The 103,030-nt window shown below is 48.5% G+C and overlaps 4 protein-coding genes across 5 annotated transcripts in view; 1 reads left to right on the forward strand and 3 right to left on the reverse strand.

Moving 5' to 3' along the window:
• Window positions 1-3,524: 3,524 nt before the first annotated feature.
• CNTN2 (contactin 2) lies at window positions 3,525-31,788 on the forward strand. The gene is made up of 23 exons (XM_025855255.2): window positions 3,525-3,738; window positions 12,955-13,110; window positions 16,951-17,095; window positions 17,232-17,407; window positions 17,539-17,634; window positions 18,013-18,222; window positions 18,506-18,605; window positions 19,935-20,110; window positions 20,492-20,628; window positions 21,124-21,253; window positions 22,665-22,815; window positions 22,941-23,068; window positions 23,411-23,586; window positions 24,112-24,232; window positions 24,758-24,916; window positions 25,330-25,479; window positions 27,360-27,430; window positions 27,737-27,971; window positions 28,303-28,415; window positions 28,872-29,058; window positions 29,594-29,706; window positions 30,166-30,334; window positions 30,766-31,788. The coding sequence occupies exons 2-23, from the start codon at window positions 13,041-13,043 to the stop codon at window positions 30,873-30,875; spliced, it is 3,123 nt and encodes a 1,040-aa protein (XP_025711040.1). The 5' UTR covers window positions 3,525-3,738; window positions 12,955-13,040; the 3' UTR covers window positions 30,876-31,788.
• A 7,082-nt stretch (window positions 31,789-38,870) lies between these two features.
• Window positions 38,871-41,495, reverse strand: TMEM81 (transmembrane protein 81). Its single transcript, XM_025855133.1, has one exon. It carries the CDS (start codon window positions 40,072-40,074, stop codon window positions 39,130-39,132), a length of 945 nt encoding a protein of 314 aa, XP_025710918.1. The 5' UTR covers window positions 40,075-41,495; the 3' UTR covers window positions 38,871-39,129.
• A 97-nt stretch (window positions 41,496-41,592) lies between these two features.
• On the reverse strand, window positions 41,593-78,975 carry RBBP5 (RB binding protein 5, histone lysine methyltransferase complex subunit). 2 transcript variants are annotated; one of them, XM_025855132.2, is made up of 14 exons: window positions 78,827-78,975; window positions 66,496-66,521; window positions 65,465-65,637; window positions 58,452-58,592; window positions 57,438-57,600; window positions 55,482-55,591; window positions 54,343-54,462; window positions 54,101-54,254; window positions 53,933-54,004; window positions 53,187-53,304; window positions 51,452-51,521; window positions 50,838-51,067; window positions 49,714-49,791; window positions 41,593-43,645 (listed from the first exon to the last, which is right to left on the reverse strand). In XM_025855132.2, the coding sequence occupies exons 1-14, from the start codon at window positions 78,843-78,845 to the stop codon at window positions 43,617-43,619; spliced, it is 1,503 nt and encodes a 500-aa protein (XP_025710917.1). In that variant the 5' UTR covers window positions 78,846-78,975; the 3' UTR covers window positions 41,593-43,616. The 2 variants fall into 2 exon arrangements, with proteins under 2 accessions (XP_025710917.1, XP_025710915.1); XM_025855130.2 differs by having other exon boundaries at window positions 49,600-49,791.
• Window positions 78,976-97,006: 18,031 nt separating this feature from the next.
• Window positions 97,007-103,030, reverse strand: part of DSTYK (dual serine/threonine and tyrosine protein kinase) — a 48,055-nt gene continuing 42,031 nt past the window's right edge. Inside the window, exons 12-13 of the mRNA XM_025855172.2 lie at window positions 102,024-102,158; window positions 97,007-101,406 (exon numbers count right to left, since the gene is read on the reverse strand). Of these exons, the coding sequence (XP_025710957.1) occupies window positions 101,219-101,406; window positions 102,024-102,158 (323 nt within the window). The 3' untranslated portion in view covers window positions 97,007-101,218. The remainder of the gene's footprint in view (window positions 101,407-102,023; window positions 102,159-103,030) is intronic.

Below are 103,030 nucleotides of genomic sequence, written 5' to 3' on the forward strand. Positions count from 1 at the left end.
CAGTTGGGGAAGCTGAGTGCCCAAGAGGCCCAAAGGGAAGTACCGGCATTTATTGAGCACCTACTATGGGCTTGGCACCATGCTAGACACTTCATGCGTGTTTCAATGCTCACGTCAATTCAGGGAAATTTGAGTCTTGATTCCCATTTTTCCAGGTGAGGAAACTGGGGCTCTGAGGTGGGAAGCAGCTTGCCGTGATCACAGGGCTCGAGGTCGCAGGACTGCACGTCAAGCTGGTCTGGTTGCAGAGCTTTGTCCGAAATGCCTTGTCCCCCTCCCCCAAAGCTGGGTACGGTCAAGTCTGCTACCACTAACCGACTGCTTCCCGGAAAGTTACAGGCACATTGAAGACAGACCACAGCCTATGGCTCTTGAACCCCCACTCCTATAGGCAGAGATGCTGCTCCATGAACACATGGTCTCCTGGGAGCTCTAGGCAAGGATCTGAAGTCTGGAACCAGAGGCAAAGATGCCGGTGGCTAGAGAAGCCAAGTCAACCTCAGTGAGGTTTGGACTGATGAAGAAAGAGACCTGAACGCCATCAGACACCTGAAGACAATCAGTCCCCCCGCTCCCTCCCCATTTGTCCTCTGGGGCTGGGCCTCTGAGCCCGGCCTTCCTCGACCGTTTAGAGATGCACTGGACTCCACTATTGATCTGGTGGAGCTGTAAAGCGACGGAGCAGATGGTCTAGGAAGGGTTGTGTGGCCCTCAAGATGCCTTCTGGGGGCACCCCCTCCAGGGACCACCACATGTTTACAGGCAAATTAGGGACTCATTTGATGAGCCACCTGATCGTCCTCCACTGGCCCCGCTCTGCACCGTCTGGGGGCCTGTGGGGACTCAACTCGGGGATACGGTGTCCTGCTCTGGGCTACACAGAGACATATTGATTAGCCACAGAGGGGAGAGGTGCCCTCTAAGTCAACTATAGTGAGGATTCCAGGATCTGGCAGATGCTAAAAGAGAGGAAATTGTCCTGTCCCCAACTTTGACCCCTGCCCCCACCAGAAGGGCAGTCGCTGGTGACTGGAGGACACGGCATAGTGATTAAACCATGGACGCGATGCTGGGAGCAGACCAGCAACCTCTGCTTCTCCGATTGTTCACCGTTTACTTCGAGCAAGTTCCTTAACCTCTGCGGGCATCGTGCGTGAAATGAGAACAATGATAATGACACGTTCCCTCTGGGGGGATAAGTCAGATGAAGCTCTCGGCACAGCTCCTGGCACGTTGGAGACACTTGAATTATAGCTAATAATGTATATAATGATTAATAATAATATTATGAAATACTTTCGTTACTACCAGACAAATTGACCCACAGGCAAAACTCAGCCTGGACCCCCAAACGTCTACCCCACTCTCTCCTCAGGAGCAGGAGCACCCTAGAAGCTGGCAGTGAGGATCCCCGGGAACCCCCCAAATCCATCAGGACCAGGCTCAGCTGATGAAACAGGCAAGAAGATGAAACTTTGGGAATTGTCTCCCCCCATCTAGATCTCAGCTTTGTAAGTACTCTTGCTTGTAAGCACTCAGTAAGTGCTCTCACTGTGGCTGCAAGAGTGCCCCTGGGGCGGGGCAGGCAGGTGGCAGAGGAATCAGAGAATCTGAGACCCAAGTCACTGGGCTGATCTGATCCGGAGGGAACTGTGTCCTTTCCAAGCACCCAGCCCTCACGGCAAGGGCAGCAGCTGTCCTAAAATAGAGTCACAAAGACAGCTGTCTCAATCGAAAGCAATCCTTGCAAGCATTTCCAGACCCTCGGCCCCTGAGTCAGCACGTCCCCTGGCCCATCAGCCCCGCGGCCACAGATGCACCATCTCTTCTCGTGGCAGCTGGTTTCTGCTTGGAGAGAACTTGAGGCCCTCCCTCAGAGCCCAAGTTGACCTGCATGGCATCAGAGGGCAAGGCTCACCTCAGATGCTCAGGGCTGACATGCCAGCCCTAGCGAGACAGACAGACAGACCGACAAGGACAGTGTGGGCAGAGGCAGGAAAGGGAAGGACGTCCTGGAAGGGATGAACAGCACAAGTTCCCCGAGAAGCATCATCAGCACGATCAGATGTCTCTCCGTCAGGAACAAAGAAGAAGACCCTGAGCTGGGAGAGCCCCTCGGAGCCGAGCAGAAGGGTGGGAGGGGAGAGCAGATGGGACCTGGGCAGGCATTCTGGATTCGGAGTCTGGGCAACAGAACCTCCCCCCTTCCACGTCCTCTCCTTTCCTGGGACTTCTCACTCAACCCAGGTCTGCCCCGAGCCCCGGCGCCCTCCTCACTCCGACTCCGGAAGCCACGGAGCTGCGTTCCGGGCTTGACAGGTCTGGCCATCTCAAACGCCGAGGCTGGCCTGGCCCAGCCAGCTATTTCAGCATCTGGACCACTCCCTAGTCTTGCCGATGTGAGCCGGACAGCAGGTGGAGCAGAGGGGGCAGTGAGATGACAGTGACAGCCTGACAGGGCTGACTGCCACGGCAGATGGCTGTACCTCCACCTCCAGGCCCCGGCCTTCCCGGGCACAGCCCCCCCACGTGATAGGAACAGAGCAGAAGAGGTGTGCCACTGACCTGGATGAGCACCTAGCCTCTCAGAGCTGGCAGGAAACTTGGCCGTCTTTAACCCCTTCACATTACCAGTGAGGCTCAGAGAGGGCGGGATACGTAGCCGAGCACACACAGCCAGGCCGCAGCAGAGCCCAGACTACCCTTAGGACATTCAGACCCTCAATCTAGCGAGCTCTTCATGACCTTCACACTGCTGGTTGATTAAAAGTGGGCTTGGATCCATAAGTACTGATGTGGAAAGCTGTCCAAGATCTATTAGACAGTTTAAAAAATATTTTACAAATCATGCTGTAGTGTGCGATCCCATTCCCATAAAATAATACTAGCAACCCACATAATTATATACATGAAAATAATAAACCAGGGGGCACATAAGTCAGATTTGTTAAGGGACTTTCACTATCTATTTTTAAATTTCCTCTAGTGTGTGGATATTTTGTCAGAGCCCTGTTACTTTCATAAGCTAGGGGAACAATAAAGATGAACCTGTGGGGCGGGCAAAGGAGGGCCCCTCCATCCCACTTGCCCCGCACAGCAAGCTGGAGATTTCTGATCTGGACGCCTTCCTGTAGTAAGGGGACTTCTGGGGGAGGCGAGGAGTTTGCTTTTGTGAGTGCCCAGGGCTTGAGGAGCAAAAGCCACTTTCTGCTGACACCGCACCGCACCCCTCGCCAGGCCCCTTGGGCTCCAGGCTGGGCAGCGATGGGGGGCTGGGGCAGGCAGGCCAGACAGCGCCCATGCATTATGGAAGACGCGGGCGCCCTGGCTTGCTCCCTGGTCCTTAAATGACAGCAAATGAGGTAAAGCCAGAAGGGTGGGGACTGGAAGGGGGCGGGAGGGGGGGCAGAAGGAAGCCATCTCCGGGGCCCCCGAGCGTTGGCTGAGGACCGGAGCCAGCCAGTGAGCGGAGCCTGGAAGAGGGAGGAGCACATCTTGATGCAGAGATGCTGCAGTGGCTCTGGGCGGGCGCGCACACACACAGGCGCCCTCGCCCGCCACCGCCGCCGCCGCCGCCGCCGCCACCGCGGCCGCCCCTGCCACCCCAGGACCGCGGCCCGCCGCCGAGGGGAGCAGGGGAGAGAAGGGCGGCCCCGGGGGCCAGCGGCCGGGCTGGCTCCGGCTCACCGCCTCGGGCAGCGTTCACCTGCCCCAGCCAACACCCTTCTTTCTCCCCAGGTAGGTGCCAACCGCTTTTGTCTCCCCCAACTTGGGGGGGGAGGGGAAGGGGGCTTCCCGGCGCTGCTGCGGCTCAGGGGCTCCGGCTCAGTTTCCTTGCAACTTGGGAGGGGGCAGGGGCAGAGCAGGAGCCCCGACCCGTTGCGGCTGCGGCCAGTCTGACTTCTCGCCCAGCCCCTGGGGGGGCAGCCACCGAACCGGAGGTCCCCTCCACCCTGTCTACGTGGGTGGCATCCTCAGGGGCCTGGCAGGCCGAGCCTGGCCGGGAAGCTGGACCCTAGTGGTGTCCAGGTGTCCAGGAATTCCAGCCGGTCCTGACACCTGCCTACAGAGAGGGCAGGGGCCCCAGGGCCTGCCTGGCGCCCAGGGCCAGGACCAGATGGTCCATGAGGCCAAGCCCCAGACTCTGGCCTGCACACACCACCACCCACCCCCCGCCGCCCCCAGGAGTCCCTGGGTGGAATTGAGCCTGACCATCCAGACCTGAGGTGGCCTTGAGTCTACCTCTGTGGGGTGACCCCTTTGCAAAGTCTTGCTTCAGTTAGAGGCTGTGGAAGAGAGAGGGGGGAGTGGAACTCAAGTTTGAGCAAAAGCCTGTCCAGGAGTGGGGACTTAGGGAGGAGAAACTGAGGCAAGTCCCATCCCCAAGGGTGAGAAGCTGGGAAGCCAGGGCTGAAATTCCTTTTCTTCCCCCACCCCAACCTTGCCTTCTCCCCAGATTCCCTCCCCTCCTCCTCACTGGTGGGAGGGAAGGATTGGCATCAAGTTCGCCTTTCCCTAGAGGAAAGGGGCCCGGGGAGAAGGGGGGAGGGCTCATCTTGGTCCAGAAAGAGAGAGTACCATGGGGCTTACATCACCCACCAGAGAGGTGGGGGAAGCAGCCTCAGCCGGTGTCCAGAGCTGAATCCTGTTGCCTTCCCCAGGAGGGATTCCCAGGTATGGGAAACAAAAAAGGGGCTGAGATGACACAGCACCTGTGGAAGGGGCAGTCCAGGTGCTACGTGGAGACAAAGTCGGGACCCTTCAGCCACACAACACTGGGGGCTGAGCCTGTGTCCCGGGAGGAAAAGCTGTCAGTCAAGGTTGTCTGGAGGTTTGGGAATCCAGGCAGACCAGGAGAGGGTGGCCCATGAGAAGGGCAGGTTCTCTGGCCCCCAAAGTACCTGCCCTTAACGTTCCCCCTTCTCCAACAGTCAGCCTGTGACTGGTCAGACCCCATTGCCCTTCCTTTCAGCCTGACTCCCCCAGAACCCCCAGCCCCCTTCCCAGCCCAGCATCCTTTTCCCTCTGTTCAGGGGCGGGCAGAAGAAGAACAGCCCGAATAACCCAGTCCCTCAGGAGGCTCCCAAGATCTTCTTCTGGGCTGCAGCCTGGGGCTCCTCCCCTGACCCTCTGGCCAGAGAGATGCTCTGTCCACTTAGCCTCCCATTCACCCTCAGAGGGACCAGATGAGCCACTGGAGATCAAGGGCAGCAAAGGGTGGGCCACCTGTGGGAGAGGCTGATGGGACCCTGGCTCCTGAGGGTGGAGCAGGGAAATGGTACCCTGACTCCTGGCCTTGGGAGGAGGGACTTCTGCCCCCCCCACCCCCAGAGATGGCAACATCCAAGCCCCTCCCCAGGGTGCCTCACCAGTTAACCCCTTCCTAGCCAGGCTGCAAAACTACTTGAGCAAGGCTTTTGCCACAAGGTCAGAGTTATTCCTAATTTCCCAAGGGATCTATCGGGAGTCCTCAGCCAGCAGAAGGGAGGAGGGAGACAGATGGGAAGGGGGCATCAAAGTCACATAAGGTTCACCCGTCCTTCTGGTGCTCCCCAGCAGGAAGGGAAGCAGAGGCACCCAGGCGGACAGGTGCCTGGATCTGGGTCCCCTGCTCTTTCAACTCTTACAACTCCTTCATCTTCTACTCCCCCACCTGGCCAAGCTCTTCGCTCACACTCCCTTCCCTGGCCGAGTGTACCCCTCCAGCCTCAGGTCTCAACCTCCCTCCACACCATTGCCCTGCCAGATTTCACTCCTTATGCAACTCTCTTCCAGCACCTTCTCTGCCGGCAGTTGTTCAAATAGAGACACGTGTAGTTGGGCTTCTGTGTTCAACGGGATGGTTGTACATATTGTCTCTGACTGACCGAATTTAGTCCTCAGGAGCGAGTACGCAGAATGGGGTCTCCCCAGGGCACCCTCTCGGACCCTGAGGCCATGAGGGAAGCAATACATTTGGGGTGGGTGGGAGGATGTATGTGTCCCCTGCTCCCACGTCCTCAAGCCAAATGTTTGTGAGAAAGCATATCTCAGAGATGATCTGTAAACCTGACCATGGGTGCTATTTGTGATCTAGGGAAGATTCCTAGGGCAGAACCAGGGGCTGAGCAAGAGGTGGGCGATACACAGGGAAAGAAGAACCAGAGCAAAGAATATGCCAGTGGAACAGGAGGGATTGAAGTCAGACTGCTAAAGACACCTCCTAGCCAGGAAGATGAGCCATGAGGAGGAGGGGCAATCTCCTCTCCTCTCCGGGGACTATTCAGAGGGTTTGACGACTGGGGTCTGGTCCACAGCTAGACAGCCCTGACTGGAGGCAGATGTGGGGTGGACGGCCCTCTAAATTCCTTCCAGCCTCGGGTTATGTTCTTTCAAAAGGTAACGGGGTGACTCATAAGAAGACAGAGATCCTTTTCAGCCCCTTCCGCAGGCTGGCCGTCTCTCATTCTTCTGAACCACCCTAATCTAGACCAACCTCTCCCTCGCACCTCACAAGGGGGTTTGCGAACCTGGAAAGTTCATGGGGGTTTCCGTGGACTCTGCGTCCTGATGGGAACCACCTTGGAGTAGAGAAGTCCTTTCTTTGGCTTAATGACTTCTCTTCGTGCAAAATGAGCCCATGTTTCCGTGTTCATGCAAAGGTGTGACGCTGTCACCCAAAACTGAGCACTCCCTGCCCCAGGACACATGCAGGCCCAAGCGCACCTCAGCACCCTTCTCATCTAACGAGCCCACCCCCACCCCGCAACCATCCAGATGAACCTGCTGGATCTCCTCCAGCCGTAGCCCCCATCCTCTCAAAGTGTGCCGACTCCTAGGCCCCCATCCTGCGTTTGGCTGGAAGGCAGCCTTCCTGCAGTACGGCCCAAGAGACACAGTTAATCTGGGCCCCGGAGCAGAAACCAATCTGAGGGGAGGAGCAGGTCCAAATGCACCCCCACCAGGCTTGGCTCTGAAGCAGCCTGCAGGAAACTGTCCAGGAACTGGGGGGAGTCTCCGCTCTGCAGAGATCATGGGACATAGGGAAATTGGTCCGCTGATTTCTTCCTAATATGGTTCTTCAGAACCAAGTTGAAACATCCTAATTCTGGCCTCTCAAACAGGGATGGTCCTTCCAAACCCCTTGCTCAGTCTGTCCCGCTCCACCCTGGCAGGGGAGTGGGGAAAATCTGGGTCTCGGTACGGCTTGCCCCCTACCACGAGCTCCTCCCAGGAGGACGCAAGGCTCTCCCTTCTTCCAGTGCCCACTCTGAGGCGTCTCTCCAAGGGAGAGGGCCAGGGCAGGAGAGTCAGAGACTCCAGGCAGCAGAGGACGGGCCAGACTCCCCTGGTGCCGAAAGCTCAGACAAATGCAGGAGCCTGGGGTCACAGCTCCCCCCCAGAGGGCACAGCAGTGCCTTGGCTCGGGGCTCGGAACCAGCTGCTAGTACAAAGAACCTGCAGAGAAAACTGGGGAGTGGGAAGGGAGGGAGCACATGGAGGGGGCTGGGGAGAGACCCAGCTGCAGAACTCCCCTGTCCCCACCCAGTCCCTGTCCCCCACTGGGGACTGAGGAGGTCCCCATCCCACCCAAATCTGTCCTAAGGACCTCCTCCAGTTCAGGGCACCAGCCTTTCCCACCGAGACCTTTCCACCACTACCCTCCTCTCCCAGCAGCTCCGGCCCTTCCTGGCCTGTGGCCCCACCAGGCCACCACAGACCCCTGTCCTTCCAGAGAGGTGTGGAGTGGTTCAGACGTTCCTGGAGGACAGTGATCCTATCCTGGGTGGCTGTTCCCTCCCTAGGCAGAGTGCCCCTCCCGTCCTGGACCCTGCAGGCAGGAGGTGGGGGTGGTCGAGGAGCAGGGCCTGCTGGGAGCGCCCACGTGCATGTCCTCACCAGGTGCCCTCCTGAACACACGCGCTCTGGGCGTGATTCGATGTGCTTGTGCCCTCGTCTTGGATGGTGTGCTTGCAGCTACTTGCCCGGGCCTGTTGCACCTGTGGGGCAGAGCAGAGGAAGGCGCCTGCCCAGGGAGACTGTGGGAATCCGTCAGCATCCCACACATCTGTGAGCGCCGCCCGAATGTCATGACCATGTGGGAGTGAGTCGGCCTCGGGCGGCGTCTGTCTGTGTCCCTCGGTGTGCCGGGGGCCCATGCTGGAGGTCCCGGGAGGGACCTGATCTTTTCTGAGTACTCACTAAGGCCAGGCCCGCTGCTGACCCCCCCAGAGCCCCTTCTCATCCCCATTTTGCAGGTGGGGAAACTGAGGCTCGAAGAGGGTAGGTAATGAATGTAAGAGCTAGGGTTATGCTAGTTAGTTGTACGCTAACTAGTAAGGGCCAGGCCGGTTGGCACAGAGCCCAGGCCGTTAACCACTATGCTGCGCTGCAGGATGGAGGATGGTGGGTAGCCGAGAGGCTCCCGCAGTACTTCTTGGCTTATAATAAGTCACTTAGTCTCTGCCCTCAACTGGGCTCCAAACTTCCCCTTATCCTACCAGCACCCATTTCAAAGTCGCCTTTGGTACTGAAATCTCCATTAGCCAGGGGAAGGAGAGACCGAGTCAGGGCCAGGAGCTGGGTGTCCCAAGTGGTTGCATTCAGGCAGAGTGTATCTGTCATTTTCTAGCTGGTTCCGTGCAGGGGTCCTCAGCCCAGAAAACCCTGTCGTGTGCTGGAGTCTGGCTCACAGCTTTCCATCCTGCAGCTGTCCCCCAGGGGTGAACACACGCGCGTGAACACACCCAGCAATTCAGCCCACTTCCCCTGGTGCCCCTGAACCCCCAAGCAGCCCATTCCCTCGTGTGCTGCCGCCACACAGGACCAACCCCTGATGGTGCCAGCCTGCACCCGCCTGTGCCAGCCTGTGCCAGCCTGCACCCCTGCACCCCTGCACCAGGGCAGCTGGCCTGGGCCAGGCTTGGCTGGCTCCGGGCTCAGAGGGCCGTCTCTGGGCCTGGCATAGCTCCACTCCTGCCTTGCTCCCAACAAAAAGGCCTCCTCCCTCCTGGGCATTCTAGAATGTGTCATAGGGCAGATGGTATAGGGAAATGACTGGGCCACTTAGTGGGTCAGGAAGCTCTGCAAAGGCTGTGTGTTCATCAGTCTCTCCCCAGGGCTCAGCACAATGCCTGGCACGTGGTAATAAACACTGGAAGGGAAAGGGATATGAGGCAAAACTGGATGCCAGCTGCCTCACTTTCAGGGAGGCAAGAAGCTCAAACTTGGACCCAGGCTCCGTGTGTGTGTGTGTGTGTGTGTGTGTGTGTGTGTGTTCACACAAGTCCTTGGCACACAGTGGAGTCAATGTATATATGATTAGCCTGACTGGTCTCTAGTGTTCCCCAAAGGCAACCCCAAGAGTTCCTCGATCCCAGCCCCTCCCCAAGCCATGTCCCTTCTGAGGCAGGTCTCAGTCCCCAGGGGCTGCCCAGGGCCCATCAGCCCAAGGTGACTGATAAAAGTCTGGATTAAACTGAAGTGTAGAATGAGCAGTGGGATTGTGTTATTCATGATGTACGCCCATGGTAAGAGCTAACAGGTAATTCTGACCACTGCAGTGAGAAGTGCTCCAGGGTGAGTGGTCCTCCTGGCAGGTCACAGAGAAACAAGGCAGGAACTGGGTCGTCATGCCCTGTGCTGAGGACACACACACACACACACACACACACACACACACACACCAGACGTACCCATAAACAGACACAGACACATGCATAGAAACAAAGACCAGACCACACATATACACAGGGACATAGAGACACAGCACACAGATGCAAATAGACATCACATACCTGCGTGCGCATGCACGTGCACACACACTCCCCCGCCCAACACTCGCCAGCACTGCTGGTGGGCAGCACCAGACTCCTGCCCCGGAGCCTCCAGCCCCAGCCCCAGCTCCCTCGGTCATCTGTTTCTGCTTTGCTCGGGCACACTCAGGATGACTGCCCGGAGCCCAGCCCAGGCTCCTCCCTGAGCGCGCACCCTGCCCCCTCCCTGAGCTCCTAGGAATGGCAGGCAGACAAAGGGCAGGAAGCAAACGATGATGGAGCACCTTCTCTGTGCCAGACTCCAGGACGCGCCGCACCAGCACCCAGGGGCGTTTTCAAAATTTTGGAACCAAGGAACCCTTTGTTTAAAGGGAACTTCCAGGAGGTGAAGCGGGTACAAGTGGACCTGCTCTGGCTGAAATGGGGAAGGGATCTGGAGCCCCATCCTCTCTCCATTCCCCCATCCGAACCGTGACCCCAAGGCAAGTCCAAACAGCCCCGGACTTCTGCAGGGCGCTCCATCACCTCCTTTCCCACTCAGAACAGCTCTGGAACCTAAGTGTTATGACATCCACGTGGTAGATGAGCAAACCGAGCTTCCCCCAGGAGGAATAACCTGTCCAGGCTCACAAAGCTGTGAGGAAAGGAAGGCATATCACTGACTCCTATCTGTGGATTCCAAAGCCTGTGATGGTTCGCAGTGCCCTCGTGGCTCCCTATCAGGAGCATAGCATCCAGGGCCATACTTCTAGATTCTTCCATGACAAAACACCCTGCTGACCTTAGAGACCTGAGTGTGTGTGAGAGAGTGTGCGTGTGTGTGTGTGTGTGTGTAAGAGTGTGTGAGTGTGTATGTGAAGGTGTGTGGGGAAGAGAGTGGGAGTATGTGTGAAAGTGTATAAAAGTGTCTGAGAAAGTATGTGAGACGAAGAGACGGAGTGTGCGTGTGTGCATGTGAGAGGGTGTGTCTGAGAGACAGTGTGTCCGTGAGTCTATGAGTACGAGAGAGAGGGTGTGTGAGGGTGGGTGGCCTGCGGAGTTGGCCCTCGCGCAGCCCTTGGGGAGCATGGAGCCTGGCGCCCCCGAATCAGCTCTGCGGAGAGTGGGAGTGTGTGACAGCGTGTGTCCACTGCTGGAGGAGCTGGTCACAGCCGCTCGCCATCAGTTGAATGCGACCCACAAGTCACACCTACTGTTCGCGGGGCACTTGCTGGGCACCAGCCATACCAAGATGAAAGAGTGGGTCTCTGTCCTTGGGGAGCGCACAGGCTCTGAATGGAGGCAGATGCACCTCCACGGGGGGCGGGGGGGCGCCAAGGGTCTAGTCGCGAGCAGAGCTGCAGTCTGTGTGCCTGTGGGGGCCTCTGAAGGGCTTCCTGGCCAGTGCAGAATTTCTGGGCTCCAGTCTGGAACTGAAAGTGGCAAGGACAGAGAGGGGGTGCATGGGCATGGAGAGGCGGCACCTGGGCGCCTTCCTGACAAAGGGAAGTGGATATGAGGCTGGCCGTGGGGCAGAAGAGGGAGTGCCATATGTTTAAACACCACTGCCCCACCCCCACCAACACCCAGCTTCTCAGCCCACAGCCTCCCTGACTCCCCCTCCCCTCCCTCTCAGGAGGCTGAGAAAGGCTGCAGGCGGCCAGATGTTGAGGTTCAAAGGGGTTTGGGAGTCCTTGCTTTCCAAAGGACTAGAGCATGAAGTGAGACCGGGAGATCCTGGCCTTGCATTGGTCTTTAGACCCTGCACTGGCCCTGGCGGCAGACTCTGAAGTCATTTGTAGCCTGCCTTCCCCTCCCCCCGCCGTCCCCCCCCTTCAGGGGACAGCATCCCAGGCCCTCAGCCACGCTGCATTCTCTGGGGACACTGCAGTCTCAGAGCACCCATCTTACAGATGAAGACACTCAGACCCAGAGATGGTGTGGGTCTTGCCACCAGGCTCTCCCCCAGTCTCAGCCCCCTCTGCCTTTTCAGGCTTCTGGAAAGGTGCAAGGCAGAGAAGCAGAATCTGCATCTGGGTTATCTGCTCCCCATGGCAGCTCTGATGGGGAGCCCTGGGAGCCCAGTGACCCAGGCTCCCTCTAAAACCCGAAAAGCAGACCCCTGAGATTCCACACTACCCCCAGAACTCAGAACGCCAGCCTGGAGATGGGGAGCAGATGGAAAGGCTGGGCCTGCCCGCCCCTCTCAGGATGAGGCCCCATCTCGCTTCCTGATGGAGGGGAGCTCTGACTTGCTCTGGGTGCCCCTGCCCAGGGAACAGGTTCTCCAGAGCTCCAGGATTTAACCAAGTCTCTGTATAAGAGGAAGGCTCCTCTGGGAGCCACATTAAGCTTGGATCCTAGAAGGCCTGTGGGGGCCCATCAGCCCTCCTAGCTGGGGAGCACCACTGATGGGGCCAAGGCTAGGGCTCCATGGTGCACAGAACATAAGTGCCTCACCTGGGGCCCAGGTGAGAGGGTGTGAATAAACCAGTGAAACTCCTCCTCACTGCTAGAAAAACAAGGAAGACCCCCCCTTTTTTTTTAAAGATTTTATTTATTTGACAGAGAGAGACACAGCAAGAGAGGGAATACAAACAGGGGGAGAGGGAGAAGCAGGCTTCCCGCTGAGCAGAGAGCCCGATGTGGGGCTTGATCCCAGGACCCTGAGATCATGACCTGAGCCAAAGGCAGATGCTTAACGACTGAGCCACCCAGGCACCCCGACCCTGAGAGACTTAAGGCAGCTCCCAGAGGGGCTTACCATCCCCAAACCCTGGCAGCTGTGGGGGAGGGGCAGGGGAAATTGGGCCCCAAACCCTGGAGGAGGAAGATGCTCCCCACCACCCAGGCAGGGCCCTGTTCTCTTCTGGACCCTACATCAAGAGCTATTACCGCTGAGGGGCAGGTGGGTTCTTGCCTCCCAATTAGTTACTGCTTTTACTTCCCGAGCAAACCCCTGCCGGCTGCAGGGGAGGGGGGGGCATGTACAGGGCAGAGCCAGACTCCCAGGGGGCCCCCTGGTAGGCACTCAGCCCGGAAAGAGCTCCTCTGTAACAGCCAAGCCCCTTCCCCTGGGGGCTTGGGGAGGGTGAGTGCAGAGCAATTCAGGCCTCTCCCCAGGCTGGGGGAGAAGCACTGCCTACTTACCAGTGAGCCAGGACGAAGCCGGGAGGGGCGCTCCTCGGCTCAGAGTCCTCCCCATCCTCTGCCTCCCCAGGTCCTTCTCAGCCTCCAGCTGGACTCTCCCCGCGCTGGGCTGAGCCTCCTCTCCTCTGCCCCCCATTGCCGCCCAGGACACCCACCATGGGGATACCCACCAGGAGGAAGTCACACCTGCTGCTGCTGGTCGCTGTGGTCCTTGTCTCCTCTCCAGGTATGAGGGTTCTTCTGGGCTCCAAAGCCCAGCAGGATGATTCTATTGCTCTATCATTGCTATTATTTTAGTGATGACTTCAGAAATCATTGACCCTGCATTGCTGTGGCACTTAGATTTTTGAGGCCATTTCCTTGCTAAAATTTTCCCATTTGTGGATCTTACCTTCCCTTCGAGGTCAGAAGGAATGAGTCTCCACCATAATATAGATGAAGGAAGCACGATCCAGAGAGGCTGAGGCTTGCCTTGGGCCCCACGGCAAGATTATGGCACGATCAGATCTCCATGATCGTCATCTAGCTGCAACCCCTAAGGAGCCGTGCTGTCCAATAGGGCAGCCAATAGCCACATGGAACGATTAGAACCGAGATTAAATTAAATTTTACAATTAGTCTTTCAGTTGTGCAAGCCACATTTTAAGGGCTAATAACCATATTGGGTAGCACAGATTCTAGAACATTTCCATCATCACAGAAAGTTCTATCGGATCCTCCCGCTCTAGCGTCCTCTGACATGAGACGGGGATCGATACCACAAAACTCTAGGAGGGCTCCCCAGGGCCACGCTGTGGCCTGACAGACCAAGTGCAGGACGTGAGAAGACATGAGACAGAGCACAGGGCGGCCGAGGCTGAAGGCCGGAGGCAAGCGTTCTCTTGCCAGGGGAGCCGTGAGGTAGGGAGAGCACTGGAGGGAGGCCGGCAGAAGAGGGCAGTTGGGGCCCAGACCCAGGCTGGCCGGCCCCTGGGGAGTGTGCGGGGAAGAAGGTGCCGGAGACCCAGTCCATCCAAGAGCTGGAGGGAGGTCCCCCGCTACCTGCGCCTGCCCTGGGGGGGCCTGTTGGGACTGCCTGGCCTCTCCGCCCTGACCCCCAGCCCAGATCAATAGACGCCTCCTTTCTCCGTAAAGACCTCCATGGGAGAAGGCGTCCCCGTCCCCCACCCTTCCGGAGTCCGAGCCGCTTCCACTCCTCCTCCCGGCCCCACGCCCCTGCAAGACTGCGGCCGGCCCATTTTAGGTTCTCTCTCACCCGGGAGGACTCCACTGGCACACTTCCAGATGTTCTCATTACCTCCTAACTGCCTTCCAGGCCTGCTCCCAAATCAGTGAGGCTGCAGGGGAAACAGGGCTGACCCAAAGGCCGGACTGAGGCTCTCAGCGCCCCGCCCCCTGCCCGGGGCCAAAGGAGCCGTGGAGGGTGGGGAGCTCAGGCTGCACCGAGCAGCAGACAGCCACCCCTGAGAGAGCAGAGGAGAGGCTCCGGGGGACAGCTCAGGCCGGGACCACATCACCTGAGGCAGGGGGTGTGGGTAGCTGCTGGGCTCTTAGACCCAGGGATGCAGGAAGGCCCAGGGAGAGGGGACCCAGTCTGCCACATCCCCGAGCCCCAGAGACCCGAGTGGAACATCCCATCACTGGCTCTCACCCCTCCCAGAAAGGTGGCTCCCCTCGCTAACCTGCCCTGGAGAAGCAGCCTTGGGTCGCTGGCACCCAGGCCAGGGAAGGCAGCGAGGAGGCCCCTCTATGTTTGCGTCTCTCTAGCCCCTTCCTCTGAGGCTTCCAGATGCCCATGTTTGGGGGAGCAGAGTTGCCAGAACAGGGAATCAGAATCAGAGAGGATGTGGAACACGGGCAGCAAGGAAGGGGGCGTATGTGTGTGTGTGGTGGGCGCGAGTGCAGCCTCAGAGGAAGGTGTGGAGTGAATGAGAGTGTGTTTGTGGATGTTTAAGACGGTGGCAATGCCAGCGAGTTGTTGCGTGGACCGGGTGCTACATTTGGGGGGATGACGAATGTGCATGGAAAGCCTTCCAGCAAGAGTGATGGCTCTCGGCCCCCGCTGCCCTCCAGAGGGAGCGCCCCTCTGTGGGGTGGGGGTGGGGGGGAGGACGGGCCTCTGATGGCTCTGATGGGGACTGAGGGGAAGAATCATGGCCACTGTGGCTGAGGACGCCGGCTACGGGTGCGGCTGGCCAGGATCCAAATCCCTGGATCTGCTCCTCCTCGCTGTGCGATTTGGGGCAAACTATTGAACTTTCCTAAATCTCAGTTTCCACATTAGGGAAGTAAGGAAATGTCAGTGCCTGTCTTGTAACGAGGGTAGGAGAAGAAATACGAAGTGTGGCATCCGATAAAGAGTAAGCATGCAAGGGGCGCCTGGGTGGCTCAGTGGTTAAGTGTCTGCCTTTGGCTCAGGTCATGATCCCAGGGTCCCGGGATCGAGCCCCGCATCGCGCTCCCTGTTTGGCAGGAAGCCTGCGTCTCCCTCTCCCACCCCTGCTGCTTGTGTTCCTTCTCTCGCTGTGTCTCGCTCTGTCAAATAAATAAATAAAATCTTAAAAAAAAAAAAAGAGTAAGCACTCAAATAGCACCTGTTTTTATCAGTAGGAATACGCGTGTGTGTATAAATAAGCGCACGCAGACATTTGTAGCTGGATGTGCGTGGAACAGATGTGTGCATGACTGTGTATCTGACGGGATAGCTCAGAGAGGTAAGTACGTGTGTGTGCGCGCGTGCATGTAAAGAAGTATGTGTAGGCGAGAGAGAGGTGTGGGCGGATATTGGGCCGAGGGTGCGTACATGGCTGAGTGCAGAGGACAAAGCTTTCTCAGGAAGAAAGCCAGTCTTAAAGCCTCAGTGCGCCCCAGGCCCCCTCAGCCACCGCCCCACCCCTACAGTTACTGGAAGCGCCTGTTATACAAGGTGGCCTCCAGCAGCCTGGCTGCCCCTGCCGCCCCGCCTTCCCCCTCGGTCCTGGCAGTCCCAGCTGGGGCAGGGGTCCCTACGCCCCACCACCATCATTAACTTGGGATTAAGCTGCGCTCTCTGACCCAGATGATGCTGGCACCGCTGCTGTGGCCTCTGAGGCCTGGGGCGGCAGGGAGGGAGAGCGATGGGTGGTGGGGAGGGCGATGGGGGATGCCATTTCAGGGAGCCCTGCCTCCTTCCTCATTCTGAGAGCTGCTTAACAGCCGCCCTCATTCCCTGGGGTACAGGGCTTGGCCTCAGCTGTGGCATGGGGGTGCACCCCCCACCCCTGGAGCGGGGCCGGCAGCTGGATGCGCAGGGAGAGGAGGCACTAATTGGTTAATGGGGAGCTCACCCCCCACAACCCACCAAGGAGGGCCTGAAACCAGCTGCGTTGAGGGGTAGGAGCCAATTAGGGGTGGCCTGGTTCCTGCCCGACACCACAAAGGCCAAAAGCATGACGGACCCCACGAGTCAGCAAACAGAGCCCGCTCCCCAGCCCTGTGGGAAGGCAGGTGTGAAACACTGCCCTCTGTGCCTGTGTCCCCCCGCCCTGATGAGGTTGAACAATGGGGCCTGGAGAAAGAGGCATCCGCCCTGGCAGGAGGCCAGGCATGAAAACTCCATTTGTACCAGGGGTACCCATTTGCTCAGCAAACTCAGGAGACGGGAGTCTAGACCTGCGTGTGCCACAGACTTGCCTTGTGACCACAAACGAGTCATTTCGTCTCCCAGGCCTCTCTCTCTTGAATTGTCACACTGGAACTGTATAAAGATGCCTCCAAAGCAAACTGCACCCCCCCGCCATAAACCCTTCCTTCTTCCCCTACCCTCCACCCTACCCCGTGCTTGGGTCCCGCAGACATTTCCAGAGCACACACCCTGTGCCAGACAGAACACTCCTCCAGACCCAGGGGGGCGGGTTCCTCGGCTGCACTGGCCACATTTTGAGGGCTTGATAGCTGGGGCTCTTGGCTACAGTATTGGGCAGTGCAGAAAATGGCATCTTGCCATCCTCACAGAATGTTCTGTTGGACAGCACTGCCCTATCGGGCCCTAGACCCTGAGGCCTCTGGTGGTGTCCCCCATCTACAGCTCAGAGTTCAGCCCGGGGATCCCCGGCCACCTTTGGGCCAGTCTTTGAAGATCAGCCCCTCGGTCTGCTATTCCCAGAGGAGTCCACGGAGGAGAAGGTGACGCTGGCGTGCCGGGCCCGGGCCAGCCCTCCTGCCACCTATAGGTGAGACCCCCCCCCCCATGGCGGGTGCTGGAGGCCCCAGGCAGCCATGCAGGTTTTCCTCACCCCAACCCTGCCCCCAGGCTGGGTCCAGCCAAGCGGGACTCAGGAGGGTCTCCCCCTCTGCCCCCTGCTGCAGGTGGAAGATGAACGGCACCGAGATGAAGCTGGAGCCAGACTCCCGCCACCAGCTGGTGGGGGGTAACCTGGTCATCATGAACCCCACCAAGGCCCAGGACGCCGGCGTCTACCAGTGCCTAGCCTCCAACGCAGTGGGCACCGTCGTCAGCAGGGAGGCTGTTCTCCGCTTCGGCTGTGAGACCCATGGGGTGCTGCGCTTCGGGGGAGGGCAGTAAGGGGCTGGGAAGAGTGTCCAGAAAGGGCAGGTGACTACGTCCCGTGGAGGCTTGGAGGACGGTGCCCGAGTGCCTGGTCTTTATCTCCAGTTCTGCAGGAGTTCTCGAAGGAGGAGCGAGACCCGGTGAAAACCCACGAAGGCTGGGGGGTGATGCTGCCCTGTAACCCGCCCGCGCACTACCCAGGTGAGTCGGGACCCTGGCCCACGGTTAGACACAGGGCACAGGAGGGACCTCCAGTCACTCAGGGATGGAGTAAAAGGTAGTGAGTGGCCCTTGGAAGCACGGACCCCTGGTTCCCCAGCTCAAAATGATTTTGTGTTTCCTTCATGGGTCTGTCATTTTCTAGCTCTGTGCCCTGCCTCCGCCTTCAGACTGGGAGCACCCCGAGGGCAGGGGCAACGTCACATCTTTCTTCTAGGGCTCCCCTCAGGGCCACCTCAGAGCCCCAGGCCTCAGGACTAGGTCTAGAGATCCCTAGGGTCTGCATGCTGAGGGGCCCACCCACAGCTGCCCCCTCAGCCCAGCGCCCCGTGGTTTCCTCAAACTCCCCACGTCCCATAGGCCTGTCCTACCGCTGGCTCCTCAATGAGTTCCCCAACTTCATCCCGACGGACGGGCGTCACTTCGTGTCCCAGACCACGGGGAACCTGTACATCGCCCGGACCAATGCCTCAGACCTGGGCAACTACTCCTGCCTGGCCACCAGCCACATGGACTTCTCCACCAAGAGCGTCTTCAGCAAGTTCGCTCAGCTCAACCTGGCTGCTGAAGGTCAGGGTCGGTGGGCATGGTGCGGAGGGGGGAGCTGGAAGGCTCGGCGGATAATGGGAAAAGAGAGTTCCCCTCAGAAGTTGTGAAGAGCGGTTCACAGAGCCCAGGGTCTGGGGCCTGAACCCCGGGTCCTCCGGCTGCAGGGTCCCAGACCCTTGCCCAGGCCCCCAAGGGGGAACAGGGGTCAAGAAAGAGTCGGCTCTGAGCTGTGCTGAGGTCCTAAGCCCAGCAGCACCTGGCCTGCAACCCTTGTGTCCGATCTGCAAAATCCCTCTCTTCCCAGATACCAGGCTCTTCGCACCCAGCATCAAGGCTCGGTTCCCAGCAGAGACCTATGCGCTGGTAGGGCAGCAGGTCACCCTGGAGTGCTTCGCCTTCGGGAAGTGAGTGGTGGAGGAGGGAGGGGGCAGGCCAGGGCACAGCCTCTCAGAGCCCCTCCGGGGCCCGGGTGACCCCAGGGAGAGGGCAGGCAGGGTCTGGCAGCGCGGTGGATAACAGTGGGTAGGGACCACCCCTCACTGAGCACTGTCACTCAGAGTGAAGGGGCCTGACACATTCTGGGTGCTCCCAGCAAGGCGGGACAGGCTCAGGGGGCTGATGCACACCCCAGGCTGGAGGCAGGTAGCGCCACGCACGAATCCCAACCTGGGCGGCCTGGTTCAAATCCCAGCTCTGTCACTGGCTGGCTGCGAGGCCGTGGATAAACTACTTAACCTCTCTGTACCTCTGCGTCCTTACTTGTACGTGGTAATCACCATAAATAGTACCTGCATCACAGGCAGGGGAGAGGCAAGAAGTGGGTTAAGTGGGTTAATACACATGACGTGCCTAGAACAGTGTCTGGCATTTAGTAAGTGTTCTATGCATGCTAACAGTTCTCTTTTAAAAACTGCAATAGAAATCCTGTTCTCCCAGAGAAAGGATTCGTTGGAACAGGGCTAAGCAAATAGCAGGTGCTCAACAAATGTTTGTAGAACAGTGTGATTTGCACATTGGTCTCCTCTTCCCTCATGTCTCCTGTGGATACCTAGGATGTCCCTGCTCTGTGAAAAGTTATTGGGCTTCCAGAAGATTCATATTTAAAGCATGTGGGGGGCACCTGGGTGGCTCAGTTCGTTAAGCTTCTGACTCTTATCTCAGCCCAGGTCTTGATCTCAGGGTCCTGGGTTTGAGCCCCATATCCGGCTCCACGCTGGGAGGGGAGCCTACTTTAAAAAAAAAAAAAGAAAGAAAGAAAGTACATGGAAGGTTAATGTATTAACCCTTTCAGACTCACTGATACCTTAGTCCATTTTAGTAAATGAATCACTAATAAGTAGAGGCCTTTTGAAAAGTAAAGGCAAAGCCTGTTGGGGAGAGGGGAAGGGGACCCACAGAACCACAGGTCACAGACCATTGCTGAGGAAGGCAGTCCCAGAAGACGCTCGGTGGCCAGTGCAGGGTGGGGGCAGGGAGAGCAAACCAGCTTCAGGGTACAAACCACAAGGAAGTTCACTGGTGTCACAAGTACTGCAGGGGAGAGGAGAGAGGAACCCTACTTCTTGCTTCTCCCCTGCCTGTGCTCTGAGCCTACCGGGGAGAGGCCCCGCCCTCCTCCCCATCCCCACCTGCCCAGCACCTCAGGAGGGCGTGAGAATCTTCAACAAGAGCTGCGGGCACAGGGGAGTCTGCCTAGCGCAGCCCACCTGCTCTGGCTTTGTCTCCCCTGCCAGCCCCGTCCCCCAGATCAAGTGGCGCAAAGTGGACGGCTCCTTGTCCCCCCAGTGGGCCACCGCTGAGCCCACCCTGCAGATCCCCAGCGTCAGCTTCGAGGACGAAGGCACCTATGAGTGTGAGGCGGAGAACTCCAAGGGCCGCGACACCGTCCAGGGCCGCATCATCGTGCAGGGTACACAGCTGGGACACGCTCCCCCTGCCTTCACTCTTACCCCTGAGGAAGCAGATCCAAAAGTCAAGGAGGGGAGGCCCCCTTACTTAAGCCCTCCTGCCCCAGGATTGCACTGGATGTGGAAACAGAAGCTCAGAGCTTCACTCGGGGTTGCAGAGAGCACATGGAAGGCTTTAGAATGCTTTAAGTTGCTAAAAGAGCCACTGGCACAGACACCAAGTGCCAACTTCCTTCAACCGGCTTCCTCCCCACCCCCCAACCCCGTCCCGGAACGCCGAGGGCGCCCTCTGCTGTCTATCACAGGAACTGCAATCCGGGTCCACTGTGAGCGGGAGGCTCCTCCCAGCTCATCCCCGGCCTTTCTCCCCCTTCCTCCCGCAGCTCAGCCCGAGTGGCTGAAGGTGATCTCAGACATGGAGGCTGACATCGGTTCCAACTTGCGTTGGGGCTGTGCAGCGGCCGGCAAACCCCGGCCCACGGTGCGCTGGCTGCGGAACGGGGAGCCTCTGGCCTCCCAGGTAGGACACTTGGGGCTTCCCACCCATCAGCAGTCCACTGCTCACCTGGTTCCCTCACCTTCCAGACTTTCCTCCCTGACTCTGCACCACCACTGGCAGCCTCTATGGGACAATTAAGGCACCACGGGGCGGGTGGTTCTAGGTGCTTCTTTCCATCCCAGATTCACATGGCCACCAGCTGGTCACCAGGACAGAGTCCTGACTCGAGGGTCCAGAGACCTGGATCCGGGCACAATTGAGTCACAAAATCACTTTGTGGTCCTGGGTAGGTCACCTTGTCCCTCTGGCTTCAGTGTGCTGATCTGCAGGGGCCTGGGGAACACGAGTCCTGGGATTCCAGGAGGTCCTGAGATGGGCAAATGAGCCCCCTCGACGGGGCGGTGGCCGCCTAGAGTCTCCACTGCCCCCAGCACCCCCCTTCCCCCCTGCCCCGTCCTCTAGCACTCCAGCAGTCCTCATGCCCCTCATGCCCCACCCCTACTCTCTTGGGCACAGTCCCGTGTCGAGGTGCTGGCTGGGGACCTGCGCTTCTCCAAGCTGAGCCTGGAGGACTCGGGCATGTACCAGTGTGTGGCGGAGAACAAGCACGGCACCATCTATGCCAGTGCCGAGCTGGCTGTGCAAGGTACGGGCCCAGGTGGGCAGGGGCCATCGGCAAAGACACGCAGGTAGGCTTCCAGCGTTCTGAACTGCGGCGTTTCTAAACACATGAACACACGCGGGCAGCTTCCCGCAGTCTTCCAGTGGCTTCTGAGCAGAACAGAGGGATCGAAGAAAGGAGACGAGACACTAGATTGGGAGCGTCCCAAAGACGGGGGTCTCTGGCTTGTACCATATCTGGCATGTTTAAAGTAAGTTGTTGGCTGCTATGAACAAGGGGGGAAAATCATTGGCAACCAAATCAATTAGATTTGTGTTTAAACCAGCCCCTTCCGCTATGTGACCTTTGGCAACTTAATCTTTTGTGTCTCAGTTTCTTGATGTATAAAAGGTGGGCAATAACAGTCCTGCCCTTGTGCTGCTCTTTGGAAGAGGAAATGAGATAGAGAGGACCTGTCTGTCACGGAACAGGTGCCCAATAAATGTCCACTGGTGCTAGCGTTCTTAGTTATATGATTTGAGCTCACGGGGCCTTGGTTTCCTCATCTGTAAAATGGGTATAGTGGTACCTACCTCATCAAGTTGTAGTGAGCTTAACTAAGACTCGTTCTTTTATTCGTTCCTTCAACCAATATTTATTCAACACCTTCTAAGGAGTGAACATGAAAGATAAGATCTCTGCCTTCAAGTATCTTACAATCCAGTGGAGAGAGAGGGACAATCACAAAATCATGTAATTAAACAATTTTGGACAGCCATAATAAAATTACAGTATAAAGAAAATCCAGCGGAGTGGTAGGAGGAAGGTGGGCCAGTTAGGGTGGCCAGACCTCTTGGAGGAAGTCATATTTGGAGTGTGACCTGAGTGTTAACAAGGAGCCAGCCATACAAAGATCTGATGGATTTTTAAGCAAAATGTATGGCAAGTGCAAAGGTCCTGAGGCAGGAAAAAACGGCATCCCCAAAGGACAGAAAATGGCCCAGGTGGTTGGAGCATAATAAATGAAGGAGAGTGTTGTGAGAAGTGAGTGGAGGGGTAGGGTCATATTTGTGAGCCCTTGTGAGGAGCTGGACTTCATCCTGAGTGTGTGTTTAAGTTTCTTAAAAGATATGCCAGGCTGCTGAGTGGAGGAAGAGATTGTAGAAAGAAAGTGCAAAAACAGGAAGACCAACTGGGGGGGGGTGCTTTTCAATAGTTCTGCAGGAGATTTGGTGGCTTGGGCCTGCGTGGTGGCGGTTAGGGGGGGTGACCAGAAGGGGCTGGATTCTGGGTGTATTTGGGCAGTGCAGCTACTGCAAGTCACTCATGGATTGGCCTCGGAGGGTACGTAAAGTAAATAAAGTGTGTAACGTGGAGCCGGGGGACGTCTTCATCAAGGCAATGGGCAGGGTTAGGATTCCCTGGGTGACTGCAGGGCACTCCCCTTTCCTTCTAGCCCTGGCCCCCGACTTCAGGCTGAACCCTGTAAAGCGTCTGATCCCTGCAGCCCGCGGGGGAGAGATTGCTATCCCCTGTCAGCCCCGGGCGGCTCCGAAGGCCGTGGTACTCTGGAGCAAAGGCACTGAGATTTTGGTCAACAGCAGCAGGTACAACCCCTACTCCACCCGGCCCAATTCCTGCTCCTCCTCATCCACCCTGAAGGCAAGTCCCCTTCCCGCGATGACGACACTGTGACCCTAGGTTGGCCAGATCTGCTTTCTCCTTGCTGCAGAGTGACTGTAACTCCGGAAGGCACCTTGATCATAAGAAACATCAGTCGGTCAGATGAAGGCAAATACACCTGCTTTGCTGAGAACTTCATGGGGAAAGCCAACAGCACGGGCATCCTATCTGTGCGAGGTGAGGGGTGTGGCGTGGCAGATGGCAGGTAGCCCAGCTGCCACGGGGTGCCAGTCCCTCCTCACCACCCTGCTCTTGTGTTTCCACCTTCCTCCTAGTTGAGTTTTGAGGCTATCCCAGGATTGGACTTCATTTGGGACCACCCCCTTGCCACCATCCAGAATCTACTCCTGGCCTCCCTCTCACACATTCGTGAGGCTCCTAGGAGGTCAAGATCCTGTTGGCCATGCTGCCTCTTCTCTTTCCTGGGGCTTAGGGTCAAACCCGCTCACCCTGCCCTGCTGCCTCTGCCTGGGCCTCGTTCCTCCCCCATCCACCCAGGGACGTTGTTTTGCTTGGCAGATGCAACCAAGATCACTCTAGCCCCCTCGAGTGCGGACATCAACTTGGGAGATAGCCTGACCCTGCAATGCCACGCCTCCCATGACCCCACCATGGATCTCACCTTCATCTGGACCCTGGATGACTTCCCCATAGACCTTGATAAGCCTGGGGGTCACTACCGGAGAGCCAGCGCGGTAAGGCCTGAAACCAGAAAACTCACGGCTCCTCCCTCCGACAGAAAGGGGACCCAAGATGTCCTTAACTGTGACTACCCCCAGAGCCTTTCCCCATTCCCTCAGGAATGCATGCATGGCAAACTCATCCTTGGATTCAGAAGAAGCCCCTACCTTAGACAGGCAATTCCCTGGATCCCACCTGAAGGCCATGCATTTAGGAGAGGGTTAGGGACAAACCTGGAATGCCAGGCGCCCAGCAAAGCCTCCACTGCTGTTCTTGTTTCCTGACCCCAACGCAAATGACATCATCAACTCGGACCACAGTTGACTGTCTCCATAACAAACTGTTGTTTAGTCCCATGGTACTAAGAGAGGAGAAGCTGATACCTCCCACTGAACAGACAGAAACCCCGAGATGCTGAGGGGTCCATGGACATAACAGAGCAGGGGACTCTGAGCCCTACCTCATGTCTCATGGCTCACTGCACTAGCCAGGGCCCCGTCCTCTGACCTGCTCGCCCACTCTCTGTCCCCCATGTGCAGAAGGAGACAGTTGGGGATCTGACCATCCTGAATGCGCAGCTGCGTCACGGCGGGAAGTACACATGCATGGCCCAAACGGTGGTGGACAGTGCGTCCAAGGAGGCCACAGTCCTGGTCCGAGGTGATGGGGTTTCCCAACCCGCTCCTGCCCCAACGCCCTCAGGGGCCAGCTGGGCTACTCTGACCTTTCCTCCCTAACTCCCCTCCTCTCCCAGAAGGCTGTGGGGAAGAGCTTTTGACAGAGAAGGGCTTCTAAGTCCCCGGAGCCGAACTTATCCCATGGTTTTTTGAAGGTCCCAAATGAATAAAATATTCCTCCTCCAGAGTCACAATTTTAAAGATCCACTTCCCAGGACAGGAGAACTCGGCTGAGGCCAGCAGTTTTCAAAGCCTAGTGCTGGGAAATCTATACACATCTTTACGTGAGGGCCTCTGTGAGCCCCTCCAGCCTGGGACACATTTCTCCAACCTCCCAGTCCCCCATCTGCTGCTGCCCCCATTCCTGGCCCTCCCACCCCGGACGTGTTTACTGCGCCCTCTGCTGCCTCCTCTGGGTACTGCACCAGCCCGAGCCAGCCGGGAGGAGATTGGCTCACATTTGAAGCTGCCCAGTTCTGACTCACTGCGCTCTGACCCCCTGGTGCAGGTCCACCAGGTCCCCCAGGAGGCGTGGTGGTGAGGAACATTGGCGACACCACCGTCCAGCTCAGCTGGAGCCGAGGTTTCGACAACCACAGCCCTATTGCCAAGTACACCCTGCAAGCCCGCACTCCACCTACAGGGAAGTGGAAGCAGGTTCGCACCAGTAAGTGTGAGGTTCCACCCAGGTCAGTGCAGATAAGGCCTGGCTGAGCCGGGAACTTCCGAGAGGGACAAGCTTAGTTCCTCTGCCTGCAGGGAGCTCCCCGGCCCTTGGGGGAGGCGGTCCCACAGATGGCAAGAGAGTGGGAAGAGAGCTGGAGAAGGGAGCGCTCAGTCTGTGCCCTTAGAACATTGACAGACCATCTCTAGGGCTCACACTGATGCACACAGCATCAACAGAGGCCCCCGGGGAAGGGAAGTCTACTAGTTTTCCCATCCTTTCTAAAAGAGGTGCTGAGCACTGAGCATATGGCAGGCACCACCGTGAGGGCTGGATATGAGGTGAGTCAGGCCCAGTCCCTGCCCTTTCCATCTAGACTAACAAGTGCCAGCACCCTGACTCCGGGTCCCTTGCAGATCCCGCCAACATCGAGGGCAACGCCGAGACCGCCCAGGTGCTGGGCCTCACGCCCTGGATGGACTATGAGTTCCGGGTCTTAGCCAGCAACATCCTGGGCACCGGGGAGCCCAGTGGGCCCTCTAGCAAAATCCGGACCAAGGAAGCAGGTCAGAGTCCTGGGGGTCCCAAAGAGAAGTAACGTCAGGGCACAGCCCCTAGCCCTCCTGAGAGGGAACCCCAGGGGAGCAGCAATTACGGGAGTTCCCACCTTGCTCACCAGGCTTCGGACTGTAACAAAACAGATGAGAAAGGGACACAGTCAGGGCAAGGCCGTTGCACCACACGATGCATTCTGCCCTGGGCCATGGCCTGGGCCTGTTGGGGCTGGAAGAACCATCCAGTCCAAACTCCTCCTTTTAAAAAATGGGCCAACCGTATAACCGCATGTGAATCGACGATGATCTCAAAATAAAAGGAAAAATCGACGTCTGGAGAAAAGAAGAGTCACATCGGCAGAGCCTGGACTTGAACCCAGGACCATGGGGTGATGGGCAGACGTCCTCCCTGGTAGTACGTGAGCTGCTGAAATCAGTTAATAAGGAAGGTGTGTGTGTGTGTGTGTGTGTGTGTGTGTGTGTGTGTGTGTGTGTAGGGAAGAAGTCCGTGTCTCTAAATCCTTCAGAGCAGGTGGAATGGGACAATCTTCCCATAAGCCTCCCTGAAAGGCAGGTAGGTGTCACATCTTGAGTGGGGAAGGAAGGAGAGAGAAGCCAGGAGAGGCACCTGCCCACCCTCTGAGACTTTCACAGCTGAAGCTCCAGAATGAGAACCTTGGGGTCCTGAGATGGGCAACATGGAGTCAGGACCCTGTCTCCCTTTCCCCGGCCACCCAGCCATCCCCCGCCCCCCGCCACCATGTGTAGTAAGGGTCTGTCTCCCTGTGTCCCTTAAACATGGTTTCCCATATGCCCCAGGCCAACTCTCCAGTCAGTCAATATTTTTAACCGGTACCTCTCCAGAGTAAGGAATTCCAGAAAAAGCCCCTTCTTTGGTTGAACTTCTCAGAGAGACAAATGAAGGGAGGGGAGTGGTCTCCTTCATTCTGGTATCCCAGGAGTTGGTGAGCAAAAGACAGCTAGGGTGCAGAACAAAAATGATGGGCTTTGAAATCAGAAGAGTTGAGTTCAAATTTGAACTGTGCCATTTATTAGCTGTGTGACCTTAGGCAAGTCACTCAACTGCTCTGGGCCTTGGTCTTTCCACTTGACAAGGGTGATGAGAACGCCCACCTCACAGGATCACATGGGCAATGTGGTTAAGCACCCCTTGCACATTACAAGGCCCTAAACTACTGACATCAGAATCAAGTGGTAAGTTTCTCCTTGCGGGATTCTTTGTGGAAATATTTTGATGCTCAGGCAAGTTACCCCCTGCCAAGATTCGTGATCTAATTAAATAGAGTCTTGTTTCAATATCAGCTTTGTTGAATACTAGAGACAATTAGGAAATTAAATCTGCCATGAAGAGAAAAATAATAATAAAACCCCCTGCAACCCAAAAGAAATATTTTTTGCATTAACTGCTGTTCCAGATGATTTATTGCCCTCATGTTAGAGCAAACTGGAGTTGGTCTCTTTTATTTACTTTAAACTGACAGGAGAGAAGAAGACAAAGATCACTTATGGAGCATCAACTATTACGGAGCATGGATTGGTACACGAGCTAGGCACCATCGTGTTGGATTTTATTCTTCTTAGAGCCCTTTGAGAGAAACATTATTATCCTCATCTTACAGAGAGGGGACTCAGGCTCAGAGAGGTTAAGTAACTTGCCCAGGGACATACAGCTAGTAAGTGGCAGAGGTGGGACTTGATGTCACGTCTCCATTGACTCCAGAGCCCACATCCAGAGGGCCTGTTGGAGGACAAAACTACGGCCAGGGTGAAGGGGTGTCCCCTTCCTAGTCTGCTGCATGGGCACGGGCGCGAGGCTTATGCCCCGTCACGGTCCATTCACAAGCCACATCTGTGTCCCTTGGCCCTGACAGCCCCCTCGGTGGCACCCTCAGGACTCAGCGGAGGGGGTGGAGCCCCCGGAGAGCTCATCGTCAACTGGACGGTAAGCTGCAGGGACAGAGGCAGAACCGTGCCTCCAAGCTCTCTGGAGGGACACGTCCTGCCCCCCACCCGTCCCCACGCACCTCCAGATTTGCGCTGCGTGTAGAGAGGACCCAGACAGAGCCGCCCTGCGGCCCTGAGTGGGGGCGGGCAGCATCCTCTCCCCTCCCCTGGCACTCACTGCAGGACCCTCCCCCCCCCCCCCCACCCCCGGGGCTGCCCCGCTTGGCCGAGGCTGCCTGGGGCCGGAGGCCGGCCAGGCAAACGCCCGGTGGCCCCTCGCCCACGCCACACTCTTGCCCCCCAGCCCATGTCGCGGGAGTACCAGAACGGAGACGGCTTCGGCTACCTGCTGTCCTTCCGCAGGCAGGGCAGCGACCGCTGGCAAACCGCCCGGGTGCCCGGCGCCCACACCCAGCACTTCGTCTACAGCAACGACAGCGTCCGGCCCTACACGCCCTTCGAGGTCAAGATCCGCAGCTACAACCGCCGCGGGGAAGGGCCCGAGAGCCTCCTGGCGCTGGTGTACTCCGCCGAGGAAGGTGCGCCCCTCCCCCGGCCCCGCCCCCGCCACTCGGCCGTGGGGTGTGCGTGCGGAGGGTGCTGCTCACACCGCAGCTCGGTGCCACCCCAGGGGCTCGGGAGGGCCCCCGGCCTCATTCCCAGCCCTGACTACCTTGTCTCCCGCCCAGGCCTGGGGGAAGGAGGAGGGGGTCTCTCTGGAAAGAGAAGCGGGCCTGGGGGATGCTGTGGCCTTCATCCAGGACCCTGCGCTCTCGAATACCCTAAGCAAGGGCAGTCCCGGGCGACAGCTTCTCTGTAGGACACAGGGAGGCCCCGGGGAATCCAAACCCATTCTCTATCGGTCCCCAGAGCCCAGGGTGGCCCCTACCAAGGTCTGGGCCAAGGGGGTCTCATCTTCAGAGATGAACGTGACCTGGGAACCAGTGCAGCAGGACATGAATGGCATCCTCCTGGGGTATGAGGTGAGCACTGACCTGGGACCTGGGAGAGGAAGGGGGGTTGGGGGCACCTCACAGCTCACTCACTGGTCGCTCCTCCTGGGATCACTCATTCACTGACGTGGGGAACTGCCGCAATCTGGGCGGCCCTGGGGAGGCAGCCTTAGCCAAGCCCCTGTGGCTGATGTCCAGAGCCGAAGACTGACCTGTGGACAGCTTTGAAGTGAAGTGCTTGCCTAGAGCCAGCCCTGCCTGGGCTCTCTGCGGGGCGCCAGCAAGCCGGCAGCGACGCGCACGTGTCCCTGCTGTCTTGGAGCTCATGACCTAGTGTCCGGGGTCTGAGACCCGAGACCAGGTCAGAAGGACCAGAGGGAGCAGGAGAGGAATAGAATGTCGGTGGCCAGGGCCAGGGTCAGGGTCAGGGTCGCCCTGAGGTGTGGGCTTGGCTGCTGACCCTAGGGGTCTCCCTGCCCCTTTCAGCTCCGCTACTGGAAGGCTGGCGACAAAGAAGCAGCCGCTGACCGAGTGAGGACAGCCGGGCTGGACACCAGTGCCCGAGTCACTGGCCTGCACCCCAACACCAAGTACCACGTGACCGTGCGGGCCTACAACCGGGCAGGCACTGGGCCCGCCAGCCCTTCTGCCGATGCCACCACCATGAAGCCCCGTGAGTCTGTCCCCTGGGGGGTGGGAGGGCCTCTAGAACCACTCTCTCCCCTGCGATAAGACTAATGTTCTAGCCCACTAACCCCGGGCTGGACAGATACAAAACCACAAGACTAATGAAAATAGGGGTGCCTCGGTAGCTCAGTGGGTTAAGTATCTGCCTTCAGCTCAGGCTGTGATCCTGGGGTGCTGGGATCAAACCCCGCACTGGGCTCCCTGCTCATCAGGGAGCCTGCTTCTCCCTTTCCCTCTGCCCCTCCCCCCACTCATGCTCAAATTCTTTCTCTAAATAAATAAATGAAATGTTTAAAGAAAAAAAAAGACTAATGAAAATAGGGAGAATTCATGGCCTCTGAAGCACCTCTCCCTTCTCCAGCCTTTGGGTTTTCATGAGGTTTGTTTCTTAGGCAGCAGTGATAGAATGTTCTGGGCTTAACGGCTGTGGGCAGACACCTAGAAAAAGACCGGCTAAGGCAAGGGGGCGGCTGATGAGGAAACATTGGGAACATTTCTCAATTTTCTCCCTCCTCCGGCAGCCCCACAGCGCCCTCCTGGCAACATCTCCTGGACTTTCTCAAGCTCCAGTCTTAGTATCAAGTGGGATCCTGTGGTTCCTCTCCGTAATGAGTCTGCAGTCACAGGCTATAAGGTAAGGAAGGGCCCCACCAGGCACTGAGTGGTCGGGCACAGCGCCTCTGCATTTCCAGGGGACACAGGGAGCTGCAGTGTGGAGCAAGAGGGCTCCGAGTCAGACATAAGCAGAGTTTGGGATTGTCGGAGACACAAAATATAGGTAGCTTGTAGCAGAGACAGAAGAAAAGGGTCTGGAGGGAGGACGGCGGGAAGGCAGGGCTCAAGGGGGCGGCGATGGACTAGGTGAAGCCTGAGGGTCCTTCCAGCCTAAAGGAGTCTGCAAAGATGGTTCAGCTGCTTGCAAGCTTTCCTCCCACCAGTGAGGAGCTTGTTCAAGAGCCTGGTCCGGGTCAACGGGCAACAGGAAAGGTGAGGACCAGCACCGAATGGGCACCTCCCCGTGCCCAGAGCTGGGGAAGAGAGAAGAATCAGAGGCTGTAAGTAAACTCTAACTTGGCTAACCTCCTCCCCCCAGATGCTGTACCAGAATGACTTACACCCGACTCCCACGCTCCACCTCACCAGCAGGAACTGGATAGACATTGCCGTTCCGGAAGACGTCGGCCATGCCCTGGTGCAGATTCGGACCACAGGACCTGGAGGGGACGGGACCCCAGCAGAAGTCCACATTGTGAGGAATGGAGGTGCTGTCTCTTCCCCACCTTATCCCCCAGGAGCATCAGGGTCCATCCAGATGCCTGATGAAGGAACCATTCCCACCCAAACCAACCCCAACTCAGCCAGACCCCCAGGGGAAAGAGGAAGGGAGGCAGGAACGGAGTGTAACCGAGTCCTGGCACGGCCCTCCCTGCCACCCGTGCCCCATCCCCGCACATCCCTGAGGGCCAGGGAGGAGTGAGCTCCCTTCACGGGGTACAGGGCCGGTCTCGAGACTGCAGAAGCAAAGGTCTTAGAAAATGCTGTAGGAGCAGGGCTGAGAACACCTCCCAGCCCTGAAGCCGCCCTCCCCGAGTCTCCTTAGCCAAGGTTTGGATCCTGTCCTGGGGGTGGGTCGGGGGCAGGCTGGCCCCAAGCCCAGCGGACACAGCCCCACTTTTCCACCTGCTGGTTTCAGGCACAAGCATGATGGTGGAGAACTCTGCAATCAGCCCGGCCCCACATCCTGGCACCATTCTCTCCTCATTGGTGGCAATGCTGGTCCTCGAAGGCTACCTGGAGCTCTGATCTTGGCATCCCTCCCTCTCTGCCACAGCCGGACCCCCGCCTCTGATGGACACAGCCAGCTGGCCCTGGCCCCTTCCTGATGCCAAGGTGGCCCAACACTGGGCCTGAGAATGGCTGGCTTTCAGTACCTGTCTTAAACAGTGCCCTTTTTTGTAGGAGGTAGGATATTTCATATTCTGCCACAGGATAGAACCCGTGCAAGGATTTTTTTTTTTTTTCTTTAAATCAAAAGACACCAGGCAGTAACTTCCGTGATGATACTGAACCCTATGCCTGGGCCCTCTCGGGCGCCTGGACGGAAGGAACAGGCCCATGGGAAGAAGGGGGTTTGAAACACGTATCGGCACATCGGGGGAGATGGCGCTCTGGTCCTGCAGACGCACTCCACCCCCTTGGAGCAGAGTGCCTGGCCCAGTGGGAACACTGGACACCAATGGGCTGCAGTAGGATGAAGCATAAACATCAACGTCCCTCAGTCTAAGGACAGAGCCAGACCCAGGACCAAGAACTCCCCTACTTTCCCCAGGGGCCACAGAGCTGGCCCCTGATATTATCCTCGATGCCCCCTAGAGGCCCCTGCCACCTACCCAGGTGGCTGAAAACCAGTGCGCCAGAGTCCGAGGCCAGGAGCCTGAGTCCCTGCAGCTTTGGTGGATGATACTCCAGACTGCCGAGGGTGGGAGCTCAAAGGGGTTGAGAGGCTGGGACACCAGGTAGAAAGGGGCACCAGACTTGGCCTGAGGCACGGTCCCAAGGCAGGTGACGCTGCTGTCTTAGCCAACACTGCCAATCTGACCCTGTCACCCCCGGAGTGACAGAAGCCACCACCCGTGGCTGAGTGACTAAAGGGCTTATCTTGGGGAGGTCCCCCACCCCACCAAGACCCATCCTGCACGGCTCCTCCAGGGTGTGGGCAGGATGGGTCTTGGTGGGGTGGGGGACCTCCCCAAGACCCATCCTGCACGGCTCCTCCAGGGGGTGGGCAGGAGATGGGAGACCGGGCTCATGTGCCCACCCCCTGCCTCCCGCTCTGCCTGCAGGCCCCGGGCCGCGGCTCTCCGGCACCGACTCGCGCAAGCCTGGGGACAGGGAGGCGGCCTCAGTTCTGTGCGTTCTGCAGTCCGGAGTCTTCCGAGAAGGGCCAGGGATACCTGTGGCCCTGCCTGCTCCCAGGAATGCCCTGGGCCACCTAGCCAGACCTGTCGCCCAGGCCACCTCCGACTGCTCTTTTGCATTTCCCCAGGAGAAAAAGGCATTAATAAATCATGCGCTCTGGGTACATTCCCAGTCACGGGACAACAGAGCTGGAGGCGGCTTTCGAGCTCGACCTGCCCCAGCCCCTCACTTTACAGATGAAATGGAAGGGTGAGGGACTTCCCAAGGTCACACAGCCTGTCCTGCCTTCCTATTCCGGGCTGTCTGTCCAGAGGAAGGGGGCAGCACCCAACGGCTACGGCCTGGTTAAGAAGGTCTTAAGAAGGGCGGTGGGCTATGACAATTCTGCTTCAGGAGGTTCAGGTGGGTGATCGTGGGGTGACCGGCGTGGCTGGGTCCCCGCCCGAGGCATGGGCCAATGCCAGGAGACACCGGTCTTTCGCCTTCCAAGCCGAGCTTCTGCTGGGCCCTCGACATGCAGCGCTGGCTTGAAGCCCCTGCTGCCCTTACCCTGGCTCCAAGAAAAGGGGCCAAGGCAAGGACAGGGATTCCCCAAACCCAGGCAGCAGTGGTGACACAACCAGGAAACCCCAAGGCCCATGCTCTGACAGGTGGCCCCTCACTTACGGGAGCAGCGGGACAGCATCTCGTAGGGGACAGGCCCATGGAGGACCCCAGAGCCTGGCCTCTGTAGTTTACAGTTAGAGCTCTATTTTATTATGGGTTTTTAACCTTTAAGTCCTGCTCTGTTTTCCTGGGCAGGTTTCTGTTGATGTTTACCCGCTACAATTTTTTTAAAATGTCAGCTCACACCACTTCTCCGGGCCACCGCTGCACCCACCACTCCGGCCCTGGCCCGGGGCTGCCTCCCTGGGGACACTGACCAAACCCTCCTCACCTGCTGCAGCCATCCTCCCCTCCCCCTAGGCGAGCTGCTGGGGGCTCAGCTAAGTGACCACACCCGAACACGGAGACCCCAAATGGTCTAGCACCCTTCCTGGTCCCCCGTGGCCGGGATCCCGCCTGTCCCCAGGTCTATCAGAAAGGGGATGCTGAGGGTAAAAAACAAAACAAAAAAAACCTTCTAAGGCTTAGCTGAGTCTCTCCTCACTGCCTCGGGCTGTCGCAGGGGAAGCAGGACCGGTGCGTAGATGCTGGGGCAGGAAGGATGAGCTGGTGTGCACAAGGCCTAACCAGGGAGTGGGAGGCTGAGGTCCCTGAGCTTGCTTGAGGCAAAAGGCACTCTTGACTAAGAACCTTAGTTCCAATGAGGCCCCTTGGCAAAGGGGAGGAGAGCAGACTGTCTGGAAAACCTAGCAAGGGCTTTGAACTAGGAAAACTCAGCCCAGGAAAACCTCACCAGAACTTGTCCGGGGGATGCAGAGCTGTCCGGAAACTCGTGCACCTGCAGCCTCAGACGTCAGGCAGAGGACGGATTCGGGTTCAGTAAGACAGTGGGTGACTGGAGGACATGCAAGCGCATAAAACAGAATAGCCCGCAGCTGAGGTGGCTTACGCAGAAGAGCCCCTTCCTGCCCGGGGGGCCTCTGATTTCCACCTTCTCTGCTCGCATAGGCTGAGTCTCGCCCCTGCTGTGGTCAGTACTCGATTCTGGATCTCTCCTCTCCCACACACCAAGCCCCAGAGGAGGCGACAAGGGGGACGGCCACAAAGAAGTCCTTTACCCACAGCTTAGTGGCCAGTCAGTGCCTTGAGGACTAGGGACAGAGACAGCCTGCAGACACGGCCTCGGGGCCGCGGGGAACAGTCTCTCCGTTCTACGTACGTCTGGGCTCGGCCTACAGGGCCCTCTGCCCCCTGGTCTGGGCTACTTGGTCCTCGTTGCTCTAACAGTCTGGACGTACACCTCGCCCTCAGGCGGACAGGAGCTCTCTCCAGCTCAGGTCTTGGGGGCCAGCGAGGTCAGGCTACCCACTTCCATTCAGGTTGTCAAATGACAGAGATGGGCCGGGGAACAGAAAAGCCATGAAAAAAGGGGCTCTTTTTCTTTTGATAAAATAACAGGAGAGTCTGAGGTCCGACATCAGGAAGAGCTTCTGCAGGGAGAGCCCGGGATGAGGGATGAAGAGGCTGCTTCCTTTTCTAGGGACCTCTGGGGAATTCTGACAGCTGTCGGTCCGGGGTCTAAGCCCGGTGAAGTCTGGAGGGTGAGGAGATGCTGTTGAGCGTCCTTGCAGGACCGCGATTCTGCGGTCAGCACAGGAGGGGTCTCGGCACTCCTTCCCGCCGTGGCCCCTTCCCGCAGATGTAGCGACCACAGTCACTGTCACGGAGTGGGGAGGCTCGCCTCGGGCATTCCTTGGTGGCAGACACTGCCTCTCAGCAGCCCCGGGGGCCACGGAGGCTCCTCAGGGCAAGAACCCAAGCTGGCTAAGGATGTTTCACTCCCTTTTCTCTCCTCCCCACCTAGAGGACTCTCTTTTCTCTTCCTGGCTCAGAATGTGACCACCAACCAGAGGGTAGTGCAGGCGGGCTAGGGCTAGCCTCAAACCTGGTTCCGAGGCCCAGGTGTGCCATTTCCCCAGGTCAGACCTAAGCGGGGCTTTGTCCTGGGATGAACGAGGTTGCCCGAGAGGCTCCTGGAGGGGTGTGAGGGATTAGGTGGGCATCTGTAAGGGACTTCTAAAAGCTGCATGGAAAGAGGTGCCTGGTAGCTGTATATATGGTCGTAGGCTTTGAGAAGGCAGGATAATAAAGGGAAACTGGAGAGGGGGGAAAATTAGGCCAGATAACTTTGCCCAGAGCCCCAAGGAGCCTAGCACCCTTTGATGGGGTGCACCCTGCCTTGGCCCCGACTCCAAATTACCCAGCCCCATCCAGGGCCTGCAGGCTCACGGGCTCACGGCTGGGCGAGGGCTAGGGCTCCATCAGATCCCCCTGACTTGACCCTGTTCTTGTTGAAATGGAACCACTCCCACTGGCCTATTGTTCGTTTCTCTTATACTTCTGATGGTAGTTATTTATTGACTCTGGTAGCAGGCAGTTCTTAAATAAAGATGATTTCTCAACGTGCTGGGGCAGTGGGCACCTGCTGTGGGTGTTTATCATCAGGCTAGAGCGCACGGTCCATCCTGTTCACTGGCCCAGGCCGGTGGCCAGCGCCCGCCCCCCTTCACACGGTCAGCTCGAAGGAAGTCACAGCACACAGTCCCCTACTGCGTCGCGCAGGCCTGGGACGGGGAGAATGAGGCCAAGCGACTGTAAGGCAGGCCCAAGCAGAACAGAAGCAGGCATTTTACAAGCCCGCACGGGCTCTACCCGGCACAGGGGGGCAAACGGTGCTTCAGGCTTTCCTGGCTTTTCAGACGTTTGACAGCAATGACTCAATGGTACCAAAGGGAAGCCTTCCCCCCCCCGGCAGGGACACAGTGACCCCCACCTAGCAAGGTGCCAGGAGGCTGTGAATCCCTACTCACATTTGACAGCGGCCACATTCTCTCCTGCACTCAACGCACACTCATCGGGTGCCTGGGTGGCTCAGTTGGTTAAGCGACTGCCTTCGGCTCAGGCCATGATCCTGGAGTCCCGGGATCGAGTCCCACGTCGGGCTCCCTGCTCGGCGGGGAGTCTGCTTCTCCCTCTGACCCTCCCCCCTCTCATGTGCTCTCTCTCGTTCTCTCTCTCAAATAAATAAAATCTTTAAAAAAAACCACACACACACACACACTCATCAAGCCTCCCTTACATCTGAGACACACGTGCACAGCCCTGCGAGTACATGAGTCCTTCAGTGCACAGTGGGCAAGGCTCCCTGCCAACTGCGCCCCGGCGCCCCTGTCCGGGAAGAGGGAGACAAGGGTGAGCAGAGCCCCCGCCCCTTGGGGCTGAGCTCCGTGCCCAGGGCCGACGGGGAGCCCCCAGGAGGGGCCTGCCCAAGGGCAGCGGGACGGTGGGCTAATCCCTTCCACCTTGCACCCAGAGGGGCTGCTGGGAGCACCGGCCAGTCCGGCACCCAAATTTTAGTCAGCATGTGTTTCACCCTCCCTCCAGAGGCAGATCACATGCACAGAATTCAATGAACTGGACGGAGTTCCTGTCTTTACTGACACATCGGAGGGTTTGGGGTGTTTGTTTTCCTCCTGCCTGTTCAATCTCTTCACAGTCTCAGAGTCAGAATTTCAGAGCCCCAAGCACAGAGGGCTGTGAGCCCAGAGCTGCACAGGCTCCCATCGCAGAGTCCCACTGGTTTGCGACAGGTGCCGGCCGAGCTCCTCACCCCCCGCCCCACCTCGGGTCTGGCTCTGCAGCTATAAAATGGGGAACTGCCCCCATCAGCCCCCTCCCTCCTCAGCCCCGCCCTGAGTTCATTAGATCAAAGACACTATTTTATCCTCTTTTCAAGACCAGCAAGCGCTCTCCCGAGTGCTTGAGCCAACTGCCTGGCCCTGAACTGAGGCCCCAGGTGATCCCCTCCCTCCTGCCCTTCCAGGCACAGCATGGTTCTCGCCATGCCCTCCCACTCACGGGGTCAGTCTGCCTGCTCCGTGACATGCTCAACAGCGGAACCGGGGCCAGAACCCAGCTCTGCTGGAACCCAGCCCCTCTGAGGCAGAGGATGGGGGAAAGAAAGAGCATGTGGAAAATATAAGACCTTTTCGAAATAAGAGCAATCGTAAATTGTAAACTTGTGCATGGGCCACAGCAGTGGTCCTCGGTCTTTGCTCTCTAGCAGAATTACCTATAGAACTTCTGAAAAACAAAGACACTCTGAACTCGTGATCTATGTGTTTCGGGGACACTGAAAGGGCCTAAGGGCATGACTCCCCAGTGGCCGTGAGCACATCTAGCACCCAGACCTTGCCTCCTGAATACTCCTCCCCACACTAAAAGGGAACCAGAATCCCTTGGGCAAACAGCAAGTCTGGGTTTGGAGAAAACAAAATCCAAATGTGGATCTAAGGCATCTTGTTCTAGAAAGCAAGGACATGCTCCAGGTCAAATGGGACCACAACAAAAGGATGAAAAGCGCTGGCTTGAAGAGATTCCTACCAGCCAAAACTGGGGACAACTTAAACATCAAAAATAGAGGACAACAGTCATGGATTATATATAATTCACTGAAAGAGAGAATCCATGGAGCATCCTCAAAAATAAAAAGAGCAGCTGTTCTTTACAGAAAAATGCAGGCTAAGGAATATAGCCAAGGGCATGTTGGCATTGCCATCCTACAGTTCCTGGCAGACAATAGGCAAGGATCATGAATGGATTCTAAGGCGTTAATGGTTATTAGGAATATCACAAAGTATCCCCCCCAACAAATTACTAATTACAAGAGGAAAAAACATACACCTTTGCAGAGACCGGGCAGTCAGCACCTTAACCCAATCACCGCACCTGTCAGCTGCGAGTCGCCCCGACACCGTGTGCCTGAGGTGATACAAGGAGCACGCACCGTTTGTGGGGGGCTGTGGTCAAAACTGTGGAAGATCTGTTCCTCAGGAATCTAATCGGGGGACAGTCATGACAAACCTGGATGGTGCGTCACTATCCAAGACAACCAGCTCGACTCTTGGATAAAATCGGTGTCATCAACAACCAAAATGCAGGTCTGTTGTAAAGTAAGACTTAAGAGAAACAACCAAATGTATTATGTGAAGCTTCACTTGATCCTGGATCAACAACTAAAAGGCTCTTAAGATTTCAGAAGCCAGGAAGATGACCTCAACCATACGTAAGATTAGGGAATTGTTAATTTTCTGAGGTGGGGCGACGACACTGTAGTCCTACAGGAGAACGTCTTGATTAGCAGAGGCGTACATGATTTCGGGGTAAAGGGTCACAAAGTCTGTGACTAACTCACAAGTGGTTCAGTAAAATCAGCATCTATTTAGAGAGAAAGATAAACGTAGAAAAACATTCACAACTGGTGACTCTAAGTAGAGGATCTATGGGGTATCATCAAATTTTTCTTCCCACTTTTCTATGGGGTTGAAATTATTTTAACTGTTTTTTTAATTAAGTTCTACGCCTCACAGGGGGGGTTGAACTCAACCCCGAGATCAAGAGTCACACACTCCAACTGAGCCAGCCAGGTGCCCCTGAAATTATTTTTAACAGTAGAATAATAGAGAGCCATTAGCCATAATTTAAACTGATTTATTAGCATCCTCGGGGTTGGGGCTCAGGAAGCTCATTCTTCAAAAGCCCATTCACAGCTAGAGAAGAGGACCGCTAGTCCAAGTCTTCACATCTACCCCACGCCTGCAGCTGGAGAAAAGTAAGGGGAAGAAATGCTCCAAATTCTCTCAGAATGAGTTCAGCTGGTGGCCAAGAGCCTTTTCCCTGACAATCCCACAAGCCAATTATCATCTCACACAGTCTGAATGGCCTCTGAGGGTCTTAGGATTGATTTCCTATGGAGGTAGGAAGGTCTTAGTCCCTCCTTGGGCAGCCTTGGCTGCTCTAAGAAACTAATACACTTGATTTCTCCAGGAACACATGCTTCCGGGCACTGGAAGAGCAAGGAGGATAGGAGCAGGGAGCAAGTCAAGGAACTGTTCAGGGGAAACCTACCAGATGTGAAGAATCCAGTGTTCCGCCAGGAATCAATTTAACACCGCACAGAGGGTTCGCCCAGGGAGTACAGAAGCGGCAGACAACTTATTAACATTTAGTGACTGTTAACATACCCAGGTCAGATGTCATTTCTAACAGCCTTGGCTCCGCCACACGAGGGCATATGCCCTCCTACAAAGCAATGTGTGCAATGTCTGTTCTAAGAAATCGGAGGAAAAGGAAAGCTAGACAGATTATGGGACAATTTAAACAGATGCAAGAGATTTTTAACTAAAGAGTAGAGAAGGTTAGTCTCCACGCAGCTACTATGAATGATTTTTATTGAAGAGGAAAAAAAGGTTTCCACTAGAAAAGCTATTAACATGTCCTTCTATGTGATTATATGCTCAGAAGGGACAGAGGTGGAGAGGCATCAAGTTGTAAGAGATAGTGAATGCAAACCCAGAAGCCAGAACTTCCCAGGAGCAGCGGCAGTGCCTACGGTTAGGCTTTCTGAGGGCCTAGTGGCAGGAAGATCAGGAAGACATCCATCTGGAGTATTGCCCATTGCGCTACCATGATGTTACCCCTCTCCATGTGCCCCACTCACTCCTTTGGCGGTAGAAGCCCTCCCCCCTAGCCAGGCCACAATCAGACCACCAGATACTCCTTTAAAAAGCAGGCCTGCCTTCCTGAACAGGTCCAGGTTCCTGGGCAGCCAGCCTTTCCGGAGGGAGGCTCTGAAGGACTCAAGGCCAGCACTGCTGTAGATCAGCCTCAGCCCACTGCCCAGGGCAATGATCACCAACACACCACCAGCCATTCCACTGGTAATCCCTATTCCCAAAGCTACAGCCACCTTCTTTTTCCACGGTGGGCCATGAGGCTTAGAACCGTTGTCCAGATTCACTTCCAGGCCCTTATCGACTAACTTCTGATGCTCAGTAAGGGACTGATGGAAATTCAGTTTCACCAAGTTAGGGGGAAGGACCCGAAGCCCAAAATAGAGCCTCTTGACAAACCTCAAGTTTCTTAACAGCTGCACATCACACCGGTATGTCCCAGAGTCATACTCCTGAATAGACTCAAACCTCACAAAGTGCGAGCTGGCCCGGAAGGGTTTGAAGATTTCATCATCAGTTGAGATGATACCGCGAGCAAGTCGCCAGGTGAACCGGAAAGCTTCCTTCCCCACCTCCAGGATGTCTGAACTCAGGCAGCTCAGCTCGAATTCCTTGCCTATAAGAATGGTGAAATGGAGCATCCCACAGATCCAGTTGGTCAGACATTCCAAGCGCTGAGACGTACACTTCCTTCTCACGCCATCAGGGCCCACCTCGCAGACGGTCTCTTCCTTGTAGCCAAGGCCACAGGTGACCGTGCAGCTGGTGGCATTGACAATAACCCTCCCCACGGCTTGCTGCAGTTTCTTTGGGATGGCCAGTGTTTTTGGTAAAGTCACCACCAAAGGCAGACAAAAGGCCAACACCAGGCCCCCGAGGAGGAAACCAGCGGCCGAAGTCCTCATGTCTCACCTCCGTCAGCCGGCACCCGAGGTGTCCCAGGTGAATCCTCTATAGCGTCACTTCATTCCCTTGACACAAGTTCTCCTTCAGCGTCAAAAGACAGGATGCACCTGTTGTCAATGAAACACTGCAACTCGATCAACACAAATCCAGTCCTTATGAACAAATCCAGTCCCCACAGGCAGGGAAAAGGTCATCACGTGGCTGCTTTACTAGCTCTTGTCAGTGACCACCTGACCAGTCCCCATTCTGTCCACGCCCTTGTAATGAGCTTAAGTCCACCCTCTTGGGAAGACAAAGATGAAGAGATTTCAGCTTCTGAAGTCAATGTCCAAATTACTTCAAATGCATAGCAAAGCTACTCTTCCGCACCCCTGCCACCCCTCTCCGAACTATAGGATCCAAATTAAAGGGCTTCGAAAACCCAGTTAAATCTGACCAAGAAATCAAATACCAGGTCTAAAAAAATAAATAAATAAAAGAGGATTACCTTGCATTAAGTTATTGACTTCAAAGGCTCCTAAACCCTTCTGTAAAAAAGGATTAAGAACTCTGGACTGGAAGCCAAGTGAGCATTCCTTCCTGAATTTCTATTTCTATTTCCTCCTTTGTAAATTAAGACCGCCTGGCCTACTTCAGGAGGGTCACTTTGGGCAATAAATGATAAACTGTACATGAAAACACTTTGTAAAGTGTGAAACACTGTTCATGGGTAAGGAATTTTAAACAGAAATGAAGAATTCATGAAGACAAGGACCGAGCTGCCCTTTTAGAAACCGAATGTTTATCCACAAGAGGGGTGATACCCAGTACAGCCCCTCTCCCCATTCTAGACACTCTTCCCTCCCGAGGGCACTGAAGGTATTTTTTGGGGGAGGGGGATACATAATCCTGCCCACCTCTCGGCCTACTCCCTTACCTCCACAGAACAGAGGAGCTCGTCATTCACTTGGGTCAAGGTTGCTATGAAACAGCTATGATGTCAAAGACGGATTCTTAGTCCCAGAACAAAACAAAACAAAACAAAAATGAGCGGCAGACACTCAGATTTGACAATGATTAAAACCAAAGACTTAAATAGACTTTATGAGTTTGAAAGCAATTTAATCTAAGGGGGGAAAAAAAAAAGTCAAAGAGGAATTTAACAGTACTTACATTTTAAGAAAGATCCTTGGAAGGCAGGAATGCCCTCGCATGTGTTTTTGTAATATCCAGATTATCCCCAGCACCGTGGCCTCTGCCGAGTACTTACACACACTTACGGAGTTAAAGAATCTGGAGAGAGATCATTCCTAGATGATCTTTGTGGTATAACACCAACTCTTTGCTTGAATCATTCATTTATAATCTTGTCCAGAGGCAGAACTCTGGACTCCCCGAGCACCCCCTACTCCTCCCAGGTCTGCATCTCTGCACAGAAAGATCTAACATCAGCACAGTAAACTGCATTTCCTATCCTACAAACCAAAGGGGCTAGTGAGTTTTCAGAAGCAGTGTCCACAAACCAACATCCACACCTGTTCTTTAATAAACATCCAATTTTATTTACAAAGCATTAAAGCTTCAGCAAGAAGTAACCCAAGGCTAAGTCTCGTCTTGTACAAAACTATGGAACATTAAAAAACGAAATGGCGGGATGGGGCAGATGGGGGGTAGGAATGACAAAAGAGAAGAGAATACGCATATATTGTACATATTGAGAAAACAATAAAACTGGATAGAAAGTTTCAGGAGCTGAAAAAAATCCCCGAAGCATAAATAATTATTAGGAAGTGCTGCCAGACACCACCTGGCAGGGCTGAAGCCGATCTTCTCAGGAGCCAGTCAAGGAGGTGTCCGGACATGGCAGAAACATCCCAACACACAGGCAGAGGACACCGAGCTACTCTGCCCCTGCAAGGAGGGCAAAGACCTTCTGTATCACAGTTTGTGCAAGACCGAGATCGCGGTGCACATCCCCAGCGAAATGGAATGGAAACAATGTGTGCAAAACAAAAAACCCGTCCAGTGAGCCACCTGCCAATCGCAACCACTGGTAGGATGTGAAATCAGAAATGAAATTCACAAAATGAGCGTTTAAGGAAAAAAGCCGAAAAAAGCCATGGCGGCTAAAAATAGGCATTTCACAACTGACTCAGGGGGAGCTCTTACTTCAACTACTGAATATTTTGGTTCTAAAAGATGGAGGAGAAAGAGGCTCTTCCCGATGTAAGTCTACTTTGATTGCTATCTTAAAATCCCAAAGGTAACCCACTCGTGTGGGGCTGCCCCACAGGAGCACCCAGCTGTTGGTGGGACTCTCCCCGGAGGACGCCGCACCGACGCCAGGCCAGGTCAGCTAAAAGCTCTCTGCAGAGAGTCCTCTCCACACCTGGGAACTCTGGGTTCAGAGAATTTCAAACACCTCATGTACACATCCATCCTATCTGCTACTTTGTATATGAAGAACAGCAAAAGCAAGAAGCAGGAAGTAAAAAAATTTTTTAAAAAGCTAAGCAACCTTTCACAGAAAGGAAGAGACTGAAAACATGTCGTACGCAGGAGCGGGGATGCAAGAAGGGGAAAATGTCACGACAGAAGGGAAGGGACAGAGATCCACACGCGATAAAAAAAATTTTTTTCTCCTTGATCTTTGATTTGAACTGTGTTGTTGCTGCTTTGATTGTGGACGGTTTGACTTTAGTCCTTGCATAGATTCCCCACCCCAATAAAAAAGAAGCTCGTGGAGAGACCCCTTGGTTTGTTTCCCTCTCTGGACGCCAGCACAGGTGAAGCAATATGACCTACTGATGATTCTTTGCTGCAGATGGATAAAACTAGCTATCTTCAAAAACCATGATTAATGAGAAAGAACCACTACTGGAGGAAAACATGCAATGGAAGGAAAACAAAGAAAAACCTTGACCCTCTTACAGCCCAGCTTCTTGAGCAAAATGGGGTTATGTTAAGAAGAGGGGGCCTTTCTTATCTTTCTTCCGTTTCTGAAAACTTGAAAGCTTTCGAGCACTTTCTTTTCTGCCCATCCTCTGTACACAATAGGGAAATACAGGAGGTATCTGGTGAGAGAGTTAAGTTTAAAAATGGAAGACAGAATATGCAACAGAGGTTTTTCTAGGATACCGGCAGCAAAACTTCAGATGAGAATAAGTCACTCGAGGACATGCACGGAGGATGGAAGGCAAATAGGATAGGAAATGTCAGGTCAAAATGATCCTGGGCACAATAGTTAGATGAGCAAAACTGGTCTCTTTTCTCCAGCAACATAACTAAGCATTGAAGTCTGAATGAGTCAAAACTCCTGTTTGATGTCTTCACAAATCCTCATTCCTGAGAGCCTATTTGGACTTATGCTTGAAAGGGAAGGGCCGTGTACTCTTCTTCCATAATTCACTTCTTCATTCAAATATATGATTCACTCCTTCCACCTCCTGGGCTGGAGGCAGAGGCCTTTGTTTTAAATTAAAGTCAATCTCAAATGACTGACCACAGTGTCCAGACGCCACATGATGGCAAAGTGGGGAAGAACGAAGAACTTCAAGCGTCTTCATAACAGTTCTGAGATTGCTCCCCCTGCTAAAGAGATGAGACACAAAAAAGACGTCTTTTAGCATCAACTTGGACCAGCAGCGTGCAAGAACAGAAATACTGACAGAACAGAAATACTGACAGATGCTGGATGACGCCTGACAACGCACACATGCGCTAAGAATTCCCTCTTTAAGTTAAAACCAACGCAACTCCCATTTGCTCTTTACTGAAGCAACAAATAATCCAAATCCCAAACTCACATCCTACCAGTTCCCTTAGTACTGCCCCAAAGGGGAAAAAAAGGCAAAATGGTCAGAGTTCTACACATTTGCTAAGCTGCTAACCATTCTCCAACATGTTGATAAATGCTTTATTATCCAAGGAGTGCAGTAAGTAGAGGAAAGGAAATTCTAGGGTGCTACTTCTCTTCATCTTTCATATATTAGATTAATGAGTCACTAAATAATTAACAATGAGCAACAGACCCTTTTCCAAGCACCCCTGGGCCTTAACTGACATCCTCCTCACCTTAGAATCCCAACATGGTGAAATGTTAAAGGAACCTACTGCCGGCATTTCTATGCGCCAACAACTGATCAATAAATAAAATCCTCAAGAGTAAAATCAAATGAACACTTCCCTGATTATTCCATAGAAGCTGTTCAACCTCTGAGGGACATCCTTAAATGGGCTGCTGTGAAATATTAACTAGGAAGTGTAAGAAGAGAACAAGGTGAAGAAAATCCTTCCAGATATCATCTGGAATTGGGGTGGGGGGTGGGGGAAACATGCCACTTGAAGGTATAAAATGGTTAAAAAATAATTGTCCCAGTTATGAAAGAAAAGTATCCATTTATAAACTTTGCTTTTAACCTGATTTTTCAAGTAAAAGTTCAAGCACAGATGAAAACAGGCAATAAAAATATATTCCCATTTCTCTGAGGACAGATGAGAAATTAGGAGATATAAACTCTTCTGGATGCTACATTGTTAAAAATCAAATTTAAACTTTATATATTTCAGTAAGAGAAAAAGTTGCTTTAGCACTTGTTTTTCAAAACATACCAACTTCTTGAATTGATTTTTGAAAAAAATCCTTGCGGTGGGGGAATCTACTCCACAGGGCGCAACACCATGCCTTTACCGCATTAAGGCCAATCTGACTGAGTGTTCCCACAGGTACCCTGACCAATCTTCCTCTTAGCCGTTTAAAAATGAACACACCACTAACGTTTTAAGCCTAAATCACAAGAGGAAAAACTGGTTTGATCACAAATCAATAGTATTAATAATGAGCACTCAAGATGACTAATGAGGTACATTATACTGATTATCTGAGATCAGTTAATGTTTCTGTATAGTCCTCATTCACGTGGATAGACCAAAATAAGTAAGTAAATAAAGGCTTGCTAAGGCATCAGGTAACAAACCAAAACCACAGCCAGCAATACTACTATGAGTAGATAAAATACAGAGCAACAGCAACACAAGAGAAGAGCTCCAGGCTATTTAAAATTCTGCCCCAAGGATCCACAGTATTTTGCTGCAACATAAAGGAAATCGCCACTAACATAAAATTAAGAAAAACTGGGCTCATGATGAGCTGTTACTGGTCCTCCCGACGGCATCCAAAGCCAAGGTGGCCTAAGAAAACGCTGGATATGAACTCTCAGATATTACTTTAGTCCGCTAGTAAGATCACAAAGAATGAAAAAGAATTATCTACTAGCTATCTGATTTTAGTAGGAGTTCATGAATTAGTCTTTGAAAGACTGACCATTTAAAAAAAAAAAGAGAAGAGGTGGGGAAAAAACCCTCACTCCCTACCAAGCACTCAAAACAATCGGATTGAGGAGGTGGCTCAGAGGCCTGGGGTGGTGGCCAGCACCAGGATGGCGGTGGCACGGCCACACGCAGGGAAATCCGCATGTCCATGCGCCCCCAGAAGCAGCACCTCTGCTCACTTTGGCCTTTGCCACCCCCAAGAGACCCAGGTATATACCAACCACTTCATGCCCACCTTTCCAAGAGGCCTTTAGACCATGTATGTGATGGGCCACAACTCTGTCACACTCGCTACTGATGACATTTACTGCCAAGAAGCCCTAGTTCTTGGGCAATCCTTGAGCCCTCACAGGACAACAAGGACCCTGGTGGTTCTACTCAGTGTCAAGTTTCTGTTCTGAGGACTGTACTCTGGAGAGAATCTAATAAGGAAATTTAGGGGAATCACATAGACGGTGCTGATGTTGATCTGGCCTTTCCGAAAAGTCCCAAGCTCAGGGCTACCCTCACTAAGTTAAGCTTCCACTGATGGGTCCTCATTCATCAGACAAGGTGTGTCTTCATGGGTGTGGGTCCACTGATGCTAGCTAAGACCAATGAGCTGTTTGATATGGAAGAATTTTCTGTAGCCCCAGATTCCAGATGGCCAGATTATTTCTATAGTGGTCTAGGTGTCTTCCAATCTTCCTGCATAATATCCTGCAGCAACGTCTGACAGACCGTAGCAGCTTTGTCAGGGCCGGTGAAGGCTTACGCAATAGCTCCTTCCATAACTGGTCAACTGCAGATTTTAACAAACAGTTGCCATTTATCTAGGCTGAGCAACAACACAGCCTGCGCCTATAATCCCTTCAAACAATTTAGCTCTAGGGGCGCCTGCGTGGCTCAGGCATTAAGCGGCTGCCTTCAGCTCAGGTCATGATCCCAGGGTCCTGGGATCAAGCCCCACATCAGGCTCCCTACTCCGCAGGAAGCCTGCTTCTCCCTCTCCCACTCCCCCTGCTTGTGTTCCCTCTCTTGCTGTGTCTGTCAAATAAATAAATAAAATCTTTAAAAAGAACAACAACAACAATTTAGCTCTAATGGAAAAGTAAGGCACTGGGGCAGAGGCGAGACCCACAAAGCCTTGAATCTGCAAGTACCATCTCTGGACGGAACTGATTCTTAAAGACGCTTCAACCTCAGGCATTCTGGATCAAGTTTCGCTTCTTAGTTATCTCTCGGAGAATCTACAATGACCGCATACCACTTTTCACGGAAAATCTCTGAGGTGTGGAAGGATACAGAACGCAACTGCCAAAGAGGTTTTTTTACCTCAGTGGCCTTTGCAGGGAGGCGTGGCAAGAGAACCAAGTGAAAAATCAGCAGCATGTGCCAGCCAACCTTTGCCTGCTCTGGACCCTGCAGGTCGCCCATGGCCTTTGCCCCAAGAATCCCACACAAAAGATATGCTAGGTTGTCCCGAAACTCAGACGTCTGACAGAGTTATAAGACACAGTTATAAGGCTGTGACGTGCAGCCTCCACAAAGCTCCAGACCACACTGCAGCTGGAGCATGACACAGGGTGCAGCCCTTCTGAGAAAGTCGTGGAAGCAAACCACAATGCCCCTGCTTTGAGGTTTTTTTAAAGATCCTGCTCCTCAGCACTCTGGTTTAATCCGGCCACTGCAGTTTTGGAGGTGTCCATTCAGGAAAAGGTCAAGGAACAGGGCCAGAGGAGCAAGGAGAAAATGGGAGGAAGAAAGTGTAGTTTAGAAGGGGAAGGATGCACTGCACAGTCATGAGAAGCTGGTGGGATGTCTGCATCATCAATGTAGTTGCTCTGCGTGTGTGTCGTCAGAAAAGGTACCAGCGCCCTGGCCTGCATGCGGAAGTCTCCTCCAGTCCCTTTGGAGGGTGAGGCTGTTAAAACAGCTGCCTCTCTCTAAGGCTGATCAACTCAAGCACCCAATAAAAATAATGCACAGAGTGAAAGTCCAGTTTACAGCACCTGCTCAGGATACAGGTTCTAGCCTTTACTGAGGTCAGAACCTCATTTAATCTTGTCAGCAAAGTGAGCAGAAATACACTTCTAATAGGCCCTAGATCCTAGTATGCACTCTTGCTAGGAGCTTTGAAACACTGACTTCTAATATTGAAGTATCTATTTTACATACAGTTCAAAATTTCACTGCAAGCTATTCAATATTTTGAGAATTTTAGAAAATAAAAATGGCTGAGTAAACTTTCCGACATTTGATTTTGACTCTCATTTAGACATTTTTGAAGTATAGCTGGGAAACACCACTGCTCTTATACTCTTGAGCTTAAAATCTAACAGCGGCTCATGGTGTCTCTGACAGAAAACCAAGTGGGGAAGGCCAGAGATACTTACTTACTGCTAGTGACCGCATCAATTATAATTAAAAGCTGAAATCACTGTATTAAAGAGAGGAAAATGTGAATTTTCTAAAACTTTTAAATGGTTTATATGCCATACACATACTGTTAATAAGCGAATGATTAATTACTGGCAGGTTTTGAAGAAGCTAGGAGACTATGTCCTACAGTATTTCAATTAATTCAGTATGTCTGGCCACATTTTATTTATTTACTTATCTTTAATTTATTTTATTTTAAGTAGGCCTCATGCCCAGGGTGGAGCCTAATGTAGGGCCTGAGCTCACGAACCTGAGATGAAGACCTGAGCTGAGATCAAGAGGTGGACACTTAACTGACTGAGCCACCTAGGCATCCCTCTGGCCACATTTTAAATCACCCTGAAGCATTTCAGCTTTTTAAGTCAGAGGAATCTACTGAAATTTAAACTTTTTCTGCAGTGGCATCAGCTTGTACCAAAAATAGGTTATAGAGGGATCTATTTTTTTTTTTTTTACATCAATCAATTACTGACCTGCAATCTTTGTTGGCAATGGCCATGTAACTCTTCTCAGCTATTCTAAAATATATAGAGAGCCTTAAGTGGACTGAACGTGGAGGTGCGAACTGGTATTCAGTGGAACACCATAAATACTGCTGTTAAGGAAAAAATGTTGGTGGCTCAAGTGTCATGTGTTTGCTGTGAACACCTAAAATCCAAATCCAGCGCATGTGAGGTGGAATTACTCAAAATGAGTAACTGAGTCGGCTTTAGCTTCCCAAAAGAAGAGAATTCCCGTTCACACGATTAACTGCAGGTGTACCTCAAACAAGTAACTCGGTTTCACCGTCTGTCACGTCTCATCAGCACACTGGAGGTCATACCCTGAGGTTGAAAAATTTTAAAGCAAGAGGAGGAAAACCTGAATACAACCACTGGTATTTTCTCAGTCCTATCTCTGAGTCTACTAAGCTAGCCACAGGAAATTCAGAGCACTGTATTCATGAAAGTGGTGCTCATATACAGAACATTTTCCAAAAGCCGAAAATGTTTGAATAGAAATGGACTCCATTTGATTACTGTTTTCCAAACAAGAGACCATCTAGCCTACATTCACAAGTACTTGATAGGAAATTCAAATAGTTCTCCGTCCCCCAATAAACTCCCTCCATCATATAAAAGTGACAAAAATCAGGAAGTTTCAAAGGTGTAGGTGTTAAGAAGCTACACAGATACTGTAATTGCTGTCTTATTGGTAATAATCTCCTATATGGAAAAACATTTCACCTTCTTCCTTAACATGATGGTACTACTGACAAGTTTTTTGTTATTGCTTCCAGACTACGGAGAGAGAGAACCACCACCTCTGGGATTTGAATAGTTTAAAGAAAGACAAAACACTACAGACAGGGTTGTATAAAGCAAACTTCTATTTCTGGTAATCTGGCTCTTACATTTGAGGCAAAACAAAAACAAAAAATCTAGAAGCAAATACAGGCAAAGAAATGAATTAAACCAGGGGTTCTTACCCTTCTGGGGGGCCATGGATTCCTACAGGAATCTGATGAAAGCTATGGGCATATCTTCCCCACAAAAATATTCACACAGTATTTTGTATATAATATCAGGGGAATATAGATCCCCTGAAATCTACTGATGGACCCAAGGTTAAGAGCCACTGAATTAAGCCAAATCTCGTTTAGCCTACCCTTGGTGGCAGCCTAACACTCTGCGAAAGTCCACCAGCGGGAAAAGGAGGGAAGGAAGGAAAGGGTGCTGCAGTTAAACGGAGTCAGGGGCTGTACAAAGCAAGGCCGTGAAGCAAGCCAGACAGCGCTCCCAGTGTGTCCTTACCTGCCAATGGCTGGCTGAGCTCCGCCTGCACTTTACCCTTCGCTGATCCTTCCAGAGGTAAACCTCTGTCCCCTTTGTAGAGTTTCGGTTTAAATGGAGAATCTTTCTCTTTACCTTTTGATCCTTTAGGCCGGCCTGCTTGCTTCTTCTTGGATTTGCCATCCCCCTTCACACCCAGTAGTGGATGGACTTCTGTAAAAGGACAGAGAGGCACGGGAAGGGATCCACAAGCCGCCCATCCCAGCGCCCCAACCAGGCACAGGCCACACACCGTGACTACCCGGGAACAAGGAGTGCCGCCCTCATGTCCCAGACCCCTTAATACCAGGAGAGAAGTGTGCACTTACTAATTATAAAACTATAAAAGAGTGGCTATTGCAGGAGAAATCGCTGCTTGGCCCACGGGCACGCAAGTCCTCCATGGCTCATACAACAGCTCCAAACCAAAAAGGCAGCTGAGAGACAGTGACAACAGAGCACACTGAGCCGGACCAGGAACACACACAAGCACACTGGCAGGTGAGGAAAGGGAGTGGGGCTTTGGATCCAGGCCAACCGGGGTGACAGTCCTGACTCCTCCACTCCCCGAGACCTTGGGCAAGCCGCCTGAGCTCTCCAAGCCTAAATTTTCTCCTTTGTAAAGCAGAGAGAATAAAAACAACTTGCAGAGTTGTTGTAAAACTCAGCAGTGACACAGAAACACAAACAGTGCCTGAAACAAGCAGGTGCACCATCAGCAGCATCACGGAGACACAGAGCTGCATCATGAACTGACTGCGCTCAGCTAAAAGACAGAGGATGATAGTCAACAGTAAACACACACACATACACCCCCCAACCTATCCTAAGAGATGAGAATAAAGGCTGCCCAGTCAGACTAAAAGCAGGGAGGAAGAATGAAAAGATTACCCAGGTCTGACCAGTACTTTACCACCTAATAAAACCACTCTACATGAAAAAAAGAAGAATGGTATAATGAAACAAACTCTGAGCCAGAGGTCGGAAGACAGCACATTGTCATTTAGGCAAGTACTAGAAGGCACAATTTCTCCACTTTAAAAGGGAAGTGAAAGCAGATGAAATCGTTACAAAGTCATAAGGAGTTATTAAAAAAAAAAAAAAAAGACTCATGGGAAATTTCCTCCAAGATTAAATCAATCAAATGGGAAGTTACCAGACTGTGTCAGAGAGTAAGAAGTGATGTCTATCAGGCAATAGGGAGAACATGCAGCCCTTACCATCATTAGGTACTCCTTGAAGTTCTATATTGGTTGTTTTGGGTTTCTTCTTCGGTGGCTGGGACCCATCTGTTGAAGACTGCCTCTTCTTCTCTGAACTAGCCCCTTCATCCATCAGGGAGGTTTGGACCGCATCCGGTGGGGGGCCATAAGGATTTTCTTCTGGATCTTCTACCTCAGGGGCAATGGGTAAATACAATAGAGCCTTTGAATCTTCCAGCTCTTCATCACTATTTGGAACAGGATCAGGCAAGGGATTGGAAAAAAGAGGAGACAGTTGCTTAAACCATGAACCCTTCCTCTAGGGCAGAATCACCTATATTAACCATAAGCAACAGGTATGGATCTAGAACTTTAAGAAAGCCAAGATGAGTAAAAGAAAATCAGACAATATGAATAACAAAATCAGTAGTAAAAACAAATGGTATAAATGAATTATCTCAGTTTTTCTTAAGATTTTCTATCAGGGGAAAAGGGAAGGGATTTCTCGTACACCAAAGGAGTTACCACTTTGAACTAACAAACGTAGGACAGCCGGGGGAGGTGAGCGTACACCAGAGCCTGAGGAGGAGGGGGAGGAGCACCCCACGGCCTCGCCTGCAGAGGTGGCTCACCTGCTACAGAAGGCAGCAATTGGGTCCACGCTGGTAACATCCACTTCCTCATCCTCGGCAGCATCAGCCCCTGCAGAAGAGAAACGGCACAGGTGTAAGAAGTTTTTCCTTGCAGCCTAATGATTTCCATAAACTAAATTCAGGAGAAACAAAGGAGGACAGCCAAACAATTCGTTTTACTCAGTAATTCAAAAGGAGGTGCTGAATCTCCACCCTATCCTGGGCACTGGGGATACAGTGATGACCAAGAAAGCCGCACACAGTTCTCCAGTAAAAACTTCACAGCCTAACCAGGGAGATAGGTATCAACAGATAATTTCCATTCAAAAAAATGTTTTTAATTTATTTGAGAGCAAGAGAGAGAGAGAGAGAGAGCATGAAAGGGGGGAAGGGTCCGAGGGAGAAGGAGACTCCCCACTGAGCAGGGAGCCCGATGCGGGACTCGATCCAGGACTCTGGGATCAGGACCTGAGCCGAAGGCAGTCGCTCAACCAACTGCGCCACCCAGGCGCCCGATAATTTCCATTCAATACAGTAAGTGTGATGTGCTACGAATATGAGAAGGAGGAACAAGTTATCTGAGTTTGGAAAGGCTTCACACAACATAATCCAGCAACATCAATAGAATACAAAACAGGCCGCCTCCCTGGTGATCTTCCTAAAACACGGGGGCATGTATGTGATCTAATATCACACAAATGGGGCGCCTGGGTGGTTCAGATGGTTAAGCGTCTGCCTTGGGCTCAGGTCATGATCCCAGGGTCCTGGGATCGAGTCCTGCATCGGGCTCCCTGCTCCGCAGGAGCCTGCTTCTCCCTCTGCTTCTCTCTCTCTCTCTCCCTCTCTTTCCCTCTGTCTCTCATGAATAAATACATAAAATCTTTAAAAAAAAAAATAATATCACACAAATGAGGACCAGCACTTCCAAGCTGGAAGAACCAACCTCAGTCCCAATTCCCTGATTCCTGGCACCATCAAGTGGTCCACCAGGCAATGACCTGTGACATTAATTACTTAGTGAGTAATTAACTTACAACCGGGAATACTAAGCATTCATACACACGAACCCCCATTAGGTATAAAGCCCTGTGTTAGACAACCATGGGGATTAAAAAGTCAAATCTTTATTCTAAAGGAGCTTCCTATCTAGTTCAGAAAACAAGATAAGAATAACAATGAGGGGCGCCTGGCTGGTTCAGTCAGTAGAGTAGGCAACTCTTGATCTTGGGGCTGTGAGTTCAAGCCCCATGTAAGGCACAGAATTTACTTAAAAAGCAAACAAACAATGAGCACTATCACAATCCTAATCGAGTAACATCTGAATGCTTACCTTGGCCTAGGCGCTACACTGGGTCCCTTACACAAATTACTCCCCGCAACCCTAAAAGGCAGGCTCTATTATTACCACTATTTTACAGATGAGGAAATTCAGGTTTAAAGAGTAATAAGCATTTTGCCCCAGGCAGCTGGACTCCAGAGCTCATGCTGTTTACCTTCATCTTCCTGCCTTGGGGGTGACAATACCTAATACAGACTGAGCACCCAGCATGTGCAGGTGATCAGGTGATCATCAGCAATTCATCAGGAAACACAGTGAAATAGTAAGAGAGCTGTTAAACCCTAGTAAAAATGCTCACAGAGGCCCTCAGTTGGTGCGTTCCACACAGAGACTCTCAGAACACCGTCAAAACTGTGTAAGTGTAAAGAAAAAGAGACTGCAGTCAAGAAACATTACCTGTCTGCTCAGGCTCACTCTTATCTTCATCTTCAATATCAAACTCTGATTCCCTTTCCTCATATTCTACATTTTCATCCAACTCCTTGAAGTCTGGGGCAAATGCGCTCCAATTTTCCTATGCCGCAAACAAAATACACTACTTAACCGTATGAGAAAGCAACGGTCTGTGAGCTTGACATTACTGATAGAAATGGAAGATCGGAGCACATACGAGACTCAGAACTCTGAGAACAAATCTGGCAGATAACAAAAATTAGGTATCTATAGGTTTTACTGTCTTAAGGTATTTAGATCTTAAACATTCCAAGTTATTAACTACAGTTCTCTCATGAGAACTGCCACCTTTAATCTTTTAAAGATATAATTATCAGGTAAAACACTGCATTTTCTTAGGAGTACACGGATTACAAACATGATTAAAGTTGTTTAAAATAAAACCAAGATATAAAGCAGAAACTAATTGAGCTGAAAATAAGAAAAGCAAAAGAAAACTCTCTCAGGTAACAGAAAAATGTAACAGGAAGTACACCAGACTTTCTCCCTGAAGACAGAGGTAGTAAATCAGCTTTGGACCAAGACCTTCACATCAAAATAAAGCAAAACTGAATCAATTTTAATTAGGTTACAAGAATCACATGCAAAAGAAATTAAATAGGTCATTTTTTGCTTACTACCTGTAAGGTTCTCTGATATAAAGAATGGATATCTAGCCTCAAAGCAATTAAACCAGAAAAAATACTTACTACTTGATTTTGTGCCCAGATAGATACCACTCCACTTGAAATGGATGCTATGATGGGTCGAACAGGGTGCCACTAAATTTAAGGAAGGAAAGAAAAATCAGCTCTAAGAATGAATCCAAGATTATCTGTTTCACATCAGTAACAAGAGCAACCTCTTGTTCTACTCACAGCTACATCCAAGAGGAGTTCTCCTCTCGTCCCGTGGAGAATCTTCACCAGGTTGCCAATGCTTTTCTCCCAGATGTACAAGGCATGCTGCCGGGCTGAACCAGCCACTATGTATTCTCCATCCCCAGAGAAACAACATTTCTTCCACGGGGTCCTGAAGGACAAAGAAAGTACCCAAGGAGAACCAGAAGCTGAGCTCAGGTCATGTATTGCCCCATATTCTTCTATGTGGTGATACACACCTATTTACCAAGTCCTGTAACTTCTGCATGGGTTCAGGCTCTCCATCTCTTCCACAAGTTAAGATTTCTCTGCCATCATAAACTCGGATTATCCGATCTGCTGTGTTAATTAAAAAGCAACTAGAGAAAGGATAAAAATATCAACACAAGAGGTCAGAAATCTGTTTCTGTTAACATTTTCTATTAATATCTGTTACTTAGAACAGTACCATAGAACAACTACTCCACATAAGCTAGAACACTTATGTACTTGTCACCTTCCAAAGCAAAATAGAATTTGAAGTGAAGATATGTTGTATACTTTCTGTGTATCCCTGAACCCTATATGCACAAACTGATCTTCAGTATTTTTTTTTTAATCTTTAGTATTTGATTGAAATCCATGACCTCTAAACTGAAACCAGTTTGTTGAATTCACAAACTTATAGTTAGACGTACAATGCATACTTCATTTCTCTGGCCTATCTTATACATAACATATTCTTCCTAATGAGTTAATAAACTATGTCATTTTAAAATGTTCTTTTACTGTAATGACATTGGAAATCTGTCTAAAATGTAAGTTACTTCACTACCTTCCTACAGATTTCACTAAACCTTCCTGAATTCAAAAGAATTTTGAACATGAAAGTCCTCTAAGTACACATGCATGCTCCTGTACAAGACAGAAGGACTGTCACCTCTCTTCCTGACACCGACAACCTAATTCTTCTCGTTTCTGTTGACCTATCTACTTCTAGGTGGGTAACCACACTTATCAGAAAAACATCTGAAAGTAAAAGGGTAAATAGTTTTATGTAAATAGAGTGTATGTCCAATTACTATGTGAAATCTGTGACATGACTTTGGATTATAAAAACAGCTGATCTTTACCCAGAGCGTACTATGTGGCAGGCATTTTAGTTCTAAGCATATACCACCCCGATATCTTTTCTGCCTAATCATCTCCAGAAAAAGAAGATGTAACTACTGGTTCAATGCAATAAATTTTACGAACATAAGAACCAGATACTGACAGTTTCTAGTTATTTTTTAAGTAAACTTTCTTAAAGATTTAATAGACACAAAAACTGTGAATCTCAATGTATTTTTGCATTCTACTCACTTTTAAAACTGTCCCTAAAAAGACAAGGTCTCACCTCCCCTTCCGGGCAAACTCTATGGACTTAATAGCTGTGGTATTGCTTGTTCCAGTTGTTACTCTGAAGGAAGCAACAAGATCCTGAGAATCTGTTTTTAGGACCAAAATCTAAAGTTCAAAGGAAAAAAAAAACAATACCATTAAGTATTCTGATAACTTACAGTAATTAGAATTGGCTTCCATTTCTAAAACTGGGCAGGGACTGGGTAAAAATATAAACATCTCGGGGGTGCCTGGGTGGCTCAGTTGGTTGAGCGTCTGCCTTTGGCTCAGGTCATGATCCCAGGATCCCGGGACTGAATCCCGCATCGGGCTCCCTGCTCCACGGGGAGCCCACTTCTCCCTCTCCCTCTGCCCCTCCACCCGCTTGTGCTCGCTCTCTTTCTCTCAGATAGATAAATAAAATCTTTAAAAAAAATATAACATCTCATGTATTCAACCTGATTAACTGATAGTGTCTTCTAATTTTTCAAATAAAGAACCATGTCTTAATCTATTCTCAAAATACAATGTTTCGTGTTATTCACAATAGTCAAAAGGTGGAAGCAACCCAAGGTTACGTCAACAGATGAAGGGATAAACACAAGGGGGAAGGTACTCCAGTGGGACAGTACTCAGCCAGGAAAAGGAGGGAAATTCGGGCACATGCTGGGCATGAAGGAATCCTCGGGACATCAGGCTGAGTGAAATAAGCCAGTCACAAGAAGACACAATGCTGTATGAGGTACACAATCCACTTACATGAGGTACCTAGGGTAGCCAAATTCACAGATATAGAAAGTAGAGTGACGGTTGCCAGGGGCCGGGGAGGTAACAAGGACTAGGAGGTTCCTGCTTAACAAGTACAGAGTTTCAGTTTTATAAGATGAAAAAAGCTTTGCAGATACATGGTGGTGATGGGTACACAGTAATGTGAATGTACTTAATACCACAAAACCGTACACTTAAGAATGGTTAAGATGGTAAATGTTATGTTGTATTTTATGTGTATCTTACCACCATTTCCAAAAATGGCCACTTTCTAAGGTAGCCATGAAATTATATTAGCCTATACACCCCAATCACCAAAAAAAAAAAAACAAGTTGCCTAATGGAACTACAAACTCTAACCTTTATTAAAGGGGTGCTGGGTAGCTCAGTCAGTTGAGCATCAGACTCTTGGTTTTGGCTCAGTTTGTGATCTCAGGGTCACGAGATCAAGTGGCAGGGAATCTGCTTCTCTCCCCCACAACTCCCTCTGCCCCGCCCCTCCACTTGCACACATGCATGTGCGCACTCTCTCTCTCTCTAAAATAAATAAATAAATCTTTAAAAACAAGACAAAACAAAAAAAAACAGGACCTTAAAAGCCCAGCTAACTTCTTACTCCACAAAACTACAGGTTAAGCGGGCTTAAATTATACAATATTTACAGAACTAGGTATTAAGACATTTTTATCAAATGTATTCCATTTTATACTCTGACTTTTAAACTTTATAAATGAGTAACAGCCCTTTGTTATTAGCAAAATGCCCTTCTACCCTTTCTAGGCTGAGTAGTCTCTGATCACTCTAAATCAAAAGAACAGAAATTATCATGAAGGCAGGGCGCCTGGGTGGCTCAGTCGTTAGGTATCTGCCGTCGGCTCAGGTCATGATCCCAGGGTCCTGGGATCAAGCCCCGCATTGGGCTCCCTGCTCCACAGGGGAGCCTGCTTCTCCCTCCCCCACTCCCTCTGTTTGTGTTCCCTCTCTCATTGTGTCTCTCTCTGTCAAATAAATAAATAAAATCTTAAAAAAAAAAAGAAAACAATTATCGTGAAGGCATGAGAGAAAAATAGGCCACATCTGCCAAAGGCACAAGACATGCTTAGTCCAGGGATAAAAGATATTTCAAAGGAAGCAGAACAAGTAAACATGAAATAAGCCAATGCACAGGATGACTGACGCTTATTTCACTAGCTTCCAGGCTTACCTTGCCTTTTGCATTTCCTGTATAGATATATTCCCCTCGCCTATCAAAAGATGCAACCACGTTCAAATCGGAGTCATCGTCTACCGGCAGAACAACATGCTTGGAATCTGAAAGGGTCAACATGACAGGAGCAGATTTCATGGGACACACGAGAACCTTGTTCCTGTTTAAAAATATGAACAGTACATTGGCTGTTGCTTTGGTATCAGAAGGCTGATTCTCCTGCCCTTTTCCCTAATTCCTGTCACTACCTCCATCAACTCTCCCAGCTCAAGCAAATTTAAAATAGTGAAAAAGCCTGAAGTCTAAATGTCTAACACTAGGTAAACGACTAAATATAAACCATGGAATCCTAGTTTGACAAAATAAAATGTAGTCATTAAAAATAAGTACGAAGAAGTAGCAAACTAGTAGAAGAAATATGTATGCAATAAAAATGCAAAATGCTAACTAAAACTATGTAAAAATACGTAATTTAATATACATGTCATATGCATATAACTTGCTTTGTGGGCTATAAAGCACCAGATAACAAGCATTACACTTAAAGAACTTGACTAATAAAGAACCAAGAGAAATGAAGACAGTTATGTCTGGGTAATGGAATGGTGGGTAACTCTTTCTTAAATGTACTATTAAATGTAGTTTCAATTTTTTTAAAATGTAGTTTTAATATTTGAACTACTTCCCTCTAAAGAAATTCAAATAACTGGGGGGGGGGGGTTAGTGTGGAAAGCTCCAGGTCAAGGACCAGTTATTATTCTTCTTCCTACCTCTGCCCACTTCCAAAGTCTGAATACTGCCCAGTTTTTAATTATATGATACAATAACACTCTCCTTAAAAAATCTGTTCAGTAGAGACAACCTAGACAGAAACATTATTTTATGTAGAAGATTTGAAGAGATGTGTGCTTTTGCCTCCCACAACCTTAAACTGCAATTGTCATGAGCCTGGAGCTAGTCCACAGAGAATGAGACCCTGCCCCAGGAAAGAACAGCACAGATTAAACATACTGATCTCGTGGATGGTACTGGACTTTTAGGATGGGTGAAGGGAACCGAAACCTCTGGTCGCAGTCGCCCGAAAGAACATCCCACTGTGACACTATGTTATCAGTGGAAGCACTCACGAGCTTATGACCATCTCGACTCCAGCTGGAAAAAAAAAAGTGGGTAATTTAGCACATATTCTAAGTTAAAGTAATTTAGCACAAATTCTAAGTACACTGTACCGCTCTTAAGGATAAAAATGTATGAGTCACACATCTGCCCTAGCAGCAGGAGTCAACAGTATTCCTTTATATATATATATATATACACAAATATATATATACACACACACACACACACATATATATATACACACACACACACTCAAAAACCACAAACTTTCCCAACTAAACAATGAATAAGAATATTTTCATGACATTTTTGTATGTAGCAACAAAAGCTCGTAATAGTTCAAGATAACAGTAACAAGTGGCTCCAGGAAATAAAACTCAAACGTTTAAAAGAGTCTATCATTGCTTGCCCTTAAATGTTGATGTAACAAGTATTTAGGGAGTGGGAGGTGAGGGAGTATCTGAGCTTTCTGAGGTTGTCCCAGAAACAGCACCATCACAGCGTAAACAATAAAAATAAGTATCTGTTATTTAAAATAACTAAGAAAGGAATTAATTCCTCCTGCTAAGTATAGCTAAACACACTGGACATTACACATAAAACACAAAGACTCCGGGGGGCGCCTAGGTGGCTCAGTCAGTTAAGCGTCTGCTTTTGGCTCAGTCACAATCCTGGGGTCCTGGGATTGAGCCCCGCGTCGGGCTCCCTGCTCAGTGGGGAGTCTGCTTCTCCCTCTCTCCCAGCCTCTGCTGCTGTTCCTGCTTGTTGTGCTCTCTCAACCTCTCTCAAATAAATAAATAAAATCTTTATTTAAAAAAAAAAAGACTGAAGGGCAGAGCAAAGACTGATTGGCTAGAGACTACAGGATATGAGGAATGACACAATAGAAAGTCCCTTCGATTTTCTTTTTTGCCTTATATATCCCAGACTGAGTGATGGAGAAGCCAACAGCCCAGTAACACCAATGGGCTCACTCACACAAATAAAGGCTCAAGAAGAGCCTGCTTTCATAGCCAAAGGACCAGTACTGGACAGCACAGAGAGACAGAAAACTTTTAGGCAATAATGACTCCTCCAGCAACCACCGTGAAAAAAATTGCAGCCCCACCTCCATCCCAGTCAACAAAATCTAAATAGAATCTAGGCCTCCACCCTTGCCTAGTTATAGCAAGGTACGCTTCTCCACTCACTGCACTGGTGTCAGAGAAAGCTCAGGGGGCAGCCAGATTTCCATAGCCACCAGCCTGTAATGAGGACTCCCACTGAGTGTGAGTGGAGGCCACATGGAGAACAGGAACAAGGTACTCCTATCCTTCCCCACCAGCATGGTCCAGACCAGGAGGCCAGTGGGGAGCCTGAACTTCCGACCGCACCTAGCATAATGAAGCCAAGTAAGAAGCCCGGACTTCTAATCCATCTGGCAATTAACAAGATAGAGCCCTCTCTTCTCTGCTGATAGGGCGTCAAAGGAGGCCAGTTAAAACATAAGATTTAAATAAGCCCTACAGTCTTAGGATACCCAAAACGCCCAAGTTTCAATTGAAAACGACTATCAATCCAAGAACAAAAAAACTCAACTTGAATGAGAAAAGACAATCAACAGATACTAACAGTGAGATAACATAGATGTTAGAATTATCTGACAAGGAATTTAATGCAGTCATCATAAATATGTTTCAATAAGCAATTATGAACATGCTTGAAATAAATGAAAAAAAGAAAAAAAGAAAGTCTCACCAAAGAAATAAAAGATGTAGAGAAGACCTGAATTTTAGAAATGAAACAACTAAAATAAGAAACCCAACAGATGGGTTCAGGAGCCAATGGAGAAAAAAAGAGGATAGAATCAGTGAACTGGAAAACAGAATAATAGTTATCCAATCTGAGTAAGAGAAAAAACAGACTAAAAAAAATGAACAGAACCTCAGGGACTTGTGGGACTATAATAAAAGATCTAAGATCCACATCATCAGAGTCCTAGAAGAGAAGAATGGGGCTTCAAAGTATTGAAGGAAAAATGGCTGAAATTTTCCCAAACTTGGCAAAAGATATAAAACCTACAGATTCAAGAAGCTGAGCAAACGTCAAACAGGGTGAGCTCAAAGAAATCCACTTCCAAGATACAGAGACAAACCTCTGAAAGCTAAAGACAAAGAAAAAAAAGTCCTTAAAGCAGTGAGAGGAAGGACATCTTACCCATGGAAACAAACAAAACAAACAGGCAAACACACAAAAAATTCATGTGACAGCAGATTTCTCACCAGAAAGCATGGAAGGAAGTGGCACACTCAAGTGCTGAGAGAAAAAGAACTGCCAACCCAAATTCTATTATCAGCAAAAATATCCTTCAGGAACAAAAAGGTAAATCAAGATATCTGGCCAGAAGATCTACCCTGAAAGGATGATTCAAAGAAGTTCTCTAAATGGAAAGGAAATGATAAAAGAAGGAATCTTAGAACATGAGGGAAAAAGAACAATGAAAACGAATAAAAATATAGGTAAATAAGATCAATTTTTTCCCTCTAGTTTTGACATTTGAACCAAAAATTGTAACACTGTCATCTTATGTGGGTCTCAACATATATAGAAGAAATACTTAAGGCAATTACATACAAAGAAGGGTAAATGGAAATACGGTTTCTACACTTCACTTGAACTGGTAAAATGTCAACACCAGTAGACTGTAGTAATAGTTAGGTGTACACAATGTAATACCTAGTAACCACCGAAAAGTTATACCAATACCCTCAAAAATACTATACAGTTCCCTCTTATCCATGGGGGCTATTAAGACCCCCCAATGGATGCCTGAAGCCACCAACAGTATCGAATGCCATGCAGACTGTTTTCCCGTACGTAACATACCTATGAGAAAGTTTCATTTATAAGTTAGGCACAGCAAAAGACTAACAATGACCGGTAACAAAACAGAACAATTAACAATATACTGTAATCAAAGTTGTCTGAATGCGGTCTCTCTCAAATTCTCTTACTGTACTCACTCTTGTGATGGTGTGAAATGATCAAGTGCCTAAGTGAGGACCGGAAGCACAGGGAGGGAGGGACAAAGGCATCGTGATGCAGCCTTAGGCCACTACCGCCCTTCTGACAACACGTCAGAATCATCTGCTCCTAATTGTGGTTGACCACAGGTAACTGAAACCACAAAAAGGGAAGCCACCGATAAGGGGGACTACTGCAGATGAAGTGGAATTCTTAAAAAATGTTCAAGAAACCCACAGGAAGGCAGGGGAAAAAATGAAAAACAGAAGGGACAAAAATAAGTAAATTTAAAACATAAAAAAAAAAGAGACAGAAGAGACAGAGAAACCCAAAACCAGTATTTACCCAAATTTTATAATAAAAAGGAGTTGCTACTGAGGAACTTGGCTGGCTGTATACCTCCGTGGTTAAGAACATAGGCTCAAGAGTCAGACTTATGCTGAAGCCTGGACATTACCACCTTTTAGCTGTGTGATCTTGGGCAAGTTATATACCCTGAGCTTCAATTTCCTCTCCTATAACATGGGCTCAATAATATTACCTAACCAGCAGAAGACTGTTGACAGAATTAAGATCAGTATATATAAAATTCCTACCCCAATGCCTGGCACATAACGAGTGCTCAAAAACATTAACAATTATTTGTATCAGAGACAAGATGAATGTATTCCCAGACTTGGGACTCAAGGGGCAGAGGAAGGCAGGGGTAAAATAAGGAAGTGAATATAAAGGGATCAAGTTTGAGTCTGCATACCAGAGGACTCTTGTGCCTCTCTCCCACCAGCTCTAGAACACTCGCAGTCATGCTTACCCCTCAGAAAGGCAAGTAGATCCTTCTAGAGAATGCGAACCTAAAAAAAAGAGGCCTGAAGATGCCCTTCTGTTAGGACTCACAAAAAAAAGCCAGTGACCCACCCCATTTCAGTGAATGATAGGAGGGTAAGAGGGTGAGCTAAAACTTGCATACGGTGTAACAGTACGTCCATGGATAATTTCTGAAATTAACAACCAAGAAAAAGTAACATACACATGTTATTTAGAAATATGGAGATAAATATCAGAAGAAACCGACAAAAAAATGAAAGCAGACAGGGGACCAGGCCATGATGGAGTGCGGCGAAACAAGGGACAGCTTTCACTGCTGTTCTTGTAAGCCTTACAGTGCAGCCTATGGCCTGACTACTGAATAGAATGTTAGCTATCATTCCATTTTTTTCTTTAAGCCCTTTTGTACTATAATATCCCTTTCTCTTTTCCCCACAGTAAGCTTGTATTTCTGTTAAAATAGAAGGGACTCTAATTTTGAAAATGAAATTATAAACAAGTGAAAACTAAGAGGGGCTCTCCCACTAAAAAACATAGTATTAATATATCCAACAATTCCAAACTCCATAAGCAGGCACAAAATTAGAAGCTTGGGGAAAAAAACAAACACAAAACCCAGAAACTGGGATTATAGCAGTAAAACAGCAAACAAGGTTCATAAATCACAGCACTTACCATCTCGCAGGGAAGATACTCATAATTATGAAAAATATTTGCAATAAAATAACAGGAGACACACAGCCATGATCTCAAACTTACATTTCCCCCCTCAATTTTACATTAATATCTTCATGCAAGCCAGAAGTCTAAGGATCATCCTAATTTCTGCACTTCACTCAGACTCCACATCAGACTAATGACCAGGACTCTTACTTCTGCCCTCTCCCCTCTCCCCACTGCTCAGCCCCAGTCCTGCTGCCACTGTGCTCATCATCTCTAGCCAAGATCTCTGCACTTCCCTTATCTTCATTCTCTCTTCTTCAATCTCTTTAACACATGCTGTCCTAGAGATTTTTTTAAAAACAAAAAGCTCACCATATCACTTTCTTTCCTACAATGCCTTAATGGCTTCACAGTTACCTACAAGATGAAGTTCAAATTCATACTATGGTAACACAGCATCCTCCATGAGGATCTCAGTTTACGGGCTCTTGCCATTATCACATCGCCCACACCACAATCCAGCTATCTTGAACTACCTGCGGTTCCCCCATCTTACCATGCTTGTTTGAAGCTGATGGACCTTTGCCTGGGCAGCGTCCTTTGCTTGGAATACAACTGGCAAACACCTATATCTCACAAGTTTGAGGTTAGAAATTATCTTGCCTAGGAAGCCTTTCCTGACCACTGTTCTCCTCCAGTACATGGATCATCTCTTCCTTTGCACCTTCGCCTCCACTAAATCTCAAACACAGTTCTTGTATAGGAACCATAAAGCTTCAGTACCTGTACCTGCCACGTAATTCATGCTCAATGTTGCTGAATGAATGTATAAGTGAAAAAGTTTATGCACAAAGACATTTACTAAACATGTAGCAGAGAAACTAGCAAAAAAACTGTTAAATAAATTATGATTTGAGAAGACATATAGCCATAAAAAAGGTTTTTAGAGGTATGCAAGTAGGAAATTGTCCGGTGTTAGGGAGAAAAAAAGCAAAATATAAAACAGAACATAGCATGATTACAAATTCTGACTTTTTTTTTTAAGATTTTATTTATTTATTTGACATAGGGAGACACAGCGAGAAAAGGAACACAAGCAGGGGGAGTGGGAGAGGGAGAAGCAGGCTTCCCGCAGAGCAGAGAGCCCGATGAGGGGGCTCAATCCCAAGACCCTGGGATCATGACCTGAGCCGAAGGCAGACACTTAACGACTGAGCCACCCAGGCGCCCCCAAATTCTGCTCTTTAAAAACTATATATAGAAACATACTAAAATCTTTACAGTAGGAATACTTGGGTGGTGGGACTATGGGAGATACTAGTACTTCTTTTTGCTTTGCTATATTTTCCATAAGGTTCTACATGATTATGTATTATTTTACAATAAAAACAAATGCATTATTTTTAACAGGTGGGAGTGGCTGGTACTCTCATTTTGCATATTACAGACAAGTTTTGGCCAAAGTTAGTTTATTAGCAGCTAAACCTAGATTGGGATTCAGGCCTCCTCCCAATCCAGTGCTTTACAATATAGCTCCCATTTCCATTTACACAAAAAGAAATAGGTTACAAGCCTCCTAAATCTAGATCTGATTACGGGGCGCCTGGGTGGCTCAGTCAGTGGGACATCTTACTCTTGATTTTGGCTCAGGTCCTGATGTCGGGGTTGTGAGACTGAGCCACACAGGGGACTCATGCTCAGTGTGGAGTCTGCTTGTTCCTCTCCCTCCCCCTCTGTTCTTCCCCCAGCTCGCTTGTGTGCACTTACTTGCTCTCTCTAAAAAAAATAAATAAATAAAATCTTAAAAAAAAAAAAATCTAGATCTGATTAGGTGTTTCTGGCCCCAAGTTCATTTAGAAGAGCTGCCCTAAAATAAAACTTTCCAAAGCAAACCCATAGTCCCAGAGAGTAAGAAAGAAATCAATGGGAATTTATATTACACTAGATTTTAGCTCAATCTATTTGATAGCAAGCCTTAACTATAATTTAGTGAAGAAACAGACATGCCTGTGATCACTAAAACTGCTTGGAATTCAAGAGCCTGGACAAAGCTGAAGGAGAGGACTTCCAAGTTTCCCTCCGAATCAAGATTTTCCATTCTAAATGAAAGGTCAATATCACAAATACTACTACAGCTGCAAACTGTAAATATCTCGTTTCAGTACTGAAATATTCTCAGATAGAGCCTGATACAGATCCACAAGTACACTCAATTTCTCCCCCACAAAGGTATTCCAAGGACAGCATTTTTTTTCAAGGTCTACAGATGCTATGAGAAATTGTACTACTAATGACTGAACACTTAAAATGCTAAGTATTAAAATATCTAGTACAATGAGACTGGCAATATCACAGTCACCATTCATCCCCCTAATTCAACTCATATTCAACACATTAATATTAAAATTCCTTACCATAGAGAACAAACTGGATGGATGTGTGCACTAATTATTTTAGCAATGCCTCTTGTCAAGAAATCCCAGATGACAATTCGGCCATCATTACAGCCAACTGCAAGTAGCGTGCCCCACCTGTTAAAGGTGCAAGTCAGGGCCATGCTGATACAATCCAAAGTTCCATCAGCTTCCTAAAAATTAAAATGAATACAAGAATATAGACAATGCCACCAGGTACCCAATTATTTGTTAAAGATTCTCTATCACCTATGACACTTCTAATTTAAATTACGATGTATACCAAAAGAAACTCTACGTGTGTTCTTATACCTATTAAACTAGCCAAAACAAGGAAATATTTATAAACAGATGTGATAAATCCCATACATTACCAGTATGACTTTGTACCCACTGTGCACGGCAATTAGGCAAAATATAATAAGATTCATTGAAAAGAGTCATCCTACTGACCCAGTCATCATAGTTCTTGGGATTTATTACAAGAAAAATAATTTAAAACAAAACCCCTAGAACAACCTGTATGTGCAACATTAGGGAAGTCAAATACATTATTTTATATTCATATCAAGCTATTTAAAATAACCATAATGGCTACACTGAAACACATTTCAAATATTACAAAATATTTTTACATTTAAAAAAGTAAAACACACTTACAGCATACATATTATTACTATGCAAAAACACTGACTGAAACTAGAAAAGCACGCAGAAAAAAAATCTACATGTAGGTGATGGTACTGTTTGTGAAAAATCCTTCAAAGTATTTTTTTTTAATTTACTGGCAAATGAATTGCGTAAGATTAAAAGGTTATGGTGAGATTTCCCACCAGTACTGCCTATCTGTTTCCTCTCTCCTCAAAACTAAACACTGAGTTCTTTATTATAGCACTTAAAGCTTCTGTTGTCAAAGAAAATGGGGGGGGATCAAATAACGCTCAAACACAAAAGCTAGCAAGTTATCATACTCCTAAATTCACAATAAGACTATATTCTTTAAAAAAAAAAAAAAAAGACTATACTCTTACCTCTGGATAATTCTGCCCAAAGGACTCTGCAACAAAGCAAAGAAAGAGTTCATGGAGCATTTGCAACATAGCAGGAATCCTCCAGCTCTCAAATGGTGGATGCAATGGTTTGCAAAGTGTGGATGGCTGGCTCAGGGATTCCAGGGGGTCACACCTATTTTCATTATCATACCAAGATGGCATCTGCCTCTTTACTTTCCTATCTCCTAAGTTTACAGATGAGCTCTCCTGAGGCCACAGCAGCAGTGATATTGTAACAGAGTGCATACAAAAGTAGACGGAAGAATTCTGCCAACTTCTACTTAGGCAAGCATTAAGGACAATTTGTAAAACTGTGAAACAATACTCTTCTCACTATTTTTGTTTTAGAAAAGTTATTTTTCACAAAAAAAATGTTATTTATGTAAACAGGTCATGGGGTTATGTTAGTTATTTTGAATTTTAAATATCCAATCTGTCAAACTATCTTAAGTCGGATGAACTCTCTAAAACCTTCATGAACACCAACCAGCAGTGTCATTTCCTTCCTAATAATGACATTTATGTTGTCAGTCTGGTAGTTGATTAAACATGCAATTCTCTGTATTAATTTCTTAAGCAAATGACATTTGGAGGCCAACACCTCTGAATGCTTTTCCTGTATGAAATGCAGTGTTCACACAAGACACAAACATCTTAAGCTGCAAATGACGGCATGATGCTACCCCCTGCTTCTCAGAAGTGTCCCATCAGCAGCAACACTGTCTTTGTCAGGATGTACTTAACAACATTACCTAAGTATTGTATTACAGTGCTTTTTAAACTATATTGAGAACTACAGATCCATGAAAGTTGTTTCACACATAAGGCATCCAAATCAGATTTCATTTTAAAAAAGAAGTCTACTGCTTAAAAAAAAAAAATTATAAAAATTAACTGAAAACTAAAGAGTGGGGGCATTTGGCTGGCTCAGTTGGAAGAGCATGTGACTCCTGATCTTGGGGTCATGAGTTTGAGCCCCATGTTGGGTGTAGGGATTACTAAAAAAAAGAAGAAGAAGAAGAAGAAAGAAAAGAAAAACTAGAGCGAAAACATTAAAACCAATCAAGGGGCACCTTGGTGACTCAGTTGGTTAAGCAACTCCCTTTGGCTCAGTCCAGGGTCCCGGAATAGAGCCCTGCATCAGGCTCCTTTGCTCAGCAGGGAGTCTGCTTCTCCCTCTGCCTGCCACTCCCCCTGCTTGTGCTCTCTGTCAAGTAAGATCTTTAAAAAAAATAAATAAATAAAAATAAATAAATAAAAATAAAACCTATCAAAAAAAAACACCGGCCCTACAACAAAGAACACTAAAAGATGAAACTAAAAGCAAATGTCCCCAAATTACCCTGATGTATCTAATGTGAACCAGATTGAAGGTAGCTGACTGCATTCAATTATGAAAGAATGAACTGAAATGCTGAAACCAGATAGAGAGGTTTTATTTTTTTATTTTTAAAGATTTTATTTATTCATTTCAGACAGCGCGAGAGAGTGAGTTTGGGGGGGAGGGGCAGAGGGAGAAGCAGGCCCCCCACCAAGCAGGGAGCCCAGGAGTTCACAACCAGGTCAGAAGGCAGACGCCCAGCCCAACCGACTGAGCCACCCAGGTGCCCCAGATCAAGGTTTTTGAAATAAATATTCTCAAGTTACTGAAGTAATACAGAAATGTGTAATTAACAAACGATCGTTTCCTCCCTGCAACCCACCACCAAGGTAAAAGCTTCCATATGTTTCTATATGCTCATTTGTATAAGCAAATATAGAAGCATGTATTTGTATAAGCGTTCATATTTATAGTTGTGTTTTTAAGTAAAACACTACACATACAATGTGACTTGTTTCGTTAGCAATTTAGCTTATACATCTTTCCAAATCAGTTAAGATAGATCTATATTCACATGGTTGAGGAACAAAAGAGAAAAAGAAAAAAAAACAGCATTTATCCAAAAATTAAAAACAAAACAAAAAACACAACCTGAAACTATAAAGTACTGGGGAAGGAGCAGAGTGCAACGTGCTGTGTTGAGTGAGATAAAGGAAATCCACATATTCTGAGCAAGTCCAGAATCCAGGGACCATTTTAATGTATGATCACCTCTCAACACAGACTACCCCTTATATTTCTGGTTTATGTTTTTAGGGTGGGTTTTTCTTTTTTGTGGATCATCCTAGTTAATAGAATTACAATAAGGTGTTTAAGGAGCACAAAGAAAAAGTGACACGTAAGAAAGACTAGGCTAGGGCGCCAGGGTGGCTCAGTCGTGAAGCGTCTGCCTTCGGCTCAGGTCTTGATCCCGGGGTCCTGGGATCGAGTCCCACAAAGGGCTCTCCACTCAGTGGGAAGCCTGCTTCTCTCTTTCTCCCACTCCCCCTGCTTGTGTTCCCTCTTTTGCCATGTCTCTCTCTGTCAAATAAATAAAATCTTAAAAAAAAAAAAAAAGAAAGACTAGGCTAACCTGGGGCAGTTCTGTTGGAGGGCCTGAGCAAGATGGCTGTTAAACGGGATTACAGGGACGCAAGGCCCTTTCCTCAGAGAATGCTCAAAATCACTTTTATATTCTCCATCTTGCCACCATCTACTGTTTTATGTAACAATTAGATTTCTTAGGTTTTAAACACCACGCAGGGGGGAAAAAAAGATGCCCAAAGATGTGGATGCCAAGGAGAAATAAAACCCTCGTCAGAGATTTAACTTCATAATACACTTGATACAAAAAACATGAGTGGCTTCTATAGCAAAACACACATTTCCTTTTTTTTTAAACTTTTTATTTATTTATTCATGAGAGAGAGAGAGAGAGAGGCAGAGGGAGAAGCAGGCTCCCAAGGAGCAGGGAGCCTGATGCGGGACTCGATCCCAGGACCCCAGGATCATGACCTGAGCCGAAGGCAGACGCTTAACCATCTGAGCCACCCAGGCGCCCCAAAAACACACATTTCCAAAACTGATTACAGAAGAAAAATCCTTGACTGGATCAATGAGTAAAAAACACACTGAAAGGTTGTTAAAGACATACCATTCAAAGTGGGGGGGGAGGGAGCAGACCGATAAAGGTTTTAAGAGCAGTTTCTCCTAACCTCAAGCTGCAGATAATTACTACGTTATTCAAGCTATTCTGAGCAGAAAAAAAAAAAACACTATAGTGTTTTATAAAGCCAACATAACTGACACCAAACCCTCAGAGACAATACAAAAAAGAGAAGAATTTTCTCAACATAAATGGTTTCTCTTTTATACTCTGCAGACTTGCAAAGTAACTTCTAACAGCATATACAATTATAACCAAATTCCAAACACAAAGCATCTGAAGTTTGTTCTTGTACCATGTAAGAAGACATTACTATATAGCAGGAAAAACAAGGAACAGGGTTATGGCAAGGGCACTCTAAACACCTTCAGGGCACAATGCATTCTAATGTACATCCTTAGTCAAGAATGTTTATATAACGGCCACACAATCCTATCAGTAGATACTGAAAACACATTTGCTAAAACTCCATAATCACTTCTAATAAAAGAGAGGACTACAATAAATGACAAAATCTACCAAAAACACAATTATCATTCAAAAAGATGAAATATTAAAACCATTTCAATTCATATCAGCAACTAGGAAGGGATATATCATTAGGTAATACCATCTTGGTGGTTCCAGTCAATGGAATAAGAAAATGGAATAACTGGGGCACCTGGGTGGCTCAGTCGTTAAGCAGCTGCCTTCAGCTCAGGTCATGATCCCAGGGTCCTGGGATCGAGCCCCGCATCGGGCTCCCTGCTCCGGGAAGCCTGCTTCTCCCTCTCCCACTCTCCCTGCTTGTGTTCCCTCTCTCGCTGTGTCTATGTCAAATAAATAAATAAAAGAAAAAAAAATAAAGAAATGAAATAACTGGCTTAACCACTGAATATAAGGAGATAAAACTATTTCTCTTTTGCCATCCTTGAATACCCAGAAAACACAAGAGACTCTAATAAGAAAACTATTTAAATTAATAATAAAATAGGGAAGGGGCTCCTGCCTAGCTCAGTCAGAAGAGCTAGCAACTCCTGATCTCAGGGTCATGAGTTCCAGCCCCACGTTGGGTGCAGAGATTACTTAAACTTTTTTAAAAAATAAGAAAATAGGGTAAGGTGGCTTACTACAAGAAAAATATTCAAACATTAATAGCTTTTCTTTACATTAGCAATTACTATCCAAAAATGGAAATACAAGGAAAAATTCCATTCAGAATGGCTACAAACATATAAAATATTTAAGGAATAGGTAATGAGGTAATAAAGAAGACACAGACATGTATGAAGAAAACTATAAAATCTTAGGTAAGGCCATAAAATCTAAATAAATGAAAAGACAATCTACATTCTGGGATGGGAAAACTTAATGGTTTTCCCTAAAAATAAATTTTACATAATTCCAGATGGAATAAAGACAAATGTGAAAAAAAAATTCTAAATGTACTGTAAGGCTGCTGATATGTAATAAAGGTGGCATTTCAATTTAGTGGAAGATTTCTTTAACATATAGGGAATGACAAGTGACCATCTGGAAGGAGGAAAAAGTTATAATTCCTCTATTACATATAAATTTCAGGTAAATTAAGGTTTTTATTTTTTTAAGATTTTATTTATTTGACAGAGCGAGACACAGCGAGAGAGGGAACACAAGCAGGGGGAATGGGAGAGGGAGAAACAGGCTTCCCACCGAGCAAGGAGCACAATTAGGGTCTCGTCCTGGGATCATGACCCGAGCCGGAGGCAGGCGCTTAACGACTGAGCCACCCAGGTGCCCTGGTAAATTAAAGTTTAAAAGAACAAAAATCTTAGAAGAAAATCTAGGAGACTACATACATGTATAATCTAGGGTAGGGAGACCTTAACCAAGTGAGGAACACCAAAAGAAAAGAGAAATAGGTTTAATTAAATAAAAATTGAACATTTTGCATGGCAAAAGCTCCCATAAACAGTCAAGATTTAGAAACAAATTTTCAAGGCAGATGACTGATAGGAGTTGATACCTGTATTACAAAGCAAGTTTATACATCAGTAAGAAAAAACCCAAAAGACAAAAAGAACATGAATAAACAAGTCACAGAAGAACAAAATCAGATGGCCTCTAAACAGGAAAATGTAATCAAACTCAGCTGTAGTTGGAGAAATAAAGAGGAGACGCCACTTTCATCCAACAAACAGATAAATTTAGGGGCACGTTGGTGGCTCAGTCGGTTAAGCATCTGCCTTCTGCTCAGGTCATGATCCCAGGGGCCTGGGACTGAGCCCCGCATTAGGCTCCCTGCTCAGCAGAGGGTCTGCTTCTCCCTTTCTCTCTCTGCCTCTCCCCCTTCTTGTGCTCCTGCTCTATCTCTCTTAAATAAATAAAATCTTAAAAAAAAAAACAAACAGGAAAATTTAGGGAGAGAACACCTGTGGATGGAGGGGAGGGCAAAGGGACATTTTACACCTTACCTGTAAAAATGGGAATTGTTATAGCCTTTTGGAAAATGGACCTGACAGTATCTATTAAAGGCAAAACAAAGGGGCGCCTGGGTGGCTCAGATGGTTAAGCGTCTGCCTTCAGCTGAGGTCATGATCCCAGGATCCTGGGATCGAGTCCCGCAACCGGCTTCCCGCTAGGCGGGGAGCCTGCTTCTCCCTCTGCCTCTGCCTCTCTCTCTCTCTCTCTCTGACTCTCATGAATAAATAAATATTTAAAAAAAATAAAATAAAAAATTAAAGCAAAACACATACAGTCCTTACTTCAGCCATCCTACAATTGGAAATCTAATCTCCATAGATGTAAACACAACAGTGGGATAGAAGTACAAATATTTCAAGTACTATTCTTGGTGGCGAAAAAACAAAGAAAACTTACCCAAACTGGAAACAAAGTAAATGTCCATTAATAGTGGAATGGATGAATAAATTACATTGTATTCAAATATAAAATACTAATAAATTATGCTAATTCTCTTAGAGAAATTTGCATTGGTGTTACTAAGTAGAAAAAAAGGCAAAACACAAAGTGTATATTATATAATCTCATTTTTTATTATCATGTGCGCGTGCGCATGCACACACACACAAGTATATATAAGCACAGAGAAAAATATGGTAGGAAATACATGGGATTACCAACAAAAAGGAAGCAACAAGGGAAAAAAAGACCATTTTTTTAAAAAGCATGGAAATTTTACTGTTAAAATTATGTATCCTGTGTGTGTACCCACATGAATGCATTAAAATCTACTTTTAGATCTATTATCTCCTAATGTGTAGGCATAGTATCCTACAGTGTCAAGTGAATAAAGCAAGTTTCAAATAATGTGTATAAAAAGGTTCTATTTCTGTAAAAAGGCAAAAACAAAGCCCTAATAAATTTGTTTAAATGTTTGTGTGAGCAAGAAGTAAGCTATAAAAGGATAAACTCTAGCCAGTTACCATTCGGAGAAGGGGAGAAAGAGTTTTTTCTGTATGCGTGTTTGAACTGTTTCCACTGTTGTGATAAATATGTGCTGTATTTGTTCATTTGAAAAGCAAGAAATTAGAGAACCACAATGAGATTTCCAGACTTAAACTCACAGTGGCTCATCATTTCTCTCCAGTGCTCAAACCTGTATTTATCACTAGCAGGTACCACTTATTGAATGCTGATGTTTCCGACTCTGTACTGAGGTCCTTCATATAGTCCCATTCAGTCCTCTCAATCCACTAGTGACTACTGCTGTCACCAGCTGGACCCCAAGACCTGACCTTTACTGCCCACCTGCTTGCACTCACCAACCTCTGTCGCACATTCTTCCTTAAGCTCCTCTTTCCCATTGATCTCTTCACTCAGGCAAAAGGAAACTGAAACCACCCCTCAAGCAGCAGGGGCCAGACCACCCAGACCAGTTTGAGTATAACCCTTGCCTGGTGCCTATGCAGAAGGACCATGGAGTGACCTCCAACTACCTCTACCTCATTATAATACTAAAATCTCTGCCAGACGAGGAGCACACGCTTCATTTACATAACAATGTATGTATAGCAGGTTTCCTTAAGGCGCTTATGTGGCCTTCTGTTCACCTCTACATGCAAGGACAAGGCTTCCCAACGAAGTATTCATCCTAACCGTAAATAGAAGGAACCCATTCACGCTTGCTCAGAGAGTCATAGTTTTGGAAGTTATTCTCCATGATCTCCTTACTTGCTTCAAATAAAGTTTATTTTGTGCACCAACTCCATCTGGTATATCTGTGACTCACCAAGGAGCAAACTCCCATTGGTTCAGTGACACTATTACATTCCATTTCACAGATAAAGTTAGGCTTCAGGGTTAAGTCACTTCCCAACTTCACACAGTTAAAAACCAGCAAAATTGGAACCTGACCCAGAAACCATACTCTTAACTACACTAAAAAGCCTCTAGAATCTTGCCCAAATCTGACCTCAAGGTTATTAGTCTATCATCTGTAAAACACAACACACCCACCCTTTATTGAAAGTCAAAATGTGTCCATCTGCTTTCCTTCAGTATATCTTCCTTTCTCTCCACAAATCTCAAAGATCACCACCAGTTACTCCGTCACGGCCAAGGAATGTAATTCAACCAAGAGAAGTGAGCTAAGTGACCTACCTAAAATCTCCACCTATTGAGGGTTTTTCTTGGCAACAACCAGCGTTCACTTTATTTGTTCCAAAAAACCATCCTTTTCCCCAGAAAAGACAAAAGAAAAATTAGAAGCTTCCCACCTCCCCTCTGCCAATAAAGCCCACAGGAGGCACACAAAAGGTCTTTGCTGAGTGCTGAATGAATAATTTTTGGTATTACACCAACCAGCCCAACCAAGCAGGAAACTTTTTTTACTCTTCACTCTCCACATAATGTTACAAATCCTTTCTAGTTGCCTCACTTTTACAATCTTGGCCTTCGACCACATTAATTTTCCTGACACTGTTCTTCAAGCCTGTGCCCGCTTAGACCTTCACTTCAGCTATGCGCCCTTTCTTTGTAGCCGCCCTTCTGGAATCCGAGTTCACCCTGCTTCCAGCGCAGCCACACCAGGTTCCCCAAGGGGCCTCCTCCTTTCTGTCCTGTGAAGATCCTTTCTCCAAACTGCCCTTCAGCTTGCAGGCCTTTCCAGCCTTCTTCCTCCTGGTATCCTGACATGGAATAACGTCTATTCTCTACACTGCTGAACATCCACCTCCTTAAAGACCTGATTATCATGAGCTCTAAAGCTGCACGGACCTTTTCTCCCAATGGCCCTATTATTTTCGATTCCAGCCAATCCCTCCCTGTTGTAACGGTTAGGTGCGGAGTAGCAGTTTCCATTGTTTCCTCAATCTAACAAGTGAGGACACAGTCGGTGGCGTTTCTTTTAGAGAAATGCAACTTGCAGGTGTCTAGATAACGGATCCCACCCCACCCTCATCCGATGCCTTCACTACCGTAATTACTACATGTCCTCGACTCCAGTCTCGCCTCCATCACTGAGCTGCCACAGCCAACTTCTGAAGACTCAAATCTCACCTGTCACTTAGCTGCTTAAAAATCTTCCTCACCCCACAATATACTAAACTTTTAAGTACAATTTTTTTTAAAAAAGTGATTTCATTCTGGCCCCAACCAGTATTTTCCACGGCATGTTTAGCTAACTTCCCATCAGCACCTAGTACAGAACCTCGCATAAACCACCCTAAGCACCAACTGTAGATCACTGACCATTTCTTGAACATACCACATGCAGTCATGCCTCAGAACATTTGCCTCACCTCTTCTCTGCACTAATTACCTTCTCTAACTACTTCCTCTGGAAAAACCCTACCCTATCTGTACTGTCTGGGTTAAATGATGCTTATCATCCCCAAATTCTACTGCCAACCTCAGCAATGCAGAATTAATTGCTTTCAGCTGAACTCCCATAATGCATTCACTTATTACGGTTCCATATTAGACACAATTATTTATGTTTCGCTCCCCCTAGTTCTAAATATTTATTCAGGGCAAAGGCTGTATCTTATTTCAGTGTTTTTCAAGCAGTAGGACCCAACCCACCATAAGTGGATAAATCAATTTAGTGAGCCCCAAGGTTTTTAACAGATTAGAACAGAAGACATCAGAGGACACTGGGCATAACAGGGATTAAGTATAATTTTGAGAAAGTCAGTTATACATATTTGAATATATGATGAGTTGTGACAGAAAACGGATTTCTTGGGCATCTTGGGTGGCTCAATCAGTTGAGCATCTGACTCTTGATTTCGGCTCAGGTCACGATCTCAGGATTGTGAGATCGAGCCCCCGCCTCGGGCTCAGCACTGGGCATGGAGCCTGCTTAAGATCTCTCTCTCCCTTTGCCCCTCCCTGTCCTCTCCCTCAAGAAAAAGAAAAAGAGATTTCTTACTGTGAGTTGTAGTAAAAATAGTTCTGAAAAACTCTTATTTAACTTTGTATCTCCAGTGCATACTGTTGGATACATAGCAAGGGCTCAAAAGTGATTGCAGAAATTTTAAAATTAGTATCCTGAGTTCACATTAGGAGCACGTTATCATTCCTTTCCTTTATCCGGCCAGATATTCTTTCATATGCATGCTCCCACAATCACTCACTTCTGCTCCTTCAAGCTTTTTATCTGCAATCAACTTTCTCCTTTAAACCTCAGTCATTTCCATAGAAATGTAGATTTCTGGGCCCAGCCTTCTTTTAAATTGTCTAACCTTCTTTGGGTGCCTGGGTGGCTCAGTCAGTTAAGTGTCGACTCTTGATTTCGGTTCAGGTCATGATCTCAGGGTGAAGGGATCAAGCCCCACATCAGGCTCCACACTCAGCATGGAATCAGTCCGCTTGTCCCTCTCCCTCTGCTCCTGCCCCCCCCAACACGCTCTTTCTCAAATAAATAAAATCTTTAAAAATAAATTGTCTAAACGTCCAATGCTAAATATTCCTAAATTTCACCCGCCCAAATCTTCTGTATCATTCAAGAAAAACCTTTCCCAGGGCTACTTCTTTCAATGTACTAGCCTATCACCTTTCCTCCACCCTGAAGTTTTTAAAAATAAGGGTCGACCTCTGGTCTCCACTCCGCCTCCCACACCTTCCTAAAATGACTGGAATCTGGCTTCCACTCAAGTTGCTGAGGGGTGCCAAGTGCCTAAGGCCTATACCAAGCGGCCCCTTCTCAGCTCTCAGCCTCAAGTGCTCTTCACCCGGCTTCTGAGCGCACACCAACGAGTATCCTCTTCCGCCTCTACATGGATAAATATATAGAAGCATGCAAAAATTTGCCTAGCTACTAAGTACTATATAACTCTTAATTTACTATCATTTATTCCTCCTCTTAATTCTAAAATATAGGTAATTGTCCAAGATTCTGCCCTCTGCAGTTTTCTCTTTCTGCCCCTCCCACCTTTTCCCCTGGTCTTGTCATCCACTCACAAGGTTTCAACAAGCCCACATGCAGGAAAAGTACACATCTCTCTCATAAATCTAAACCTACCTCCTGAACCCCAGATCCACACTCAACATGCCCAATGCTCTCTTTTCCCAATTTCCGTAAAAGTTTATCAGTAATACCACCATTGGCTCCCATTATTCTCACTTCATAGTTCCTCACCTCCGGCACCACCACCACACGCAATCAATACTCAAATTTTGTCAACTCTACCTCCTCAGTGTCTCTTCGTTCCATTTCCTAGCTCAGGCCTTCTTTATCACTCATTTACTCTAGCCCTCCAAACTGTGGTTTGACACCATCCAAGACTCAACGACATGATGCTGTCAGATAAATCTTTTTTTTTTAAAGATTTTATTTATTTATTTGACAGAGAGAGAGACAGAGAGAGGGAACACAAGCAGGGGAAGTGGGAGAGGGAGAAGCAGGTTCCCCACCGTGCAGGGAGCCCGACACGGGTCTCGATCCCAGGACCCTGGGATCATGACCTGAGCCAAAGGCAGACGCTTAACGACCGAGCCACCCAGGCGTTCCACTGTCATATAAATCTTAAAAAAAAAATAAAAATCATAGCTCTGATTAAGTTACTTACCAGGTCAAAACCCTTCAATGGATCTGCCCTACCTCCCTGAAAAAACACAAACTTTTCAGCTGGGCATTCAAGAGCCTCCACAGAACAGACAGCATCTCTTAGCCTTCCCTTTATTCACAGTACCCACAACCTGGCCAAGCAGGAACATTCTTTAGGTGTTCTCACACTGATGTCTTAGCTCAAACATTCCTAACCTGCACTTCTCCTTGTACCTTCATGCTTCAGTCTGTCACTATTTTACTAATCTTAAAGGTCCACTCAAAACTCCAACTTCTCCATAGATTTTTTGTTCCTGGATACCCTTCTTCCCCTGCCTCAAAGACATTCACTCCCTCTTCTAAATGTTCTTAGCACTTGGTAATGACCCTTAAAGACCTATGTTCTGCAATAAATTATGGCTATTTAGATAATCACCTTAATCTCCTTGCTTTACAAAAAGCTCCTTAAATTCTTTAAAATCTTTGCAGCCCTTTTAACATCCAGTAGAACTTCTGAGTTTTGTTTGTGTTGTTTTTTTTTTTTTAAAGAAACTAACTTTACAGCAAGTCATTTAGGAATCTGGAAAACCTCAGACACCCCTAGGCTATCACGCTAAACACCAAATGAAAACCTAGAAGAAAGGGCCTAAGTTTTTAAACAACTTGGATAAGGGACAGGGAGGAAATGACTCACAGAAAGGGTGACAAAAAGCAACTGCTTCTGTAGTTCTCAGTGTTTTACACACCGTCCCCGGTAGTTGAGGAGTTAAATAGAAAGTCAAGATTAACTGGATCCCAGTGCCAACTATGCCATTTACTCAGTGCCTTCCAGTCACTACCCACTAAGACTTTTTTCATCTGTCCAATGAGGGACTTCAACTAGAAGATCTCCAAGTTCCCCTCCTTAGGCATCCTGTATTTCTACAAAACAGTCTAACTTTTCTATGCACCCAAACCCCTGACAAGTCTTCCAAGCTTCACCTCAAGCCTCACATCCTCAGATTCCTTCTTCTCCAAAAACTCTGGTCCTGCCTGCTCTGGGCTACTTCAGCACCTTCGATCCTTGTAATCAAACCGAAGTCACAATCTGTGCCTACCGCTCCACCACTGATATGAAAGTAGCCTCGGGAAAGGCAATGCACTCTGCTTAGGCAGAAGCTGGGCTTCCTCCTCCCGTTGCTGCTCCTTAACAGGAACGCCCAATGATCCACAGCAGAACTACGTCCCTAAGGTTGCAGCCTGAGTCTCTCCCGCCCGGGTTCCCTCCTTTCCAGGACCAAAGGGTTTTCTAAGACGCAACCATAGCCCTCCTCACCCAGCAACTCGAGGTTCATCCCTGAGGACTCCGGCCACCTGGTCTCAGCTCCAGGAACGACGCCTTTCCCCCCCGCCTGTTTCTGAGACCAGCGTGTAAGTCGGGGGCGCCGCAAATAGCTTAGCGCAAGCTCCGGAGACTTTCTGGTTTAGAAGACCCCGCGGCTTCCGCTTTCTTCCCCCGCCTTCCTTGTTCGTTTCGAGTGGGCTGTCCATATAAATGCCTAATCAAAAAAAAAAAAGAACAAACTCCTCGGAATCATTTGAGGACGCTATTGACTAAGGGACAAAAATGTTATCGTCATTTAGTACTTTAAAAAGTGCAAGAATTTGAAGCCGTTTTCTCCCGAATCATGTAAGTGAGCTAGAAATTTCAGGCATATAGCTAGACTACTAGTCCTTGCCGTGTTGTGTGTTCAGGGGCGATGTCCGGGCAGGCTGCTTCCGATGCCGCAGGAAAGGTTCCGGGCAAGGTCCGAGGGACGTAGGAAAGCGGGGAGGGTTCGCCCGCAGTGCTGCGGTGTGGAGCGGAGCTATTAGTCCCCAAGGCGCGTACTCATCAGTATGTAGCCTTCTTACTGTGTATGTTTCAGTCTCGTGAAAATTACTTTATATTTGTAAGGCTATGCCTTTGGTCCCACGGAAATGTACAGTAGCGTTTGTTAGGCCTCTGTCTAAGGGTTTACAGTATACCCAGCAATGAGCAGGACGCCGAAAACGAATTGGAATGAGAGGTGGGCTGAGGTCCCCGGAGCTCTATCAGACGGGACTGTGATGAGATACACAAAGCAATTAGAGAAGCCAGTTGGTGGTTGCTAACGAAGAGCAAAAGCTACATAAACAAGTTTTGACTATGGGTTCTGTGGGCTATCCTAAGAAGGAAAATAATGGCGTAGGCTTTCTGGAAAAACAGGACTCGAGCTACATCCCCCTGTGTGGATTTAAAATCCGTAATCCCAGCTCCACTCCTTGGTAACCCCGCCCCTTGGGCAATGTTTTATTGTATGTAAAAATGAGGGTGATAATGAGAGTACCCTCAGGATTATTGTGAAGGTTAGATGAGCTAACACATATGAAGCCCTTAGAACAGCAAGCGCCCTGTAAAATGTTAGCTATTATTATTCACAAATCACTTTACCCAGAATTATTTCACTTCCTTGAGGCCCTAAGGTAGGTATCAGCCCCATTTGACCAAATTCAGTAATCGAGGCTCAGAGACAGGAGGCAGTTTGCGTTCGTTCACAAACCCAAAACGTGGCGAAAACGACGTCCCAAAATATTGGACTACCAACAGCCGTAAATAGGAGTACTTCTGCACACTCTTGTAATCATTCGTTACCATCAGTTCTCTCAAACTCTGCCCGTTGCACAGGTGGGGAATTGTCTTTGTTACATTTATTTCGTGATGAGCATGAGCAACTTTTCACATGTATCAATGTGTATTTTTCTCTTCTGTGAGGTGGCCCGTTCATGAACTTTGCCTGTTTTTCGGAGGCAGTAATTTGTCTTGTAGGATATTTAAGCTAGGAATAATGTGATCGGATCGATGTTTAAGAAGAAAAACAAGGACGGTGTGAAGTAGGATTGATTCAAGGAGTAGAGAGCAGGTAGGGGATCACGGCAGTAATCCTGTGGAGAGGTGAGGAAGACCTGACCCAAAGCCACGACAGAGGGAAAGAGGAAGGCAGTGCTTTCAAGAGAGGGGTAAGAGACAGAACTGATAGAATGGGAAAGATCTTTTGTATATGGAAAGCAAAGAACTTCAGGAGACTGGCTCAACTTCCATTTTTCTAGTTTGATGGGGGACTCCGTTTGACAGGGCAGAGAATGCAGGAAAATGAACAGCTTTGGCAAGGTAGATGGAGAGTCCCGACTGGGACATGTTAGGTTTTCAGGGGTTTTTTAAAGAGGTATGCTCATTTTTTTTTTTAAGATTTTATTTATTTTTTTGAGAGAGTGTGTGTGCAAGCAGGGGTAGGGGCAGAGGGAGAGGGAGAAGAAGGCTCCCCCCTGAGCAGGGATCACTATGATGCGGGGCTCCATCCCAAGACCCTGAGATCATGACCTGAGCCAAAGGCAGACGCTTAACCGACTGAGCCACCCAGGCGCCCCATGGGACATGTTAGGTTTAAAGAGCCTGTGAGAAATTCAAGTGACTTGGAGTTCAAAGAAGAGGTTTAGGCTAAAGATCTACTATACATCATCAATTCTAATTTGAATATGTCCCCACATTTAAAAATCTATTTAATTGTATCTCGTAATTATTTAGCAATGGGCTTTTTCTTATTTAGTGTTACATAAGATAACTGTGTGTCTTAGAAGTCATGGTATTTTTGATTTGATGAAAAACAGCATAACCAGTGGGCTCTGTTTTACAAGTGTTAGTTGGAGCTTATTAATACTGCCAACTACAAAGGAAGGTACCCTGATTTGTGTGTTGAAGGGGAGAAAGGAAATTTAACATTCTTCCTTCTTGGCCTGAAGCAACTTGTCGCTGTCATTCAGACTCTATATGAGAAAAAACTTAATTTTTGTTTTTTAAAATTGTATTTATTTGACAGAGAGAGACACAGCGAGAAAGGGAACACAAGCAGGGGGAGCGGGAGAGGGAGAAGCAGGCCTCCCACGGAGCAGGGAGCCCGATGCGGGGCTCGATCCCAGGACCCCAGAATCACAACCTGAGCCACAGATGCTTAACAACTAAGCCATCCAGGCACCTGAAAAAAACTTATTTCTTGGCTAGGTTGAAATTCCATCTCACTAAAGACTTTTACAGATCTTCCTAAATTAAGCCAACTGGTACTTACCTCTCCTCCAAGTAAAAATCAGGAATTCTCTGAGTGGAACACCTCCCAAGTCAGCCAGGATACACTCCGGCAGCTGGTTCAAATCAGAGGAAATATGGTAAGGTCCAGGAGATTTTTGTCACATTTCAAGGATTTAACCCAGTGGTTCTCAACCTAAGCTGCACATTGCAATTTCTGGGGCACCTTAGAAAAATACAAATGCCTGAGTCCCCCACCCAGAGATTCTGCATTAATTGTAGAATCTACCTAGAGCATTCCTAGGCACTGATATATTTAAAAGATTCTTAGTGATTCTCATGTTCAAACAAGGTTGAGAACCATTTCCATAATGCAAGACTGGGGGTGCCACCCAAATTATTGGCCTAGTCAGGGAATGAAGACTTTCTGAGAAAATGGACTCATGTACTCATGACCACCATCTGTGCTTACTGTCAGAGCTTACAGCCATGGGAGCTAAGAAACAAAGCATGAAAGAGACAGTAACATCAACATAGCTCTCCGTTCTGGCGAGAAGGATTGGAAGGGAAGAAATAGATATCCGTATATATGTGTCTATGACATTCCCTTGAAGATACTCTCCAACAATGGGGAAAAGGCACACACAGAAGGTTATTTGTTGCAGTATTATTTGTAATTGCAATATTTTGGAAACAATCTAACTGTACATTTATGGTACAATACACAATGTCATACTCAGCAGCTGTTAGAAAAAATGAGGAAGAACTCTGTGAATTGATGGAAAGTGGTTGCCAAGACATATTTCTAAGTGAAAAATGCAAAGCACAAAGGCTGCCCTAAGAAAGAAGGGTATATAAGAAGATATGCTGCATTTGTCTGTTTGTGCAAAAGAAATGCAGTACAGGAAAGATAAACTACAAACTAAGGAGATGGGTTTCCTGTAGGGGATAGGTGGGAAAAAGATGGAAAAGGGAGGTAAATGAGAATGGGGTAGCAGGAGTGAGGAGGTAGTGATGCTCAGAGTATACATTTGTGTAGCTCTGACTCTTAGAACAATGGTAGTGTTTCCCATACCCCCAAAATAAAGAAATAACTAAAACCAACTGGGACGTGGAGAGAGCCCAAATGGAATAAATACTAAGTGAACCTACTCTAAGTTAAAAACATAGCTACACTAAAAAGGATGGGAAGAACTAACATGAGCCCTCGGTTGGATACCACAAGCCTAGAGACAAAAGAAGAACTACAGAAAACACTTCCATTAGCTAAACACTAGTAATTGTCGCACACAAGCGCCATTGATGAGTGCAAAAATGAGTGGGCAGAAGTTTGAAGAGAAGCAGAATTTGCATAGTCTCAGAATATCTCCTGCAAGATATCTATTAACTACAAAGGGAAAGATAGTAGTTTTACAGTGCAAAATCTAGCCGAAGCCACCTGATCCCTTGGTCCGGTGATAAAGGTCAACATCACCAGTAACAAGACAAAGCAAAATCATGAACCTGATACAATGCGCTGAGGACACAATGTTACCCGTAACGTTCAGCTTAATCATAAGAAAACGTCAGACAAACCCAAATTTTGGGACATTTGACGAAATAACTGATCAGTAGTCTTCAAAAAAGTCAAAGTCATGAAAGACAAAGTCAAAGGAGCTTTTACAGACTGCATGAGACCAAGGAGAAATAACTACATGCCGTGTGGGATCTGGTCAGGAGCCTAGAATAAGAAAAAGTCATGAGCAAAAAAGCTGATAAAATTCAAGAAAGGTCTTTGGTTAGTAGTATTGTACCAACGTTAATTTTTTTGGTTCTCACAATTGTACTATAGTTATGTAAGACGTTAACATTAGGGGAAGATGCGGGAGGGATGTATGAAGACTCTCAAGACTGTATTTGCAACTTTTCTGTAAGTCTAAAATAATTCAAGGTAAAAAGGTGGGGGGGTTGGTAAAAAGCTTTTTTTAAAAAAGGACATTAACTCCTTCTTCACCAACTCTTATGAGGATGACTGACCCAAGTCAAATGCACACTTTGTACAACCTTCCAGATCATTGCCTCATAATAGAAAGGAAGATACAGAAGACTTAAAAAACCAACTTATTCACACTCAAGCCATTCCACATAAAGTTACTGGATCTGAGAAGGAGATAAAGAAGTGGGGGAGGGGTGGAGGTTTCCCTTAGTCTAAGTTATGAATTCCAAAAACAAGAATCCCTTATTCCAAGTTTCGACATATGGGGTCTAGAAATTCATTTTGGAGGCTCTTCCTCCAGGTCCAGAGCGTGGAGCAGCCTCTTGGCATGAGACCTGTGCAGTAATCCAGGGCCCTACGCTTAGAAGGGTCCCACCCTTGGTTTACTGTTCTGCTGTTGCAATCTTGAAATCCTTAATAATCTCTGAACAAGGGAGCCCTGTATTTTCATTTTGCACAGGGCCCCACAAATTAGGTAGCGAGTTCGGTCTGCCTCCACTTGTCAACCATAATTTAGCAGAAAGAGAAGCCTCATTCACATGGTGCACCCTGTCCCCCCAGGCCGCAGTTGATTGCTCTGTGGATAAGCCCCTGACCCAAGCTGAACCCAATTAGATTCCTTCCCAAGAATTTGTAATGTGGACTAAGTGGCCCTGTAGTCTGGCACATCTGTTGAAGGGAACAGATATGAATGAGAGGGCTACTGGCATCTAACAAATGGAAACCATGGTAGTTGGCTTCAGATTGCACAATAAAGCAGAGGTTCAGAAGCAAATCAAAGATAATACTTTCTGCACCCAGTTTGTTCCCAAGAACATACTGCATTAACATCCTCTCATTCTGTTAAATATCCTTGGACCTTTATAAAAGAAAACCTTTTTTGCTTGTGCTATTCCAAAACATGTTCTGTTGATTACAAAAGTCCTAATTCATTCCAATCCCCAACAAGGCAGAATGCTCAAACCCCATTTCTGTTGGAAGGGAGTATCATTTCAAACTGAAAAGATTTACAAAACCATTTCTAAAACCAAAACAACCATTCAAAGTTGCTTTAAATAAAGAAAACCCACAGTTGCTCCTTGTCAAAAACAAAGGAAAACATTGCATAAAGGAAAAAGCAACAAAAAAATATTATATAAAGACAACACATTGGTTTCTTTCAAGTCTCTGAGTCTCCGATCCAATGTAGTCATTTCAATCGTCTTTACTGGACTGGATGCTAATATACCTGATGAAGTTCAAATTCAAGCCCTTTAAAAAAAAATTAGATAAAACACCTGATGAGATTTTCAGTGTAGCTTTTTTTCCCCATTTACCTGTTTTTCCTTCTATAACGCCTATTTTTACCTTTTTTCTTTTTTTAAAAGATTTTATTTATTTTAGAGAGAGATAGAGTATGAGCGGGGGAGGGGGGCAGAGAGAGAGAGGGAGAATCCTAAGTAGACTCCCCACTGAGTCTGAAGGCCCAACACAGGGCTTGATACGGGGCTTGATCTCACAACCCTGAGATATCTTGATCTGAGCCAAAATCAAGAGTCGGACGCTTAACCAACTGAGCCACCTGGGCACCCCTTACCTTTTTTCTTTTTTAAAGAAAACTTACATAACTTGTTATACAAGTCAGACTTCAAGCTATGGGCACTTTAAGGAAAGAGAACTGTTCTGTTTGGCAATAAATCTGTATAGAGGGAAGGAAGAAGAGTTTATTCTCTAATGTCTCCCAACCTCAGTGATCTATAAATAGAATCTGAGGTCTACCTCATCCCAGGCCAGAATCCAAATACTGAGAGTGTTCATCTGCTAGGGGGTGTGGAAACTTCTGATGCAGTGCTCCCAGAAACTGGGAGGTTCTCTTGTAGAGGCTTATTCATCCAGACAACCTCAAAAGGGTTTACATCCAGAACATATCAAGAAATACGGGGGCACCTGGGTGGCTCAGTCATTTAAGCATTCAACTCTTGATTTTGGCTCAGGTCATGATCTCAGGGTCTTGAGTTTGGTCTATATAGTTTTCTTAGTATCTTTATCAGGTTTTGCTACTGATATCACATTAGCATCATAAAATGAGTTGAAAAGTCAGTAATTCTTTTCTTTATTCTTTAGTTTTTTTTAAGTCAAAAATGAATGTCTTTATTTTTTTAATACACTTTATTTTTTAGGGCAGTTTTAGGTTGACAGCAATATTGAGCAGAAGATACAGAGATTTCCCATACACCACCTGCCCCCACACATGCATAAACCTCCCATTATCAACATCTCCCACCAGAGTGGTACTCTTGTTACCTTTGATGAACATACAAGAAATGACACATCATTATCACCCAAAGTCCTTAGTTTACATTAGGGTTCACTCTTGCTATTGTATATTCTATGGGTTTTGACAAATATATGACATATATCCACCATTATAGTGTCATACAGTGTAATTTTACTGCCCTAAAATCCTTCTGGGCTCTGCCAACTTATCCTGCCCTACCCGCAACTGCTGGCCTCCAGTGATCCTTACATGATCTCCGTAGGTTTTTTTGCCTTCTCAAGACCATCGTATAGTTGGACTCATACAATATGTAGCCTCTTCAGATTGACTTCTTTTACTTAGCGATATGCATTTTGTTAATAATTTTTTTTAAGCTTTTATTTATTTATTTGACAGAGAGAGAGGTAGCAAGAGCAGGAACACAAGCAGGGGGAGTGGGAGAGGGAGACACAGGCTTCCCGCTGAGCAGGGAGCCCGATGTGGGGCTGGATCCCAGGACCCTGGGATCATGACCTGAGCCAAAGGCAGACACTTAACGACTGAGCTACCCAGGCGCCCCAGCGATATACATTTAAGTTTCCTCGATGTCTTTCCATGGCTTGACAGCTTATTTCTTTTTAGCATCAAACAATATTCCATTGTCTGGATGTACCAGACAATGTTTATCCATTCATCTACTGAAGGATATCTTGGTTGCTTCTAAGGATAAAAGCATGCCACTAATGGAGAGAGAGGGTATTTTCACAGAAGTAGTATTTTCCCCCATCCCATCTCCATTTGATGTCGATCAAAACATACCATTGGCCATTTAGTTAAAAAAAAATGCAATATGCTTGTGCACATACACAGTTACTTTATGTACAATAAAGGAATGGGGAAGGGGAAAATGAAAGAATAGAGAAAACTATACTGTAGTAGTCAGGATGTGGTGGAACCGAATTGCGGCCTCCTAATTGAGAATGTCTTCTTGGTCTGGAGGAACAGAGTTCTGGAGGAAAGTAGCAGGTTCCCTTTTTAGTAGATACCTCCTGTCTGCTGCTGGAACACATCAATTGTATCTTCATCCTCCATTTCCAACTGTGCAGGTGTGTCTGTTTCATTGATTGGCTGCCCATCAAATCGGAATCTGATCTGCCTCATTGACAAACCCTTCAAATTAATATGATCGTTGTTCTCGGTCTTGACTCCTTCCTTGGGCTTTTCGTCGGCCATAGCGAGCGCTGGAGTCTCCTCAGCTGCCACTTCACAAAAGAGGTACCAGGTCCGCACCGAACGAGCACACAAGCAGCACCAGGAGCGGCAGAAGAAGGCCAGGTTTTTTTTTTACAGGTGGATGTCCAGTTACTGCAGTACCATTTGTTGAAAAGATAATCTTCCTCCACTGTACTGCCTTTGCTCCTTTGTCAAAGATCAGTTGACTGTATTTAGGTGGGTCTATTTATTCTTTCACCAACACCACACTGTCTTAATTAGTGTAGCTTTATAGTAAGTCACATAGTGTCAATCCTCTGACTTTGTTCTTTTCCTTCAATATTGTGTTGGCTATTCTGGGTCTTTTGCCTCTCCATATAAACATTAGAGTCAATTTCTTGCTACCCACAAAATAACTTACTGGGATTTTGATTGGGATTGCATTGAAACTATAAAGCAAGTTGGGAACAACTGATCATGACAATAATGAGTCTTCTGAGCCATCAGTATGGAATATCTTTCCATTTATTTAGTTCTCCTTTGATTTCTTTCATCGGAGTTTTGTAGTGTTCCTCACATAGATCTTAGACATTTCTGTTAGATTTATACCAAAGTATTTCATTTTGGGGGTGCTAATGTAAATTGTATTGTGTTTTTTTAATTTCAAATTCTACTTGTTTCTTGCTAATATATAGGAAAGCAATTGACTTTTTTTTTAAACTTTTTTTTATTGTTAAGCAATTGACTTTTGATATTCACCTTGTTTCCTGCAACCTTGCCATAATCACTCCCTAGTTCCAGGAAGCTTTTGGCAATTCTTTCAGATTCTGTACATAGACAATTAGGTCATCTGCAAACAAAGACAGCTTTGTTTCTTCCTTCCCAGTGAGTATGCTTTTTATTTCCTATTCTTCCCTTACTGCATTAGTTAGGACTTCCAGTACAATGTTGAAAAGGAGTGGTGATAGAGGACATCCTTGCCTTGTTCCTGACCTTAATAGAAAAGCTTCTAGTTTCTCATTATTAAGAATGATATTAGGAGCACCTGGGTGGCTTAGTTGGTTGAGCTTCTGCCTTTGGCTGAGGTCATGATCCCAGGGTCCTGGAAGGGAACTGCGAACTGCATTCGGCTCCCTGCTCAGTGGGGCCTTATCAACTTGAGTGATATTTTCAGAGAACCAGTTTTTGGTTTTGTTGATTTCCTGTTTTCAATGTAAGTAACTTATGATGTAATACGAATTTTTATTATTTCTTTTCTTCTGCTGACTTTGGATTTGATCTTGTGGAGTTTTTCTTAGAAAATATATTATAAACCCAAAGGAGTGATTGTGGAAGCAGCTGAAACATCAGCAGTGTTCCTGTTCGCAGACTGTTGAACGCAATGGCCCCGTAGGAGCAGGATCCCATGATCCCCAGGGACGGGGCGTAAGTTAGGAGCTATGAAGGAGTGTAACCCTCAGGCTCCGCTTTCTGCACCTGGTGATTGCCAGCCCAAACACCCCACTCCTCCCTTATCCCATGACTGACTCCCTGCATGCCTACGCATAGGGGGAAATGCAAGCCTGCTTCATTTGCCATCCCTTTGTACTCCTTTCCCACGCTTGGAGACATCTGTCCTTGCTTTTCTGATAAAAAATAAAACAAAAGCTATGTGTGGGGTTCAGCTGCTGCGACTCTCCCTTGCAGAGGCAGCCCTGCAGAGCCATTCGGACTGGTATCTGAGAACTTTACTTCAGTGCGCGATGACAGATTTGCTCTTCTTTTTCTAGTTTTTCTTAAGGTGGAAGCTTAGATTATTGGTTTTAGAGCTTTTTTCTTTTCTAATATATGCATTCAGGAGCATCTGGGAAGCATCTGACTCTTGATTTTGTCTCAGATCATGATCTCAGGGTCATGGGATCAAGCCCCACATTGGGCTCCGCACTGGGCTTGGAGCCTGCTTAAGATTCTGTCTCTCCCTTCCTCCCTTCTTCCCTCTCTCCCTCTCTCTCTCAATAAATAAATAAAATAATATATGCATTCAGTGCTATGAATTTCCCTCTAAGTACTGGTATATTAGTCAGGGTTCTCCAGAGAAATGGAATATGTGTGTGTGTGTGTGTGTGTGTGTGTGTGTGTGTATGGAATATATATGAGAGATTTATTCTAGGAATTGGCTCATGTGATTATGAAGGCTAAGAATCCCATATTATGCCTTCTGCAAGCTGTAGAACCAGGAAAACTGGTGGTGTAATTCAGTCTGGGTCCAAAGGCCTGAGAACCAGGTGGGACTGATAGTGTAAGTCCCGGTCCAAAGCTAAAGGCCTGAGAACCAGGAGTTCCAATCCAAGGGCAGGAGAAATGGATGTCCCAGCCCAAACAGAGGAAGTAAATTTATCCTTCCTCTGCCCTCAGTGGATTAGATGATACTCACCCATACTGGGAAGGGTTGTTCACTTTACTCAGTTTGCCAATTCAAACGCTAATTTATTCCAGAAACACCAGCCTCAAGAGCTCAAGGGTAGGGTGCCTGGGTGGCTCAGTTGGTTAAACGGGTAAACGGGTAAACATCTGCCTTCAGCTCAGGTCATGATCTCAGGGTCCTGGGATTGAGCCCTGCGTCGGGCTCCCTGCTCAGCGGGGAGCCTGCTTCTCCCTCTGCCTGCCACTCCCCTTGCTTGTGCTCTCTCTTGTCAAATAAATAAATAAAATCTTTAAATCTTCTACCTCCTTGGGCCAGGCCCTACCTTCTAAAATTTAATCTCTTACCTCCCGCAGCTCAACAGACCCACCAAAGACAAATGGAAACCTTCTCAAGCTGCCCAGAGCCCTCATTCTCTGCTCTGCCAGACCCTTCTTTTCCTGCTGGCTCTTCTGGATCCAGCCTGTGGTGTTGTCCAGCCAAAGGTCCTCCTCCTCGGGTCAGGGGATGGAGAAGTTACCTGTCAAACAAACCCCAGCCCAGCTGGTGACCCCCCCACCTCAACTACACAACTTGTGAGCACCTGGCAGCATCCTCAGGCTGCCTCTCTGCTCACCTGCCCTGGCCTTCATCCCTCACCTCAGTTTCTGGTTCAGCAAGCTCTTCTTCCAAAGCTCTTCTTGTATCTCAGGCCACAGACTCCTCCTTCGTGCCTGAAATTGGATGGGGATGCCATACCTGAGACCCCACCACTGGAAGGGAGATGAAGAAACCCGTCGGCCAGCCTGCTCTTCAACTCAGAGGGCCAGTGGGAGCCATAATTATGAAAGGAGAACCAGCTTGGGATCAGGAGACATGGGTGTTAGTGTTGTCCTACCTGCCAGCTGGCTGTGCAACATCCTTACTTCTCTGCATCTCCGTGTTCTCTGCTGTCACAGAGGAGCTTAGATGGGATGCTTTATTTTTTTTTTTTTTAAGATTTATTTATTTGAAAGAGAGAGAGAGAGTGTGTGAGCGAGCAGGGGGCAGGGCAGAGGGAGAGAATCTTTCAAGCAGACTCCATGCTGAGCAGAGCCTGATGCAGGGCTCAATCCCACAGTCCACAAGATCATGACCTGAGCCGAAAGCAAGAGTTGGACGCCTGACTGGCTGAGCCACCCAGACACCCCTAAATGGGATGCTTTAAGTGGTCTTCCCAACTCCACTTCTGTCTCTGAAAGCCTCCTGAGCTGCTGCCCAGGGCTCACGTGTCTCAGGAGAGAAAAAGATAACAGCAGGGATATTTATCACAGCTTCTCATTCTACTTACTAGGTCTTCACGAGGCCACATGATCAAGTATTCCCTGAGTTGGTGAGGGCCCTAGAAGCTGGAGGGGGAGAAAGTGTAAGTCTGGGGCAGAAGAATGCAGGCTCTTAAGATCTGCCTCTGGGGCCAAAGACATGGGCTGTGCCCTCTCTTGGGTAAAACAAGCCGAGACCTTGGATTTCCTCCCTGCAGCCTCGAGGTGGGACAGGTGGGAAGTGTTGTCTGCGGCCTGCGGTTCTCTGCGGGCCGCCGGAGGCCTCCTTGGCCACTTCCTACGCTTCAGATGCCTCTGGGCTCACTCATGCTTCCTTCACTCCTCTCACTGCTGATCCAAGGAGGCCCGGAGGGCTCCCTGCTACTTCCTGCGCACGGGTCTCTGCCTGGGAGTCTGTGGCTCAGGAACCCGAGCTCTGGGAACGTGACACGTGGCCTGCAGGTTCCTTCGCCCTCGGGCCCCTGCCAGGCGTTCCGGTCTTTCTCTCCAGGGCCACCTTGCCCGCTAACCCCTCGGCCTCACCAAACTCTCAGCTCCCCAGACACCAGGTGCCCTCTTGAGCTCTGTGTGACTCCGTGCATGATGTTTCCACATAATTTGTTCAACACGTATTCGTCATGCTACGGTGTCAACCACAGGAAAGAGAGGGCGTCCTCGAAACGGGGAACTGAGGAAAGGTGAGGGAAGGGCTGTCGAAAGGACGGAAGCAGGGCGATGGGCAGCCAGCAAAGCAGCCAAGACTCCTAGCCATGGAAGTTCGAGCGCGATGGGTAAAGGGAGGGGTGGTGCGTGGAGGGTGCAGGGCGCGAGCTCGGGGCACCCGGCCGGCTCAGTCGCGGAGCGCGCCGCTCCTGATCTCCGGGTCTGAGTGCGAGCCCCACGCTGCGGGGAGAGATTCCTTAAAAAAAGAAAAAAAGGAAATCGTAAAAAAAAAGCTGTAGTTGCAGGAGTGCCATCAGACAGGAGCGCCATCAGACGGGAGCTCTGACCTTCAGGGGGAAGGAAGGCAGCCGTTGCTGAAGGTGAGCTAGGGTGAAAAATTCCGCAGCCTTTCTCCCGCCACCCTCCAAACTCCCACGAGAGCAATGGAAGCGCAGAGCAAAAGATCGGGTGCACAAAGGCCAGGGAGCTGAGCGGAGAGGGGACAGAGTGTGTGTGGAGGGGCAAAGAGAGCACTCAGTGTGGGCCCTGCCGTGTGCCAGACACCGGGCAAAACAGAAGAGCATTTGCCATCCTGCCGTTTCCAGTCTCAAAGAGGACACTGGACTCGCATCAATGAATCATAAAAAAGTAATGAATATACCCAGTACTTTCAGGAACACATAAAACACTTACAAAAATTTACCACGAGCTAGCCCACAGAGCAAGTTCCAACAAATTTCTAAAAACTGGCGTCATACAGACCGCGTTCTCTGCCCACAACGTCGTCGTTGTAAGTCATTAACAAAAACACAAAGAAATTCTTCCTCACACTTGGAAATTTAAAAACATACCCACGTAAAACTCAGAGCAGAGAAGAAATAGTAACAGCAAATAGAAAACACTGAAACTGAACCATAACAAACATGTTTCATAGTAAAACTTACGGGTTGCAGCAACAGTTATAATTCAAGGGAAATTTGAAACATCAGCATTTGTGTGAGGAAGGAAGAAAATTGAAAATTCATGAGCTAAGTATCCAACTTAAGAAGATGGGGCAGGGGCGCCTGGGTAGCTTAGTTGGTTAAGCATCTGCCTCCAGCTCAGGTCATGGTCCCAGGGTCCTGGGATCGAGTCCCTCTTCCTCATAGGGCTCCCCACTCAGTGGGGAGTCCGCTTCTCCCTCTCCCTCTGCCCCTCCCTCCACTCGTGATTTCCCTCTCTCAAATAAATAAGTAAAAATAAAAACTTTAAAAAAGATGGGGGAAAACAATGGACTTTGGAACTCGCCCTTAAAGGGAGAACCAAGACGATAAATAAGACAGAAGGAATTAGTGGGTTAGGAAACAGAGGTGCAGTTAGAGAAACAAGCAAACCGAAAGTGGGTTCTCTGAGTAAGGGGCCACATCGCAGTACATTCACACATTAGAATGATCTCTCATGGTGAGAACAAACTGCAGTGACAGCCAATTAGCTTGGATAAAAGTCAGACATAATGAGTGAAGAGAAAAAAGTTATAGAAGATGAAATACAAGTAACACCATTTTTAAAAAAGATTTTATTTGAGAGAGAGCATGAGCGGCGGCGGAGGGGGGTGGCAGCAGAGGGAGAGGGAGAAGCAGGCTCCCCACTGAGAAAGGAGCCCGATGCAGGATCGATCCCACCATGACCTGAGCCGAAGGCAGAAGCTTAACTGACTGAGCCACCCAGGTGCCCCGGTAATACCATTTTTAAAGCTCAAGAACATGCAAACCAAAATTATATATTGTTTAAAATGCATGTATATTTGGAAAAGCTTTTTGTTTTTTGAGCAAGAGAATGACGAGCACAACGGTAACCATGGAGCAGGAGAGAGACACAGGGCTGGCATCTGGAAGAACACACAGGGGCTTCAACACTGTGGTAAGTTCACATGGTTTTAAAATTATCATGGTTCATAGTTTGCAAGGATGTTATGCATATATTTTTAGCAGGCATCAAATAGAAAGTAATAGTTTTTAGAAATTGTAAGCAAATCCTGCTCACTAAGAGGTCTCAGACTAAGCATCATTTCGGCACATTCCCAGCTTGGATCTCAGAGCCTGTGGCTTCACATTGAGTCTGGCATTGGCCCATCCTTCTACCTTTTCAACTCCTGGATTCTACATATAGAAAGGCTGTCATTTAGCATCTTCTTAGATGCTTGAGCATCTTTAGGATTGATCTCCTTGGGACGCCCTGCTGAGACAACAAGGAAGGGAGAAGAAAGGAAAGAGAAGCCAAGGGGGTTGTCTCTTTAATGTCCTTTCCAGAGCCCCAGCCATGACCCCTCCATGCTTGGGCTTCAATCTGTACATCTACTTTCACCACCTTGCCTCCCAGTAGTGCCAGAAGGGAGGGGGCGGATGCTGAGCAGCTCAAGAGGTGAACTATAGTGGACATACGTCATCTGAGCCTGTCCTGAACGTAGGTCCCTTTCCTAACGGTTCTTTGATTTCCTTTCAGGAATTACATCTCCTCCACTGAATGCAGTTTTGACGGGCAGACAGGTCTAGATGCCTGCCTCCCGCCGTGGAATCTGGAGGGGACAGAGCCTTCCAGCTGCGAGCCAACACAGCTACGAGATGGGCCTGGGACCTGTGCTGGACCAAGTGAGAAAATTCTCCCTGACTGTCGCCTCATGAGGGAGTGAAGGGGACTGTTCACAGCCACAGTGAAGCCCTTGGCAGCTGCCTGCAGATCTACCGAGGTTCCTACCCACTGGTAGGAACAGGGCCTGTAATATCTTTCCAATACTTATTTCCTTTCTCTTGAATTAGCCATTCCACTTATTTTCTTAAATTGCAAGTAAAATAGGTGTTCACAGCAGATGAACAAAAGAATAACAGAAATGCAATACATTGGAGTTCTCTCCCCAGGAAAACCACTGTTATTAGTTTGTTATGTATCTTTACAAACCTTTTTCTAGCCATATACAGAGAGACTAGATCTCTAGAGAATTTGGGGTTATGGGAGATGGGAGGGATTATTACCCCAAAAAGGGATCATATGAAATATATTCTTATTTATTCTTTCCCTCAGTGACCTAGTATAAACATCCTTGTCAGTACATAGAGATCTGTGTCATTCCTTTTAATGGCTGCATAGTATTCCACTGGGTGAGCACAATTTAATCCTCATTTGTTGCCAGACATGAACATTGCCTCCAACTTTCTAGTATTACAAATAATGATGCAGTAAATATCCTTATAATTACATAATTTTGCATACCTGTGAAAATACTTCTGTAGGTAAGGACTGCATAGAAATCATTTCTGGAGAAAAGGATATATGCATTTAAAATTTTCATAAAAGATACTGCTAAATTGCCCTTCTGCAGTTACACCCACTTCCCAACAATGTAGGGAAGTGCTCACCCCCCCCAGTTACGAATAGTTCAGTATATTTTAGTAATTCAATAGATGGAAATCTTTGTTTCTCATATGTATTTCCCTATTGATGAGGATGCACATCTTTTTCAAAAATGTATTAGCCAATTTGCTTGTAGATTTTTTTATTGTTTGATTTCTTCATGTATTAGAAATGTGAACATTTGGGGCACCTGGGTGGCTCAGTCGTTAAGCATCTGCCTTCCGCTCCGGTCATGATCCCGGGGCCCTGGGATCGAGCCCTGCATTGGCCCCCCTACTCAGCAGGGAGTCTTGCTTCTGCTTCTCCCGCTCCCCCTGCTTGTGTTCCTGCTCTTGATGTCTCTCTGTCAAATAAATAAAATCTTTAAAAAAAAAAAGAAATGTGAACACTTTATCAGTTATATATTGCAATTATTCTCTCCAAATTAGTGATTTGTCTTAAATCTTGGTTTTGGTGTCTTTGGCTGCATATACATTCTTTATAATTTTTTAAAATTTCTTTATTTTAGAGAGAGAGAGGGAGAGCAGGGGGGAGGGGCAGAGGCAGAGGAAGAGAAAGTCTTAAGCAAACCCCCTGCTGAGTGCAGAGCCCAAAACGGGGCTCGATCTCACAACCCTGAGATCACGACCCGAGCTGAAACCAAGTCAGACACTCAACTGACTGCACCACCCAGGCACCCCTACATTCTTTGTAATTTCTATAATTTTTTTCTTTATGGCTTTTGGGTTCCTGACCACACTCAAGAAAGTTCTCCCTGTCCCCAAACTATCCATGAGCATACTGACGTGCATTTCCCCCAGAGGCAGCATGGTGTACCAGTTAGTTGTAGAAGCGGAAATTCTGGAGCTAGCTGCAGTTCTTAAGTTCAGATCCGAGCTCTGGCTTATCTCTCTGTGCCTTCATTTTCTCATCGGTAACATGGGGTTGTGGTGGTGGGGATTAATGAGTTAATATATGGAAAGCATTTAGAATAGTGCCTAGCAGATAGAAAAACTCCTTCATTTTTATTATTACTTTTTTTAACATTTAGATCTTTACCTTTTCTGTTGCATGATCTTTTCCTCAGGTGGATAGCCAGTTTTATAAAATAGTCTGTTTTTCCACTGACTTGAAATGCTTCCGTTAGAATAGACTGAGGAGCAGGTCATCCCGAGGAGGGCCCCACGAGGCTCAACCAGCGCACAGCCCCCCATGATAACTGCACTTGAAAGGAGGCTAGTCAGTGAGTACTTTGGGGCCTCCTTGGGATCCTGCTAAAGGCAGACGTTTTGAAGCTGAATTTAATAATGTTCAGACACTTGGTGGCCTCTCCCCTCTGAGCCCCACCCAAACACAGGACCGGGAAGGCCACCCCGATTACCCTGCACAGTCGCCTGCTGAGGGAGGTGTTCTTGGGAAAGCATGCCCAGGCTAAAAAGGTGTTACCACCAGCTACGTTCTCCAAAGTCGTCCTGGTAAGAGAGGAAGTGAAGCGAACTGTCCCCCTGAACTTTACATGACAAGAGAGAACATGCATCCAGGACGGATGCATTTCGCTGTGAAGGGTGGCTGGAGCCGGTGGAAAGTTTCTCCAGGGGGAGAGGCTTATGTGCATGAAACGTCTATGGTGGCAGGTTGGGTTTGGGTTCCACTGCGGCTTTTCTTGGAAGACTCGGGCACAAACACAGCAACTGTTTGGGGTGTGCTGCCCCCTCCTGGCTGAACGGGTGCTGCAGTCGGAGCACCAGTTGCAGCAAAAAGTGAGGCCGCCACACTAGCAGGATCCCGTAACAAAAAAAAAAACCACCCGGCACACACCCTGTGCAAGAGCCCGGCAAGCTGCCTGCTGACCTTCCACGGTGGCGGTGACGGCCAGGGGTGGCCCTCGGCTGCGAGGGGCCGATGCTGGTGCCGGCCACGCAATGCCGAGCAAGCGGATCCCAACAGTGGGGTGAGCCCAGATAGAAAATGCAGATGGGCCAGTATGTAGCTTCCACCCTCAGATTCTCTCACGGCGGAATAGAGAGTAGTCCGGCTCATGCACGAGCTCCCAATGCAGCAAGTCCGTGCTGAAGAGAAGCTGGGGAAAAGGGTGTGAATCCAGGAAAGGTTCTGAAAAATAAACTGCTATCACCCTACTTGCTCCTCCCATCCTCCTGCCCCAGCCTCTGGTAGTGATAACGTCAAGCACCCAGAGACCCGGAGCAGTGTCCGGGGGAGTGAGGTGCTCCAGCATCCTTCTGTCCCCAGGAGGGAAGGGAAACAAAGCCAAAGGGAGGTGAACTTCAAACGTTAATGTGATCTTTATTCTACAGCACGTGTGGTATCTGTGCAACCCCACAAGGATACAGAACACTCTATAAAACCAAACCCAACCATCCAAAACGACACTAAAGATTTAACCCATAGGTATGACTCTTAAAAACACAACACAGTCTTGTTTGCCATATTATGGAAAGAGACGGCACAGGGAGAGTGAAGGACTGAGGTTTGTGCCAAGGTAACTTCCTCTTGTTATTGCACTTTTATTCTACACACTTAGTATGTTACACTTTTATTAACACTGTAATAGACATTAGTCCTTTAAAACAAACAAAAATATTACATAAGGATAAAAGACAACACGCTGTCCAGACCGGTTTCCTTCTCAACCCTCTGAGTCGGATGGCCAGGTATTCCCATGGTCTCCACGTGCATCTCGACTGGACTGGATGTTAACAAAGCAGATGAAGTTAAAAATAAAACCCCTTTAAGAACAGCAGTGTTCCTCGCAACCTCCAAAGGAGTTTGCGATGCAAGTTTCTGAAGGTTGCTCCCTCCTCACCCACTTAAATACAGCGCTAGCCCTAACCGCTTCCCCCCATATTTAGAAGGATAAAACCACTTTTTTCTTTTAAAGAAAAAGTGGGTTATATGATCCAGCAAATCCAGAAGTCAAACTTTGAAAACTCAAAGAAAGCAACTACTCTTTTGGCGAAGGACTCTTCAAGGGCCCTTTATCCTGCTGCGAAGTATGGGCTTCGGAGACTCCCTGATTAGCCAGATGAACAGCAAGCCTGCCTTCTCTCCAAAGCGAGGCCACAGGGGACCTCTGCCCCCTAAGTGCTACTATAATCACCGATCCCTCTTGGCTTCTCAGTGCTAAATAATAAGCCAAAAAAATAAAGTGTCATTCAGTGCAGTTACTACTTTGGAGCCCTGCCGCCCCAAACCCCCTCTCTCGTCGGGAAACAACTTCCAAGCCATCTTTGGCAGCTCAGCAAGGATGCACCAAAATGTACCGGAGAGCTGGCACGTACTTGGGGGGAGTTCTACCGTTCCCCCCGTTTCCATCTGTGGCAGTAATATGTCCTTTCCTTCACTGTTTCCTTGAATTGTAGTGTTAAAAATTAGGAGAAGCTGCTACATAGGCTCTGTCCCCTTGAAACTGATGGAGTCACAAGTGATTCTCTTTGGTCTGGGAAGAACCCGCACAGCCCTCCTTCCTAGAGAAGTGGAAGGCTTGCTCCATCAACGAGCCACTCTTTATAAAGAGGGTCAAGGAACTAGGGCACGCCCGTGGAAACCTCAGCCAGACAAGCGTTCCCCAACTCATGCCAGACTGACCTCCCTGCCAGCTCCCTAGGCACAGGGTCAGCCGCTCCAGGGCCCCAGGCTCCGCCATTTCTTGATTGCTCTGCAAGAAGGTCCCTCACTCAGTTCTGAAGTAACGCAAGTGACTGGACTTCAAGCGTGTTAAAAATGGCCAGGTGATCATTTTCAGGCTGGGGTAAGTTGCCCCACTGAAGTTGATTAGAAGGATGGAACACAGTAAGGGTAACCCGACCCATCTTTCCTCTTCCCCCAGCCACAATCACACCTCACCACTTGGGAGCACATACAACCAAAGCTAGGAGGTAAAATCTTTAGGACTTTGGTCTTGTTGAGCCCGCTACAGCCCAAGTGCTCCCAGACTTCTTTGAATACCTAGTGTCTTCCCAAGTAATATACAGTACAGTACATTTCATGGCATTCCATCACTTTAATAATAATGGATGCCAAGGAACAAAGAATCCCAAATTAGCTGACAATGTTATAAAACAGAAGCAAAGTATACATATGTTGTATATATGTATTCCCGCACTCAGCCCGCTGAGTGTTCAAACAACACCTCCGAATATCTCCACGTGGACTTTGGCTGGCCGGGAGATCTTCAGGAATATCTTGCACCTTTTCCCAAAATGCTTTTTTTGTAATGCATTGTTAACACAACTACTGTCCCACTTAGCATTGGTCTCTCCCGTCCTCCCTTCTCACTCAGGCAAAAAATGTGGGAATCTGCTGGGAAACTGGTGCCTGGGAGCAGATTAAGCTGCGGGAAGGGGACAAACTGAAAAGGGCCACTGGGTAGAGGACCCCCCCCAGCCCCTGCCTGAATGGGGGGAGGGACTAAGATGTCGGAAGAATGTTAGGAATGCGGCTTCCACAGCATAAGCACAGACTCCTGATTTGAGCTGGAGTAAAGGAAGACTCTCTGGGAAAGGGAACTATAGAAGACCTTCCCTGAAATTTCATACAGAACAGACTGATTTTTCGGCAGGTAGACACTATTCACCTCTCCTTTTTAAACTTGAAAATCTGGCTTCCTGGAAGCCCCAACCTAGTCCCCAGGAGGACAAACAAGTTAATGCAGACAAGAATAGAGTGGACTTGAAGAAGTAAAGCTATAAATGGCTGTTAACAATTCTAAAAGATCTACTGAACATTCCACCAGAACAAGGCTGGAGCTCACACAGAACCCAAAGACACTGGGTCGGTCACTTTACTGTTTGCAAGTAAAAAGGTTCTTAGCACTATACGGAGTTTCTAAAAGGCTCCAAGTGCTTGGAGGCTTACTACGCTCAAGTGTATCATCATCAGAGCCCAGCAGAGTCAAAGAGTGAAAACTGAACTTTAAGAGTTATATGAAAATTTTCTTGTAGATGACATTTACACTCTATTAATGTTGAAGAGGTCATTCTCTCAGAAACAACCCTACAAAATTCTAGCAGCAAGTCTGCCCATTTCCTTACACACCTACTCAGGGACCTGCTTCACGGACTTGGGGGCCAGGCACAGGGGAGAGACCAGAGTGCTTGGAAATTAGGCAGATGGACAGAGGCTACTGACCTCCACTGTCTATTCCTTCACCCACCTGGTGTTCTAAATCAAATGGACCATCTTGGTTGAGCGGGGCTTTAAGTCAAGATCTGAGATGCATCAACATGTAAATTGTTCCCCTCCAGAATTTCTCCACTTAGGCACACTTCCTGACACACGCTCCAAAAGCCCACCAGCACGCCTCCCAGCTGAAGGGGAGGGGAACCGTCCCAGACTACACACACAGAGATGTGAGAGGCACACACAGAGCTACAAAAAGCATTCTCTTTCATCTGGTGCTTTCCTTCTTACGTTATATTCAAAATAAAGTAAAATGAAGGGACAAGTTGCAAAAGAAATCTCGGTTAAAAAGCTCACTGATGGAATTTAAAAACATCCGTGTGTTAGATTCAAACACAAAAATGGGAATTTTTGATTCTTCTAAGTTTTAGAAACAACCTGGTATCCTTCTAGTAGGTTTGCAGGGAAGCCCACGGCCTCCAGATCACTGCCCACATCTCCGGTCTCACCAGTTACTCCGTACCGGTCAGTTTTACTCAGATGCTCATCCCCAGATACCATGTTAACTGGAATTTCCCCATCTTGAGACCAAAAAGGGGGGGGGGGGAATCAAGACCAAAGGGAAGAAGAAGAGATTCTATCCTGGGGTTAGCAGTAACTCAAAATCCAATCACATCTGTATACATATACATATGTGTACACATTTCTTTTTCTTTCTGTGGCTTCTTGGTGATGTAACCGTGACACCCACCCCCAGTAGTCAGTCCTATAAATGTAAACATGCTGGCACTAAAAGGAACAGACAGCTCTGTTTCTAGCTCCCTCACTGGGGCCTCTGACCTCTGCAACCTGAGATCCGGGTGCAGGGAGCAGCAAGTTGCTGTTTTGCTCCTATGTTCTCACAATCCCGGAACTTAGTTCAAATTTCCTAAGGGTCCCGACGACGGGATAGAACCAAACTATTCCTAGCTAGAGCCCAAATTATGAAAATTATAGTTTTTAATACTATCGCCACTGCAGTGCCCCGCCTGTCTTAGCAACATACAGTGAACAGACAATTGGTACATTTGCCTCCTTTTCAGTACTGAGGCTGGAACATTGCAATTCTTCGGCGTTTACGTGTCCTAGACAATCTTTTGCTAACAGGATGGCTTGGGGCATCAGTGAGGTGCTTAACATGCCCCACAGCCAGCCAACTCTTCACTATCCGGGAGGCATCGCTGCCTGGGAAGGTCTCAAGCTGCCCAGCAAGCATCAGTTCCCTCGGGAGCTCTCTGAATAAATGTCAAATTCTTCCCATGGCCAAAAGGTGAGGGGAAGGAAAGAAATAGAGAGTAAAGGAGAAAGGTCTTTGCTTTCAAGTAGAATCATCGAGTCCTCTGTTTGGCCGCTCAGAATTTGACTTGCATAGCCGGTCCATGATGCCCTGGAGCATGGGCTGGACGATGCCCAAGAGAGGTCTCTGAGAGGGGTCTCCATCCCAGCAGGCCTCCATCAACTGCCAGCACTCCTCGTCAAACACAGGAAGACGCTCTGGCCGGGCCCCTGGAGAAAGGCACATGGAAACAAAGCCAGAGTCAGGGAGAGGGCCCGTGCCACGATGAGGCCCGACCAGCTCACAGACCAATCACCCAGGCGGGGCTCAGGAGTTCTGGCTTCAACCGTAAACACTGAGGTCAGAACCTAGTAGTAACTGTGACAACAAATTGGAATGCACTGGCATAGGAAGTTGAAGAATTGGAAGTGTTCAAGAAAAAAGCCTTCTTGAAACAGTTCAGTACAGGGGTGCCTGGGTGGCTCGGTTGGTTAAGCGTCTGCCTTCAGCTCAGGTCATGATCCCGGGGTCCTGGGATCGAGCCCCACATCGGGCTCCCGGCTCAGTAGAGAGCCTGCTTCTCCCTCTACCTTTGTCTGCCGCTCTGCCTACTTGTGCTCTCTCTCTGTCAAATAAATAAAATATTGAAAGAGAAAGGGAAAGGGAAAGAGAAAGGAAAGAAAGAAAGAAAGAAAAACAATTCAGTACAGTACTGCCTGAAAGCAAAGGCCTGACTTCAGTGTCTTTCCTGGATTCCGTGACGGTATGTGGTCCTGCTGCTCTCAGTGGTGGTGGTGGTGGGGGGGGGGGGGGGGGGGCAGGACCAGGTAGGACTTGTGGCTCTTACCTCTCCGCACATTGTTCCAGAGATGGTCTTTGCTGGCACACCTCTCAAATGCTTCAGGGAGCTTGACAGAACCCGAGCAGATATACCAGAAGAGAATGCCAAAGGCGTAGACATCGACGGAATTATCGTACTTCCCTGGAGCGAGAAGGGTCGAGACAGTGAGCCAGGGACAGAGAGCGACTGCATCCCCGCTCACAGGGTCTGCAGAGGTCTCCACACCTTTTTTCCGAAAGCTTTTAACATCCATTGCCTCCCCTAAGAACCCTGATTGGCAGGACCGTTTACAACGCCCATCTTACTACACCCAAAACCACAGCACCGGGAGGGTAGTGCTAGACACCAGGAGAGCGAGGCTAGAGCCTGACAAAGAAGGAGGACAGGCCTTTGATTCTGATGGAACAGCCAAAACGATTCATCCTGAAAGGTCGGATTAGGGAAATAAGGCTGGGAAACAGGTGGGTGGGTAGATTGGAACCAGAACGTAAAGATCTTAAAAGTCCGACAGAAAAGTCTCGATTCAATGGACAGCAGGAAGTCCCTTATGTTTTAGGGCAGCAGGTGACACAAAGAATGTCTTTTGGAAGATTCTTCTGTCAGCAATAGGACTGCAGAGAAACAATCCAGGGAAATGAAATATGAAGTCGCCAAAGGAAAACAAAAGCAGTGGCAATAGAACTTCTTTAGGAAGTAAATCTAGAAGAAGAGAAACGCTGCGTGCGCGCTTGGCTGCGCTGTGGGTCCAGCTAACCCCGATCTTTCCATGCCCGACTCCGCGGAGGGCCGGGGGCAGCCCTGTGCGCGAGGCTAACGAGCGGAGGCCGTGCAGGTCGCCGATTCCAGCTCTTCCCCGCGCGGCCGAGGGGCCTGCCGTGACCTTCCCATCTGCCTCGGCAAACGCCACAACCATGCCCCGGCCGTGAGGCTCGAGCCCTCGGGTCCTCGCCCGGCCCTTCCTTGCTATTGGTCGCAGGTGTTCGGTTGATCACACGATCTTGCCCGCTCCCCCC

The sequence above is a fragment of the Callorhinus ursinus genome, unplaced genomic scaffold (assembly GCF_003265705.2).
Source record: "Callorhinus ursinus isolate GAN/ISIS: 27379988/994484 unplaced genomic scaffold, GSC_fseal_2.0 scaffold57, whole genome shotgun sequence".
Taxonomy (NCBI): domain Eukaryota; kingdom Metazoa; phylum Chordata; class Mammalia; order Carnivora; family Otariidae; genus Callorhinus; species Callorhinus ursinus.

Coding starts and splice junctions, on each gene's coding strand:
- RBBP5 (XM_025855130.2), bottom strand. Junction 58,593..65,464: donor CATCCAGTTTGTTCTCTATG/GTAAGGAATTTT, acceptor TTTTTTTTCCAG/CTGGAGTCGAGATGGTCATA. Junction 43,646..49,599: donor GCTCAGCCAGCCATTGGCAG/GTAAGGACACAC, acceptor TCATCTCTTTAG/CAGGGGGAGCAATCTCAGAA.
- CNTN2 (XM_025855255.2), top strand. CDS start 13,041: ATGGGGATACCCACCAGGAGGAAGTCACACCTGCTGCTGCTGGTCGCT. Junction 24,917..25,329: donor GTGGAAGCAGGTTCGCACCA/GTAAGTGTGAGG, acceptor GGTCCCTTGCAG/ATCCCGCCAACATCGAGGGC. Junction 27,431..27,736: donor AGCTCATCGTCAACTGGACG/GTAAGCTGCAGG, acceptor CTTGCCCCCCAG/CCCATGTCGCGGGAGTACCA.
- TMEM81 (XM_025855133.1), bottom strand. CDS start 40,074: ATGAGGACTTCGGCCGCTGGTTTCCTCCTCGGGGGCCTGGTGTTGGCC.